The sequence below is a fragment of the Castanea sativa genome, chromosome 2 (assembly GCF_040712315.1).
Source record: "Castanea sativa cultivar Marrone di Chiusa Pesio chromosome 2, ASM4071231v1".
Lineage (NCBI taxonomy): Eukaryota > Viridiplantae > Streptophyta > Magnoliopsida > Fagales > Fagaceae > Castanea > Castanea sativa.
The window spans coordinates 793,395-937,573 of record NC_134014.1 but is presented as its reverse complement, the minus strand read 5'-3'; the positions used below and the strand labels follow the sequence as shown (position 1 = coordinate 937,573).

Sequence of the window (144,179 nt, the reverse complement as noted above, 5' to 3'; positions counted from 1 at the left end):
AGCTCAAAAGCCTCCAGAAACCTCAACAAACTATAAATCAACAAAGCTCTACGGAATCAAGCCTCTAAAGCACCGAAGAACTTCCACCACAAACCCTCAAACACGAAGAACACGAAGAACACGAAGAACACACGAAGAATACGAAGAACACGAAGAACAAAGAATTTCTAACAAGCTCATAGCCAGAGATTCATTGTAATTCCGTTTCAAAGATCTTCGATCCATTCCTCAGCCAAATTGAAGAATATCTTATGTTCAAATCAAAATCACATTACCACAATTCCAATCAATAAATCTTTCAAGGAGATCGAATCAGAGGATCACTCTTTTGTAATTACAGAGAATTGTACCACACATTTATCAATACAAATTCATATTTGTGAAACTATTTTACTTGTTTGATTTATTTCGAACTAAGAAATTTAGTCGTCTACAAATTCTGGCACGCCCAGTGGGACCTCTCTGCCTCTCATCTCATTCTCCTTCAAAAAAAAAAAAAAAAAAAAAAATCTTCATCATCTTGCTACCAACTTCAATGGCCTCTAGCAAGAACATTCAAGCTTCAACAATAGCTACTCCAATTAAACTTGGTACGGCTACCACCAACAGTCACATTGGAGCAATCAATTGTAGCCAACCTAAAGCTCACAATAAGCTTCAATCTCAATCAACCAAGGAAGCCAAGGTCCAGACAATCATCTCCTTAGACCCTCTTAAAAGAAACAAGGTCATCAACAAGGACATCTCCATCTTGGAACACCTCAAGTATGGGGGCAAATCCCCTTCTTCCTCCACGAAGGGGCGGGTCGCACGATTTCTCTCTCATCAAAGGGAACCCAAAAGATGAGATTTCACGTGCTCACTTCAATTCACTTCCTTCTCCATCATCTGTGGAAGTTGTGTCAGTCATGATGACTAACACCTCTACCATGGAAGAAAAGATGGCTGAAATGGAACAAAGGGTTGTCCTTCTCACAAAAGCACTTGAAGATAAGGACCTCCAAATTGCAACTTTAATGAACAAACTCGAAGTACAAGATCTTGGTGAATCAAGCCATGGTCATAAATTCGCATCTGCAAAGGATGATGAAGGGAAAGAAATTGAAAACACTCCCCGACAAGAACAATCCACCTCAATGGCCTCGATATCTGTCCAACAACTGCAGGACATGATAACAAATACCATACGAGCACAATATGGAGGTTCTTCCACACATTCTCTCATGTATTCAAAACCTTATACGAAGCACATTGACAATATGAGAATGCCAAATGGGTATCAACCCCCCAAGTTCTTGCAATTCGATGGCAAGGGAAACCCTAAGCAACACATTGCTCACTTTGTAGAAACTTGCGAGAACGCAGGGGCTCAAGGAGGCCTCTTTGTAAAGCAGTTCGTTCGTTCACTAAAAGGGAATGCCTTTGATTGGTATACAGACTTAGAACCCGAGTCAATCGATAGTTGGGAACAACTTGAAAGGGAGTTCCTCAACCGGTTCTATAGCACACGCCGCGCGGTAAGCATGATGGAGCTTACCAATACTAAGCAGTGGAAAGATGAACCCGTTGTTGACTACATCAGTCGATGGCGTTCTTTGAGTTTAGATTGTAAGGATAGACTATCCGAAATATCCGCTTTGTAGAAATGTGCATCCAAGGCATGCATTGGGGACTTCGTACATCCTACATGTGGGTAAAACCCGAACATTTGAAGAATTGGCAACTCGTGCGCACGACATGGAATTGAGTATTTCTTGCCATGAAAATATGAAACCTCCCATACCTCGAGGAAAGCGAAAAGGAAGTAAAGGTGAATGACAGGAATGCAAAAGGCAATCTCACAGCGCCAATAACTGATAACACTACCATAGTTAAAGTTCCAAGGAGAGGAGCAAAGACAAATGAAAAACAACTTGAAGGATGGCAAAAGAACGAAGTACGTCGTTCCGACCTTTAAGGAACGTGAGCAAAAATCATATCCGTTCCCCAATGAAGATGTGCCAAACATCTTAGAACAACTATTGCAATTACAGCTGGTTGAATTACCAGAATGCAAGCGACCAGAAGACATAGGGAAAGTTGATGACCCTAACTACTGCAAATATCATCGCATCATTGGCCACCCAATTCAAAAATGCTTCGTCTTCAAAGAACAAATTATGAAGCTTGCCAAAGAAAACAAGATTGATCTAGACCTTGATGAAGTTGTCGGGTCAAACCATGTGACCATTGCTTGTGATGTACTTCCAACTCTCTGGCAGGGGGAAAACACCAATAAGGCTTACAAATTGATTGATCAGGAGGGTGTAAGGATCGGCCCCATCAATGGGAAGTTCCTCAAACGCTTCTATGCTTGAAAATCAAGAATTGCTCCTCGGTAAGAGCTTAAACTACCCACTGCAGCACTACAAGGGTACATGATGTTTTCCCATTACCTTTGAAAGTGCACAAATAAGGAGAAATTAATCCCACTCTATGTCACCACTTGTGAGTGTGGCGTAGTGGTTGGATGCCTATGTCACCCTTGAGGCCAAGGTCTCGGGTTCGATTAGAGGTGATACCCACTATTGCACAATTGGTACCCATGAAATGCCGTGGGGTGTAGGGCGAGGATTACACACGTGAGCCCTCCCTTTTTGTAAAAAAAAAAAAAAAAGAAGAAACAAAAAAAAAGAAACCAAAGAAAAAAAAAATCATCAAAAACAAAACAAAAGAAAAAAAAATCATCAAAAACAAAACAAAAGAAAAAAAAAATCATCAAAAACAAAGCAAAAGAAAAATTAAAAAAAAAATTAAAAAAAAAATTTGGTTGAACTACGTAAATGACTTGATCCCTCTCCAGGGTACGTAGGCAGCTTAGTACTTTTCACTAAGTTCAGTCACATAAAAAGAAGAAGGATTGTCAGTCTAGCTTGAAGAGTTTGTCCAAAGGTCGTCAACATGCTTTCAAGAACCCTTTGATTGGCAAGGCGTCGCTTGAGATCAATCAATTGCTCACTATATGATGTTCAAAGATCATTGTGGTAGAAAGTGATAGCTGCAAAGAATTGGTGTTACGTAGCTTTCCTTGAAATAATGATAACTTGATTCTCGGTTGTGGAGTAAAATAAAATCTTCAACCTCTGTTGCAAGGAATGGAGTCTGCATGGCATTGCTCATCTTTTGTGGACATATTCTCACGTCTCTGAAGTATACTTTGCATCACTTATCTCCTGGGGGCATCTTTTTTGTACCTTTCAAGTCTAGGCTATATTGTCTCTCTTCTAGGATGTGCCACTTCACAACTCTGAAATTTGAACCACATCATCTCCCTTCTGAGTGGTGTTGTTTCACATCATGTCTCTAAAATCTGGACAATGTCACCTTCCTCCAACATCTGAAGTTGATGTTGCATCATCGCTCCTCTAAGGGCATGTTCGTGCAATGTCAAAATCATGGCGGCATTCTTCTCACATCTTCAAGGTTTTATTGGCATCTCTTTGCATCCTCAAAGTCTTGATGGGAGCTTCTTGAAACTTCAAACTTCATTATAAAGGCCAATATTAGTATAGCTTCTGTGCAAATGGAGTGTTGACACGATTTCATGGCAAAGATGAATGTTGGCATAGCTTCTGTGCAAATGAAGTGTTGACGTAGCTTCATGGCAAAGATGAATGTTAGTATAGCTTCTGTGCAAATGAAGTGTTGACGTAGCTTCATGGCAAAGATGAATGTTGGCATGGCTTTTATGCAAATGAAGTGTTGACGTAGCTTCATAGCAAAGATAAATGCTGGCATGGCTTCTGTGCAAATAAAGTGTTGACGTAGCTTCATGGGAAAGACGAATGTTGGCATAACTTTTGTGCAAATGAAGTGTTGACGTAGCTTTATGGGCGATAGCATTATTACCTAGCTGAATATCCTTATGGAAACGTCGTTGCAAAGACGAATATCACTAAAAGATTGTTGATGCAAGAAAAGAATGTAACAACATGAAGGCATACGTTCTTGCAACGTTGCTATCAATGAAATACAAAGTCACCAAATGAAGGCAAACACTTCTATGAGAACGTCAGCGTGAAGTTTGATGTCAAAACCCAAAGATCAAGGAAACTGAGCTGCAAAACAAAAACAAGCAACAACAAAAAAAAGTCAGAAGAAAATCTCATTGCATGGCTAAACAAAGGATAAAAGAAAAAAAAAAAAAAAAAAAAAAATCTTAAAAGCTGGAGAAGAAGACTGAAGGCTGGTTCTTGCATCCTTGAAATAAAGCATCATGATTCCCTAAAAAAAAAAAAAAAAAAAAATCAGTGAAAATTTTAATAATAATAAACAAATAAATAATGAATAAAAAAAAAAAAAAAAAAAAAAAAAAAAAAAAAAAGAAAAGATCTCTACACTTTTATTCAGAAGATTACACTTTGAATAAATGTATGTATGCCCGTATGGCTTTATATAGAAAAATTTCTGAAATGAGACAAAAAAAAAAAAGAGAGGAGAAGTCCAACAATGCTGCTTCTCTTCCAAATTTTCAAAGTTCTCTGACAAAGATGACCCAAAGAATCAACATTCGGCAGCCTCCATAATGTCTTCATCCTGTCAGGGCCGCCACCAGAATTTCTGCATCCTGTCAGGGCGGCCACCACAAAATTAGACCAGAGAAAAAGAAAGCTATAAGTCCAACAAAGACCCACGACTTTCTCGTCCAAATTTGTGAAAATTCAGACCTTATTTCACAAATCTGACACCACAGGAGTCTTCTACAATCTTCGATCCGCCAAACCTGAAAGTTTCAGGCCCAGATGCCAAGCCACGCGCATCCACGCGCCTCCACAAGCTACAAAGGGGTCGCAGCCTACACCTCCATATTTATACAAACCCAGACTTAATTTCAGGAAAGCAGCATTACCATTCGATCCAGCGGCCCCAGATCGACAAAACCCAAAAATCTCAAGTCCAAAAAATGACGCACGCGCCACCACGCGCCGCCACAAGCTCTCGATGACCACCGGTTTAGTCCATCAAAACTGTGCAAATCTGTGCACAATTTCACAAAACCGACCACATAGCAGTCTTCTACGGCCTAATAGCTACAATATGTGAAAATTTCAAGCCCAAAAGATGGGCCACGCGCCTCCACGCGCCGCCAGCATCGCCGACGATGCCACACGCGCTACCACGCGCCTCCAACAAGATCCACGCGCCGGATCTTAGTCACCACGCGCTACACGCGCCGGCACGTCTCACGCGCGTGCACGCGCCAAGCGCTGACGCGCAATCCAGCGCTATGACGTCATTGATGACGTCATCATCCACGACCCGGTTTGACCCGGACCGACCCGGACCGGACCGCCTGAAAAAAAAAAAAAAAAAAAAAAAAAAAAAAAAAAAAAAAAAAAAAAAAAGAGCATTGGCTAGTTGGAACTTTGACTTTGACAAAAAAAAAACAAAACAAGGCTATCCCACTCATTTTTTACGTCTTTTCAATTTGGAACTGTTTCTTCAATCGAAGCTCGAAATTGTGCAATAGGCCAATTTCTAAAAAAATTGATTTTTTTAGCATAAATTTTGATTAAAAGTCAAAATTTTTAAGATTGACCGCTTGGTTCAATTTTTCGTGTATTTTCCAAATTTTGGGTCTGTTTATTCATTTGAGCATCCAAAATTGCTCAAATAGTGTGAGTCTACAACTATTGGCTTTGGTGTAAACTTTGACTGAAGATCAAGATATTCAAGCAAAACTTGTCCTATCAGGTCTTCGCAAAGACTTTGATTTTGAAATCCAAGGTATTTGTTTTGACTTAAAAAAAACTACACCCGCTTCTCCAAAGTACTAGCAGTATCCAAGATTTAAGCCTTCAAGATCATAATTTGAGATCCATCCATTTGGTCGGTTCCCTCAAAATTATCCTCCAGACTTGATCAAGGCTCCCCTTTCAAAAATGTACGAACTCTCGCAAGTATGTCTCGGGAATTGAAATTACATTGGGTCACTTCGCAACTCTTATTATTTTCGCTTGCCTACTCTCCAACCTAACGTTCCCATTCGGCGCCCACCATTCCCATTCGGCGTCTACCATTCTCATCCACCGTTCCGACCGAGAAGTCTCATCCGCCATTCTTAACTACCCAACTACCATTCTTCATCTCTTCACTATAAATAGAGGGATCCGTTAAATCCATGAAGAAAAAAAAAAAAAACACGTACCGAAATTAAGTCATGAAATGAAGATTTCCTTCTTTCAAATTTTCAAATCCTCCTTCCCACAATGGCTTCTCACTATGGTCTCGTCATTCTCAATACCGAGCAACCAAGATCACTTCATGATCGGTTTGAAATCAACCCCTTCATGGTTCAAGCAACCCTTCTCACAACATCATCATTGTTTTAGGATTCAAACAAATTTTGTTTCCTCACATAATGGACCACGTTTGTTCATGGAGTTAGTCATAACAAGGTCGGCATCGTTGTTCCATGCTTTCTTGGATTTGGTTCACCAGAAATCCAAGTCCAAGCGAGACACCCGTTCCTAAGACCAGGGCTTCTGTTGTCTCTCTTCAACTGTTTGCTCTCCCATCAGGAGCAGTGGTTCGGAACAAACAGCAACTTGGTTGGTTTCTAAAACCAGGATCACAAGTAGCTCCATCTTTCATTTGTTGTGCTTTCCCAACAAAGTTGCATCAAGTGAAGGTGGTAAAAAGTGTTGGGTTATCCTACAAATTGTCTCCCATCCAACACTTGTGATGACCTCCAAGGTACCAGCTCATCGTAAATTAGCCTTTGGTGTCGGTGAAGGGTTACTAAAGCCTCATCCCATGTTTCCGCCATCATGGGGTCCAAAGGTCATTGTTCTTTGGTACCACAAAACACACTTTCTGGAATTACTCCAACTTAAGATCGGCTTGAAGAATTTAAAATATATCCGAAATTACTTCAACTTAATGTCCGTTAGTATGGTCCAAGTTACGTGCGCATTCAACGACTTGCGGACGGACATCATTCGGCATGCGGCCATCCCACATCCGAAGGTGTACTTCCTGCGAGGCATCTACGCCGAGTCCCTAACATGCGGGGTCGGGGCCATGGTGTCGTATGTCTCACCTATTCACTTTGCTTCATCACCATCTTCTTTCACCATCAACACAACAACAATCCAAAACTACTTTTCCGAAATTACCTCAACTTAACTCCGAGTGATGCAATAACGCAAGCACATTCAACCACACTCCCACATGTTCTCTCTATGACCCGAAGTATACCCTTCGCCTATAACTTCATCAAGTCCTTAAAAATAAGAGGCTAGCTCCGTAGCTGCATGCCGTACCCACCAACATCCTCACCTCTTCTCCATCTTCAACACCCCGTGATCGCCACCGACAATCCAAAATACTCTTCCGAAATTACCTCAACTTAACCGGAGTGATGTGATGACACAAGCACATTCAACCACACTCCCACATGTTCTTTCCGTAATCCGAAGTATACTTCGATATAACTTCACCGAAGTCCTTAAAAATAAGAGGCTAGCTCTAGAGCTTCGCATGCCGTATGCCAACATACTCACCTCTTCTCTATCTTCAACACCCCGTGATCGCCACCAACGATCCAAAATACTCTTCCGAAATTACCTCGACTTAACATCTACCGAAATGTTTCAATCTTGCAAGTACATCCAACTTCTTGCAAATAACTTTCAGCCCACCAACCCACTCCAAGTACCATTGAATACTCTTCGAAATTACTTTGACTTAACCTTTGCTCGAAAGCTCGGTCACACGAGTACATTCAAATACGGGCGGTCCCTTCTCCTCTCATCAAAACCTTTCATATGGGTGGGTCTACTCTTCTGCAAATACTTCATCCTGCTAAAAGCTCCACCACCTTCAGCTATTTCACTAGAAGAGTCAAGTATAAAAAGGAATCCACGTTCTTTCAAGACTCATTCATTCACCACACTCTAAAAAAAAAACTGTGTGCATGAACGAGTCTCGAGGGCATTTGTAGAGAGGAAAATTCCCGACCTATCACAAGCCGACACATCATACTACCAAAATCCACAAAATACTACCAATTACAAAGCGCCACGTACCGCGCTAGGTTTTGCCATCGCTATTCGAAACCAATAGAAATTTGCCAAGTGTCATTGAAATAAAGGCATGAAGCTGCATCGGCCAGTGTAAGCAATGACACGAGCACTCAAGACGTGCAAGCGATGACACAGCGGCCTCGCACGTGTAAGCGGTGACACAAGCACTCAAAGACGTGCAAGCGATGACACAGCGGCCTCGCACGTGTAAGCGAGTGACACAAGCACTCAGCACGTGTAAGCGATGACATAAGCGGACCAATCAAACTCCGCCACGTGTCGCTCACCTACCCCTAAACTCCTATAAATAGAAGCCTCCCCAAGACATTGAGCGGGGACAACAACAAAAGACAGAACAGAGGGATTAACGAACGGAGAGAAGGAAGAAGATATCTTGAGTTCGAAACCCGGAAGCTGCACAGATCAAACCTCAAAGCCTCCAAGCAATTCAAGAACTTCAACCTCGAATACAAACAATATTCGAAGCAAAATCATCCAAACTACTCGTCCAGATCTCAAAGTTCACTGGAATCAAGCTCAAAAGCCTCCAGAAACCTCAACAAACTATAAATCAACAAAGCTCTACGAATCAAGCCTCTAAAGCACCGAAGAACTTCCACCACAAACCCTCAAACACGAAGAACACGAAGAACACGAAGAACACACGAAGAATACGAAGAACACGAAGAACAAAGAATTTCTAACAAGCTCATAGCCAGAGATTCATTGTAATTCCGTTTCAAAGATCTTCGATCCATTCCTCAGCCAAATTGAAGAATATCTTATGTTCAAATCAAAATCACATTACCACAATTCCAATCAATAAATCTTTCAAGGAGATCGAATCAGAGGATCACTCTTTTGTAATTACAGAGAATTGTACCACACATTTATCAATACAAATTCATATTTGTGAAACTATTTTACTTGTTTGATTTATTTCGAACTAAGAAATTTAGTCGTCTACACTTTGAATTTGTATGTTGATTTAGATTACAAAGGTGTTGTGTGAGTGTATACTTGGTCCCATGATAAACCTATATTAGGACAATGCGAGTCACATAAATAATTACAAAGATTTTAATTACTTGTAATTTTTTTTAATTGGTTAGAAATATTTATAAATAAATACATCACCCTTCCTCCCCGGGCTCAAAACCGAGCCTCCCATTCCCCTATGCACTAAGGTACCATCCAACTAGTTTCACCCGATTGTTACATTTTACTATATAAAAAAATAAGGAGGAAGGAAAAAATGTTAGCCTAAGTGATAAATTTTTCATCAAATTTAGCTCTCTATTTTTTTTTTTTTTTCATACTATCAAAACAACATAAATAACTTAATTTATCTTCCTTTTCCTCCTCTTCCTCTCAAACCAAACATAGTGATCTCTTTTGGAGTATTTCAGTATTGGGCATTTTACTCATGCTGACAAACATTCTTTTTCTTTATTAAAGGAAAGGGTGACAAACAAACTATACAATACTGTAGTATTTTTTGGATTAATTTTTAAGGGAGTTGGATGTATTAAATTGGAAGAGTCATTTCACAAGTCCAATATTCCACTACCAATACCTCTTTAGGTCAACCAGTACATCCATCCATGATGACATTGATAGGATACGTCCGTCGTCGAATCCCTTCAAAACCAGCCTTAAAATAAAGTTCAATAAAATTACCTCCCCCACTCACTCGAAACTCTAAAGCCTTATTACAAAGGACAAAGAAGGGAAGAGACAAGGAGATAGGAATTTTCATGATTCCCATCCAAAAAGAATCTTAAAGAACGAAAAATAAAGCCCTTATTATTATTATTATTATAATAATAATAATAATAATAATAATAATAATAATATAATTACAAGTTATTTTACAATATTTTTATAAATTGTTATTGTAACCAACTTTCTTACTGATTCTCATTTAGATTCACTAATAATATAATTTTATTTATTTATTAATAATCACTCATTATATCAGCAGTTTGTAAAAAAGTTTGTATTTTTAGCATTATATAAAAATTCAAAATTCAAAAATAAATGCGAAAAAAGTATAAACAAGTGAAATAATTAAAGAAAAAAAAAAAGAAACAATGAATGAAAATTGAAACAGGAAAGCTGGCATTTGGACCCTACAAGGGTCCAGAGCAAAGTGGATTTATTTGGAAAATTAAATGAAATGGGCCATCTATAAGGGTATGGTCAGGAAGAACCTGCGAATGAGGTTAACCAATAGCTAGCCATGAATTAATTGCGAATATAAATTATTGGGAGACAATTTACACAATGCCGTGGACGTCGGCTAATGTGATGTCTCTACATCTAACAAAAGCTTGGTTTTTAGTTTAAAATTGCATGCATTACCAAATGAATAATAATGGATAATTAAGAATTGGGTACATTTATCACTCTCACTCGGTCAAATATAGTCATTGGGATTTGTAAAATACAAACGAACAAACAAAAAAGTTTCTAAGACTTGAGTACTGTACTAACATTCCTCGACTGATCGTTTTGTTTTGATTGGAGGATCTTTTTTTCCCCTATAATAATATGAGTGGTTGGTCCTATTGTTCGAACCTTCGCAATAGTCTAAAGAAAGATTTCGTTGCACAATTTGGGTGGGAGATAATTACTTTGCATAATTTTATGTTGGTATAAATTAACAATTCTTCTTTATAAAAACCAATTTTATTTGGGGTTATAGTCAAAAGAAAGATTTCAGTGGTTATTGCCTAGTAATCATAAACATTTTTTTTTTTTTTTTGGGAGAAGAAAGACTAAGTCATATTATTAAACTAAAACCGGAAAATCAGACTAAACAAAAGAAAAAACATCTAGTAGAACAGACTTCATCCAGGCCTTTAAAAAAAAAAAGATAATCTAGCTCTTTGGACTAAGGCGTGTGGAACTGCATTGTCTTGCCTAACAACATGAGAGAAATAATAATTCTAAAACGAGTCAGTATAAGACCCAATGTCTTTTATAATATGACCTCCCTAAGAATTTACATATTCCTATTCTGTAAAGTCTTAATAATAGATGCAAAGCTATCCTCAAAAACTGAGTTTCAGAAACCAACTTCAAGGGAGAAAGCCACTGCACAACAAGCTGTCAACAACTCTACAGCCTCCATAGCTGGTGGTTTCATGATTTTTTCGGAGAGAGCAGCCATAACCTCCCCCTTTGAGTTACGAATCACCACACCAAGCCCCACTTCATCAGACTCTCCCAACAACACAAATTAATTATCTTATTTAGATTCCAACATTTTAATTAGCAAATTAATTATGACTTACGCCCAAAGTAACAATATAGGTATAAGACATTCAATTAATATACCATAGATAAATCGCCACAATCCACAAATAGTAATATTGCAATAAAAAGCAAATTAGATTTCATGACAAAGTAATAAACTTTTCAAAAACCTTAAAAAATAAAATAAAATTTTAAATTTAGAATTTTGGCAAGGATATGTCACATCGTCACTTGATAACTTTTTATTAGGCATATATTTTGACAAATTTTTTTGTTGAATTACATTTTCTCCTATTCTTAATATACAATAAAGATAAACTACTTCAATATTTTTAGGGCTTAAAAACAATACACAAAATATAAGTTTATGAATCATGTAGTAAATTATATTTGATTATAAAATTTAGTGTATACGTCAAGAAGAACAATAACGTGCAAGCTATCAGCGAAATTTTAAAATATTAATAAAATAAATAGTTTTTGAGTTATGTAATATTAATAAATTTCTCTCTCTCTCTCTCTCTCTCTCTCTCTCTCTCTCTCTCTCTCTCTCTCTCTCTCTCTCTCTCTCTCTCTCTCTCTCTCTCTCTCTCTGTGATATAGATGTGTATCTATATATATAAGAAACAGATGTGTATATAATTGTTATATAGATATAGATTCGTTGAATAGATGTGTATATAGATGGACCAACATGTAGCATTGGTATGCAAGATGAACAGCTCTCATACACGGTTTGCAAAAAGAGGTATTTGAACCAAACAAATCAGCCAGCCATGAGCAACATTATTGAATTTGAAACATTACTCTCAAAACTTGGTCCCCGCTAGCAATTACTTCTCAAAATCAATAGCACATATATTTATTTTTTTTCTTCTTTTTTTAATGCGAAAAATCAAGATATATAGCACTTGAAACATGGAAATGGCTGTATCTCTCATTATTAATGAGATATGAATTTCCAATCAGTAGCAACAACAACAGAAGTGGTCACAGTACTCGTATACTATCAACTTAATTAAACTAGACCTTATCTAATAGTTCAAAATTTGAACCTGGTCTAGATCCGTGAATGAGATTTATTGGAACACCAGCAATCCATTATGTCAATCACTGAGTCTGATTCGTGTGGTACAGAATACTTCTTGTCCTACCAAATAGTCGAGCTCAACATTTTCCATGTGAGAGCAATGAACTTGTAACTTATGAATACTTATCACTAACAATAACATGTGTTCGTGGCCCATTTATGGTGACGAAAGGGGCAGAGGATGACGAATTGCGTTACTTGTGGTTTAAATCCTTTCATTGACCTTTCTTTTTTCCTATTTTAAACAAATTTATTATTGAGTTAAAATTACCACTTTTTTCGTTAGACAAACGGCAGAAATTTATTCATAATAAAAAAATTATTACAAGTATAGGGAATAAAAGAGAAATACATTACAGAATAATATTGGGGGAGATATCTAGGGCCCGTTTGGTATGTGTGTTTAAACAACAATACAAATTGGTCACTATTTGTGGAAATGTGATTAAAAGTAAAAGATGCACTAATGCACTAAAAATGAATTGGTTTATTCTTCGATAATGGAAACGTGATTACAAGTAAGTATCTATAGAACCATAAAACTATTCTATTAGCCCATATGACCTTATCCTAATGGTCTTATTATTTCTCATGTGCATTAATAATTTCAACATATGTTAAATGTGATTAACATACTTAAAATTGTAACTAACTAAATGCAACATTACAACAATTATTATCTATATAGAGGGGTTCCTATCAGGAGCTTAGATCCAGACCAATTCATGCTAGATCTAGACCAACAACAAAACTACAGCCCAAATTTTGTTCAAAAATCTAAGGAGAGATACCAATACAATATTAGAAAACATAGAGCTCATGTTCTCCACAAATCCACCTCAAAGCCATCAGAACCACTCAGGGCAACAATAGATCTAGGAGAGAAAACCCACCCCCTGAGGACATTTGAGGTAGCTTGACCGCCAATTAAGAGCATCCACAGCAGTGGAGCTAAAATTTTAGCAATTTAGCTCTACAAAAAGTTACTTTATCTATTTTACCTATACACTTTACAAAACATGCTGCAGCAGTGCATCTATTTTAGCTTTCAACCCAATAAAATAATATAAACATTACAATAAAATAATATTTCTATTACAATAAAATAATACAAACACAAAACAAAAAAACTCCACAAACCGATCCACCACTACTGCCAACCAACCAAGATCACAGAAAAAAACCATCAACACAAATCACAAATCACACCAACAAACCCACACAAATCACAAATTCAGCCATAGCCACGCCACGAAATCCGCGGCGTTCTTGAATCCGATGAAGGCGGTGCCGATGGAGCTTGGATCGGCAATGGAGCTTGGATCGACGGTGAGATGGAGGACTGGGCGAGATGGGTCGGCGGCATGAGATAGTGACGTGGGCGATGAGAATGAGGATCGGCGGTGAAATGGAGGACTGGGCGAGATGGGTCGGCGGCATGAGACAGTGACGTGGGCGATGAGAATGAGGATCGGCGGTGAAATGGAGGACTGGGCGAGATGGGTCGGCGATGAAGATCGACGATCCAGAAGTTATCGGCGGCGAAACTCGACGATCCAGAAGTTATCGGCGGTGAGGCTCGACGATCCAGAAGTTATCGGCGGCGAAGCTCGACGATCCAGAAGTTATCGGCGGCGAGGCTCGACGATCCAGACCTTATCGGCGGCGAAGCTCGACGGTTCAGAACTTATCGGCGGCGAAGCAAAGAGTATACGAGGGAGAGAAAAAAAAAAAAAAAAAAAAAAAAGAAGGAAAAATTATGAAAGAAGAGAAGCCAGAGAGAACGAAAAAGAAAGGAAGAAAAAATATTTTTTAAATGATTGAAGAGAGAGAAATTTACTAAAATAATATATTTTTTTTTTACCTTTGAGCTACAGTACACATCTATCTTTAGATGTGTACTGTAGCTGGAAGCAAAAAATTTTTTGCTATAGCTCCACTGCTGGAGCACACTTTTTAATGGTTGAGAAGCTAAAATATAGCAATATAGCAATATACCACCACTGCTGTGAGTGCTCTAACCCACGAAGAAAGCGATAAAAACCACCACAAGAGACAGCTAAAAGGTTCACAAAAGGGGCAAATGTACCAAACCTAACTCCCTAAGAGGCATTTTAGGGCAGCCTAGCTATCATAACTAATGTGATGTTTGATGGCCACAATTTTTAGGATTGCATACTATTACATAGATTATCTTAAAAGTTAAAATCAATCAGTTTAATGATACAAAAAATTTCATAAATTTTTTCCACAACCACTGAATTGATATTTGTGTGATTGGTGTTAATAGTGAGTTCATATAAATATAATATTATTTCAATTACAATTCAATACGTTAAAGTTTGTATAAAAGTTTTAAATAAAATTTGGGATGATATATAATGGATTTAATTTACTTCTTCCCTTCTTCAAGATTACTTGGAAAAAAACAAAAACACAACATTACACATTCAATAGTATATGAATGTTAGTGATGGACTATAGCCGTAGAATCACGATTTCTAATCATAACAATATATAGAAGAAATCTTAATTCTTACATGTGATTAATTTAATGGAAACAGATTAGACACTAATTTAGAAAGTTTATCTCCCTAAGATAATCATTAGAAGAAAAAGAAGAAAGAATTGATACTTTGTTGAAAAATTGGTCACTGTTTCTGTTTGTGGAAAAACAGTACAAATTGTGAGTACCAGCTACTGCTCCTTTTCAGTGGAATATTTTGGACCCACAGTAGCCGAATCTCCAATTATTCCATGATCACATTCCTTTGTTTTTATTCCGTCAGAGTGCGCTTTGGTAAACCATGCAATTGACTAAATTTCGATACAGGTTGAATGAAAATAAAAATAATTTTTATATTCAATTTGTGTAAAACAAATGTGACATTGGTGGAAGTACGTAAAAATATCAAGTTTGGATTAAAAAGTTGTGGAAGTATGAATGTGAATCAACCAAAATTTAAAAACTCAGTTTTGAAGTAGATGCACATTTGAAATATTAGAATTTTCTATTTACTTCTGGTTCTTAAAGTTGGCATGAATTTCTTTTTTATTTTTGAACTTTAAAAATTTTTTTTTTTTTTGTCTCGAAATTATGTAAGGAACATTTTTTCAATAGTTTAGAGATGATAAAAGAGACAAAAAGAATTTTCCACTAGTTTATGGATAAAAAAAAATTTGTTTAACACCTTAAAGAATATAAAAATGAAACATTTTCAATAGTTTTTAGACAAAAATAAGCTTTTAAAATTTTAGGAATAAATAAAGTAACATTTATGCAAACTTAAGGGACCAAAACAAAATTTTAGATTTTTTTATGAAAATATATATAATCTAATTTTGAATTAATTTTCTAAACATATGGTTTAACAATATTAAAAATTAAAACTATTTTTGTCCGTAATTATTGTGTGGACAATTTTTTGTACTCCAGGGAAACTCATGTGTACTTCCTGGGAACTTATTTTTTTGTCCCATATCGCAAAGATCCCTCCCCACTTTCTCACTTATAAGCCTGAGCTGAAGTGAGAAGTGTACCATCAAACTTATGGTACACTCCTCACTTCAGCTCAGGCTTATAACTGGAGTACAGAAAATTGCTCACACAATTATAAGCTAGAATTCATTGTTATCCATAACTGACTTATATAGCAAGCAATGTTTAGGGCAGTCCTCCACCCCCACCCCCCAAACACAATTTGTTAAATAGTAAATTGTTTTAAAACAACCTTATTTTGACTATTAAGATTACTTTTAGGTTAGGTCAATCACCGTATTCAAACTAAAAAGTTATGAAAGAATTTTATCTCACAAACCTTATTATGGCATGCCAATATCGTCTTATTGTAGTACGAATTCCAAGAGAGTAACATTGATTAAGGATACAATATTTTTTAAAATTGTTAACATAAAAAGATTAATTTATCACTTTTAATTGGATCAATTATTAACATTATTTTTATTTTACTAATCACACCCAAATCATATTATGAATTGTGAAAATTTCAATGTTTTAAGCCTAATGGTATGAATGCTAATGTGACCATGTAGGTGTACACATGGCTGCCACATAATACAAAAAAGAAAAAAAAAATGCTGCAAAGGATGAAGCCAAAGCCAAGTAATTGTGGTTAAAGGTAATTATAAAAAGGTCATGCTAACGAGAGCTTTTAAGGCATTAGTTAACAATATATTTTCAGAAAATTTTGACACCAATTTTATAAAAAGTGAAAAAAATTATCAAAATATTAATTTTTTTTTCTGTTTTTATAAAAATTTTCTTTAAATAAATTATTAACCAATACCCTAAAAAAATTCATTAGTATTTTTTTTTATAAAATAGTTACAAAATATCATAAATATATATTCCCATTTCATGCACCAAAAAGAAGTACGCACAAGAAAGAAGTACGTATTTGTAATACTATCCAAGCATTCGAAAATTTTACTTGTGTTACACTGTTTCTCCCGCAACACAGCACAAAGGCTTGACCATGTTTCGTCCCGACAAATATATAGAGGTGCTGACAAACTCAGCAAGCCAGGTCCTTCCCTTTTGATCTCTCAGTGATACTGATTCTATTATACATATAAGATAAGTGTCGTTTCTGGCAGAGTGTCTCTGTGTTTTTGACATTTTGTTGCAGTGTTTAGTTTAGAACTCCTAGGCAGGCAAAGAGCTTCTGCTTCTATGTGCGCGTGGAGGCGTGCCTGGCTACGTCATCATCTCAGCCCTCTTTTTAGTTTCATCTTTCATGCATTATGCATATCATTTCTCTGTCTCTCACACCAAAAAGCTTCGAAACACTACAGCCTTTTTCACTTTTTTTTAGTTTTAATTGTTACATGAATAGCACCAATGTGTTAATCTTCCGTATTCCATTAAGCTTTCTTGTGACTTATTTCCTGTTATTGACTTGCTGTTGTGCCTATGACTTCAATGTGATCAAGAAACAGAGGCAATAAGGCATGTTACTACGGTCAAATATGTGGGGCTGTGTGGTAGTGGGACTTCTTTGAATCACTAGAGAATGTTTGTACTTGTGTTTATCAAAATGCCAACACTTTGTACCTTATGAACTATTTAAAACCTATAGATTCAAACAAGTTTATGGAGCTTTGTGTAAGCCAAATCATCATAAAATGTACAGGTCAGGGACTGGGAGATGAATGTTAAAATACTTTGTATAATTTGAATGTGAAGCCAAGGAGCTAGCACAACGATCCATATATTCTTGTCAATCAAAGAATTTGCACCGGTGGTTCAAAATTTTATGGAAAAAGTACTCCTAAAACGCAAATTCAAGGCGTGTCATGTCACAAGTGTCAACTTTCGTTTCACTTTTCCAAGGAAAATATTTCTTCTTTTCAAATTTCGGGTGAGTATATTATTTCAAATAAAATCCATTTCGCACTATTGATTAAACAAAGAAAGATTTTAGGAGTAAAGGTTTTGGATTGAATGATCTGCAATGAAGGTTTGGATATAACCTAAAAAGTTGAGTATATTTATACTAAAGTAGTTACCATTTCACTAGCTAGACCTAGATAAGAACATTACCGATCTATTTGATTAGAGATTTTTAATGTCATTGTTTTAATGTTATAACAATATATGTGAGTTAAAAAGTGTTGTAAAAAACTAAAAATACATGTTTTATTATTTAAATACTTCTACCAAACATCCCTTAAAGTACTATTACTAATGCAAATTGAACCCTCCCTTATGTGATTAAAGCTAGCTCAAGCAATAACACAAGAATAAAATTGGCTTATGGTTATTTTTTTCAAGATGATGTCAATGTGAAAAAAAAAAAGAGGATTTGTGTGCTAAAAGCCTCCATTGGAGGTTTTTTATTTTATTTTTGATAGGAACTCCATTGGAGGTCAGTGATTAGCATGAAGTTTATCCTAATTGCAAGTGGATTATGTTGACAGTGTTAGAGATTTATCTTGGGTAATAATTGTATATAACAATTCTCTCACATCCTGAGAATCAGAGAATGTATGATTATCCTTCCTTCTACAAAGTAACAAACATAACCAAATGAGGATGAGGACCAATGATCAATAGAATCATCATCCAGAGGAAATGTCCTAATGGCCATCTCAGATATAGGAGAAGGGACTGTTGTTACAGCATTTGCCTTTCCATGAATAAATATAAAATGGTCTTAGCGAGGATAGGTCTTGAATTTGAATCCTTATAATGTTGGTTCAATTTCAAGAATTATTGTTCCCTACTCTCTAATAGTCAAACTAATGGATCCCGGGTGAGGGTGAGGGTGAGGGTGAGGGTCAAGAACATTTGTATCAATGTTTGTATAATAAAAAAAGTATCACATTTTAGTCAACCAAGTATAGAATTCACCCACATGGGGCAATGCAAAATTTTGTTACAATACATTGATGCTACAGTAACTATATAAATTTATATTGACTCTATTCATTTTGCATTTTTTTTAATTCTTTTCTTTTTATGTATTATGAAGATAAAAAAAAAGAGTGAATGACAGTTATTAAGTGTAAAGAAAAAAAAAGTTTTTTTTGTAAAATAAATAATTTATTAATTTACCGTATTTTAAAAAGTGAGTATGTAAATTAGAAAAAACAAATTAAAAATTTTTGCTAAAAATAAGTTATTTACATAAATAAATAAGAATATTTGAAGGAGCCGATCCAGATATTTGAGGGTTAGGGTGAGGTCAAAATATGATTCAAATTTCAAACCAGGGGATATCTACAGATCTCCAAACTGATCTCATACGCAATGAATATTATTAGGTGGCAATAAATTATTATGGTCACTCTCACACGAATGCATTTGCTGACCTTTTACAGATAGAATGCGATTGACAAGCTCATAAAATGATAAAAATAACATTGTTTTTGTAATATTATTTATAATTTTTAAAATATATATAGGTGAAAAATTATGTAAAAATAAATATAATATTATTTAAAATTTAAAAATACGTATTTAAACTCTTTTTTTGGAGTGGGAAGTTTATTTTGGCAGACCATACGTAATACGTATACCTACAAAGTTTTTATATATTTATTTATTTTTAACTTTCTATCAATAGTGTCAACTAATAAAAGTATACGTAATATCATCATGTGTTTCTGGTGTGGTGGTTAGTCTATAAGAGTCCGTTTGGATAGAACTTATTTTGCTGAAATTGAAAACTGAAAACACTGTAGTAAAATAATTTTTAAATGTGTGAATAGTACTGTGGACTCATTTTTAATGAAAAAATTGCTGAAAAGTGAAATTTGTGGGACCCATGAACAGTGCATTTGTACACTGTTCATGGCGGAATAGTCAAACATTGCGGCTGGGTTTAAAAAAAAAAAAAAAAGGAAGCAAAACACGACGTGGAAACGCAGAAGTTGTATCCAAACTCCACCTAAGTATAAGTGTTTATAAGGCGTGAGAGTAAGAGTTTCAGTTTAAGTCTTCAGAATGAAACTTTCCACACATATTCACTTAGATTAAATTAGAATAAAAATTTATATTTTGTATATAAAAAAAAATACACTTAATTTACTACAATCAAAATTCAGGTTTTTACACATAAAAAAAAAAATCAATTTTTTTCTTTTTATTTTTTAAAAGAGTTGTTCTAAAATAAATAAAACTGGAAGGATTGAAGCACGTTAGACATCTGGATTAGGTGAGATGTAAATACATCGGTCCCATTTCCCATAGTTAATAATGAAGTCTCTCAGTTAAATCAATCAATCAAATTCTTTCTTCATTCACCTTGTCTGACAAAGTACTACAGCCTGCAGGTGTTGTAGCCATAGCTAGGTTTGCTTAGGTTAGCAATGGGATTAGATAGGCAGAGAATCCAAAGACCGGTACTTTGCTTATTCTTACTTGCTCAGAGACAGTGAGACTGTGTTGTAGTTACTTTCTAACCCCAAAGATTATTAAATATGATTTTTTCATGATTGGGATTTTTGGTGTTTTGTTATCATCTACCCTGTAAAATTAAGCCGCATGAATCTGAAATCACTAATTAAACAAATTTTTTTTATGGATTTTATTACCGAATGTCCTAATTCCTAAAAGACATATAATATTATATTATTTTTGAAAATAATTTATTAAAAACTATAATTATTTTAATTTATTATAAAATATTTTTAAAATTAAATAATTTAATATGCGTTCTTAAAGCACATAAACCCTACTTTTACGTATAAAAAATAACTGAGAAGGCATGGAAGACAAGAGTTAGAGGGTGATTAAAGCGGGTGGGGTGTGCGTTGGTAGGACAGGAGGATCTCATTTTCATCATTAAAACTCAGATACTACGTGTGCCCCTGGACTACCTATCAACCTATTTCCATTCAACACTGCAATTAACACACACATCTACTGCTGGTGACTACTCTCAGTGAGGTCTAATCTTGCCCTTACAACTTCAACTCTTCCCATCCATGATTTTCGGGAATGTTTGGATCTATACGAATACAATTACTATTCATGAAAAATGTAGATATTAACAAGATTTTTTGTGTTAGTGTGTTTTAATTTATTACGTTTGTGGTAATTCCTTATTATCTTATCGAAAGTTAAGACATTAATTAATTTTTAATATAAGTAAAAATTAAATTTTTTATTTTTTATTTAATAATAAAAAATTTTATTAATTAAATTAACTAAATATCATGTGTTAATAAAATTAATAAAAAAATATATAAAAGGTCAATTTTTAATTTTACCCGATAGCTTTTACATCTCTCATGAAGTGATCACATCATGAGTTTTGTCCATAAAATTAAAGTTAGTTCCGTATTTATTTTTTATGTTTGAAAATTTTATGTTAGAATTTCATAGCAATTCATATTTGACAGCAATTTGGTGAATGCTTAATATATAGGTGATATTAAGAATGTGATAAATTTTAAAGAGGTATTTCATTCACAATATTTTATAATATTTTTACAATAAATTATAGACCTTATAAATTGATGTATCACTAATTACTAAGAAATAAATTAAACATTTATTTATTAGATGGTTGAACTTCATCAATCATATATATTGCTATATCAGTTTGTTAGGATTATGAAGTAAATTTCTAATGCTTTTAGCATTTTCCTAATATTATATGGTGACATGGCTTAATACACCCCATTTAATTGATAATTAATGGCTACAAATTTAGATGTTAGAGCTAATATGAAAATGAAATTAAACATGAAGGTCCAAAGAAAATAATTATAAAAATGTAGGTCACAGCCTATTGATGCGCATATATTACAATTTATTTCATGCATATAGGTATAATATAAGATAAAGTGTGTAACAAAAAAATAAAATAAAATAAGCTAAAGAATCAAAATGGGACGCAACTATAGATATGTGAGCAAGCGTGCACGCAAGGAAGGAAAGAGAGGATTAAATAGAAAGATCAACCCCTCTACCAACTTCAAAAGTCTTGAGGTGACACAGGAGCCATTGAATTTGCTTCACAGAATTATAAATATTATGTTATTTTGGCATGGATTACATGATATATATCCTAACTATAAAAGATGTTGAAACCAACGGCCCCTTGATCCACTTTTTCATAACATTGGCATTCCTTAATTTCAACTTTCATTTCAATGGAATCTTTGATTGTCACCACCATCACCATGTAAATATATTATTTAGTCAAACAACCATTCCTTCATATATTCCTTATGAGAGACCATAAATGACCATGATATGACAATTCTATTGCCTACCTATTTCATGATTAATTCAGATATATAATCGAGCTTTTAGTCATGAGTATTTAATTATCCTTACGAAAACTTCGCCTTTTGGGGTTTGGTATTTCATTGGTTTCTTTGCATATTCTTCGGCAGATACAAACTACATAGTCAAGAAATTTAATGGTACACGTATCAGATATAGTGATGAATCAGAGTGAATTCGGGAAAAAGACAAGGAATAATCCATTAGTATATACTATGATTATCCTTATCTAAGTTATTAAATGAGATTCCTTATAGTTAGTGGCATTAGCGGCTCTACTTGTATGTGACCACCCTCACTTGTCAAAAAAAAAAAAAATTATATAAAAAATTATTTTAAATTAATACGTTGTGCTACCACCCTAACTAAAAAAATGTATATATATACTTTTAAAAAATATATTATACACTAAATTAACTTATTTTGACCACTTAATAAAAATATTGAACACCTTTACTTGAGAATCATAAGAATTTGAGTTCAATAAATATAAGAGTAATGCTACATCCACAACAGATTTACAATTATTTCTCAATAATTCTTATGTGGTAAGTTGTTACTAATCCTAATTGTGGTTCAATATTGACATGTTTTACCCACCAATAATAGGCTAATAACTTGTTGCATAAGATTTGTTATGAAATTGTTGTGGTCACTTTATTATTCTCATATCAGTATTTTCAATTTGCACTTTATCTTTTATTAGTTTATTTTTTTTTCTTATTCTCTTTGTTAGTATAAACAAATTGTAATATTTCATGTATTTGCATTTTTTTTGTGATATTGATATATTTAAATTGTCTATTTATTAAATTTTGTATAATTTATGTTTCTTAGTGACCATCTTAAAAAAAGTTCCTAGAGCCGCCACTAGTTAGTGGGTGATACAATAGGAGTTGAGCCAATATACAATCATGGTTGCCAATGATACTAACTGTTAAATAATACCCAAGCCAATCCATCAATCTTGTAATCATGGTATTGCTAACATAAATAAGATTTGAGTTTCTATGATAATCTAACACTAACACACGAGGTGCACCGTGGGCCTCACTCACCTAAACAAGGCAACATTTTAGAGCATCTACACCAGTTATTTTATTTTACACATCCATTTTTATACTAAAAACCTATTATTTTTATTTTACACATTCATTTTTACAAAACACCCACATCAGTTCATCTATTTTATCACATCTTTTAATTAAATAATCAAATTTTTTAAATTTTTTATTATTTCTCTCAACTACCCATTCATATACGCGAGCTCCCTCTCTCTCTCTCTCTACCCATTTATAATTTGGCTCTCTCTCTATACCCATCTCTCTACCCATTTTTCAGATCAACTCTCCCTCTCGGTCTAATCCACATTGTCTCGATCACAAATATCGATCCACAGCTCCGATCAAGCAAGATCCGACAAGCACTGATCAGGCAAGACCCATCTCGGTCACAGCTCCGATCAGGAAAGACCCAACAGCACCGATCAAATCCACAAGCATCGATCCACAGCTTCGATCAGGTAAAACCCGATAGCTCCGATCAGATCCACAAGCACCAATCCACACGTATTTCAGGCAAGACCCGACAAGCACCCATCAAATCCGAGATCTCCCTAACTCTGATTTGGCTCTGATTAGGCAAGACCCATCTCGGTCAAATCTCCCTAGTTCCGATCAGGCAAGACCCACAAGCTCCGATCCAGTCAAGCACCGATCATTCCTCAAACACCAATCATTCTAATCAAGCACTGATTTGTGTTTGTGTATCTTTGTGTTTTTTTTTTTGAGTAAGTGTATCTCTGTATTGATCCTGTTGATTTGTTTATGTGGATGTGTTTGTGTGTGGGTGTGTTTGTGTGCATTTGAGGAAAAAGAAAAAGATGAGAAGAGAAGTTACTAAGTTTGTTAAGCACGGAGAAGAGAGAAAAAAAGAAGCGAATGTGAAATCAATAAAATAATAAATGGACGAGTTATAGTAGTCGTGTATATTTACACAGTTATTCTAGCTCGTAGATGAATTTGTACAATTTTACACAGTTTTACACCTATTGATGTGGTTGTTATTTTTACTAAAATGTGTAAAATAAAAAAATTTTTATATTATAAAAGACTTTAAAAGAATCGGTGTAAATGCTCTAATTAGCCGATACTTCATGAGCAAAATATACTCTAGAACCCAAAAAAAAAAAAAAAAAAATATATATATATATATATATATATATATATATAGTCTAGAATGGCACCCCATGATTTCGTATTAGGTGAGAGACACCATCAATAGCGTTAGACCTCTCACTCTTTATAATAAAAAAAGGGGCAGAAAGACAGACCTCTAGCTCCAATTTCCAAAGACCATGGATGCTGGATCTGTGTTCCATTATCTAATTCGACATAAATAGACTCTAATTGTACTTCATGCTCTACACATAGAGAAACGGATAAAAAAAACTATTTTCAATCACCTAAAGTTTATAAATTGAAGTGATGTATGTGATGGTTGGATATGCTTGATTTTTTTTTTAAATTATTGGTGACTTTATAAATTTCATATATTCAATTTCTAGTATCTTATAAATTATAAATTAAAAGAAAGAAAACGTTGGGAAGTCAATTTATACTTTTTAAAATGAAAAATTTAGGTTTAATTTATTAAGTCATTGCCAACATTTTTGTACCATAACTAATTAATATTTTTTTTTGCTATTTTAAATTTAAACATTTGAAGTTAAATTTCTCACCAAATTATTAAATTATTCAAAAAAATTAAGTTCTTAAATTATAGAGTTAAAAGCATTATTCAAAAAAAAAAACATACAAGTTTGTGAAAAGAAAAAGAAAAAGAAAGGTGGTAGCCAGTGCTTAACCATGGGGGTCCTCCTATTGCAAAAAAGAAGCATGTGACAAAGTTTCTAGGGGACGTAACTTGGTCCATTGTGGAAATATGAAACAAGAAAGGAAAGCTTTTGAGGAGGAGAAACGAAATTCGAGAAATGCAAAAGCAAATAGGCAAATATGAGATAAAGCTAGCAATAATTCACACACAATTCAAAGAAAATGGGAGTGCAGTACTTCTAATAGTGTCCTAATATTAGTGGACCATGACATAATAAGAGGGTAGGGTTTTTAAAATTAAAAAAAAAAAAAATTATCAATCAAGTGTTATCTATCTATTAAGGGTCTATGACTGTTGGCCACAACAATACAACATAATGGTCTTTTCTCTTTAGGCCCTATTATAATGTGCCGTACGCCGCCGATTGTGAAAGAGTAAGGGTAGAGATTTTATATTAATTAGATGGGCCAGCATAGGTTTAGCAATGTGAGTGTGAATATAGACTTAGAACTTTGCAGCTTGGGCACTAAACTTTTTAAGAGGTTTTGATGAGGGACTGATTGGAGTACTTTTTGAGTGATTGACAGACTGCATGGGGTAAAGGGCAAGTATTGATATTTGATAATTGAAAGACATTTGATTTCATTTCACAACAGATCGAGGGCACTATAAGTCCTATAGTTCATAGGGGCTGAGAAATATCAAATAAGCAAAAATTCATCAATTGGGTTGGTTGTCCGTCGATTCTAAGAATTAAATTTGGGTTAGTTTTGTGTTTTTTGATCATTTGTTGGTGGAGGCCACGAGTCACGAGTTGCACAAGAAGAATTATTGCAGTCATTAATTGCTCGTCCTTTAAGCTGGTACCTTCAATCGGATTGAGCAGGTAAATAATGATTAAGTCTAGTGTCATTCCATGCTCTTGGTTCGATAGTCATTTCATAAATATAATGCTTATAAGGTATGAGGAACAAGAGCCGGAGTTCAAGTTTCTAAAAAGGAGCTTCACATATATATATACTTAGATTAAGTTAAAGTAGAATTCTACCTTATATCCAAAAAATAAAAAAAAAGTCTAGTGCCATCCTAACTTTTACGATATTGGTTTATGAGCGGTGATATGGTAAATCTATATGTATTTATTATTTTATTTTGGTTATTTGTAACTCATCTTGTGGTAAAGTTATGATAAAATTGTAAAAATCAGTTTGGTACTACACTTAATTGGTGTATAATATCTACATTATGATAACATAATAATAATAATAATAGATATTCTAAAAAAAAGAAATAATAGATTAAAATGCGGAAAAAGTTTACTGATGATTTTAGAGCAGCGGTTTAAGATATAGGTGGCGTTTGGATAGCGTCTAAAGAGAGCGTTTTGAGTCTCGCGTTTGTATATCCGTGGGACCCACTGCTACAGTAGCTTCCAATTAAACGCCAAACTGAGCTGAAAACGCATAGTATTTTTTTTCCTTCAACACACCGTTCTTCGTGTTCTTCAACGATCAAACCCAAAACTTCATCGAAACCCAACAAACCCATTCTCAAACCCAGAACATGATGAACCCAGCAAACCCGTTCTTAGTGTTCTTCACCGATCAAACCCAGAACTTCATCGAACCCAGCAAACCCATTCTCAAACCCAGAACATGATCAACCCAGCAAACCCATTCTTCGTGTTCTTCACCGATCAAACCCAGCAAATCCATTCTCAAACCCAGAACATGATGAACCTAGCAAACCCATTTTTCGTGTTCATCACCGATCAAACCCAGAATTTCATCGAACCCAGCAAATCCATCAAAACAGAAGATCAAATTAAATTTTTTGATGACTTTAAATATTTTCTATAAAAACAGTATTAAAATTTTTAAAAATAAATTGTTAACAATTTTTAAGACACTCATTAACATAAGCGTTAAAAGTAGTTTTTTTTTTTTTTTTCAATTCAATATAAAAAAACTAAATTGAAAAGGTAATTTTTATTTTTGTGCGTAAAAGTACTAGTTTCCATTTCACTAGATCTTGATCTCTTTCAATCCTCATATTTGAGGAAAGACAAAGAATTTTTTTCAGACATCGGAGAAAGACAAGATTGATCGTAAAATATTAGTACCAGTTAATTTTAATTTTATTATGGTCTCAAAAAAATTAACTTTATCATGATTTAAAAAAAAAAATTAAGAGTGTGTTAAGATATATTTATTTTTATCGATTTATCATATTGAAAAAAATATATAAGTGAGAATTTAAAATTTATAACTGATGTAATAAACAAAATAACCAAGAAACAAATTCCAATCAATCACACCCTTTAGTCTTTAAAATGATAGGGCTTGAACATATGAAAGATACATCTGTACCTGGTTTTGTGTATTCTGTTTGCAAATTATTAGAACTATTTGTTTCTTTTATTTTTATTTTTATATGTTGGTAGAAAAGGAGTTCATTTATGGGAAATGTTAACGAGCATTATCAGGTGCTCATTCAAAGATGATTTATCGTGGGGTTTATTTAATAAAAAATTGATATAAATTGATGAGGGAACCGAAAATATTATTGAAGTGACAAGTGAAACTCAAAAGGTTAGCTTTATTAGCTCAAGATCATATAAAATTAGTCAAAAATATTACATAAAGCAAAATTATTTAACATAAAGTTATTCCTTAACGGACATTTTACCGTGTTCGTTAACACAGTAACAGAGCAATATTACAAACATTGTAGCTTTATTGGCTTAACATCATATAAAATTAGTCAAAAATATTACATAAAGCAAAATTATTTAACATAAAGTTATTCCTTAACGGACATTTTACCGTGCTCGTTAAGACAGTAACAGAGCAATATTACAAACATTGTCCATAGGGCCCTCGCGAGGAGTGCTTAGTTGCAAAATATTAAAATTTCGCTAATTTCCCATCCCTTTTTGCTAATTCATCTTTCACGCCATTAGCTTTATAAAAAATGTGATGTAGAATCACGATTCATTCTTGGTTAGTAACATCCTACGATCAAAAATCAAAATAAATATTTCTGCTGCCAGTATACTGTATAAGTTGTTAGCTAGTTATTAGTTAATAACAATCAGAGAATCTATCTCTAAGTTTATATGTTTAATTGTCTATAGCCCAAATCCCAAGCCATTTTTAATTAATGTCTAACTGCCCATATTTCAGCCATATTATTCGTAGCAGTGCTTATATAAATTGAAAAATCTCTTATCCATCTTCCCTTGTTATCCTTGAATACATTGCCCTCACCTGCTTTGCCAAGATTAAGCTATTTGTGTCTCTGTCATTGCGTGATTCCATCTAGTTGAAACTCACAAACATCCTTTGAAAAAATTAAATGAGAAATTTTTTTTTTGTAAGAACATGATTTTATTCACCATTACACTTCCACAATATGCACCTCTATGATGACAAAGTGTGCATATTAAAAGTGGTTTGATTAATGGGTACCCTTAAGCATTTGTTAATAAATTATTTAAAAAAAAATTTTGATACCACTTTTATAGAAAATAAAAAAAAAATTTAACAAAGTAAGTTGCTATTTTGAATTCCTATAAAAAAAAATTTAAAAGTATTTCCTAAATGAATACCTATCCATTAAAAAATTCTATTAACAAAAAGAAAACAAAACAAAAATGGTGTCTAAAAGAAAAACATAATAGCCCAGTTACCACTGAAGCAACTAGAGAACACCAATAGCTGGTTTTTTTTTTTTTTTTTTGGGGTGGGGGGGGTCTATTCTATTTACACATTTTTCTCTGGAATCCATATCTGAGTAATTTAAATGTATTTTTAACGTAAATGTATTATAATCACATCAGTCATCTCTATACGGGATTAACAAAATAAATAAGCCTACTCTGTTCAGCCCTTTTGTTTTTGGGCCAGTTCCATCAAACCTTCTTGTCTTGTGAAAAACTGTGCCAAAAATGGCCCAGAAATCTAGACATGATGACATACTTGGGCCTGCATTTCCTGGGGATTGGCTCTAATACTAAAATGTTCAGCCAAAATTCAACCCCAAAAATATTTTGGGAAAATTAAAATTTTAAGCTCTCTCGTTTAGGAGTGTAACTAATTAGACCTATAATTTTACAATGTAACACATCAAATTTATTTTTAATAGTTGTTACAATAAGTGGAGGAAGGAGGATTCAAATATTAATTTTTCTCATAAAGGATTTCAAGTAATGTCATTGAGATACAATTTCTCGGGAAACCAATTGAATCATAATATTTTAGAAAGTACTAACGGATTAAAACTCAGCCCATCTAAATGAAAGTGTATTGTATTTGATAATATGAATCATTTTTTTAATAGCTTTAATTTACTACCATTTCAAATATCAAGGTTTAATTTATTACACCCATAAACTACATAACTTTTTTTTTTTAGAAGAATTAAAATACATGGACTAAAATGTAATTTTTCCCAATATTTTTGATTGAGCACTGCAGGCAAGGCAAGGAACGAGCTTTGGGCCCATGCTATTTTGGATTGCCCAATAAATATCACTTACAGCCTCTCCTAGGTGCTCAAAATTTATGACCAAGCGATTGAAGCCCCTAAAAAAGTTTGGTTGTTTGCCTTGGAAGCTTGATTCTGGAAGCTGACCATTTGCTTGTCACATAAGCAGTCCAAACGTGAAACCATTAACAAAAGAAAATGAACAGAAAATATGCACTACACAAATTATGTCAATTCAAATGTGGCCGGCACCTTGGAAATATTTTCAGAGTAAAACTAGCTTTCAGCTTCGCAGTGAGATGTTTCTCAAAAAAAAAAAAAAAAAAAAAAAACACTTAGCGGTGAGATTGTTCAATTAAGTTTTGAATTGCACAATATATATTCAAGCACTAAAGATATTTGAATCCAACAATGAGCCAATAACTCAGTGAACATAGTTCAAAGATCAGCCATTTTGAAAGTTAATGAATTCCATTTCTTATTCCAGTATTTGTAAGGTCAGTCAGAAACAAGTTAACATATCAAATCAACACCAGTCTCAGTTTCTCAGAATAGGTAATAGAACTCAATATCATCAAATCATGTTCAACAAAAGCATATATGCCCTATACTTAAAATGTTCTACTCTAATTCCTATGCTAAGTTATATCTATTCAACTCTAATTTATTATAGGACCTGATTATTTATGCATAGAATTGAGTCCTTCTATTCCACAGAACCATAGCCACGCCCATGAATGTCATCAGCCTACAATCATCTAAAATAAGAGAAACTACATTATTTACATAGTCTGATTTGCATAAAACATCTACAATAGCTTGGACAAAAAATTATAGAACAGAGAAACACTACTCATATATCCTTTTACTATGCGTGAATTTCGAATATTTAACCTACTCCTTACGTCATGTTAATTTTTTTTTTTTTTCAAGTCAAATGTTATTTACTATTCAATCAATAACCTTATGTTTCATGTATAATTTTAAATCACAAAAACTTGAAATTTAAACATTTAATTGATGATATAGCAATTGATATTTGATTTTCTTGAAATTTTGCAAGTATTAAGGATATAATAAGAACAAGCAATCCAACGGTTAGATTTTTAAAATTCACACTGAATAAAAGAGATATACGAATAGTTTGAAAGGTTTCTCTTCAAATTATTTTGGAGAGAAACCTTTTCCAAAATGATATGCGTAGTGGTGTTGATGCCCACTTTTTGACAAAAGGGCCTAATGGCAGAAAAAACCTAACAATATGAAAAAGATGGAGAAGGAAAGTAGTAAAATAAAGACCATTGGACCAGAATGGCAGGTTAATGGTCAACAAGCCCACATAAATAATAAATGGCCAGGGAAAAAGCAAATGGGTCAAGGAAGCCTAAAGAATGAAGTAATAAGCCCATGAGAATTATAAGAGATGGAGAGAAAGTAAAAATGGGCCGGGGAAGCCCAAAGAAAGGAATTAGTAAATTCATGGGGTTGGCTCAAAGGCCAATAAGCCCAAAAGGAAAGGATGCGGTAATTGGGTTGGGGAAGCCTATAGGATTTAGCAAAAACCCATGAGAGTGAAAGAAGTAGGGAAGAATGAAATGGGTCGAGGAAGCCCAAGGTACGAAATGGACTGGCCCAGCAAGAATGCTAGGTAGTAAAGACCAAAAGAAGGAATAATATAAGAAATTGACATGGCAAGTGCTTCAGCCCATAAAGCCCAGAGGTAACAACAAGACAAAACTAGAAGTGATATCATAGCAGGAGCAGTGCAGTGGCATGGCAAGAGCACCAGCCAACCCACAGACTCGGGATAAAAGGGGACACAGGCCAAGTAAAAAGGGGAAAGCCCATACCTAAGTGATGCCCAGTTCGAAGGAGAGATGGGATGTAGAGAACGAAAACCCAAAGACTCATGTATCATTCACACCACAAGAGTTAAGCAAACAATAGAGCGTGCAGCAAAATCAAACAAACCTAGAGGCAATGGAAAACGCGTGAGAGCCAGAAAAGCAATGGACTTAGACAGAAGTGGAGCATGCATACAAAGCTCAGACACTACTTACATGTATCCAGCCAATACAGGGGAGGTAGGTCATGAGTCAGAGGTATGAGAGGGAGTGGTATGACAGTAGGGAGAAAGGGGGAGCCTATTTTGGGGTTCTTGCTCAAGCTTTTTTGGGAGAAATGTCTTGCTGGGATGACATCTCACCCAAAAGAGGTAAATATGAGCTAAAATCACTAGATGTATAATATAGAAGTTGGTAAGGGAGAGGTTTAACCTTTATTTATCTGGATAGGATTGTCAAGGGAGGTAAGAGACAAAACAAAAAACACTTTTGTCTGGTAATGAGGCATGGTGTAGCCAATATAGTGTAGTGGTGGTGGTGGCTGGGCAACCGGTAGACCAATGGGTAGTCCTAGAAGGATACCCACAACAAGCCAAAAGCGGTTAAGGTTAGGCCGTATAAAAGGCCATAAACTTGCACAATGAAAAGTAGAGAGACCACGACAAACCAAAAAATATAGAAAGACAAAGAGAAAGAAAAGAAAATAGAGCAAACAAAGAAGGAATGAAAGAAAGAATACAGAAAACCAAAAGTAATAGAAAAATATGAGTGATAGGAGCAAAAACATGCATCAATAGGCGGCCCACTTCCCTTCCTCTCAATAGCCCACTCTCTAATGAATCAAGAATCCAAGATTAACCCATCTAGGTTCTTTTTCCAAAGTGTGTAACTTCTATAGCAGTAGCCCCCTCTGAGGTTACCCACATTGGAGATTGGTTCCCTTTTGGACTTGAATTTGCTAAAGAGTTGAGCCCATTCCTTTAGCAGACAAATCTTCTTTTCTCTTGTTTTGATTGATCAATGACTAACGTGGCACCTTACTGTTAGTTTCTCTTTGTCGTGACCTTGTCACTCATAATCATATTGTGCTATCTTCCTTTGCAGAGTTATTCATGAATTATTGTTATTAGTAGAAGGTGTTCTAGTTAAAATATTTTAGTTATCCTGCTGCATCTTGTTTCCTCCTATAACATTTGCAACAATCTTTCTTGCTGTGAGCACGTGATACGTTCAAGGTTCCTGTCAGGATGCGTTAACACAGAACGAACCCAACTTGCACACAAGCTGGCTTAAGGTGAGTTTCTATTAAGCCAGTCCCGACTCTTCTACCCCGGAATCACGGGCCATGGTACAGCAAGAGTAATCCAGCCCAGAACGCAGAAAAGGCTCACCACAAGTGGTAAACTAATCATGTAAATTTAATTGCAAAAAAGAAAAGAAAAATAAAAATTAGGATAAATTATTATTTTCATTTCCAAATTTTAATAAAAATTTTTTTTTCGTCCATAAACATTTCAACTCCATTTGTTTCGAAGTAAAATATTTACACATTTTAACATGTTTGTTTAGGTGTAAAATTTGGTTAACTCTAAAATATTTTATAGTTAAACTATAAAATTAAGTCTCCCATGCGTAAAATATTTTATGCCTGAATTAAGTTTAAAATATTTTACATTTCTCTCTCATGACAACTCTCCCTCTCTCTCCCACAACAACTCTTCCCTTTCACTCTCAGGTTCTCTCTGCCTTTCTCTCCCATTTTGCACAAGCCACCCATCTTGCACAGCGAACCACCCATCACTAGTCATCATTGTCTCTTCCTCATTGTTGTGACTGACAAAAAGGCATTGTCGTTGGTGCTTGATGACTGGTGGTGCAAAATCGGAGTGGCGATTGGGTTAAATGGGTTTTGATTTTGAATTTTTTTAGTTAGTGGATTCTGTGGTGGTTGGTGGTGCAAAATCAGAGTCTTGATTGGGAGCTTTTTTGGTTGATGGGATTTGATTTTTATTTTGAGATGAATGGGTTTTGATTTTGAGGTTAAGGGGTTTTGTTTTGATTTTTTTTTTTCTTCTAGTTAATGGTTTTTGTAGTGGCTAGGTTTATGGTGGTGGATTGTGGCTTGTGGTGGATAGGTGGTTTATGGGGGCTGGGTTTGTAGTGGTGGATCATGGCTGGTGGAGGATTGGTGGTTGATGTAGCTGGGATTATGGTGGTGTTGTGGTGGATCGGTGGTTAATGGTGGCTGGGTTTGTGGTGGTGGATCAATTTATAATGGTTAATTGTGGTTGGGTTTTTGATTGTTGATGGTGGTTGGGTTTGTGGTGGTTGGTGGTAGTAGATTTGTGCTTGCATTTTCAAGTGTTTAGACACACCAAATTCTTGAAAATGTTTTATATGTAAAAATATTTTACTTCTGTTGATACCCATTTTCGCAACACATTTTCTGCAAGCCCGACTTCTTTATGGGCTCAATTTATGTATTATATTTTATTTTATTCTTTTAAGCATGACTCAAGCCTATGCGACATACTGGGGAAATTGATGGAGTGTGATTTGGAGGGTATGAGTCAGTTTCCTTTTGGACCTTTTGCATGAGCCTAACCCAAGCGTGCTACCAAGTGGGCAAGGAAGTTGGTAGCACCTCAAGCTCATAGGAGAGACTTATATCTAAAATTTCCACTCCAAAATAGTTTTTATACTTTGGCTAACTGTAGCCCAATGTTTCTACGCTAACCTATTTTTGTCTTTAAACATAGTTGGCTCTTATTGGCCAACTTCAACTGCTAGCCCTCACATAGGTGGGCCTCCCAATGGTCTAAAACAACTGAAAAGGGGGAGCCAACGGGGGTTTAGTCAAGCCTTTCCCTTAATGATGATAAAAGCAAGCATTTCTTTTATCTAAACAAAAGCAAACCTGAAAATTACTACTTGCTTAACACCTTGGGGTCCAAGGCATTTTCTATTAACCAAAAACCAATTAACAAGAGCACCCAAAACCCAATATAAAAACCCACAATCAGATTCAAAAAAGGGGATCCATGTTTTACTCTTAGAATAGAAACTTTAGAGCAAAATCTCACTCTCTCAACTAAGATTCTCACAATTGTGAAGCCATGGGTGAAAATATGGGTACAGGAGAATCTTCCCTTTCTTCCTCACTACCTCTCTCAACTTCCTCTTCTCACTGACTGTAGGTCGAAATTTCGGACCTGTATTGTTTTTATGCATTTTTAGCATTTTTGTTAATGACATTTTTAATTTCTCCCTTATTAAAACACTATTAGCCTTTTTTTTCTAATACATTGTAAATTTTGGGCTTGACTCTCCCCCAATAATCACTTCTAAAGAACCTCAAAAGAGATTTGGGTTGTTCTTGCATTTTTGGCCCTTGTCGCAAAACGTCCCCTACAACTTCTAGACAAACGGAGCGTTTAAAACGTTCTATTTTATATCCTTTCGCCTATGTCCTTTAGTTTATTTGATAGGTGACCTAATGAAACGCTGATGTGCTATCTAATATGAACCTAGCCATTTTCTTTTTTGTCCCCAAAGTTGTACTCTCTCGTGAAATAGGTTTAGCCTCTATAACTACCAGCTTTCCTGTTCACCTATGAAGGCAAAACCCAAACTCTGTGTAAGCCATCAGGCTTCTTTTGTACTAATCTTTTGAATCAATGCATGTTTTTATCTAGTATCCAAAAAAAAAAAAAAAAAAATGCTGAAAATGCACAACTATGGTCACTCTATCCTTCTTTGTCCCCAAAATTGTACTCTCTTGTGTAATAGATTTAGCCTCTATAACTACCTGCCTTCCCGTTCACCTATGTAGGCTAAACCCAAACTCTGTGTAAGCCATCTGGTTTCTTTTGTACTAATCTTTTGAATCAATGCATGTTTTTATCGGCCAAAATGGCCCAATACCACAATTTTCAGAAATTTTTAGCAAAAAAACACTGTTTCGGAACTAAATAGGGAAATACCACTTTTATGGTACTCGAGTTTGCCAAACTCGAGTACCATTTGGAACTCGAGTTTAAGACACTCGAGTTCCTAAAAGTTTTGCCACCGTGGCACTGCTAAGGTGGAAATTTGGCGAATAAAAAAATTATGTGGTACTCGAGCCTGGTCTACTCGAGTACCATGCAACACAATACTCGAGTATAACATGCTCGAGTACCTTTTATAAATAAAATGTTGTGTATTTTATTTCTACAGTACTCGAACTCACCAAGCTCGAGTACCTTGTAACTTTTTTTTTTTTTTTTGGATTATCGACAAATAAACATAAACATAAAATGTTGTTTATTTTATTTCTATAGTACTCGAGCTTACCAAGCTCGAGTACCTTGTAACTTTATTTTATTTTTTTTTTGGATTATCGACAAATAAACATAAACATAAAATGTTGTTTATTTTATTTCTACAGTACTCGAGCTCACCAAGCTCGAGTACCTTGTAACTTTATTTTATTTTGTTTTGGGATTATCGACAAATAAACATAAACATAAAAATAAGTAGCTTTTTTATATATTTATTTATTTAAATAGAAGTATTGTAAAATGCAGAGATTTTAATTTCAAAATATGAATTTAATTTCTACATTAAGTAAAACTATTCACTGTTTTCTCATAAAAATTGTTCACTCTCTTTTTTGCGTAAATCATTTTCTGTTCACTATTTAAAAAATTGTTCGTTGTTTTCTCATAAAACACCTAGTAAAATCGTGTTTTCTAAATTTAAACGTCAAATCTGAATGCTTTTTCATGTTTGAATTTCATAATAATTGAATCTATTTTTCTGCATTGATAAAATCTACTTCTACACTAATAAAATTTTCTCTTTGCACATCATGTTTACTGTATATTCGAATCTGCTTACTGCATTCATAAAATTTGTTTTTTGCATTAAGTAAAACTGTTCACTGTTTTCTTATAAAAATTGTTCACTGTTTTCTGCATAAATTATTTCTAGCATTCTGCATAAAATTATTTTCTGTTCAGCATTATTTAAAAAATTGTTCACTCACTTTTTTGTGTATATTATTTTTTGTTCACTATTTAAAAAATTGTTCGCTGTTTTCTCATAAAACATCTAGTGAAATCGTGTTTTCTAAATTTAAACGCCAAATCTGAATGCTTTTTCATGTTTGAATTTCACAATAATCGAATCTATTTTTCTGCATTGATAAAATCTACTTCTACACTAATAAAATTTTCTCTTTGCACATCATGTTTACTGTATATTCGAATCTGCTTACTGCATTCATAAAATTTGTTTTTTGCATTAAGTAAAACTGTTCACTGTTTTCTGCATAAACTATTTGTAGCATTCTACATAAAATTATTTTCTGTTTAGCATTATTTAAAAAGTTGTTCACTCACTTTTCTGTGTAAATTATTTTTTGTTCACTATTTAAAAAATTGTTCGTTGTTTTCTCATAAAACACTTAGTGAAATCGTGTTTTCTAAATTTAAACGCCAAATCTGAATGCTTTTTCATGTTTGGATTTCACAATAATCGAATCTAATTTTCTGCATTGATAAAATCGTTTCTACATTAATAAAATTTGCACTCGTACATCATGTTTACCGTATATTCGAATCGCTTTACCGCCAGGAGATACTTATTTAGCACTTGATGATCCGGATGCCTCGGCTCAAGATGGTCTAATTTCATGATTAATAAGATTTATGAGATATAGAAAGAATTAGACAAAGGCTTCTACTTATATAGTTACACAAATAGGATAACCGTATATGGTCCAATACCTTCAAGGAGGCTATTTGGGAAAAGAAAGATTGTTAAGGATCCTAGAATGATACAAACATTGAAAGATGCACGTACGTATAGATCACTATTCACTGGCGATTGATAACTATTCACTGGTGACAAATCACTATTCACTAGGGACAAATCACTATTTCACTGGAGACAAATCACTATTCACCAGCACGCGTGAATAGCTTTTAGAGAAATCAAGATAGTCCAAACAGATACAGACAGATGTTCAAAAGTTACTACTGTTTACTAGCATGGGTAAAAATAGATCTGATAGATTCCCGAGATCTGAAAGATTCCCAAACAGACGCAAACAGACTATTACTCATTAGTCTTGTAATCTTGTAACCTTTCTCCCCATCTTGTAATCTTGTAACCTCTCTCCCCATCTTGTAATCTTGTAACCTTTCTCTTCGACATGCTTTTATTTTCAAGCTTGTATCAAAGACAGTAGTTTGTTTTCAAGTTTATCAAAGACTGAAGTTTTTATTCAAGTAAGATTTTACTAGTTTTTGTTTTCATATTCCATACTTCATTTTAACCTTATTTTGAATATATCTATTTTGCTATTTACTTGTTTATTATCTATTTTATTATTGTTTCTGCTTCTGTATTACTGCTGTGCTCTCTCCTGGGTAGTCATTGGTATTAGAGCATGTGGATCATAAAACACCTAATGAACAGTGAATAGTTTATGCAGAAAACATGATGTAGCACCAACTATGGCATGAGTAGCTTTTTGAAAACACGTCACTAGCCAGTTGCTGTAGCAATAACTGTAGTCATACGAACCACATGTGCCAACAGGCGCCACTATTTCACACATGCTGCTCAATAGCTCGGCACGATTTCACACACTGTTCAACCATATCATCCACATTCATGAGAATACTTAAATATATGAATAATCGTACCCTGGTGCCAAGGACATAGCACTGTGTCAATTAAATAAGATTCTCTATTCAAGAACACTGCAACTATCGCCCACATTTTCAAATCTCATTGTGACATTGGGAACATTTAAAATCCTGTTCATGTACTGTTTTTCTAGCCTGTATTGACATGACGAGCCCTAATAACTGAAATTATAATGCTTGGAACATGAAATGAGGTTATAAATGCACCACAATAATGATCTTATTTCTACCCCCAATAATTTTGTAGATTGACTAAGCTATGAGTCGTAACACCTCAACATCAAATTGTACAATGCGAAACAAGTTTAGATCTACTTCAACAAATGGATTATCACAAGTTCTAGCAGATCAACAACTACAAACATACACAAACCACTATGGAGGGAAATGGGTTGGAAAGAAGAGAGATTTCCTTAATATGCCAATATATACGTACGAGAGTCTTGGAAGTGTCGGGCACATCATGGTCGGCAAACCTACAAAACTAAGTACAGATACCACCGCAATAGAGTTCACCGTAGCAGAACCACCATGGTCAATCCTATACGAGAAAAGGTGTGAGTTGGAGGTGTATTGTCGATGGCATGGGTTACGAGTTCCTAAGGCACGCTCAGCTGAGTTACCTAGAGATGAACCTGCCAACATACTTGCTCCTCTTGAACAAGAGAACAATCAAATGCAAAGCTGATTAGACCGTTTTCATGCAATCCAAAAAGCTAGGAAGCATCTAAAGGGGAAGGCGCAAGAGCGAGCCATCAAGTCTATTAATGAAGTTACTGCGTTAGATGATGAAAGAGATATTTCAGACTTCTCAGATTCAAGTAATGATGATTTCCAAAAATTTCTACCTACGAACATTAAACGTTGTTGTTAATGTCTACACGTTATGTGCAATACAAAATGTTGTTGTTAATGTCTGATAATACAAACGTTATGTGCAATACGTTCTTTGATTTTCCATTGAGTTTACACGATTTTGTTTATTCAACAATTTTGAAATTTTCATCAAATCAAGATGATCAGTACATTAGTAAACAGTTTTAAATTGAATTTTCACAATTGTGTACATTTGACAACTTCAAATTTGGAAACAAATTTGGATGATCTATACATCTAATGTAATTAATTTTCCATTGAGTTTACTCAATTTGGTACGTTCTTCAATTTTCATTTGAATTTTCACGATTTTACACACTCAACGAATTCGAATTTTTCAACAAATTCGTATTATCTGTACATCTAATGTACACTATTTTTCCATGAGCTTTCACGGTTTTGTACATTCAACGAATTCAAATTTTTTAAATAAATTCATACGATCTGTACATCTAACGTACATACTTTTCCATTGAATTTTCATTATTTTGTACTTTCAATGAAGTCAAATTTCTCAACAAGTCTAGACTATCTGTACATTTTTCAACAAGTCTACACATTCACGATTTGGTACGTTCATTGATTTTCCATTTATTTTTCCCGAATTTCTACATTTAACTAATTCGAACTTTTTCACAAATTTGAATTATTTGAGGCACTTACCATTAGGTGATTTATACGAATCACTCATTTTTCTTTCATGGAGTTTGTCCAATATTCATATGGTTACATATTTTAAAAAAAACACAAAAACCATTTAAGTGCAATAACCGCGCCAATGCTAAAACGGTTTATGCAGAAAACAATGAACAATATTTATGAGAAAATAGTGAACAGTTTTACTTAATGCAAAAAAAAGATTTTATGAATGCAGTAAGCAGATTTGAATATACAGTAAACATGATGTGCAAAGTGCAAATTTTATTAATGTAGAAACAGATTTTATCAATGCAGAAAAATAGATTCGATTATTGTGAAATTCAAACATGAAAAGGCATTCAGATTTGACGTTTAAATTTAGAAAACACGATTTCACTAGGTGTTTTATGAGAAAAAAGCAAACAATTTTTTACATAGTGAACAGAAAATAATTTACGCAGAAAAGTGAGTGAACAATTTTTTAAATAATGCTGAACATAAAATAATTTTATGCAGAATGCTAGAAATAGTTTATGCAGAAAACAATGAACAATTTTTATGAGAAAATAGTGAACAGTTTTACTTAATGCAAAAAAAAAAAATTATGAATGCAGTAAGCAGATTCGAATATACAGTAAACATGATGTGCAAAGTGCAAATTTTATTAATGTAGAAACAGATTTTATCAATGTAGAAAAATAGATTCGATTATTGTGAAATTCAAACATGAAAAGGTATTCAGATTTGACGTTTAAATTTAGAAAACACGATTTCACTAGGTGTTTTATGAGAAAAAAGCAAACAATTTTTTACATAGTGAACAGAAAATAATTTACGCAGAAAAGTGAGTGAACAATTTTTTAAATAATGCTGAACATAAAATAATTTTATGCAGAATGCTAGAAATAGTTTATGCAGAAAACAGTGAACAATTTTTATGAGAAAATAGTGAACAGTTTTACTTAATGCAAAAAACAAATTTTATAAATGCAGTAAGCAGATTCGAATATACAGTAAACATGATGTGTAGAGAGAAAATTTTATTAATGTAGAAGTAGATTTTATCAATGCAGAAAAATAAATTCGATTATTGTGAAATTCAAACATGAAAAAGTATTCAGATTTGGCGTTTAAATTTAGAAAACACGATTTCACTAGGTGTTTTATGAGAAAACAGTGAACAATTTTTTAAATAGTGAACAAAAAATAATTTACGTAGAAAAGTGAGTGAACAATTTTTTAAATAATGCTAAACAGAAAATAATTTTATGCTGAATGCTAGAAATAATTTATGCAGAAAACAGTGAACAATTTTTATGAGAAAACAAAGAATGCTTTTACTTAATGCAAAAAACAAATTTTATGAACGTAGCAGTATTCGAATATACAAGAACATGATGTGCAGAGAGAAAATTTTATTAGTGTAGAAGTAGATTTTATCAATGCAGAAAAATAGATTTAATTATTGTGAAATTTAAACATGAAAAAGCATTCAGATTTGGCATTTAAATTTAGAAAACACAATTTTACTAGGTGTTTTATGAGAAAACAGCGAACAATTTTTTAAATAGTGAACAAAAAATAATTTATGCTAAAAAGAGAGTGAAAATTTTTTATAAGAAAACAGTGAATAGTTTTACTTAATGTAGAAATTAAATTCATATTTTGAAATTAAAATCTCTTTATTTTACAATGCTTCTATTTAAATAAATAAATACATAAAAAAGCTACTTATGTTTATGTTTATGTTTATTTGTCGATAATCCCAAAAAAAAAAAAAAAAAAAAAAGATACAAGGTACTCGAGCTTGGTGAGCTCGAGTACTATAGAAATAAAATAAACAACATTTTATGTTTATGTTTATTTGTCGATAATCCCAAAACAAAATAAAATAAAGTTACAAGGTACTCGAGCTTGGTGAGCTCGAGTACTGTAGAAATAAAATAAACAACATTTTATATTTATGTTTATTTGTCGATAATCCCAAAAAAAAAAAAAAAAAGGTTACAAGGTACTCGAGCTTGGTGAGCTCGAGTACTGTAGAAATAAAATAAACAAAATTTTATTTATAAAAGGTACTCGAGCATGTTATACTCGAGTATTGTGTTGCATGGTAGTCGAGTGTACCAAGCTCGAGTACCACATTATTTTTTTTATTCGTCAAATTTCCACCTCAGCAGTGCCACGGTGGCAAAACTTCTAGGAACTCGAGTGTCTTAAACTCGAGTTCCAAATGGTACTCGAGTTTGGCAAACTCGAGTACCATAAAAGTGGTATTTCCTTATTTAGTTCCGGAACAGTGTTTTTTTGCTAAAAATTTCTGATAATTGTGGTATTGGGCCATTTTGGCCTGTTTTTATCTGGTAAAAAAAACCATTTTATTTTAAAAAAAGCTGAACACTTGGCATGAAATTATTGGTACACATGGGAATAACGTTACCCGGAAAAAAAAAAAAAAAATTAACCCCTCCTTGGACTTCAGCAAAAATCCCCTAATTGCTTTTGGGGCATACATGTTACAGCCCCAAAACTAAACAGCAATTTGTGTAAACCCCATCCGTGAAACCCAACATACTCACTGAAAACCCCAAATAAGAGAGTGAGATCTGATAATGATGTTTGATAGGAGGAATTTAAGGAAATGAGAATCCTAGTGCATTCCTTTATACTTAAAAAGAAAAATACCAACTTAATTATGGCCCACTTTCTTATCTTCAACGCCCCAGCATCATATAAATGTTTTACGATTTTCACCGCCAGATATCCTGAGATTTCAGGCTTTCAGTGCACCTCCTTGAAATCCATGTCGTCAAGCTTCAGCTCCTCACAGAGTCCAGGCAGCACGAGCTTCAGCTCTTGAATTTATACACTGCGAATAATGACTGAAGGTTGACACTTCCGTATGTTTTGCTTGATTTATGTATTGCAGAAAGGATAGTGTACTTTCAATTGTAATAATTTGTTTTTACGAGAGCTTTAAATCATGTATGTCAATCACACCTTAATCATCCAACATGTAAAATTAAAATTAAAAAATTAATCTTCAGCTAAAGTACAATATCAACATTACATCTTTACAAATGTTTAATGCTTATTTATGATTAGGCTGTGATTGACATACATCACCAACTTTAATTTAGTATGTGTAATCTTGATATTGTAGATTATGCACTGTTGTTATTCGATCTTGTTCTCTTTGCAATAAATCTAGTCCACTACCAAGTACAATCCACTACTAAGTACTAACTACACAATTTTATCTAACTTTTGGGACCGCTAACTTTCCCAAAAAACACATATTGAACTACAAAAATACTCTTTTTATGAATAACTAAAAAAGTATTCTGATGCCATCAACAAACACCACAAAAACTAATAAAAAGTTACCATGTTGGGACCACACAAGGGAGAAACTTGAAGTTTTCGGCAAGGCCAAAGCTAGCCTGCTTCCACCCAGGATCGCATTCACATTCAAACAAGACATTGCTTTTATTTGATAGCTTGCAAAATTCCTTTTCCACATACCACTTCTTTACACGCTTCATCTGTGGTAACAAAAAAAAAAATGATCATCAGTGTGACAAAAGTCATTTCAATTCAGGAAAGATCCCAGATTTTAAGCTAGGGAGGTCGGAAATAAGTGGAAAAAAATAAAAACTTTAAACAATAAAAAAAAAAACTACTTCCTGTTACTAAGTATCAGTTTGGATACAAAGGTTACGTTTTGCCTTTTGAGTTTTTTGCATTTTTTACTTTTTTTTTTCTTCATTTCTATTGCGGGAGACAAGCAGCGCAGTGCGCGTACTGTTCACGCACTTTTTCAAAATTTTTTATTAAAAATAAGTCCCGCAGTACTATTTACACATCTAAAAATTATTTTGCTATAGTGTTTTCAGTTTTTAGTTTTCAACAATAAGTTCTATCCAAACGGACCTTAAATAAAGATCAACACTAAAAACTGAGTAATATGCATGACACATTAAATATAAATTTAATATTTTTTAATATATAAATTTACTAGTTTTCAATATTTATTAGTTATACCATTACTCTCTCTAATAATATTTTTCTGTTTCTTGGGTCCCTAGGTTGTGTAATCAGGCAGCACACTCTTTAGCTTAGTGGTACTTATCTTGTAATTTTTTTGGATCTTTTAGCTGTGGTTTTTGGCTTGACTGTTTCTCTTCCGTTATTTTGAAAGAGTCCAAAAGGGTGTTGTAATTTTGTCCACCTTTTTAATAAAAATTTTCTGTTCATAAAAAAAAAAAAAAGTTATACCATAATGAGTTAGGGGCAAGACCCAATTTTATTTTGTTAAATTTAAATAACATTTTTATATTATATTATGTATTTGTCTTTTGTCTCTTTCTCTCTATTACTCACCCACTCCCCCAAATACAATATTACATTATTACCCCCACTACTATGAATTTATAATAAACTACTTTTCGGACAGACTTATCCTCTGTATTATAATTTTATTCACAAATCACAACTCTTTTCTCACTGTCTCACTGTCTAGATACTCAGCAGCTGCAAAAACAAATAACACAGAGACTCCCAAACACAATCACAGGTTCACAAATTCAAATTTAATTCACAATCACCCTCGGGAAAAAAAAAAAAAAAAACTACAACCACAGATTATAGATTCACAAATCACAAACAATATAAACGTACGGAGTGGAGATAGAAAACTCATATCAAAATAAGTGTTAGGTTTTGAAGTTAAATGAGTGAAGAAAACTTGGAGCAAATAGGAGTCAGGATTGAGCCAACGTCGGAGGCGTGCGTGAACTCTGATCAGTCACTGGGTAGATCGGTTGGTCTGGTTAGTCATGGACAGGGTTGTCGACAGCTGTGGCGGCGGCGGCGAGAGCGACATGGCTCCAAGGTCGGCCCAAGATAATTTGAGGCCTAAGGCGAAAATTATAAAGGGGCCTTTTACATTTAAATATCACTTAAATAATACAATTTTTTAGTTTATTTTTTATTATATTTTTTTATTTCAAATTTATTACTAATTCATACTTATTAATATAGATAATTCACCCAAAGTGAGCTATTGATACTTACTATATAAGTTTTACAAACTAGCATATCACCAATTTTAAAAAATAAAAATATTTATTCAAACATTCATTTATTATACTATCTAAGTGACACCAATCATATTAGTGTCAAATCAATTTGTAAGATTTTTGTCGTAAAATTTGTATTATTTTTAGCATTTTTCATTCACTTAATGGAGATTAGGTTGCATTTCTATTAATTCTTTTTTTTTTTGTGTGGAGAAAATGCTAAACTTACTATAAATTTTATTGCAAAAAGCTTACAAACTAATGTGGTAATGAGTATTGAATTATTTCATGTGATTGGTGAATGTCAATTTATAGGACTTTATAATAAAACTTGTAACATACTAGCATTACTCTAATATCTTAGGCATTTGAAAAAAAAAATGTACACTTAACTCATATTTTTTTAATTGAAAAAAAAAAAAAACACTTACTGCCCCCATATTTGGGGCCTTTCCATGTTAGGGGGCCTTAGGCCATGGCCTAGGCCTAGGGCCGGCCTGCATGGCTCACTCTCTTCTTCTCTAGTTTCTCCGGTCTATTTTTTTTCCCTGAATTTGGTTTAGGTTTGTGGGGTGGGTTAATTGGGTTTTTTATTTTTTTGGGTTGGACTGGCCTTCTGGGCTGTGAGGGGGCTAAAATTTTGGAAGAAGAGGGGCCCAATCCTAAAAAAGTTAAAATATATCTTTTATATATATATATATATATATAAATATATTTTTTTTTTTGTTGAGAAACAAACATATTCTCATATTTTGATTATTAATAAAAGATTTATTTAACTTAGGGTTTTTTTTTCATTTAAAACTTATTTTTTTGGTGCGAAATTACAAATTAAAACTAATTCATCGTATTACTTAATGACTATACAACTAAAATAAATATTATATATTAAGTGAAGCAATCAAATACTAAAAAATTATGATTGAAAGGGGGTGGAGTGGTCTCCTTAATTAATTAATTTATTATTATTTTTTTATAAAAGGGTTCTCTTTAATTCTATTTACACATTTTTCGCTGGAAAGGTTTATCTGAGTAATTTAAGTGTTTTTTTTTTTTTTTGAGGTGTGATAACGTAAATGAATTATAATCACATCATTCATCTATGTGTGGGATTAACAAAATAAATAAGCCTACTATGTTCAACCCTTTTGTCTTTGGGCCAGTGCAATGCATCAAACCTTCTTGTCTTATGTAAAATCTTTGGCAAAAATGGCCCAGAAATCTAGACATGATAACATACTTGGGCCTACATTCTTTATTTCCTGGGATCGGCTCTAACAGTAACTTTTTTTTTTTTTGGGCTGAAGGCTCTAACATTATCATGTTCAGCCTGAATTCAACCCCAAAAATGTTTTGGGAAAATTAAAATTTTAAGCTCTATGGTTTAGGGATGTAACAAATTAAACCTATAATTTCACAATGTAACAAACCAAATCTTTTTTTTTTTCAATAGTTGTTACAATAAGTGGAGGAATGGGGAGTTGATTCTTAATTTTTATCATAAAAGAAATCAAGTAATGTTATTGAGTTACAGCCTCTTGGAAACCAATCAAATCCTAATATTTGAAAAGGTACTAACAAATTAAAACTCAGCCCATCTAAATGGAACTGTATTGTATTTGATGTTTAATATGGGCCATTTGTTTAATAACTTTAATGTGCTACCATTTCAAATATCAAGGTTTAATTTATTACGCCTTAAACTACATAAATTAAGGGCACATTTGGTATACTGAATGAGAATTATGATAAAATTATAATATTTATTAGTAGGAATAAAATGTGTTGTAATGTAATAACTAAACATATTCATTAGTTTGATTGTGAGTTATAACATTAGAATGAAACTTAAAATTTATTTTAGGAAATATCTTACTCATATAATTATATCTCCTTAATTTTTTTTTTTAAATTTAAGAGAGATATGTGTTATTTTTTTTATGATTTTTTATTTTTATAATTGTTAGATGTATATGGAAAGTTTGTTAATTTGGAAATATATTAAGTTTTGAAATTAATGTACTTACTAAAAAATAGCTAACACAACCTTTTAAAAAGGAATAATAATTCATTATTTTGAAAAATAGCTATTCATAAGGAACGATTATTTCTTATAATAAAAATATGGAACTGTATGGAACTGTATTGTATTTGATGTTTAATATGGGCCATTTGTTTAATAACTTTAATGTGCTACCATTTCAAATATCAAGGTTTAATTTATTACACCTTAAACTACATAAATTAAGGGCACATTTGGTATACTGAATGAGAATTATGATAAAATTATAATATTTATTAGTAGGAATAAAATGTGTTGTAATGTAATAACTAAACATATTCATTAGTTTGATTGTGAGTTATAACATTAGAATGAAACTTAAAATTTATTTTAGGAAATATGTTACTCATATAATTATATCTCCTTAATTTTTTTTTTTTAAATTTAAGAGAGATATGTGTTATTTTTTATGATTTTTTATTTTTATAATTGTTAGATGTATATGGAAAGTTTGTTAATTTGGAAATATATTAAGTTTTGAAATTAATGTACTTACTAAAAAATAGCTAACACAACCTTTTAAAAAGGAATAATAATTCATTATTTTGAAAAATAGCTATTCATAAGGAACGATTATTTCTTATAATAAAAATATAACCAAACTAAAGAATAACTAAATCGTAGGAATAACTATTTCATTACAACACTTATTACAGTTTACCCAACATGCCCTAAAATGTAATTTTTCCCAATATTTTTGGTTGAGCATTGCAGGCAAGTTAAGGAACGTGCTTTGGGCCCATGCTATTTTGGATTGCCCGATAAATATCACTCACAGCCTCTCCTAGGTGCTCAAAATTAATGACCAAGCGATTGAAGCCTGTAAAAAATTTGGTTGGTTGCCTTGGACGCTTGATTCTGGAAGTTGACCATTTGCTTGTCACATAAGCAGTTCAAACATGAAACCATTAACAAAAGAAAAAGAACAGAAAATATGCACTACACCAATTATGTCAATTCAAATGTAGCTGGCACCTTGGAAACATTTTCAGAGTAATACTAGTTTGCAGCTTAGCAATGAGATTGTTGAATTAAGTTTTGAATTGCACAAAGTAAATTCAAGCACTAAAGCATATATGAATCCAACAATGACCCAACAACTCAGTGAACAAAGTTCAAAGATCAGCCATTTTGAAGGTTAATGAATTCCATTTCTTATTTTAATATTCATATGGTTAGTAAAGAAACAAGTTAAAATAACAAACCAACACCGGTCTTAGTTTCTCAAAATAGGTAATAAAACTCAACATCATCAAACCATGTTCAACAAAAGCATATATGCCCTATACTTAAAATGTTTTACTCTAAGTCCTGTGCTGAGTTATATTTATTCAACATACTCCTCCTTGTTTATGTCGTAATTTATTTACAGGACTTGATCATATATACATAGAAATGCCGGTCCAGTGGAACTATGGAAAACCAAAAGCAATGGAGTGACAATGAAATCTAACTGGAATGCAGGGTCGTAAGCCTTGTGTATATAATTAAGTCCTTCTATTTCCAGTGAACCACAGCCATGAATGTCATCAGGGTTATCAACCAAAGATAATTTGAAGTAGCTGTTAAAAAAAAAAAAGAAAACAAGTCAATCAAATGAATCAAGCCAAGAAGATCAACCTTAAGAACTCAGACAACTCAATTTGTATACCAAGTTTTAAATTGTGAAATCATGAAAAGATGTTGGAGTTCTATAACCGGAAAAACAGACTCAAATCAGTAAAAGTTGTTAAGGGATTGAGGGGCTTATTTAGTCATATAAGAGAACAGTCCTTCTGGTTGTTTTTATGATAAGTAATCATTAATTTTAGATGAAATATTTCTTCTAGAGTATTTTTTTTCCTTTGATTGCACTCGCCTTTGCATTCAAAAGAAGAGGAAAACTACTCTTGTAGTCAAGATAACAATAGAATTAAGAGGAATTGTTATTTTTGTTTAGCTCCAAGAAAAAGGAAAAAAAGAAATTGCTCAGTTCATAGATTGAATAATAAAATAAAATAAAACGAGTTAAATCAAGACATTACCATATTAATTTCCTTCTATTTATCTTGGCAAAGAAATAAAGCAAGAAGATGATTTATGTTCTGTTTGTTTTGCTGGAAAACTTTCTGTAAAGATAGTTTTCCACATTTTTCACTGTTTGGTAGCACAAAAAAAAACTGGTTAACGGAAAACTATCTTTAGTCAATGAAAAATCCTAATAAAAATAAGGCTTGTTTTTTATAGGTTGTTTTCCAAAAATTTTTTTGGAAAACAATCTCTCTCTCATAGTACACTCTCTCACTCTTTCTCTCTTCCCTTTTCTTTTTCTTTCCTCACACCCTTACTGTCACTAACTCTGGTCTCTCCTCTTCCATAGATCTCTCTCCCTCACTCTCTTTCCATATTTCTCTTCCCCTTTATAACACAGTTCTCTGAGTAGATTTTTTTCCTCATTGCTCAATAATTATTTCATTCATTTCTACCAACATGCAAAAGAGAACATATTTGCAGTAGCAATTATTTCATTCCTCTCTACCAAAATCCCAATTCTTTACTTTGAATTTCAAACTTGATTTTATTTTTTCTCTAAGAAAATTTTGATTTGATATATATATATATATATATATATATATATGTATGTATGTATGTATATATATGTATATGTATATATATGTATGTATGAATGTGTGTGTGTGTGTGTGGACGTTTCTGTCCATATATATGAGCAAGATGAGTGGTAAAGATAATGAAAATTTGACAACTAATTTTGATTGTATCTATTGTCAAAATTATAGTATGAAGACCAAATTTATTCTTAGTTTTTTATTATTATTTATATTGATTACATTAGTTGGTTTACATAATACACATGTTTTAAATTACACAAGAAATATAAAAAATAAAAATAAAAATTTGCATACCAAACACCAGAAAACATTCTCAAGCTCATTTTCAAGGTCGTTACTAAACACTGAAAAATGATATAGTTTTCTAGAAAATGTTCTTTAAAAAATGAACAATTTTTCAAAAAACGTTGATGCTGAAACAAATAGAGCGTTACCATCATTAGACAATGCTTGTGTTGCAGAAGTAGATTTGTTTGAAGATGATATTCCCTGGCTTGAACAATCCACTCCAATTGCACCTAAAACACAAATATTAAAACTTAAGTAAAACACAAATATTAAAACTTAAATTGGGGATTCTCTTCTGGCATACTTTTATATAATACATTAGAAGAAGACATACTACTTGTATACATTAGATATATCATATGTTAATATTAAGTTTTAACTGTCCACGCCTAAATGTATCATTTTGCCCTCAACAATTTTCTTTAGCAACTTGTAGGCTTGTGCACTTACAATCTTGGAAACATGGCAAGGAAGTATCATTAAGAATATTATAATAATCCTTGGCACATTCACAGCCATATGTGAAATTTGATGTTTTGTTGCAAAAGCCACCTCCACAATAGGCCCAATGGCACACTGTAAGACCAAAATAACAAAATTAATATATTAATTTAAAAAAAAAACTGCAACTATGAGTCCATGTCATATAAGGTAAAGAAAATAAAAGTTATTACGATCGAAGATTGATTCATTAGCTGTGCTCCCTTTGTCTTGGATGGGTGAGGAGGCATTCATGCAGGAGTAATTGACGGCACCTAAAAAAATCATCCAAAAACTATCAGCATCATCAAATCATGGAATTCTTTAATTGTTGTTAAACTACATCAAATGTTTAAGGGGTAATTACACTAAACCCACCTATGGTTTGGCTTGAAATCACATTGCCTATCTGTCGTTTGAAAAATGTCACTTTACCCATTAGCGATTCATTCCGTTTAACTTACGTAACTCACCTCTATTAAAAACAAGAGTAAATTTGTATTTTTCTTCCATTTTATGTCTCTCTCCTCCCCAAACCAGAAAAAAAGAAGAAGTGAAAATAAGATCAAAAAGTGAGGGATTTGTAAGATTAGCATTAGGAACTCATGTTCAAAACTCCTAGCAACAATTGCAAGAATGCAACAAAATCAAACAATTTTTGCTCCCATTCTGGGAAAGTTGTTTGATAAGATGATTTTTGTTAACTGATAAATATTTGAACCAAAAATTTCAAAATAGCCGAAGAAAACTTAGAAGGGGAAGATGAGTTAGACATAAAGGCAGAGGCATAGCTATAACTAGATCCACGAACAGTAGGAAGCCAAAAAAAAAAAAAATTTATGTAGACCATAAAGGACCAAACAATAATAATCCTAATCCGCGCTTTAGGAAAACTTTTTGCAAAGATTTTTATTTTTATTTTTATTTTTTGGAATTGCTTGAAGCTTTTGGTCTGCCTCTTGATTTTGTGAAAAGAGCAAGGAAGTATATTTAAAGGACTATGATGATATGGATTTGGCCAGTAGCTGAAAGAGTAGTATAGCTGAAAATTACCTAGAGAGAGAGAAAAAAAAAACAGATGGGTATATCCATCACTTTTCATGCTTGGCTGATCTTCAATTCTCCAAAAGCACTCTCTCGTTCTCTTTCGTTTTCAAATCAAGCATGCAACTTCTCCTTCAGGTTGTATTTCCACATTGGTTGGGTTTTTTTGTTTTTTTTTTTTGGTGCTGGTGGTGGCGGCCAGTTTGGAGATGGGTGTGAAACATTGGTGAGGACTAAGGATGGACGAGGAGAGGAGGTGGCTGTGAAAGCCATTTTTGAGAGATCGTATAGATAATTGGAAATTTCATGCGTATTGCATTGTTCATTCATTTTTGCAAAAAATTTCAAACCTAACCTTTTGATTCATTTTATGTTTTAATTTCATATAAAAAGGTGTTTTTCTAGCGGAAGTATTATAGGTGGGTTACGGTAGTTTAACGGAGCTAATTTCAGGTGGGCAAAGTGACAATTTTTAAATCACAGGTAGACAATCTGTAATTGACCCAATGTTTAATATACAATCTTAAGGCTTATCATCCAACATGTAAAATAAAAAATTACTCTTCAGGTCAGGTACAAGAACATCATCACATCTTTACAAGTGTTTAATGTTTATCCCTTCCATGTAAGTTGGACAAATATAAGCCTAACACAACTCTATGAGATAATTAGAGTGTGATTGACATACATCACCTACTTTAATTAGTATGATATTGTAGATTATGCACTGTTATTGATCTTGACATCTTGTTCTCTCTGAAAGAAATTTAGTCTACTGTACTTGACTACTGACTACACAATTTTATCCAACTTTTAGTTTAGGATCCTACTTGACTACTGACCACAAAATTTTATCTAACTTTTAGTTTAGGACCCCTTCAACTTTCCCAAATAAATTATATTGAACTACAAAGTATTCTGATGCCATCAACAAACACCACAAAAAGAAACTAATAAAAATTTATTGCTACTCATCCAGTAATACAAATACAAAGCAATTCATCAACAAATTCTTTTGCAGTGTGAGGGATTGTAGTCATATATTCACACACACATAATCCACTAGGATTTGAGAGAGAAAGAAAGAGCTCTTACAATTGGGAACCACACAAGGTAGAAACTTGAAGTTTTCGGCAGGGCCATAGTTAGCCTGCCTCCACCCAGGATTGCATTCACATTCAAACAAGAAAGCGCTTTGATTTGATGGCTTGCAAGTTCCTTTTCCGCACGCCACTTCTTTACAAACATCATCTGTGGTAACAAAAAGAAAAGAAAAGAAAAAGATAATCAGTGTGACAAAAGTCATTTCAATCCCAACTTATAGTCAATACAGATATGAAAATCAAGAAAGAGTGGGAGACCCAATTGTAAGAAACTGCCATGATGGGAATTAATAAGAGTATAATACAGAAATCCAATAAAGAATGAACTTAATTATGACTCAGAAGGTTAAAAGAAATTTAAAGATATTAGGAGAGAGAATATGTAAAAGGTTTAACAACAAACCAAAGACTGGAGAGAAAACAGGGGGCAAAAGGTCGCTTAAAGCAATCCAAGGTTGCAGAACAAACAAAACTGCAAGAAAACCAGTGACACAAGTGGAAGCCATGTCTCACACAAACAAAGGCAGAGTGAGAGAGAGAAGCTGTGCTTCGTATATAATGGGTTAATCGAAACAGTTTGGAAAAACAGGAAGCTTTTGTTGATTGACGAGGGAAAGCTAACGTGGCTGAGCAATAAATGCTTACAAGTCCAGGTGGGGCGAGTCGTTGGACTTTGACCTGTTTGGGAGTTTAGAGAAGGAGGAGAGTAGAGGGGAGTAGAGGGGATGAGAGTAGTGGGGAGGAGAGTAGAGGAGAATGATTACCCTCCACCTTGTTTGGATGTTTTTATGATTAGTAAAGGGGAAGAGAGTAATTAGCCATTCCCCTTGTTTTTAACATTGTAATTTTATAAATATAATAAGGGTAAATTAGGTAATTTACTTTATCAATAATTTTATGGGCTCTACTCTCCCTCCAAATCTCTCCAATTTGGGGGAATTAAAAATGAGGGGATTGGAAGTAGTTGAAACCCCTTCAAACCCCTCCAAACCCCTCCCCCTCCTTCCTTAAAAAACTCTCAAACAAGGTAATTGAATTACTCCCCTTCCCTCTACTCTACTCCCCCTCCTTTTTTAAACATCCAAACAGGCCATGAGGTATGGTCTTTTTAAAGTTACATTGGAGTACAACTTATGTACTTGAAATTTAAATTTTTATTACCAAAGTACTTTTAACTGTTAAAAGTTAATTGAAAGAGTATAGAGTTATAAATAATATTAAAAAATATAATAGAATTTATAAATAGTAATAAAAATAAACTAAATAGTTAAAAAAATTAGTTTTTTTAAAGCCAATGTCAAAATAAGCTGAAAAGATTTGGGTGATTACATTCCTTTCCAAATTTTAATGTAAATGAGTGTGCATGCATCTCGTTAAAAACAATTCGATCCAACCAAATTCGTCGGGTTAGGTCGGTTTTTAAGGGTTGATTGGTTAGGTTGAGTTGTGAATTATTATTATTGTTATTACTATTATTTATTTATTTATTTTACAATGGGTCAGGTTGGGTTTAGGTCATAAAATTCACAAATCTACCTAACTTGACCCAACCCACATATAATGAATATATATTTAAAAAAAAACATATTCAATATATAGTTGAAAATATGTTATACAATTTTTTTATTTACTTTTTTCTCCCTTTTCCTAAATAAAATCCAAACTCTAAGTTTTCCACATATAGTTTGTGTTAGTTTGGTGTTATGCTTATAATTATGTAGTTATTAATTTGCTCTTATTTGTGGTAGTGTTTTTCTAATACTCAATTCGATGATAATAATAATAATAATAATAATAATAATAATAGTAATTAAAAAAAAAAATACTATCCAACCTATGGGTCTAACTCAATCTATGTGGGTTAGGTTGGACCCTTGTGATGGATTAGACTGGGTTGAATTTTTTTTAATCCACTACAGTAGGTTGGGTTGAAAAAACTCCTCAACCCAACCCAACTTGACCCATGCACACCTTTAGAAATGACATTTCCCTCCATTCAGATTTTAGGAAATCAGTACATTAGTCCTTCCATTATAAGCTATAATAGTAACAAAATATTCTAAATTTTAAAACAATTCTCTTGACCAAACCTTTACCACGGTTAATGAAAGTTTTTGTTGGTTAAATATTGCTTCCTTGCCACCAAATCATAGTTAGTGTTGCATCACGAGGGATCTTTTCAAAATTTAAAAGATTTTATTATTTTTATAATTTTATTAAGGGAAAAGTTAACAAGTGCCCTAAAGGTATTAGCTTAGGAAATATTTTTAGAAACTTTTTATGGAAAAAGACTTTCTTATAAAAATGGTATTAAAATTTTCCTAAAATTGTCCATTAACAAGTGCCCTAAAGGACTCCCATTAATTGGACCCTGTTATTATTAAATGACTTATATGTTGATTTTCTCAAATCTTAAGGGAGGGGAAGTTATTTCCCATAAGATTTAGGGTGAAGTGCTAATGTCCCAAAATTCAAGAGAAGTTTGTGTAATTTTTCTTTTATATTACTTTTTAAAAAAATAATTCATAGTAAGAGTATGAATTTTTTATTTTTTGAAAAGGAATACTTTGAATTTCATTCAAGAAAAATCAGTGGTGATTGGCTAAGAGAACAAAAACCAAGTTTAGAGAAATATCCTCTATCCACATAGACAAACCTCTAACATGTCTAGCATGTTTAGGTAAGTTGTGAGCTACAATATTAGCAATTTTGCATACATGAGAAAAAGAAATACAATTGTTGGCAATAAAGGAAGATTTGGCTGAAGTAAGAATATGGCCATATGGAGATAGAGAACCTTGATGTTTATGTTGAAATACCAGAAAGTGTCAATTAAGTTACAAGACTCTTGATATATTATGGTAGGATTTGGCTTATATCCAATACTTTTTTAATTAGATATGTTTTTTTGTTTTAAATATACAATGATAAGTGGTAATGAGTTTAATTTGTAGATGATATGACAGTTTCTCATTAAAACAAAATGAGATTCCAGTTAAAAAAGTACTGGAGGTAAGTCAAATCCGTTGTAGTATATATCTTATGAGATTGGCACATTGTAATTGTGTTGTTAATGGTGATATCAATGAAATTGATGTTATGCTAATTACAATGTCACATTGTTATTACCAAATAGACTGCTCTTTACCGTATCACTATTTACTATATACTAGCTCGTTTTTTCATCAATAAGTATAAACTTACATAAAAAAATTATTAAAATCATCTAAAGAATCTACTAAAATTAAAAAAAAAAAAAAAAAATCGTCTAAAGAATCTGAACCCGTGTTCTGATCATTTAGCCTAATCTTCATGCCACCTGTTTAAAGGAAACCATTTCCCAGTGCCAATTGCTGATTTTGCTGCCTTCTGTCAAATATAGAAGAAACCAAACTTTTGTAAATTCCAAAGCCGAGAGGTGCTTTAATTTGATGGTGGCTGCTTTGTTAGGTACTAGCCCACCAACGTTTGTGGTTCTTTCAAATTATAATGTGGTTCAGTTGGATCACACGGGCTACTTAATAAAAGGAAAAAGAAAAACGACCTAGGCTTCGATTATCATGAATTGAGAAGTATATATTAAAGTTTGAATGGAAATATGAGCTGTAGATTCGGAACTTTTATCCAATTGGGAATAAAGTCATTTGGATATGTGAATTCTTTTTGCACATGCATTACTGAGTAATACTAGCTTTCAGCTTAGCAAGGAGATATTCAATAAAGTTTTGAATTGGACAATGTAAATTCAAGCACTAAAGCATATCTGAATCCAACAATGAGCCCACAACTCAGTGAACAAAGTTCGCAGATCAACCATTTTGAAGGTTAATGAATTACATCTCTTATTCCAATATTTATATGATTAGTAAAGAAACAAGTTAACATAACAAATCAATACCAATCTTAGTTTCTCAAAGTAGGTAATAGAACTTAATATCTTCAAATCATGTTCAACAAAAGCGTATATGCCCTATACTTAAAATGTTCTGCTCTAAGTCTTGTGCTGAGTTATATCTATTCAACAAATTCCTCCTTATTCATGTCATTATTTTTTTATAGGACCTGATCATATATACATAGAAATGTTGGTCAAGTGGAACTATGGAAAACCAAAAGCAACGGGGTAGCAATGAAATCTAACTGGAATCTAGAATGCAGGGCCGTAAGCCTTGTGTATATAATTAAGTCCTTCTATTTCCACTGAACCATAGTCATGAATGTCATCAGGGTTATTAACCAAAAATAATGTCCTTGTAGAATTGAAATAGCTGTAAAAAAAATAAAACAAGTCAAACAAATGAATCAAGCCAAGGAAGTTTAACCCAAGAACTCAAACAACTCAATTTGTATACCAAGTTTTAAATTGTGAGTTCTTGAAAAGATATTGGACTTCGATAACCGGAAAAAGAGACTCAGATCAGCAAAAGTTGTTAAGCAATTGAGGGGCTTATTTAGTCAAATAAGAGAACAACCCTATTGGTTGCTTTTATGACAAGTAATTATTATTTTTAGATGACATATTTCTTCTGGAGTATTTTTTTTTTTCCTTTGATTGCACTCGCCTTTGAATTCTAAAGAAGAGGAAAACTACTCTAGTAGTCAAGATAACAATTGAATTCAGAGGAGTTGCAGTTTGTTTAGCTCCGAGGAAAAAAAGAAATTTGCTCTAATCATGGATTGAATTATAAAATAAAATAAAACGAGTTAAATCAAGACATTACCATATCAATTTCCTTCTATTTATATGCAAGTCTAAATTGCGAGACTCACCATGGTTCATACCATCATCAGACAATGCTTGTGTTGCAGAAGTAGATTTGTTTGAAGATGATATTCCCAGGATTGAACAATCCATTCCAATTGCACCTAAAACACAAATATTAAAACGTTGGGATTCTCTTCTGACATACAACTTATACATAATACATTAGAAGAAGACATACTACTGGTATACATTAGATATGTCATCCATTAATATTAAGCTGTAACTGTCCACAACTAAACGTATCATTTTACCCATAACAATTTTCTTCAGCAACTTGTAGGCATGTGCACTTACAATCTCGGAAACATGGCAAGGAAGTATCATTGAGAATATTATAATATTCCTTTGCACATTCACAGCTACATGTGAAATTTGATGTTTTGTTGCAAAAGCCAGCTCCACAATCGGTCAGTGGCAAACTGTAAGACCAAAATAACAAAATTAATAAATTAATTTTATAAAAAACTGCAACTATGAGTCTATGTCATATAAGGTTAAAAAATGGTATTACGATCGAAGATTGATTCATTAGCTATGCTCCGTTTGTCTTGGACGGGTGAGGAGGCATTCATGCAGGAGTAACACAAGTGGAAGCCATGTCTCGTACAAACAAAGGCAGAGTGAGAGAGAGCGAAGCTGTGCTTTGTATTTAATGGGCTAATCGAGACAGTTTGAAAAAATAGGAAGTGGGAAAGCTAACGTGGCTGAGCAATAGATGCTTACATGGCCAGGTGGGGTGGGTCGTTGGACTTTGGGGTATGGGTTTTTCTTTTCTAGTAAATTACATAATTGAGATTTCAGATTTGGGTGATTACATTCCTTCCCAAGAAATGAGCGTGCAGCAGCCAACCAGTTAAAGTCCCGCGTATGCGCCTTTATTTAGATTCTTTCTATTTTCTTATTTTTTAGCCAATGGAGAGTCTTTCTAAAAAAAAATATCTCTAGCAAGATGCAATTTGTCGAAGGGATAAAAAAGAAAGAAGAGATAGAAAGGGAAGTTTTGTTTTTTTGTTTTTGTCTTTCTTTCAATCCAAATAAGAGAGCATGGAAACCACTGATTCGATCCAACTAAATTTGTTAGGTGGAGTTGATTTTTAGGGGTTGATTGGTTGAATTGAGTTGTGAATTATTTTGTATTTTACTGTGGATTAGATTGGGTTCGGATCATAAAATTCACAAATTTACCTAACTCTACCTGACCCACATATATTGAATGTATATTTAAAATTATACAAAAAAATATATTTAATATATATTTAAAAATATATTATACAATTTTGTTATTTACTTTTTTTCTCCTTTTCTTAAATAAAATCCAAACTCTAAGTTTTCCTCGTATTGTTTGTGTTGGTTTGGTGTTATGATTATAATTATTTAGTTATAAATTCGGTCTTATTTGTGGTGGTGTTGTTCTAATGCTCAATTTAATAATAATAATAATAGTAATTAAAAAAAAAAAACTGTCCAACCCATGGGTCTAACCTGATCTACTTGAGGTAGGTTGGATTTTTAACCCACTATGGTGGAATGGGTTGAAAAAACCCCTCAGCCCAACCCTTTGAAATGACACTCCCCTCCATTCAAATTTAAGGAAATCAATACATTAGTCATTCCATTATATGCTATAATAGTAAAAAAATATTCTAAATTTTAAAAAAAAAATTCTCTTAACCAAACCTTAACCATAGTTAGTGAAAGTTTTTGTTGGTTAAATATTGCTTCCTTGCCACCACATTGTAGTTAGTGTTATGTCAAGAAGGATCTTCTCAAAATTTAAAAGATTTTATTATTTATATAATTTTATTGAGGGAAAAGTTAACAAATGACTTAAAGGTATTAGTTTAGGAAATATTTTTAGAAACTTTTTATGGGAAAATATTTTCTTATAAAAATGGTACTAAAATTTTTCTAAAATTTTCCATTAACAAGTGCCCTAAAGGACTCCGGTTAATTAGACCATTATATTAATAAAATGACTAATATGTTGATTTAATTAAGAGTTTAAAGTTTACCGTCTAGAGTGTTTATTTTTCGAATTTAAACCCACATCCTTGAAAGCATAATATATTCTTTCTCACTCCCACTTCTTTTTACACACTCTTCCAGGCAAGTTCAACAACCCGTTTAAACATATGACTCTTTGCATATTCACTTTTTAATTAAGATTGTAAAGTCTAGAGTCTACTCTAGAGTTTAAAGTCTTTGTTTTCCAAATTTATATCCACATTAGTGAAAGCGTAATAAATTCTCTCACTCTCACTTCTTTTTACATTCTTTCAGGCAAGTTTACAACTTATTCAACCACCACCGCATATTCTTGGTGCGATGGTCACTCTAATAAGTGCTTGTGGGGTGTGGGGGGCAAGAGCCGGGGTTTAAGTCTCTAGGAGGGAGCTTCACACACATACACACTTAGATTAGGCTAGAATAGAAATTCTATCTTATATAAAAATAAAAAACACAATTTATTCAACCGCACACCCTTGGTGCAGTGGTTACTCCACAAGTATAAGTGCTTGTGAGGTGTGGGAGGTATGGGCCGAGGTTCAAGTCTCCAGAAGGGAACTTCACACATATATACAATTAGATTATGCTAAAGTTGAAATTTTATCTTGCATAAAAAAAATTATTCAGACAGATGACTTTGTGCATATACACTTTTTAATTAAGAGTGTAAAGTCTAGTCTACTCTAGAGTCGAAAGTCTTTCTTTTCCAAATTAAAACTACATTCGTGAAGGTGTAATACATTTTCTTTCACTTCCACTTCTTTTTACACATTTTTTTAGGCAAGTTCAACAACCAATTCAAACAGATGACTCTCAGCAATGGACGGTGCTAGGCAATGTCCCGAAATCTAAGCTGCCCCAAAATAAAAATTATATTTAATATTTATTTATTATTTAACTCTTCTAAAATAAAAATTGAATAACCTAAAACACGCCAGCAGTGAAAAAAAAAGAAAAAAAGAAAAAGGAAAATCACAGATTTTGACGGATGGACTTACCAATACCGTTGATTTCATGATATACCCTAAAACAAAAGTCTAAGAAGTGAGAACTCATTAGCCCGAAACCCACATTTCAACTCTCAAGCTCTCACTTCTTCTCCCTCTGACCTCTGACCTCTGCCCGCTGCCCTCTGTCCCTCACCGGAGCTAGATCGGCGAGCTCCATAGACAACTCAGGTCTGATCGTCCCTGTCCCTTCCTATCTCTCTCTCTTGACGTGGACAACTCAGGTTCGACCTCTTTAAGGCTTAAGCTTCTCTCTGTTTTTTTTTCCAGATATTTGTTTGGGTGAATGGGACGAGTTGCTTATAACGCTTATAACTTATAACGCTTTTTTTTTTAATCCCACTCCCACGGTCACACAGTGACCGTTGGGATATAAATTATATAATGTTGTTACATTATGTGCCCTATAATATAATGTTGTCAGTTGTTACTGCTATAATTTTATTTTTTTATTAAAGTTAAATTACTTAAATATTGTAGGTGATTTACTAAAATGAATACTGAGAGTGAAAAATCAACTGAGTCTATTTAAACTTTTGGTTTGTACTCTAAACATTTTATGTATATTATTGTATTACTTTGGGTGTTAATTTGCTTATTTGTAGTTCTTACATAATTTAAATTTTAGACATAAAATTTTTTATGTCTAAAAATATTTAAAAATATGCTTAAATATAAAATTTAATTAATTATTTAATTGTCGTGTCCATGCCGTGTCGTGTTCTTGTTTTTCAAAAATTACCGTATTGATGTGTCCGTGTCCGTGTCGTGCCCGTGTCCGTGCATTGTTTGTGTCCGTGTCCGTGCATCATAGTTATTTAATGGCCTCCTCTTCCTCCTCTACTACCTTTGCCTTGTCATCTTCTTCACCTTCACCCCTTCACAATCTTGTCCTGAACATTAAAAATAACAATATAAAGCCCAAACTTCCACACTTCAAACCCTCTCTCTTATTGTGGCTGTGAATTCATTCTTGTTTCATAAAAAAGCCCAGTCTTTGAATGGGCTTTACTAGTTTTTGTTCACATTCGCGAGCACCTTGGAAACATCTTCAGTGTAATACTAGCTTTCAGGTTAGCAAAGAGATTGTTCAATTAAGTTTTGAATTGCACAATGTAAATTCAAGCACTAAAGCATTTCTGAATCTAACAATGAGCCAACAACTCAGTGAACAAAGTTCAAAGATCAGCCATTTTGAAGGTTATTGAATTCCATTTCTTATTCTAATAATTATATGGTTAGTAAAGAAACAAGTTAAGATAACAAATCAACCCCAGTCTTATATTCTCAAAATAGGTAATAGAACTCAATATCATCAAATCATGTTCAACAAAAGCATATATGCCCTATACTTAAAATGTTCTACTCTAAGTCCTGTGTTGAGTTATATCTATTCAACATGCTCCTCTCTGTTCATGTCATAATTTATTTATAAGACCTGATTATATATACATAGAAACGCTGGTCAAGTGGAACAGGCAGCAAACCTTAAATGGAAAACCAAAAGCAATGGAGTAGCTATGAAATCTATGGAATCTAATTAGAATGCAGGGTCGTAAGCCATAAGTATATAATTAAGTCCTTCTATTCCCACTGAACCATAGCCATCAATATCATCAGGGTTATCAGCCAAAGAGAATGTCCTTGTAGAATTGAAGTAGCTGTAAAAAAAGAAAACAAGTCAAACAAATGAATCAAGCCAAGGAAGATTAACCCAAGAACTCAGACAACTCAATTTGTATATCAAGTTTTAAACTATGAATTCTTGAAAAGATATTGGAGTTCTATAACCGGAAAAAAAGACTAAGATCAGTAAAAGTTGTTAAGGGATTGAGGGACTTATTTAGTCAAATAGGAGAATAGCCCTATTGGTTGCTTTTATGACAAGTAATCATTATTTTTAGATGACAGATATCTTCTAGAGTTTTTTTTTTTTCCTTTGATTGCACTCGCCTTTGCATTCTAAAGAAGAGGCAAACTGCTCTAGTAGTCAAGATAACAATAGAATTTAGAGGAATTGCTGTTTGTTTAGCTCCAAGAAAAAAAATAAACTGCTCTGATCATGGATTGTATAATAAAATAAAATAAAACGAGTTAAATCAAGACATTACCATTTCAATTTCCTTCTATTTATCTTGGCAAAGAAATAAAGCAAGAAGATGATTTATATGCAAGTCTAAATTGCGACTCACCATGGTTCATACCATCATCATACAACACTAGTGTTGCAGAAGTAGATTTGTTTGAAGATGATATTTCCAGGGTTGAACAATCTATTCCAATAGCACCTAAAACACAAATATTAAAACTTAACTTGGGGATTCTCTTCTGACAAACTACTTGTATGTAATACATTAGAAGAAGACATACTACTTGTATACATTAGATATGACATATGTTAATATTAAGTTTTATCTGTCCACACCTAAATGTAATTTTACCCATAACAATTTTCTTTAGCAACTTGTAGGCATGTGCACTTACAATCTTGGAAGCATGGCAAGGAAGTATCATTGAGAATATTATAATAATCCTTTGTGCATTCACAGCTATATGTAAAATTTGATGTTTTGTTGCAAAAGCCACCTCCACAATCGGTCCAGTGGCAAGCTGTAAGACCAAAATAACAAAATTATTAAATTAATTTAAAAAAAAAAACTGCAACTATGAGTCTATGTCATATAAGGTTAAAAAAAATGTTATTACGATCGAAGATTGATTCATTAGCTCTGCTCCCTTTGTCTTGGACGGGAAAGGAGGCATTCATGCAGGAGTAATTAATGGTACCTAGAAAATCATCCAAAGACTATCAGCATCATCAGATCATGGAATTCTTTAATTGTTGCTAAACTAGATCAAATGTTTAATATACAATCATAAGGCTTACATCCAACATGTAAAATAAAAAATTACTCTTCAGGTCAGGTACAAGATCATCATCACATCTTTACAAGTGTATAATGTTTATCCCCTTCCAAGTAAGTTGGACAGATCTCAGCGCCAAACAACTCTGAGATAATTAGAGTGTCATTGACATACATCACCAATTTTAATTAGTATGTCTAATCTTGATATTCTAGATAATGCACTGTTGTTATATTCGATCTTGACATGTTGTTCTCTTTGCAAGAAATCTAGTCCACTACAAAGTACAATTACTAGTGACCAGACAATGTATCTAATTTTTAGGACTCCTTCAACTTTCCCAAATAAACCATATTGAACTACAAAAGTATTCTGGTGCCATCAAAAAACACCACAAAAACTAATAAAAAGTTACCAAGCTATTGCTACTCATTCACTAATACAAATACAAAGCAATTCATCAACAAATTCTTTTGCAGTGTGAGGGATTGTAGTCACATATTCAAACACACATAATCAATTTGGAGTTGAGAGAAAGAGAGAGCTCTTACAATCGGGAACCACACAAGGTAAAAACTTAAAGTTTTCGGCAAGGCCAAAGCTAGCCTGCTTCCACCCAGGATAGCATTCACATTCAAACATGAAGAAAGCACTTTGATTTAATGGCTTGCAAGTTCCTTTTCCACATACCACATCTTTGCACAATTCATCTATGGTAACGAAAAGAAAAGGTAACGAAAAGAAACAGAAAAGATAATCAGTGTGACAAAAGTCATTTCAATCCCAACTTAGAGTCATATAGATATGAAAATCTAGAAAGAGTGGAAAACCCAGTTGTAAGAAACTGCCTTGATGGTAATTAATAACAGTATAATACAGAAAACCAATAAAGAATGAGCTTAATTATAACCCAGGAAGGTTTAAAGAAATGTAAAGATATTAGGAGAGAGAATAAGTAAAAGGTTCAACAACAAACCAAAGACAGGAGAGAAAAGAAGGGGCAAAAGGTAGCTTAAAGCAATCCAAGGTTGCAGAACAAACAAAACTACAAGAAAACCACTAAACCAGTGACACAAGTGGAAGCCATGTCTCACACAAACAAAGGCAGAGTGAGAGAGAGAGAAGCTTGGAAAACAGGGAAGTTTTTGTTGACGGAAGTTGGAAAGCTTACGTGGCTAAGCAATAAATGCTTACATGGCCGGTGGGTCGTTGGACTTCGGGGTATGGTTTTTTTTTTCTTTTCTTTTTTTAATAGTAAATTACATAATCCAGATTTGGGTGATTAATAACATTCCTTTGATCCTTTCCAAACTTCCATGGAAATGCTTATAAAAATAAAAAAAATTCCATGAAAATGATTGTGCAGTCAACCCGTTAAAATCGATTTGGTCTAATCAAATCTATCAGGTTAGATAGTTTTTAAGGATTGATGCATTTGGTTGAATTGAGTTGTAAATTATTATTATTATTATTATTTTCAGTGAGTTGGGTTGGGTTTGGGTTGTAAGATTCATGAATCTACCTAACTCAACCTGACCCATGTATATTTAATATATATTTAAAATTTAAAAAACATATGTAATATATATTTAGAAATATATTATATAATTTTGTTATTTACTTTTTTTTTTTCATTTTCTTAAATTAAATCGAAACTCTAAGTTTTGCTTATATAGTTTGTGTTGGTTTGATGTTATTCTTATGATTATTTGGTTATAAATTTGTTATTATTTGTGGTTGTATTGTTCTAACTTCTAATGCTCAGTTTAATAATAATAATAATAATTGTAATTAAAAAAAAAAACTATCTACGTGGCTTTATGATGGATTTGGTTGGGTTGGATTTTTCTTTTTTTAACCATAGTGGGTTAGGTGGAAAAAACCCTTAACCTGACTCAACCTAACTCATGCACACCCTTATGGCCTGTTTGGGAGTTTAGAGAGGGAGGAGAGTAGAGGAGAGTAGAGGGGAGGGGAGGGGAGTAGTGGGGAGGAGAGTAGAGGAGAATGATTACCCCCCACCTTGTTTGGATGTTTTTATAATTAGTAATGGGGAATGGAGTAATTAAGTCTTCCCCTTGTTTTTAACATTGTAATTTTATAAATATAATAAGGGTAAATTAGGTAATTTACTTTATCAATAATTTTATGTGCCCCACTTTCCCTCCAAATCTCTCCAATTTGGGGGAATTAAAAATGAGGGGGTTGGAGGTAGTTGAAACCCCTTCAAACCCCTCCCCCTCCTTCCTTAAAAAACTCACAAATAAGGTAATTGAATTACTCTCCTTCCCTCTACTCTACTCCCCCTCCTTTTTTAGACATCCAAACAGGCCATTAGAAATGACACTCCCCTCCATACAGATTTAAGGAGATCAGTACATTAGTCCTTCTATTATAAGTTATAACAGTAACATAATATTCTAATTTAAAAAAAATTCTCTTGACCAAACCTTAACCATGGTTAGTGAATGTTTTTGTTGGTTAAATATTGCTCCTTGCCACCAAATCGTAGTTAGTGTTGGGTCAAGAAGGATCTTCTCAAATTTTAAAATATTCTATTATTTTTATAATTTCATTAAGGGAAAAGTTAACAAATGCCCTAAAGATTAGTTTAGAAAATATCTTTAAAAATTTATTTATGGGAAAGATTTTCCTATAAAAATGGTATTAAAACTTTCCTAAGATTGTCTATTAACCAATGTCGTAAAAGGCCCCGTTAATCGGACAATTTCATTAATAAAATGATTGATATATTGATTTTCTCAAATCTTAAGAGAGAGGAAAGTTATTTCCTATACGATTTAGGGTTGAATGTCACTATCCCAAACTTCAAGAGAGGTTTGTTTGATTTTCCTTTTCCTTTTCTTTTTTTTTTTTAAATAATTCTTAGTAAGAGTTTAAACTTTGAACCTTGATGTTTATGTTGGAATACCATAAAGTGTCAATTAAGTAAGTTTCAAGACTCTTGGCATGTTGTAATATGTATCTTACATTCTTACCAGATTGGCACATTATAATTGATATACAATAAAAGTGTTGTTAATGTTGATATCAACATTAACAACACTTTTATTGTAATTAGCATAATTTCATTGATATCAACATTATGCTAATTACAACACTTCCTTTAAAAAAAGAAGAAGATATTATGCTAATTACAATATGTGACCTTGCTTTATTAGTTTTTATCTAATAGACTGCTCTTTACTATATTACTTTATATTATAGCTCATTTTTTTAATCAATAAGCATAAACTTATGGATAAAATTATTAAAATCATCTAAAGAATCTACCAAAAAAATTTGTAAAAAAAAAAGACTCATCTAAAGAATCCGAACCCTAACCCGTGTTCTGATTATTAGGCCTGATCTTTATGCCACCTGTTTAAAGGAAACCATTTCCCAGTGCCAGTGGCTGATTTTGCTGCGTTTTGTCAAATATGGAAGAAACCAAACTTTTGTAAATTCCAAAGCCTAGAGGTGCTTTGATGGTGGCTCTTTCACATAATAATGCGGTTCGGTTGGGTCTCATGGGTTACTTAATAAAAGGAAAAAAAAAGAAAAAAGGACTTAGGTCTTTCGATTATCATGAATTGAGAAGTATATATTAAAGTTGTTAAGAAATTGTGGGGCTCATTTAGTCAAATAAGAGAACAACCTGTTGGTTGCTTTTATGACAAATAATCATTATTTTTAGATGATATATTTCTTCTAGAGTATTTTTTTTTTCCTTTGATTGCACTCGCCTTTGCATTCTAAAGAAGAGGAAAACTACTCTAGTAGTCAAGAGAACAATAGAATTCAGAGAAATTGCAATGTTTGTTTAGCTCCAAGAAAAAAAGGGAAAAAAAGAAACTGCTCTGTTCATCATTTGAATAATAAAACAAAATAAATCATGTTAAATCAAGACATTACCATATTAATTTTCTTTTATTTATCTTGGTAAAGAAATAAAGCAAGAAGATGATTTATATACAAGTCTAAATTGCGAGCCTCACCATGGTTCTTACCATCATTAGAGAATGTTGGGGTTGCTGACGTAGATTTGTTTGAAGATGATATCCCCAGGGTTGAACAATCCGTTCCAATTGCACCTAAAACACAAATATTAAAACTTAAGTTGGGGATTCTTTTCTGACATACTACTTGTACATAATATATTAGATATATATTATGTACGAGTAGTATTAAGTTTTAACTATTCACACCTACATGTATCATTTTACCCATAAGAGCATTAACATTTGTGATGCCAAATTGTTAAATTTAACAATAATATAACAAAAATAGGGCTGCATTAGTGGCCTCTTGAGCTAAAATAATGTTTCTTTCCTTTTATTTTTTTTTTCCTATTCCACACTTCCAGTCACTCTCTCTTGGATACATAGTCTCACCCCCTTCCCTTTAATTTTTTTTTTCTTTTCCTCCACTCAGGAATGGAGCCAGAACTTCGAGTCAGGGGGGCAAAATTCTTCTAAGGTTGAATCTCACAAAAGGACTCATTTTTGTTTTTGTTTTTTTTTATATATAAGAACAAAAAGACTAATTATTATTACTAAATAAAGACAAATATAAGAATGTGGACAGTATGCATAAGAAATTAATTATAAATTTTTTACTTATCAATTCATAATTTAGTTTTCAATTTATAAATTTATTAGTTTGTTATAGCTAATGTATTTCCCTCAACAACCCATTAGCCAACCAAATGTTTTTATTAACTATACAATTATTTTTTTCTTTAACTTTACTTCTTTTTGTAATAAGTTTCTTTAACTTTACTAAGTAACTTTTTAGTAATTACTCACTCAATTTATTCTCTTTATAAGTTACAATAGGTCACGCTCACACACACTCAACACTTCACAGTTTTGCAACATATTTTACAAAGAAAAAGAAAAAAACAACAATGCAATCACAAACGGAGACACAAATAACATAAATGGGTATGGAGGGAGATTCCAAGAGATAAACAAAATACATAAATGGGCCTGGAAGAAGAAAGAAATGCTTCATATTCACGTATACTTAATTGTCTTCCCTGATCTGTCTTATTATTTGGGTTGGTTTGTTGTGTTATTTAGACTTTTTTTTTTTTGAAAGGGGCCAAGAGTTTGGAGATGGGGGGCAGGTTTAATTTTTCTTGGGCCTAAATTGTAACACAAGCCTGTTGCATATATATAGCTATTGGTTTTTCAAAATCTCAGGGGGGCAATGGCCCCCCAATGCCAAACTGTAGCTCCGTCCCTGCCTCCACTCTCACCGACCCATCTTGCCCTAAAAGAATCTCCTTCAATGGCGTCCTCAAAATCCGTAGACGATAAGTTTCGGGCCTGAGCCAAAACGGTGTTCGAAATCCTCGAAATCATTGCCATGGGGTCCCTCACCAACGAGAATGGAAGTGAGATAAAGTTTGATCAAATTTGTGCAGTCTAATCAAATTGACAACACTGATGAATAATCCAATTTGTGGTTTTTTTTTTTTTTTTTTTTTGAGAATCAATCCGATTTGTGGTTTGGTTTGTGTGGTGTTTTATGTTTTGTGCGGTAGTTTTGGTTGTGGCTATGCGATGGTTTCCATGGCTATGGTGGTGGTTGTGCTTGTTGTTTATTGTAGTGAAAATAATATTTTATTATATTGTTTATATTATTTTAATGCGTTGAATGCTAAAATAAAATCATTAATATTGGGTATTTTGTAAAGTAAAGTGGTAAAATAGTTAAAGTAAGTTTTTGAAGAGTTAAGAACTAAAATTTTTAGCTCTACCCATGCTAATGCTCTAACAATTTTCTTTAGCAACTTGTAGGCATGTGCACTTACAATCTTGTAAACACGGCAAGGAAGTATCATTGAGAATATTATAATAATCCTTTGCACATTCACAGCTATATGTGAAATTTGATGATTTGTTGCAAAAGCCACCTCCACAATTGGTCCGGTGGCACGCTGTCAGACCAAAATAACAAAATTAATAAATTAATTTCTAAAAAAGAAAATGCAACTATGAGTTTATATGTTATTTAAGGTTAAAAAAATGTTATTACGATCGAAGATTGATTCATTAGCACTGCTCCCTTTGTCTTGGACGGGTGATGAGGAGGCATTCATGCAGGAGTAATTGATGGTACCTAAGAAAACATCCAAAAACTATCAGCCTCATCAAATCATGGACTTCTTTAATGGTTGCTAAACTAGATCAAAGGTTTAATATTATCATCCAACGCGTAAAGTAAAAAATAGAAAATTATTCTTCAGGTCAGGTACAAGATCATCATCACATCTTTACAAGTGTTTAATGTTTATCCCTTCCAAGTAAGTTGGACAGATATCAACGCAACACAACTCTATGAGATAATTAGAGTGTGATTGACATACATCACCAACTTTAATTAGTATGTCTAATCTTGATCTGGTAGATTATGCACTGTTGTTATTCGATCTTGACATCTTGTTCTCTTTGCAAGAAATTTAGTCCACTGACTACTGAACACAAAATTTTATCTAACTTTTACGACCCCTTCAACTTTCCCAAATAAACTATATTGAACTAAACAAGTATTCTGACCTCAAAAAACACCACAAAAACTAATAAAAAGTTACCAAGCTATAGCTACTCATTCACTAATACAAATACAAAGCAATTCATCAACAAATTGTTTTGCATTGTGAGGGATTGTAGTCATATATTCACACACACATAAGCCATTTGGATTTGAGAGAAAGAGAGAGCTCTTACAATCGGGAACCAGACAAGGTAGAAACTTGAAGTTTTCGGCAAGGCCAAAGTTATCTTGCTTCCACCCAGGATCGCATTCACATTCAAACAAGAAGAAAGCGCTTTGATTTGATGGCTTGCAAGTTCCTTTTCCACATACCACTTCTTTGCACACATCATCTGTGGTAACAAAAAGAAAACAAAAAAAAGATAATCAGTGTGACGAATTTCAATCCCAACTTATAGTCATACAGATACGAAAATCAAGAAAGAGTGGGAGACCCAGTTGTAAGAAACTGCCATGATGGGAATTAATAACAGTACAATACAGAAAACCAATAAAGAGTGAGCTTCATTATGACTCAGGAAGGTCAAAAGAAATGTAAAGATATTAGGAGGGAGAATAAGTAATAGGTTTAAAAACAAACCAGAGACAGGAGAGAAAAGAGGGGGCAAAAGGTAGCTTAAAGCAATCCAAGGTTGCAGAACAAGCAAAACTACAAGAAAACCAGTAACACAAGTGGAAGCCATGGGACCATGTCTCATACAAAGAAAGGCAGAGTGAGAGAGAGAGCGAAGCTATGCTTTGTATTTAATGGGCTAATCGAGACAGTTTGAAAAAACAGGAAGCTAATTAATTTGATTATGGAAGTGGGAAAGCTAACGTTCCTTTCCAAGAAATGCGTGCATGGCCAGGTGGGGTGACCCGTTGGACTTTGGGGTATGGTTTTTTCTTTTCTAGTAAATTACATAATTAAGATTTCAGATTTGGGTGATTACATTCCTTTCCAGGAAATGAGCGTGCAGCCGCCCACTCGTTAAAATCGATTGGATCTAAATTTGTTAGGTGCAGTTGATTTTTAAGGTTGATTGGTTGGGTTAAGTTGTGAATTTTTTTTTTTTTTAATAGTGGGTCAAATTAGATTCGGATTATAAAATTTACGAGTCCACCTTACTCTACCCAACTTACATATATTGAATATATATTTAAAATTATAAAAAATTATATTTAATATATATATTTAAAAATATATTATACAATTTTGTTATTTACTTTTTTTTTTCTCATTTTTTTAAATAAAATCCAAATTCTAAGTTTTCCTTGTATTGTTTGTGTTGGTTTGGTGTTATGATTATAATCATTTAGTTATAAATTTGCTCTTATGTGTGGTGGTGTTGTTCAAATGCTCAATTTAATAATAATAATAATAATAATAATAATAATAATAATTAAAAAAAAAAACTGTCCAACCCATGGGTCTAAGCCGATCTACATGAGTTAGGTGGGATTTTTAACCCACTATGGTGAAATGAGTGGAAAAAACCCCTCAGCCCGACCCTTAGGAATGACACTCCCCTCCATTCAGATTTAAGGAAATCAGTACATTAGTCATTCCATTATATGCTATAACAGTAACAAAATATTCTAAATTTTTTTAAAAAATTCTCTTGGCCAAACCTTAACCATAGTTAGTGAAAGTTTTTGTTGGTTAAATATTGTTTCCTTACCACCAAATTGTAGTCAGTGTTATGTCAAGAAGGATCTTCTCGAAATTTAAAAGATTTTATTATTTTTATAATTTTATTAAGGGAAAAGTTGACAAATGACCTAAAGGTATTAGTTTATGAAATATTTTTAGAAACTTTTTATGGGAAAACATTTTCTTATAAAAATGGCACTAATTTTTTCTAAAATTTTCCATTAACAAGTGCCCTAAAAGACCCCCGTTAATCAGACCATTTTATTAATAAAATGACTAATATGTTGATTTCATTAAGAGTTTAAAGTTTACCGTCTAAAGTCTTTATTTTTCGAATTTAAACCCACATCCTTAAAAGCATAATATATTCTTTCTCACTCCCACTTCTTTTTACACACTTTTTCAGGCCAGTTCAACAACCCTTTCAAACGTATGACTCTTTGCATATTCATTTTTTAATTAAGATTTTAAAGTCTAGAGTCTACTCTAGAGTCTAAAGTCTTTATTTTAAAAATTTATATCCACATTAGTGAAAGCGTAATAAATTCTCTCTCACTCTCACTTCTTTTTACACTCTTTCTAGGCAAGTTTAAAAACTTATTCAACCGCATACTCTTGGTGCAGTGGTCACCCCACAAGTATAAGTGTTTGTGGAGTGTGAGGGACAAGGGCCGGGGTAAGTCTCTAAGAAAGAGTTTCAAAAACATATACACATAAATTATGCTAAAGTAGAAATTCTATCTTGTATTAAAAAAATAAAAAAAAAACTTATTCAAATTACTTCGTGCATATACACTTTTTTAATTAAGAGTGTAAAGTCTAGAGTCTACTCTAGAGTCGAAAGTCTTTCTTTTCTAAATTAAAACTACATTTGTGAATGCGTAATAAATTCTCTTTCACTTGCACTTCTTTTTACACATTTTTTCAGGCAACTTCAACAACCCATTCAAACAGATGACTCTCAGTAATGGATGGTGCTAGGCAATGTCCAGAAATCTGAATTGCCCCAAAATAAAAATTATATTTAATATTTAAATTTTTTTTCTTATTTAACTCTTCTAAAATAAAAATTTGAATAACCTAAATTTTTTTAAAACATAGTTAAAATAAGCTTGAATATAATAAATTAAGCGAGCAAGTCGGTGCAACAGTGTTTGAATTTTGAAGTCTAACGTCTCTTTAATGGCCTCCTCCTCTACTACCTTGCCTTGTCATCTTCTTCACCTTCACCCCTTACTATCTTGTCCTGAACATTAAAAAATATTTTTTTTATAAAAGCCCAAACTTCCACACTTCAAACCCTCTCTCTGATTGTGGCTGTGAATTTTTCTTGCTTCATAAAAAAGCCCAGTTTTTGCTGTGGGCTTTACTAGTTTTTGTTCACATTCGTGAGCACCTTGGAAACATTTTCAAAGTAATACTGGCTTTCAGCTTAGCAAAGAGATTGTTCAATTAAGTTTTGAATTGAACAATGTAAATTCAAGCACTAAAGCATTTGTGAAACCAACAATGAGCCAACAACTCAGTGAACAAAGTTCAAAGATCAGCCATTTTGAAGGTTAACGAATTCCATTTCTTATTCCAATAATTATATGGTTAGTAAAGAAACAAGTTAACATAACAAATCAACACCAGTCTTATTTTCTCAAAATAGGTAATAGAACTCAATATCATCAAATCATGTTCAACAAAAGCATATATGCCCTATACTTAAAATGTTCTACTCTAAGTCCTGTGCTGAGTTATATCTATTCAACATACTCCTCCCTGTTCATGTCATAATTAATTTATAGGACCTGATTATACATACATAGAAACGCTGGTCAAGTAGAACAGGCAGCAAACCTTAGATGGAAAACCAAAAGCAATGGAGTAGCTATGAAATCTATGGAATCTAACTGGAATGCAGGGTCGTAAGCCTTAAGTATATAATTAAGTCCTTTTATTTCCACTGAACCATAGCCATGAATGTCATCAGGGTTATCAGCCAAAGAGAATGTCCTTGTAGAATTGAAGTAGCTGTAAAAAAAGAAAACAAGTCAAACAAATGAATCAAGCCAATGAAGATTAACCCAAGAACTCAGACAACTCAATTCGTATATGAAGTTGTAAACTGTGAATTCTTGAAAAGATACTGGAGTTCTATAACCGGAAAAAGAGACTCAGATTAGTAAAAGTTGTTAAGGGATTGAGGGACTTATTTAGTCAAATAAGAGAACAGCCTTATTGGTTGCTTATATGACAAGTAATCATTATTATTAGATGACAGATATCTTCTAGTGTATTTTTTTCTTCCTTTGATTGCACTCGCCTTTGCATTCTAAAGAAGAGGCAAACTGCTCTAGTAGTCAAGACAACAATAGAATTCAGAGGAATTGCTGTTTGTTTAGCTCCAAGGAAAAAAAAAAAACTGCTCTGATCATGGATTGAATAATAAAATAAAATAAAATGAGTTAAATCAAGACATTACCATTTCAATTTCCTTCTATTTATCTTGGCAAAGAAAAAAAGCAAGAAGATGATTTATATGCAAGTCTAAATTGCGACTCACCATGGTTCATACCATCATCATACAACACTTGTGTTGCAGAAATAGATCTGTTTGAAGATGATATTCCCAGGTTTGAACAATCCATTCCAATAGCACCTAAAACACAAATATTAAAACTTAAGTTGGGGATTCTCTTCTGACATACTACTTGTATATAATACATTAGAAGAAGACATACTACTTGTATACATTAGATATGTCATATGTTAATATTAAGTTTTATCTTTCCACACCTAAATGTATCATTTTACCCATAACAATTTTCTTTGGCAACTTGTAGGCATGTGCACTTACAGTCTTGGACGCATGGCAAGGAAGTATCATTGAGAATATTATAATAATCCTTCGAACATTCACAGCTATATGTGAAATTTGATGCTTTGTTGCAAAAGCCACCTCCACAATTGGTCCAGTAGCAAGCTGTAAGACCAAAATAACAAAATAAATATATTAATTTTTTGTAAAAAAACTGCAACTATGAGTCTATGTCATATAAGGTTAAAAAAATGTTATTACGATCGAAGATTGATTCATTAGCTCTGCTCCCTTTGTCTTGGACGGGTGAGAAGGCATTCATGCAGGAGTAATTGACGGTACCTAAAAAAATCATCCAAAAACTATCAGCATCATCAAATCATGGAATTCTTTAATTGTTGCTAAACTAGATCAAATGTTTAATATACAATCATAAGGCTTATCATCCAACATGTAAAATAAAAAATTACACTTCAGGTCAGGTACAGGATCATCGTCACATCTTTACAAGTGTTTAATGTTTATCCCTTCCAAGTAAGTTGGACAGATTAGATATCAACGCAACACAACTCTATGAGATAATTAGACTGTGATTGACATACATCACCAACTTTAATTAATATGTCTAATCTTGATATTGTAGATTTTCCACGGTTGTTATTTGATCTTGACATCTTGTAATTAACTACAGAAGTGTTCTGATGCCATCAACAAACACCACAAAAACTAATAAAAATTTACCAAGCTATTGCTACTCATTCAGTAATACAAATACAAAGCAATTCATCAACAAATTCTTTTGCAGTGTGAGGGATTGTAGTCATATATTCACACACGCAAAGCCATTTGGATTTGAGAGAAAGAGAGAGCTCTTACAATCGGGAACCACACAAGGTAGAAACTTGTTGTCTGCAAGGCCAAAGTTAGCCTGCTTCCACCCAGGATAGCATTCACATTCAAACAAGGAGAAAGCGGTTTGATTTGATGGCTTGCAAGTTCCTTTTCCACATACCACTTCTTTGCACACATCATCTGTGGTAACAAAAAGAAAAGAAAAAGATAATCAGTGTGACAAAAGTCATTTCAATCCCAACTTATAGTCATACAGATATGAAAATCAAGAAAGAGTGGGAGGCCCAGTTGTAAGAAACTGCCATGATGGGAATTAATAACAGTATATTACAGAAAGCCAATAAAGAATGAACTTAATTATGACTCAGAAGGTTAAAAGAAATTTAAAGATATTAGGAGAGAGAATAAGTAAAAGGTTAAACAACAAACCAAAGACAGGAGAGAAAACAGGGGGGAAAAGGTTGCTTAAAGCAATCCAAGGTTGCAGAACAAGCAAAGCTACAAGAAAACCAGTGACACAAGTGGAAGCCATGTCTCACACAAACAAATGCAGAGTGAGAGAGAGAGAGAAGCTGTGCTTTGTATTTAACGGGCTAATCAAAACAGTTTGAAAAAACAGGAAGCTTTTGTTGATGGAACTAAAATGGCAGAGCAATAAATGCTTACATGGGCAGGTGGGTGTGTCGTTGGACTTTTGGGGTTTTTTTTGTTTTTGTTTTTTTGTGTAAATTACATAACCGAGATTTGGGTGATTACATTCCTTTCCAAACATCCATGGAAATGATTGTGGAGTTAACCCGTCAAAATCAATTGGATCTAATCAAATATGTCGAGTTGGGTAAGTTATAAAAGGTTAGTTGGTTGTGTTGAGTTATGAATTTTTTTTTTTTTTTAAGTGGGCTAGGTTGGGTTCAGGTTATAAGATTCAAAAATCTACTTAATTTGACCATATTCATATATATTGAATATATATTTAAAATAAAAAAACATATTTAATATATATTTAAAAATAAATTATACAATATTGTTATTTCTTTTTCCCCTTTTCCTAAATAAAATTCAAACTCTAAGTTTTCCTCATATAGTTTGTGTTGATTTGGTATTATGCTTATGATTATTTAGTTATAAATTTGTTCATATATATTTGTGATGATAATAATAATAATAATAATAATAATAATAATAATCATAATAAATTGTCCAACCTATGGGTCTAACTCGATCTACGTGGGTTGGGTTGGACCCTTGTGATAGATTGAGTTGGGTTGGATTTTTTTTTTTAACTCACTATGGTGGGTTGGGTTGAAAAAACCTTCAACCTGACCCAACCTAACACATGCACACCTTTAGAAATGACACTCCCCCCGTTTAGATTTAAGGAAATCAATATATCAGTCCTTCCATTATAAGCTATAACAGTAAGAAAATATTCTAAAATTTAAAAAAATTTACTTGACCAAACCTTAGCCATGGTTAGTGAAAGTTTTTGTCGGTTAAATATTGCTTCCTTGCCACCAAATCATAGTTAGTGTTGCGTCAAGAGGGATCTTCTCAAAATTTAAAAGATTTATTATTTTTATAATTTTATTAAGTGAAAAGTTAACAAATGCCTTAAAGGCATTAGTTTAATAAATATTTTTAGAAACTTTTTATAGGAAAAGACTTTCTTATAAATATGGTACTAAAACTTTCCTAAAGTTTTCCATTAACTAGTGACCGAATGGGTCCTCGTTAATCAAACCATTTTACTAATATGTTGATTTTCTCAAATTGTAAGAGAGGGGAGAGTTATTTCCCATAAGATTTACGGTGAAGTGTTAATGTCCCAAAATTCAAGAGAGGTTTGTGTAATTTTCCTTTTACTTTTATTTATTTTTTTTAATAATTCATATTAAGGGTTTGAACTTTTTTTTTTTTTAAGAAGGAATACTCTGAATTTCATTCAAGAAAAAATAGTCGTGATCGGCGAAGACTGAAGAGAACAAAAACCAAGTTTGGAGGAACATCCCCCATCCATACCAACAAACCTCTAACATGTTTAGCATGTTTAGTTAGGTTGTGAGATATAATGTTACCAAGTTTGCGTACATGAGAAAAAGAAATACAATAGTTGGCAACAAAGGAAGATTTGGCCGAAGTAAGAATATGGCCATATGGAAATAGAGAACCTTGACGTTTATGTTGGAATACCATAAAGTGTCAATTAAGTTACAAGATTCTTAGCATGTTGTAATATATATCTTATGAGACTGGCACATTGTAATTAATGTACAATAAAAGTGTTGTTAATGGTGATATCAAATTGATGTTATACTAATTACAAAATGTCACCTTGATTTATTTCCAAATAGATAGCTCTTTAGTATATCACTATTTACTATATTTTAGCTCTTTTTTTTTTCATCAATAAGCATAAACTTACGTATAAAATTATTATAATCATCTAAAGAATTGATGATGCTCGAAAATCGTCAGTGAGTTGATGACTCCTAATCGCACTAATGGGTACCTGAAGTATGCAAAAACAAGAACCAAATAGAAGGCATCGGTGTGGTACCGGCCAAAGACCCTCCGAAAGTTAAGTTAGTGAATGAGAAATCTCTAAAAACTCTATAGTGAGAGAGCTGGGAATTTTTTGCGTACCTGTGAAAGAAGGAGAACTGTCACTTATATAGTGGTGGGGGAGAGCCTTAGATCCTGAGAATAGGGGGTTTTTCCTTGTGGGGAGAATGTGGAGTTAATGCTTCCCAAGATACTCTCCCTTTTGGGAAAGGAAAATCGTGTTGTAGGGTCTCTGTGCGTGATACGCAAGATGTTTCTATATTTGAGTATGTGTGTGGATCAAGTAAAGTCATGCAAGACCCATCGGCTTTCTTCTCCATCAGTTTAGGACTATTCATCGCTCAGGGACCCTCCTTCGGTTCGTGGGGTAGACGCACCCATTAGCTTTATGGATGCACCATACGCATTACCGTCGTTTGAGGACTCTGTTGGTTTCTATGAGGCTGACGGTTTCGTGGGTACCGTCAGCCTTCATAGGCTTTATTTGTTCATGGGCCTCAGCTACTTTGCCAAAATTACCCTTATCAAGAATCAACCAAATTTTTTTATTAAAAAATCATCTAAAGAATCTAAACCTGTGTTCTGATCATTTAGCCTGACCTTTATGCTACCACTGGTTGCTCTACATGCAAGCCAAGGTGGTCACTGGACCACCTAGCTTGCAAAAGATTGCATATATACACTTACCAAAAAAATTTATGTTAAATTAACCTATTGTGACCATCCTAATAAAAATGTTGAACACCTTGACTTAAGAATTACAAAATATTGGGTTCAACACAAATAAAAATAATGCTACATTCACAACATTTTCACAATAATTTTACAATAAATCCAATGCGGTAAGATGTTACTTATTTAACTTGGGCTCAATACTAATATTATTTTTTCACCCACCATTAACAGCTTTTTGCATAAGATTTATTGTAAAAATATTGTAGACGTAACATTACTTCCAAATTAATGCTAGCCCCTAAACATAATCCTTAATCCCTCTTACAAAAAAAATAAAATAAGAACAATAAATATTTTCCCAAATAACAACAAATATAAACCAAACAAAAACAAGATAAGACTAAGCAACAATAAGTGATCTAATTATTCAACAAAAAGCCTACTATAAAACAAAAAGATAAAAATCACTAAATATTCAAATTTGAAGCTCATTCAACCAATTCAATAACAATAATCTTTAATTTCATTTTTCCCTATAAAATGGTACCAAGAAAAATAGTGGTTCAGTTTTTCTTGATGGTGACGATAGTTATATTCTTTTTGGTTTTGCAGTCACAACAATTTTAGCCTCCTTAGTGACTTGACTCACAATTATGACAAATATTTAAGTTATTGTTTTATTAGATTTTGTATAATTTAAATTTTTTAACGATTACTCTAAAAAAATTTCATAGAAAATTTCATAGAAGCGCTGCTGTATGCCAACTGTTTAAAGGAAACCATTTTTTCCGGTGCTAGTTGCTGATTTTGCTGCGTTTTGTCAACTATAGAAGAAACCAAACTTTTGTAAATTCCCAAGCCCAGAGGTGCTTTGATGGTGGCTGCTTTGTTAGGTACTAGCCCATCAACGTTTGAGGCTATTTCACGTAATAATGTGGTTCGGTTGGATCTCACGGGTTACTCCTCAAGTGGGGATACATCTTGAATTTGAACCATTAGGACGACGATATAACGTTGGTTTCGTTAAGAACAATTGTTGTCCACCATATGAAATTATTATATCTTAAATAGATCGATATAAGATTAACTATGACTCAACTCATTTGAAGGAATTTATGTGCATTTACTATTTGAATGCTAGAACTTGCTGTGTCCACGAGTGGCTTACCATGTCACTTTAGTCAAAAAGAAAAAGGACAGCTTCCAAGTTAGCTAGCAAAAACCACCCCGTTTGGACTTACTTTATTTATGTCTTTGCATTCATACTTAGCTCTAGCTACCAGCTACCTACACCTATTGTGCCTTTTGCGCCTTAAATACCGTAATCTTAGTTCCCGTTTTACTCATTAACAAAAAAGAGAAAATAAAAAAGATTTTGGTAAACATCTGTTGATGCATCCAGGGGCAAACGCGAAAATTTTAAAAAAACTTTTTACATTTAAATACCACTTAAATAATATTTAATTTATTTTGAGCTAATGATATTTACTATATAGATTTTACAAACTAACATATTATCAATAAAAAAAAATTATTCAAATATTAATTTATTATATTGTTTATGTGACACCGATCGTATTACTATCACGTCAGTTTATAAGATTTTTGTCGTAAAATTTGTATTAATTTTAGCATTTTTTATTCACTTAATGAAGATTAGGTTGCATTTCTACATATATGTATATATGTAAGAATTGGATTTAGCAGCCGAAATCCACTTAGAATAGTGGCGTTTTGTACTTCAACCCAAGTCCAAACAATAGAGTTGTTATGTGTAGAGGTGGGAAGACAATTACAGTTTAGTCGCAAGCTAAGCCTAAGGAAGTAGTTTTCAAATAAAAAGGGACAAATCAAGTAGTTGATGGTAAGAAAAGTTCTCCTCGGTCACTTTCGAGAAAGAATTCTTATATAGATCTTGCTTAGGATTTGATCAAGTTATACACTGTTCATCTTTCTATTTCTTGCTCTCTTTCTCTCAGCTTTCCTCATGGCTTCTTTTCTCTTATATTTCATCCTTCTTAGCATTTGGGCCCTCCACTTGTACGCCCCAAAACTCTTCCCTGAATACTTGTCCCATCAAAATTCTGCTGAAGGTGGTAAAAGGGGGTTGCTAAAGTTGTTAATGCATTCATTGCGGGGGTGGAAGGTACACCCTCTCAAGAAGCTTCGTCTCACCGTACTGGTCCTCTCCTACAACTCCATTCCTCCCAGTTGGATGCTTATAAAATGCTAAGTCTCTTCCCCATCATCTTCTCGGGTATAAATGATTTGGTGCATAACTCCCTGCCTCTTATTCTCCTCGGTCCTCGGACACCCCACAATATATATATTGTTGGAGAAAATGTTAAACTTACTATAAATTTTATTATAAAAAGCTTACAAACTGATGATAATGAGATGACACTTCAAAAAAAAAAAAGTACTGAATTAATTCATGCGATTAGTAACATGTCAATTTATAGGACTTATATAATAAAACTTGTAATATACTAGTATAACTCTAATATTTTAGTCTTTGGAAAAAAAATATACCTGTAACTCACATTTTTTTTTAATTAAAAATAAAAATAAAAATAAAAACCTTACTTCCCCATATATGGGGCCTTTTCATGTTAGGGACCTTTGGCCATGGCCTATGCATAGGGCAGGTCTAACCAAAATTTTAACATGTGGTTCTCATCTCTTTTGGCTACTCTTCCATCAATGAATGGTGCACATAGTTTACAAAAGTCAAAAGTTCAAATAAGTCAATGAACTTGCTAAACAGTATCAATCATAACTACCAAATAGGGTTGAAAATCGGAACCACGTTCACTTTATTTCACATGCCACCGTTTAAAGAAATATGGATTTGGACAAGGACAACCGTAATAGGTGCACCTAAATTGATAGTTTTAAAAAACTTCGAAAATATAGTACTAAATTGATGCATTGCAAATTATAAAGGTAAAAATGAATTGATGAATTGGTATTTCTTGGTGTGTTCTTTAATGTTTATTGATCAAGAATTGGGAATCTTGAAAACGACAAGTCGAACTCTACAATGAAAAGACTGCACCTGTCATACACTTCGGCTAGAACTACAAACCAAACGACATCTCATTTATTTCTGGGAGGAAATTGGTTGGGTTGCGTATTTCATTAGTTTCAGGTTGAATCATCTAACTTCAAGCTTCCAGTTTGTCCCTCATCTCAATGATCTCATGTATAGGATATTATGTTTTCTTTTGGTAATTTACTTGTGCCAAATTAACATTTGAAGACTTAATGCTTTACTACTATATCTATATGGTTGTCTCACTTGTTTGGGATAAAATTGATGGACGAATGAATGAGCTTACTTGCTTAGGCCCAGCATGTTAGTAAAATTGGATCACAAATTGGGCTTGGCAGACTGAGTGAGCCCAGTTGATTGACATCCCTTTTATTTTGTTTTTTTTTTTTGTTTTACTAATAAGATTATTTAAACATCTTTGATTATCTGACTATTTACTCGAGTATATACCGTCCCTCCATTCCACACATATTAGGGACTGACATCCATCTTAAAATGTCTAAAGAATGCAATATTTTAATTCAATCATTGAGAGTGAAGTACTCAATCATGCCATATTTTTTAGTTTTATAGGAAAACATTGAAATTGATGAATAAAAATTAGTTTTAAAAATAGTGATTGAAACATATTTTCAATAATAATCTTTATTTTTTGTTCTTTTAGTAATAAAACTCTTCAAACTCATCCTATATCATTTTATTAGATGTAAATTATGAAAATTTAACCACAAGATTGCATGTTCATTTTTTTTTGAGATAATTACAACATGCTGTTAACCCCGCAGTTCGAACACTTTCCCCCTAGACCCCCAAGCACTTTGTATATGGAGAAGTGTCAATTCAGCTATAAGGCCTTTGGCCAAGATTGCATGTTCTTATTATATCCTCCAAGCTTACAAAATTTAAAGAAAATAAAAGATCAATAGCTATATCATCAATCAAATGTTTTAATTTCAAGTTTTTGTGACCTAAAATTATGAATAAAAAATGAGTTTATTTATTGGATAGTAAATAACATCCAATTTAAATGAAATTTTACATCTGTGTTAAAAGTATAAATAACATACAATCTAAAGATTCAATTTTCAAAATTCACATCCAATACAAAGATATAGGAGGAGTTTTGAAAGGTTTTTTTACAAACTAGTTTGGAGAGAAACTTTATTCCTTTGTGATTCTCTAATTCCATATTGATTTTTTTTTAGAGATAATTCCAATATGCTGATAACCCCGTAACTCGAACCATTTCCCCCCCTAGACCCCCAAACACTTTGTACATGGAGATGTGCTAATTCAGCTACAAGACATTTGGCTTCTTTGGCAAAAATTAAATGAGTTCAAATAAAAAATTCTTTCAATAACATGATTTAACCATTATACTCCTAGAACACGCATCTCTATCATGACAAAATATGCATATATATTAATAAAACCAAAAAAAAAAAAAGAAGAATAAATTGGTACCTGAAAAGAAGTACTAAAACTAAAACAATAGTTAAATTTCAAGGTCATTAACTTTTAAACTAGTTTTTTGCTTTTTAGCTTTTATAAATAGTTTTTTAAAATCTTTTTTTTTTTTAGGTACAAGTATACTTTTGTTAACTTTCAACAAAAATCTAAATAAATTGTTTCCAAACAAATACTAAATATAGACATGATAAAATGTGCAATCTATCAAACCTTCTTGTCTTGTGCAAAAACTATGCCAAAAATAGCCCAGAAATCTAGCATCATAAAATACTTGGACCTACCTATTTTCTAGGATTGTCTCTAATGGTAACATCTTTTTTTTTTTTTTTTTTAAATATATATATATATATATATATATATATATATATATATATATATATATATATATATATAGAAACAAACACAAACGCACGGGAGAGGAAACGTCATTCTAACCCAAAAAATATTTTGGTAAATTTTTTTTTGAGTAAAATATTTTGGTAAAATTAAAGTTTAAGCTCCATAGTTTAGGGATTGTAACAAATTAAACCTATAGGTTCAAAAAGTAACAATCAAATCCTTTTTCTTTTTGGCAAAAATACCATTTTAAGCGTTATAGTCAATTTTGTCTTTATGTTTTAGTAACAATCAATTTGATCTATGTTATTTTCAATTTATAGTCAATTTAGTCTTTACCGTTAACTAACTAATTGAAAATGTGTACATGGCTAAAGGATTGCGTAATTGGCACATTAAAAGCTTACATAACTACTAAAATAATAGTGTTTATTTCTAAAAAAAAAACTATAAAATAATAACAATAAAATTATTTGGTATTTAAAAATAACACATTAGCATTTATTATTATTTTCTAATTAAGCTTCCATGTTAGCATTTTAATTGAAGAAAAAAAATCACAAAAAATATTACGAAAAAATACAAAAATTAAAACAACAAGATTTTCTTTTATTTTCTTAGTAACCAAACATGTAAAAACAAAAACACCTACAAAATCCCATATCAAACCTAGACTAAAATCTAGGAAATTCTAGCATTTTGCCCCTATTTGTAAAAAATTTGACAATATGCTCCTGTTTTGAAACTCGATTTACTCAAAATCAAGTTCAGCGTCGTTATAAGTCTTTAAAACGTCGCTATAAGGAAAAAAAAACTTGCATAGAACTCGATTTAGAAAAAATCAAGTTTCAAAACGTCGCTATAAGTCCTTAAAACGTCGTTATAGGGCTCCTTAAAACGTCACTATAGGGCTGAACTCGATTTATAAAAAATCGAGTTTCAAAACAGAAGTATGGACTTAAATAATTTGAAAATAGAAAAATATTACCAAATTTTTTACAAAAAAGGGACAAAAGGCTAGAATCCCCCTAAAACCTACTTTCAATTGTCTTCTGCCTTCTATATTCCCAATAAAGGTAAACATTTTTTATTGCGCCGCGGGGGGGGGGGGGTGGGGTCCATCATGAGTCTTTGCCGATTAAAAATAATATACTTAAAAGGGGAGTTATCGAAGGTGGTAGCTGTGATGGTTGTAAGTTTGATCTGATGTGGAGGATGGAATTCATGCCTTTGAGTTACAGCTAGGGAATGTTATATGATGTGTCCAGTTTGGGAAGAGGTGAGGATTAAGCGTCGAGCAATTTGTGGATTTTGTAGATCTGGGTAATTTAATTTACCTCATTGGTAATTTGCAATGCCACTGTCACTGTGTGGAGCAATAAGTCTTATTGCTGGCCCAAGGCCTAGGCAACTTAGTAAGGCGTTAAACAAAATATAAAATTCCCTATTAAAAAAAGTTCTTCCTTTGTAAAAGGCCCAAAATTTTATAAAAATATAACATTTTTTTAATAATTGATACTTTTTTTTTAAGAGTGACGTTAAGATATTACAAATTTTACTGTAGGTTTAATTGAAATATTACTAATCGTATAAAAAAGTAATTCAAATACAAATAAATTAAGTTGTTGAAATTCATCAATTACAGTCATTATTGTATTATATTGTGAACATTTTGTAATATCTTTAATTTTTTTTTTTTCATTTCTAACAAGGCTTCTAAAATAGGAGATCAATAGAAATTTAAACCAACTAAAACCCTAAAATGTTTCAAAAAAGATGCTACAAATGTGATAGATCATTAATAATGACTAATCTCCTCTAATAGTATGAGACCTTAATTTTTGTAAACTAATCTCCTACAAAACCACACCCCAAATAATATCTATCTCTTTCTCTTAAAAAGAATATATAAAATTAAAATTTAGATTACAACTATGCTTAACTATGCATAGTCATATATCCAAGTTAAAGTATTTTTTTAAATAATTTTTTTTTGTTCTTTTTGTTTAAATTTATGGTTCAACTATGATATTCAATTCTCTATATGAAATTAACATTAGTTTAGTTAGTATTATTCATCAAATTCTGTATTTACATCAAATTAGTCTTAATTTAATTAGTATTATATAATTTTATTTAATTAATGTGTACATATAAAAAGGCCCCATATAAAATTTTCACTTTAAGCCCCAAATTTTCTTGGGCCGGCCTTGCAATAAGAGGAATGGAGATTGATTTGAGAGGGATGCCCTGCCTTTAAATCAAACCGTGCACAAAGCTAATGCGATGCTTTTGGAATTTCAACAACTGCAAAGCTAATGTAATGTTCTTAATATATATTTTGATTCTCCAAAACAAAAGTCCATGAAGCCTTGGGAAATTTTGACACCAATTAAATTAATTGATTACCTAAGTATATTATTTTTTTAATACAAAATGGTAGTGGACTTTATTTATTCAATCAATATCATGCTTTACAATGAAAAAAAGAAAAGATAAGCATTTTCCTAACTAAACAATAGCCTCCTCATTCTCTTTTGCCGCGCTAGTAAAAACTAGAGCAACACAGTTAACAGAAACAAAAGATATACTAATAAAATGTTCACATATAAGCTTAATATCCTCCAAAACCCAAGCCAATTCTAAGGAGCAGAGTTATTGAAGTCCACCAATTCAGCAAGTGTTTTGACAAAACAAAAGAGCCTTACGCATGACGTTAATTAGAAAGCCCCTTTTGAGTTCTGGATTAGAAAGCCCACACCAACAGAAGACTTGGACCAAGACTGTGAGAAAGCAAGGCTTAATTTACCCAATTACGTTAATTAAGCATAAATCCAATTAACATGTGATGGACACAACTGTACCGGAGATTTTAAGTGCAAAAAATATATAAATTTGACAAATTGTCTTCACACCTCCGTATCCTCTAGCATTAGGAGCAGCCAAATTGGTCCATATGCCTCCAAAATCCCTAGGCAAGAAGCAAATTGGGAAATCATTAAGATTCATTTTCATCACCAAAGTGTAAAACCATAAAGAAATAGACATGAGTCACAATTGTGTTTTTAATTTGTTGTACACAAAACACCAGCTATTAAAAAATAAAAAGCCTAGGAAATTATGTTTGGTTTAAATGGATTAGGTTTAATTTGGAGATATTTGTGAGTAAATCCTAGTTTTACTATGGTGTCTTTCAATATACATGTCTAGTGTAACATATTTGTTTTAATTTTTAAACTTACATATGACCCTCAGCTAACTCTTCCAAAGTCATATATATTGCTGCCTCTCCTTTCATGCGAATTATTTCATGGATTCTAAATAATCTGTTCCAAAGTTGTTTTCATTAGAATGAGAATAATAGAAACAACTAAATTTGTTCAAATTGGTTACAAATAAATACTATAGGATAATAGAAGAGAACCATTGGATCCAAGCAATAGCCCAAACACATAATGACAGTCAACAATCAGAGTCCAACTAGTTGGGCAAAGATAAGCTTACACTATGGCTCGAGCATAAGGGATAAGCTTTCAGAGCCCAGTTGATTGACATATATTTTAAAATGTGTTGTTTGTTGGCATTTTTGACAGTGTCCAGAGCAATCTAAGAATGCTCTTTAATTTGCCAAGAGCCCAAAAAACCAGAATGCTCTTTAACCGAGTTTGTTTCCCTTTGAATTCACTAAGCTGCTTTGCGAGGTAAGGTGTTCTTTTGAGTTTTACGGATGTCAATAAAAACAAGTGTAGAGTTTTATGGTCCAACGATATTATCTAGACTCGTTTATGTGGAGATTGTGGATTTGAATATTACCTCACTTATTTGTTTTATATAACAAAAAACTAATCTTCAAGATTTAGATATCGATGGCAGTAGATTTGAAGCAAGTATGTTTTATAAATTAAAAAAAAAAAATGATCATAATTTCTTTTTGAATTGTGAAAAAATGGTTAGTAAGAAATCAACAATCTACCAATTTGTTTATAGAATAATTGTACTTATTCTTTGTTGTTTTTACTACCACTACAAAACTATTTTTAGCGGTAAATTTTGTCAAATTTATTCTTCACAACAAAAAGAAAGATGATTTTCTAAACAACTATTTGATTTTGTATATTGAATTCAGCACAAAACTAATCATAGATTATTTTCAGAATTTAAAAGCACACCGTGTTCTATTTTTTATTATTGAGTGATTTAAAATCTAAATATTTATATTTTGCTAACAATGAATGAATAATAGTTTTATGAAACTTAGTATATTTTTCATTCTTGAATATTTATAAATTTGGCTTATTCTTTAGTCCCAAAAACTAAAATCCGAATTCCACCGCAATTGGGTTTGTGGCACTGGTTTTGAACACCAAGATATTGGTCCAACTACCTTAAGGCAACCTGTAAATGGCTTCAGTCACCAAGATCCTTAGACATCACCACTCTTGTCCTGCTTATACAAAAATACAATGCTGTCGCAAAACTGTTTGATTTTGATGGCTTTGGAGGAAAATTTTTGTTCCTTTAGGATCCTCATTACAATTTACAGGACCACAAGTCTTGTCCAGATACTTTGGTGTCACATAGATTGAGCTACGACTTATCAAACAGTGACCAATCACGACAACCGACCTGAACTATGGCACTGGTTTGTACACGATGATACTCAATATTATGTGAAAGCGATTTTTTTCAAAGGGTTCAGGTTCAGTCCTAGAATTCCTATGGGTAAATTGGCAAGCAATTTGTCCTAGATACAAATAGAATTTATTGCTTGTATATGGGCTTGATTGTGATGGCAATCAGCATGTGCTTTAGGTAAATTCATTAAGGAAAGTGAAAGTTTTGGACTTTCATCACAGGTGCAAATGAAAATGAGCCCAATATTGTGACTGAAAGGGGTCCTGTTATATAATATAAGATATCTTTTTGCTAAAACTGTTACACAATTGCACAAGTAATGTGCTCATATGAAAGAGTGCAATAAAAAGCAATTGCTAATTTAAGGGATTTGTTTGTTTAATCAATTGAAGTTCTATGAAAAATGTTTTAACTTCGGAGTAATATATGATAGTTGCTGCCCTGGGGATTTGTATGTACAAAAGATATATATATATAACATTAGAGAGCACATCCGACATGATCCAAGAGCATCGGCAATAAAAAGGTTGGAAGATGTTGACATAAGACATTGTCCCATTTTTTACCCTTCTCAAATTATTGGGACTATTGTTGCATTACCTGGTTATTCATACTAATCCATTATACCCTCCACGATAGCATCAGCAGCAACCTCCTTTGCAAGCCCACAAAACCATTTTGCAACTTGTTTTAAAAATTTCTGAACCATGCTTCTTTTCTTCTGTGGCGGATTTCCAGCATCCGACGCAGGTGGAGGAGCGGCAACACAAGAACACGGTGCCGACATCTTGAAGTAAGAAAAGATGACAAAGCTAGAGAGAAAAAGAGAGTAAGAAAAGATGACAAAGCTAGAGAGAGAAAGAGAGTCGAGAAGAAATAGAGTCTGATATCATACAAAGAGAGATCAGAGAAGTTTGGGACATTTATAGGGCCTCAATAGGCTCAGTCACAATACTCATCAATATGCAGATTTTGTCTTAGCAACAACAATTGCATTACGTTATACCATAACTAGCAGCAATATCATAATGAAATTTCCTACAGCAAATATGTTGATTTTGTCTTAGCAACAAAAGAGAAAATATATCATACTATAACTAGCAGAAATATCATAATGAACCTCAAATTCAAAACAGCAGCTTCCAACCCCATTTTTTTCGAGAATTTTGAGATACCTTAACAAAGAAGGCAAAACATGTGAATTATTGACCTTTCATTTGCCCTTGCCAAAATAATGAAAGCTTCATTTCACTAGTGAGACATGTTTTTTTTGGTAATAGTGAAAAGATAAATGCCAAAGAGGCTCAATTTTCTCAAGCGATATATTCTGGAGTGGTTCCAACGACAAAAAAAATTACACAGTTTTTTGTCACAACTCTGACTAGGCAGATTAGGAATGTTTTCTTGTCATTTACACATAAATCCACCACTTTTTCTTCACTAGTCACATTTTACAAAAAAGTTGCATAATTTTTTGTCACTAGGCTTTTCCTATATTCTAGCATCAATGTGCTGTTTTTGTTTCATTGTTTGAAAACCATGCGGTTGATATTTCTCCTTTCTTTAGATACTGGAGAGTACCCAGAAACGCTTGCCCTGACTCCTGAGCCACTTGGCCCAATTTTTCACATTCAAATGTCTATATATCACATGATACACACTTGTTTCGTTTCTCCCTCTTGCATTTTCTTCTTTTAAAAATTAAAAACCGAATTGGCAATATGTGCAAATGACTCCCTTCCGTTTTGATTCTTTACTTATTCAAATGAATCACAAACATCATCAACTTTTTCCGCTTTTTTGCACTTTGGTATCAGAGAGGGGTAGGGGAAGTAGGTCCAGACTCCAAAGCCAGTAGTCATTTATAATTTTGTTAAGCATTTTGTGATTTCCACAATAAAAAGAAAAGATTGAACAATGGTAGAACTCAATTTGGACATATGGTACACTTTGAAAACCAAGATATCTCTTAAATTTCAGGGGAACTTGCCTCCGTGCTATGGTTGGTTTTGGTTAGCTATGTATTAGTATGTACTATGATTTGTGATTTGTGCAGTTGAAACATCTTATTTTGCTCTGTCTATTATCATTTGAAAATGAGCTGATATGTTCCAATCCTATTACCAAACCCAAAGATTAAAAATAAATAAGCACAAAAATTAGTGAAAATTATTGGTATATGTTTGGCTAATAGCAGATTTCATCTTTGCAATCAACAGTTATACATCTTGGCCGGACCGGATACAACTGATGAGATTAAGTCCACGGCAGCAATAACAAATTGGCTATCCAAAGGACTCCATTACTTGCTTCCACCACATGTTCAGCCAAATATAAACAAGCTAGGACTTGCTGGCCATAGCCGCGGAGGAAAGGTTGCTTTTGCACTTGCTCTTGAAAAGGAAGCTACTTCTCTTAAGTTCTCTGCCTTAATAGGCCTTGACCCGGTTGATGGAATGGACAAAGGGAAACAAACCCCTCCACCAGTACTCACTTATGTCCCTCATTCATTTGACCTTGATATGGCTGTAATGGTTATTGGGACAGGTTTGGGTGAGGTGAAAAAGAATCCTCTATTTCCTCCTTGTGCTCTTAAGGGTGTGAACCATCAGGACTTCTTTAATGAATGTCAAGAACCAGCTTGTCATTTTGTTGCCAAGGACTATGGTCATCTTGATTTATTAGATGATGATACTGAAGGGCATAGAGGGAAAACTACATACTGTTTGTGTAAGAATGGCAAGTCTAGGGAACCCATGAGGAGGTTTGTTGGAGGCATTGTGGTTGCATTCATGAATGCTTACCTTCTAGGTGATAACAAAGACTTATTGGCTATAAAAGACGGGCAAAAGACTGTACCAGTGGAGCTCAAAACTAATGTATGTATAGGGTGAAGTTTAAATGTAGAGGCTGCTATATTTGTTAGCTTATAGGAGTCTTTATATTATTTACCTTGAATAAGATTGCAGTTGAAAGTAAACTACCTTAATTGAGCAAATTTTATTCTGAACTAAACTTAATTTTTGAAGTAGAATGCTTTGGAGATATAAAAAGTTTGTAGTAAGTGAAATATTTTTGGGACTTTTGCCCATAACAGGTGTGCCAATGATTGACTGATAATCATAGGAGGGACATTCTTACATAGCACGATTATTTGGCTTACCGGACTATTTAAGTTTTTTCATCATAAGAGTCCCTGATAAATGATAATCAGTTGACTACATTTTTTTCCCCTCTCGAGCATAATGTTGGTGTGATAACTTTTATCTACTGGCTACTTGGCCTTGCTTCCAAACTGTGAATTTTTGTTACATTATAACTTCTCTTCTCTTTTGAGGTTAAGGAAAAAATGAGTATCTTTTACAAAAATTGGATGATTTTGTTTTAGTTACAATTGACCATAGTGGGTAAAGATTAACATGTTAGGCATTGTTACAAAACTTAGGAGTGTCATTTCGTCTATAGTTTGGAGGTGAATGTTATTTTGTAGTATTTGAAATGAGGTTGGTGTGATTTAGCTATTTTTAGGTGAAATAAGCCAATAAAAAGTGAAAATTCCAACAACAAAAAAAAGCCCCAGAGTTTGTCCCATGAAATGAATTAAATCCCAAAATTTTTAATTTTACCATTTTAACTCAAGAATTTATAAGTCAAGACTCATGACAATCTTTCCATTCCTCTGATATATGATGGGAGGAAAATTTTCATTAGTACTCATTACATGTAAACAACACTATTTAGTCTAGTCAAGTATATTCTCTCTCTATTGTCCATTTTGTCTTCACTCTCTTTCGTGTCTCACCCTCTCTTTAAAAAGAAAGTTATTAAGTGCTCATTTTTCTTATATTGATGATGAATTTCACCATTAATTTAATTAGTAGTGATGAATGTGAAAGGAAGAAGCATCATCTCACCATGACCATACTTTTCTTTTCTAAACAAAAAAAAAAACTTTACTGTACTCCAGATTATCCAATAAATAATCTCTTTTTAGAGTTTTTATCTCTGAGGGAGCGATGGAGAGAGAAGCGAAAGTTGGTGGGTTTTTTTGTTTTGTGGGCTTCAATTCTAAAGTCCAATATGCAACCCAAAAAAAAGGGGGGGGGGGGGGGGTGGCTGTTGTGTTTTGTTAGCCCAAACTACCAAACCGAAAAAGTGAAAAGAAATGGATCCAATTTGTGTCAAATTCTACGCCCTAAAGCCCAAATCCGAGACACACACAGACATACAGAGACTGAAAGAGAAAGAGAAAGAGCGAAGAGGAAACCGAGAGCGAAAGAGAGAAGGAGATTGAGAGAGAGAGAGAAATATCTATTTTCCGAAACCCAAAAACAAATATACTTCGGCGGCTCCAGGGAGGCATTTTCGGCGTCTCCGGCCACCCTTCAGCATCTTCAGGGGATGAAGATGTATGTAGCTTAAGCTTAAGCTTAAGCTTTTATCCCTTTTTGTTTAGAAACTGACTGAAGGTGGGTCATCTTTGTTTTGCTTAAAACTGTTTTTGGTTTGGCAGATTAGAAGCGAATGCAGGTGCGCTTACGAATTACGAAGTAATAGACTTTTTACGCTCAAAAGGGGCTGCGATCGATTCTACTCGCGTTCTTGCTCAAGTTTCTCCTTCCGAATACAAGGTCTTATTATTCATTCTCTTCTCTTCTCTTCTCTTCTCTTTCTATGTGGACTGGACTCACCCCCACTACACTTTTTTCCACTAAAGGCTGCGACTTTAGTAGGCTTATTATTGACGCTTTTATGTGCAGGTGTATGATTATTTGGTCCAGACTGCTGCTTGCAATCAAACCAGAGAGCATATCAATGAGTTCGTCGACAAGTGTAAAATCTATGGCCTTGCAAAGGCTGAGGTCCTTAATATCATCAACATTAGGCCTACTTCTATCATTGATATTTATACGGTAAAATTACTTGGGAAACCGTCATTTTTTTTCCTTTTCTTTTGCTTCATATCTCTTTTGTTATGTGCCATTATGTTTGTACTTATGCCCATGTTGTATTTAGCTAGTTTGGAACCTTGTGTTCAAATATGTGTAGGGTGATTCAATAGGGATTCACACATTGTCTGTCTGTCTGTCTCTTTCAATTTTTGAGTAATGGATATATATTCATCAGTGTTGGGAAAAATCAATAAAATGTCATTATTTGTCTCGGAAGCTTGGTCTCGTGCTTCTTTAACTAGAGCTTTACATAGGTAGAATCACCTTCTAAAATGATGAAACATTGGCCATACACAAATAGGGTTCTTTTAGAGCCCCCCCGTGGAAGTGCTTGAAGGGTTGGTCATTGGTGAATCAGACTTCCTGTAACTTTCTTGCTTGCATGAAGAAACCATCAACTCTATCTCTGTGACATTCCATTTACCAAAATGACTTTGTTTTCAAGTGATAATTATTTGGGTTCAGTTTTCGCCTGTATAAATGTTGCATCGATGTAGTATTTAAGGCAATATATATTAATTAGAAATTTTTTTTTTCCTCGGATGTTATGAGGCGGAGCTGTATTGAGTATATTTTTTAAGCCAGAAACCAAAATAGAGTCATTGGCCTGAACTTAGTGAAAAATATTCTGTGCAGAGTGCTTTTCCTTGAAATTCTCTTGGTGGAAGCAGCTCTTCTTCTATACAATTTATTTGACTCCTTGTACTTTATTCTATTTATTTTTTAATGCTGAGCTCTTCTCTTGTATATTTATCATGTATTTTAGTTGCATGCTTTTGGTGTTCTTGATAAGCTTAACAAATGGTCTTAAACGATCTATCCCCTTTTTCTTGATTTATTCATATAATAGTGACATGGGGCTCTTTCTCCCTCATAAACTGCTAGCTGATTGCTGTCCTCTTTTTTTGGATAATTAGCTGATTGCCATCCCTTTTTTTAATTGGATAAGTAGCCAATTGCAGTGCTTGATAATGCAATTAGCTATGAAACTCTGAATACTCTAGTTCTACATGATAAATTCAACTTAGTAGCTGCTTTTGTTTAAGCCTCCGTTCTTATATTTTACATGTCATTTTCTGGGGGATTTTTGGAGGGGGTAGAGTGGGCTGTTGAGGTGTTGAGCAGTAAAGCATTTTATGTTGTAATTAAGGCTTTTAGAGGCATATAGTTGGAGTGAAGTGTGGGATTTCTTGGGGGCCAGTGGGCGACAGATATGATGAGCAGGCCTCATGGTTGTATTATTTGGAAAAGAACATCAAAGCAGGTTGGAAAGGGCATTTGCCCTTTTCTTTCGGTTTATGGTAGTGGACAATAGGAGTGATGGTTTTTTGTATAACAGGTAGTGTGGGAAGGTTCAGGTTTGTTTCTTGATTTATTCTTAATAGCAGTAATAACATTCTTATTTGGGATACTCAGAAGACAGAGGGAGTCATTCCTTGAATCCCAAGTTTGTTTGAGCTTTCCAGGGCTGGAAATTAAAGTCACATGTTTCTCTGATGGGCCTTCTATACTCTAATCTCACAGTGGGTGAAGGAGTTGATAAGACTTTTGGAAGCCTAACTGAAATAGTATATTTGATGTCAAGTCTTTTTTATGAGGAAATGAAAGGATATGATGACTTGCAATTTCTTTGGAGAAGTATTTAGTGTAACAACGTTCCTAAAATGATTGTAAATTCAGTGAGGAATCAGTTGAAACCCTACTGCTTCATTGCTCAAACTTGTAACAAGTTGTGGTCTTTCATCTTCTCTTTATTTGGAGTCCATTTGGTGATACCCAAGAAGGTAATTAATTTGTATTTTGGTTGGAAAGAACTATATGGGTGACATAAGAGTAGCTTGGTGGGATGCCTTTTGCCTCTTTTCGATTATGTGGAGAGAGAAAAATAATAACACTCTTAATGGTGTTGAGATTTATACTCTCGAGCTTAAAACTCTATTTTGAAATATTTATATGATTGGATATTGTCTTATGGTGGTGCAGCCCTTGTCTCTTCTTCTTCAGACTTTAGATCTCCTGAATATTCTTTTGTAATCGTTAATTTGACTTTCTGTATGCTTGCTGCATTTATAATCTTTGATATAAGCTTAGTGGAGTTTCCTTGGCATGTAAATAATTCTACAGTGATATCAGGCAACATGATGACCCAGCCAAAGTACAACTGTACAAGACTAGCTCTTGCAAAAGTAAAACAGTTGGACAACGGTTGGTATACTTTTAATTCATAGATCCATGAAATTGAACAATATGTGAAGCTAAAAGAAAATGGGTTGCTACATTTTTTCAGAATTAAACCTGATGACGATCAGATCTGAATACCCCACTTCTGATCTTACACTTTATGTCAATTGTTCTCCTCAGTTTAAGATTAGCCATACCTTTATATCCCAAGTTAAGATTGTTGGGTTTGGTATTGTCTAATGTTGTTAAGAAGTTGAATACACAAACTGTATTATTTATCTTGTTGGACAAGGAAGTTGATATTACTATCAACCTGTTACGGTAATAAGTTTCTCTGTCAAAATTGTTCCGTAAAAATATCTGCTTAGCATGCTCCAAATTGGTGTTTGTTAGACAGCTTCAAATTGTTCTGAAGGCATGTTTTTCGTTTTAACAGACGGTAGAATATTATTGCACAATAAGATCAATGGCTACATGAGTAATATTAATTTTTCTTGTTAATATAAATAGGCTTCTGTGCAATGGGTTGATTTTTTTTTTTTATTTATAAGAAACGTAAGAAATTTTATTAAAAAAACCAAATACACTGGAAGTGTACAACAATGGCACAAATCAAGAACTCAGATTACAACTATCAATCAGATCAGGGAGAGAAAAACAAGAATGGGATGTGCCTATTCTGTAATGGGTTGATTTTTCTGTCCTATTTTATTTTTTATTTTTTTGGTAACTCACCTTTGAAGGCTTCGTGCTTAATGCCCTTGCATACATCCATAGCTAGCCTCATTTCAGACTGACAGCAAGGATCAAGGAGCTCACTTCCATCACAAGGAGTGGCATAGTCGAGCATCTCCTATGACAAGAATTTAAAGCATGTGTATATATATGGTACTATAATAATCCACCTTCTCAGCTCAGGCTGTTGCTTCTATATGCCACAAGGATTTGTCTTTTTCGATAGTGTTAACTCAAGTATTGACCCTCTGACTGGTATCAGCTTTGGGCTGTTGGTCAGGCCTTAATGGACTTACATGTGATACTGTACTCTTTAAGACAGATGACCGCTCCTGCGAGATCTTATATCATATCCTAGTGGTTATGCTATCTGAGGCTTTGGGGAAGTATGAATACTGTATTTTGATTATAGGTTATCGTAGAATTGTTAGGCCAGATATCAATCATCTTATTTTTGCAAATGAATTGTGCTTTGATGCTTCTATGTATAACGACCAGAAATTGTTTTTTAGATAGATCATTTTTATCCGGAAGATAAATTAATCTGTATATCTAATCTCATGCTCTATTTTAACTGGTCAAAAAATTTGGGCTATTTGGGTGATGCATTAGTTATTTATTTCCCTTATGTTTGACAGATTATAGAGGAAGGTGAGACGCGTTTTGGAGATGAGACGCGTTTTGGAGAAGTAAGTAAAGAGCTAGCTGAGTTGGTGGAAAAAACGTTGCCACCACCTCCAACTGATCCAGAATCTGAAGCAGGGATCAACGAGCGTAAAGAAGAAACTGAAAATGAAGAACACAACGTAGAAACTAAGGGTGAGGAACAAACTAAAGAAGGGAATGATGATGGCAAAGAGGAAACTGTAGTTGGGGAATTAATGGATACAAGTTGAGGCCATATCTGCCCCGACTGTTGAATTAGAAACTAATAAAAATTCAACAGATATGAGTACATCTGCTCAATATTAATATGAGGATTTTGTAATTAGAAACTTCTCTAGTTCGGTTCGTTTATATATGAGTTTTGCATTGGCAATTATTCCCCTCTACTTTTACGTATTACCAGGAAAATGTTGTCTTCTTGTTCAATTAGCTTGTGTTTGTGTTAGCTCTCTCATGTGAAAGTGATTGGTAGCCGGTTACAGTCTGCTATTTCAGAATTGTAGCAAAAGTTGTGGTCTTAAAATTATTTGAAATTTTATTTTATGAAAGTTAACAAAAGTGTAGTTGTTCTTTCACGTTTTAAGAAAAAAGAAAAAAGAAAAAAGAAAAAGTGGGGCTGAACTAAGGGGTTTTTACCCTTTTTTTTTTTTTTTTTACATGTATTTTCACAGCACTTTTTCATTTATATATATTTTCACAACATTTAAACAATGTCACTAGAACAATATTACTAAACAACCCCTAAGTAATGGAAAAACGCTAATTCAAACTCACATTAAATGCTATTTAGTTACGGGATGAAGAGGAAATTTGATAGGTCTTCCTACCAAATTTTACTAGCATAACGATTGTAGTAGTTTAATTGGCACTTTCTAATAATTTTTATGGAGATATTCTAGTTTTTAATTCCTCTCTTTTATTTTAAGTTGTAAGATCAAAAAAATTATAAAATTTGTAGCAGCGGTGGTGATAGTAAAGAATGTGTTCTAACATTTTTTCTCATAGAAATTAGAAAGTTGTATATCTATTATAACAAGTTGTATCCCATAACCCTGTGGATTATGAGAAATGGGCTGGATTCAATTGTTAGGGTAGTGGCTTCCATGAATTGTTCTTGGTTATTGAACTACCCAATGGTTTATTTCGTTTTGGGCACCGAAAAAGGGACAGTATCTTTACTGTTTAATAATGCACTGCAAAAACATTGTTTTAGACTTTAATGAGCAGTTACAGTTGCCATTTACTACGCTGCAAAACAAGATCTTTAGTTGTCGTTTTCACTGCACTGCAAAATCAGCTGTTTTGCCATCCTATATACATAATGGAACCGTTTTTAATTACTCATGCATCATCAGGGATGACACATTGACACCTCCTTCCTTCTTTCTGTTGCTGTTTGCAGTGGCTCATTTCACTTTTTTAAGGCTTTTGGGTATCCTCGTGTGATCTCCTATGTCTTTTATTGGTGTTCTTTTGTCCTACAATCAGGTCATAATAGTATGTATATAACCCCTCCCAACTTTTATTGTACTGCTCACTTATTCTTCCTAAAAGTTGTTAATAATTTAATCCTCTGAATTTGTGCTCAGATCTTTTCTAAGCCCCAATTGTGGTTTGCCAGAATCTGAACTTGCATGATTGAGAAGGGACTCACTTGTGGCTCCAACTTTCAAATATTAGAACTTCCTCTAAATTTCTCAACACGTGGCATGATCATAGCGAGAAGCATCCAATTGTGACAAGGAGGTCCATGGATGTAGAATGTCTTTTTTTCTTTTTTTAATTTAAAGTTAAAATATTTCAGTTGAAAATGCATAATATTACCAATTGAGTTACAAGGCTCTTAGCATAGATGAAAAATGTTTGGGCTCATAATTTCATGTTGTGTGCGTGTAAACCAAACCCAAACTTAAAGGTTTAACATAAAGTCTATCATTTAGTCTTTATTTTGAGTATTTTTAATTCCAAATATGCTATGGCGAGCCAAAATCCAAAGCAATCTTAAAATTAAAAAGCCTGGTATGATTATGGTAATAAGTTTGTTCAACTGATTCCTAATTTAAGTTAATGAGTTATTATCTACAATATGCACCAGTTCGTTTGCACTAGATTAATTCTTATATTTTTTTTTTTACCTTATTGACTTAATATGTATAATAATTAATTAAAGACTTTCATTTTCTTTTTCTTTTTTCCTTTTAACTAAATCTAATTACTCGTGCGTGATTGGATGAGTGATAAGATAAAACTGAACTTTTTGTTTTAACTTTTATAGTGAATCTGTAAGGACCAAAGTTCGTAAACCAGCTTAGAGTATCACAGCTAGTTCCCTCACTAAAGATCCGAATACAATATATTTGGTAGAGAGGGTCCAACAACAAAAGTCCCCTCTCTGTATCTTCCGGTTCCTATGTATATCCTTGGCTCCTATCATCTCAGCCCTACAACTTGCAATCTATTCAGCTTCTTCCCCCGACACATGTCCGTCGGTAATGGAGCAAAGCCCTAACTTTGCGTTCCGTACTGTTCAGGTCACGTCTACATTAATGCAACGGACAAAGTCGGTACTTTCTAATTAATGCGGCCAGAAAGGTTGGTGCTGGACATTTAATGCAACCTTCTAAGTTATCCTGCCACATTCAACTATTCGCAATACATCCCCTATGTCATCAACGCCCATGCCACTTCATCTTCGGGTATCCTCGGGTATGTTTCCTTATTCCTTTATTCTCCCTTGCTTACTATGTCTTGAGCTTCCCTTCCTCGGGTCCTCAGGTTTTTGGGTCTTCGGCACCTCACAACAGCCCCTTTAATACTTGAGTTATTAACCATAAATTAATAACCAAGTTTTAACTTCACATCCACGCTTCTTACATGTTTCTTTGTTTTCACACGTACAGACGTCTTTTCACTGCCCATGACCCGCGTCTAGCGCCTCGTATCCCACGATTGAGCATTTATGGAGTCTGGCGTCTCTTTTCCCGCGCACGTTCTACAGCTGGATGAATATTGTACGGCTCAAATTTCGATCTTAATTATGAGCGGGAAAGTTACCGCCCTTACCTCATTATTTCTACTTTCCCACCCCTATAAAAGCAAACCTTCAGGCTGGATGAAGCTCATTTTGGCGTTTTGAAGGATTAAAAGAAGAGAGAGCTCCCGAGGACAAGTTTTAAGCATTCTTCAGAGGTGTGTTCATTTTCCTTTTGCTTATTTCTACTTGTTTGCTTTTCTCCTCTTGTCGTGGGGATTAATGGGTAGGTACGCTAAGCTAGTTAACACAGATGAGGCGAAGGCCGCCTTTAAAAACCGATATAGGATCCCCGATGATGTAGACATTCAGTATTTTGAGGAAGAAGAGATTCCACTCATATCACGGCCACCTGAGTCCGTTTTGATTCCAATGATTGCGTTTATCGAAGGGGGAATGGAAATTCCTATGGGTAGAGTGACTAGGGATTTTCTGATAAACTATAGGCTTACCCCATCACAATGTTCCCCAAATGTCCTTAGAATTTTAGGATGCGTAGACCCCCTTAACCGAAGGATGGGGACCAATTTGACCTAGCAAGATGTAAACTGGGTGTACAACTGCCAAAAAGGGGACAGGACTAAATATTATATGAAGTGTAGAATCCCCTCCGTTAGGCTGATCTCTTGCTTACCTGATTCAAGTAAAGGGATGGATGAAGATTACCTTGTCATTTCGGGAAATTGGCATGACGACTTACACTGCCCTACCCGAGAAGGGGTGCCAGGTAGGGTTCCCGAGGACTGACCTAGTATTTAGGACTAACCATCTTCCCTTTATGTGATTTGTATTGCTTAACTTATTCATTCTAACGATTTTATTACTTATTGCAGACGATTACCATACCGTTCCAAACTTGTCTGCTGTGAACCGTGAAGATCTAAACAGGATTCTTCGGTCAGAAATATTTTTACATAGAGACGGACAGCTCCGAGCAGCCCACATCATCCTCGGCTACACCCCATCCACCAAACATTTCCAAAGCCCGAAGAACGTAATCAGAGCAAGGGATCTTCGACTAGCTCTGATTGACGTTGCGGTTCCTGGATTCATACTACCTACACCTCCGCCCGCAGGAACTCAAGACGCACAACTTCCTGCCCCTCTTGTCGCCCGATTACTTTATCCCTCGGAACAGGCTGCCAATCCCGTAACCGAAGAAAGAGCTGCCACTCCCGAGCCAACTCAACCCGAGGTGACGGAGAAGGACTTTGAAGTGTTCTACCGCAAAGACGCTCCGTGCAGTTCCAATCCCTCAACCAGCACAATGGGTTTTCAAGAGAAAGAGTCCGACCTGTTGGCCTTGCTTCAAGCGCATGCAGGCGATTCTTCACCGGCAATGCCGGTCCCTCCTCGTCCAATTACCCCGGCTATGACACATGCACCTTCCTCGGAAGTTGTGGATAAAAAACGAAAAAGGGGCCAAAGTAGTAAAAATGTAATAGAAATCGAAGAAGGGGAGAGTCTTGACCCTACTTCTAAACATACCAGGGCTGGAAAAGCCCTTTCCAAAAAGACTGCTCCTACTGGTTCGTCCAAGGACCCTAGTAGTGAGCCTACAAGGAAGGCATCAGCCTGGCGACCCAACTTCACCCTCAGTTCGGGTAGTCCCGTTTTGGATGACGCCAATCTGAGGGACCCAAAGAAGGGAAGCTCAAGCCTGGTGGCCGAGTGTTTAGAGAAGGCTCTGTGCCTTCTCGAAGATATGGCTGAATTGCGGTCATTCCGCAAGAGGGAAGTCTTCTTGTCCTTGAAACAGGATTTAGCTAAGGTATTTCCCAAGTCTTTGCACATTCCATCTACGAGCCTAATTCTTTATTATTACTAACTTTGTTAATTCAAATGTATTATAGGCAATCCAGGCTTCCTTTATGGCTAAGGAATGGGTAGACCACTCACTGGACCTTGCCCGGAAAGCTGAGCACAATGTTGAGGTGGCTGTGAGGGCCCAAAAAGAAGCTGAGCTAAACTTAAAAGAGACCCTCACTCGCTTATCCGAAGTAGAAAAAGCTCACAAAAATGCTGAGGCTGCCCTGCAGAGTTACGAATTGCAGGCGAATCTTGCTCTTGAGGCCCAGAAGTAAGCTCAAAACAGGCTCGCCTTTACTGTTGTTGAGCTTAAACAAGTGCAAGGAGTGCTAGCCACCAAGGAGTAGGAGCAGGCTGCTGTTGAGCAAGCAGCGTATGACGCTGGGATGAAGAAGGCAGCTGATAGCTTGACCGCCCAACTCAAAGGGGTTGCGAGAGCATTTTGTTTGGAGGTGTGGGGTCGGGCTTTAGATGCTGCCGGGGTAGCCACCGACTCTGAACTCCGAGCACCGGACAGCGTTTACTATCCTCCGGCCTTACATTTAGCTCCTGCTCCCCCCAAGCCAACAAGTGAATCAGCTGCGCCCCTCCCTACTCCTGACTCATCTGATGCGCCAACAACGAAAAACCCTTCTCCTACAGCCCAGCCCGTGGAAGAAGTAATTGAAGGCGACTTGGCTGAAGGAGAGCCAGTAAAAAAGAAGAAAAAAGATAAAGAATCAGAAAAGAGAAAAGACAAGCAGCCTATTGCTTAGTCGTTTTATTGCTATTTTGCTTGTTTGTTTTGTTGCTTTTTTTTTTTTTATATGGACGGGTGTAAGGGGCGGCATGACTGCCACATTTTTGTAATGAATTTACAAGAAACTAATATCGGCCTTTCTGTTATGCATTTGTTACTATCATGTGTTGCCGTTCAACTATTACCTTTCACGCATCTATACAAAGGCTTATATCCACCAAAAATCATGACATAAGTTAAAGGTTGTTCATTGTTATACTTGTGATTTAAGAAACATAGAAGGATTAACTTGGGAACGATAACTTAACCACTTGATTTTTTACAACGTTTGAGAGACGAGGCATGAAGCAAAATTATCTTAGCGCATCTAAAGATTGCTTACACCAACACTTAATTGTTTGAGATCTGGATTATACCATGCTAGCACTTACCTTGTCTTTTGAAAGGTTACTACGATAGGCTTATGACTCTATGTTGTATCTGACTCGTTCTTTTAGTTGTTAGGTTTTCCTTGACTTATGATCCAAAGAACCGAATAAGAACTAAGATCAATTTAACACACAATTGGTTAATTTCTCTTAGACTTATGGCCCGAGGGGCCGAATAAACACTAAGGTCAGTTTAACAATTGTGTTTTACAAATGGTTAATTTCCCTTAGACTTGTGGCCCGAGGAGCCGAACAAGCACTAAGGTTAGTTTAACACTTGTGTTTTACAAGTGGTTAATTTCCCTTAGACTTGTGGCCCGAGGAGCCGAACAAGCACTAATGTCAGTTTAACACTTGTATTTTACAAGTGGTTAATTTCCCTTAGACTTGTGGCCCGAGGAGCCGAACAAGCACTAATGTCAGTTTAACACTTGTATTTTACAAGTGGTTAATTTCCCTTAGACTTGTGGCCCGAGGAGCCGAACAAGCACTAAGGTCAGTTTAACACTTGTGTTTTACAAGTGGTTAATTTCCCTTAGACTTGTGGCCCGAGGAGCTGAACAAGCACTAAGGTCAGTTTAACACTTGCCTTCTGATAACTGCGAGATTGATACAAATGAAAACAAAGCAAAAAAGACAAAACACTTTTAGTACGAAAGGAAACTCTTTTCTTAATAATAATAACGTCGTAAGTTATTTACATTCCAAGGGCGAGGAACCATCCTCCCATCCAGATCTTCCAAACGATAAGCCCCTAGACCGCTATAATGTGCTTCCGCCACCCCTGAGGTATGTCCCTTCCCTACTCCTTGCTGGAGACGTCCCTGTTTCATGAACTCACTGATTCCTCTCTTTCTGGATATGCCTCAGCCATATACTTCTAAACGGAATGTATCACGTTGTTGTTCCCACAGACGGCGCCAATTGTAAGGACCAAAGTTCGTAAACCAGCCTAGAGTATCACAACTAGTTCTCTCACTAAAGATCCGAATACAATATATTTGGTAGAGAGGGTCCAAAAACAAAAGTCCCCTCTCTGTATCTTCCGATTCCTATTTATATCCTTGGCTCCTATCATCTCAGCCCTACACCTTGCAATCTATTCAGCTTCTTCCCCCGACACCTGTCCGTCGGTAATGGAGCAAAGCCCTAACTTTGCGTTCCGTACTGTTCAGGTCACGTCTACATTAATGCAACGGACAAAGTCGGTACTTTCTAATTAATGCGGCCAGAAAGGTTGGTGCCGGACATTTAATGCAACCTTCTAAGTTATCCTGCCACATTTAGCTATTCACAATATGTCCCCTATGTCATCAACGCCCATGCCACTTCATCTTCGGGTATCCTCGGGTATGTTTCCTTATTCCTTTATTCTCCCTTGCTTACTATGTCTTGAGCTTCCCTTCCTCGGGTCCTCGGGTTTTTGGGTCTTCGGCACCGCACAGAATCCATTTGAAATGAACAAAATAAAGGGAAAAAAATACGTGTAATCTATTCTATTTAGAATATTGAAGATATATAATTTAATTAAGAGGAATCATGGAAAATATTAGGTTCAAAATTATGATTATTTTCCCTTCAAATCAATTCCAATAAAGAGGAATAATGGAAAAGAATAGGTTCAAAATTATGACTATTTCCTTTTCAAATCAACACCAATAATTTTTGAATGAAAGATTAAATGAGCGTTTGGATAACTGAAAAGTTTTTTTTTTTTTTTTCTAAATGGCATCTTTTGCACTATTCATGGTCCACGCACAGTGTATTTAGGTTTATGAATAGTAATTTTTTTTTCAACAAAATAAACGGTATCCAAACAAATCCTAAGTGTGAGTTTGAAAAGCGCATTTTGTGCGTTTTCCAGCTCACATTTTTTTGTGTGGATCCTATACACTGTTCACAGGATCCACAAGTACTTTTTTCAGCAAATTTTCTTTAAAACTAGGTCCTACAGAACTATTCACTCATTTAAAAATTATTTTACCATCATATTTTCAATTTTTAACTTTCAACAATAAACAGTATTCAAACATATCCTAATTGTCCTCGTCCTTCTTGTTGGGGTAGTATCTAGCTTATTTAAACTTCTTTTACTCGATTAAAAAAAATAATATATATATATATATATATATATTTGTTCAACTTTTTTAAACAAATGAAATTAAAAGCTAAAAAGCAAAATCTTAAGCCACTCATGAATTAAAATCCACAAAGACTGACAAGAGCACTCCCAAAAGTTTTGATAAGATGAGAGTTGAGACTTGAGAGGTCTTTATTAAAACCCTAATGTATGTACCACCTGGTTCACCGGCAGCACCAACAAGACTGTCAAGTCAAATATCACTTCACAATAATAATAATTAAAAAAATCATGCATCTTTCCCTTCTGAAAATCAAAGTGAAGGTGGTATGTCACGTGTGTGGGGGAATGGGCAAACTGACTAGACATTCAGGTTTTAATAAGATATATGTTTTTGGAGTTACAGCCCCACTTTTCTCATCTCTTTGTCAAGTTGCCTCACTTCATTCGGAATTTTAACACTTTTAAAAAAAAAAAAAAATTTAACACTTTTTCAATTATTTAATCATAAGTACTGAAATTATTATAAATAAAATGTCAGGCCTCGTGAATGGACAGCTGGGCAAGATACTACATTATCTATGTCTTTTTTCTTTTTCTTTTTTTGGGTAGGGGCTTGAGAGGAATTTGCATTTGGGAATTCTTTCTTTAATTTGTTTAAAGGAATTAAATTAGGGAGCCTTTAAAATTAAGAGTTTTATTAATATATGTCTTTAATTAGGACATATAAGAGTAAACTATTTTTTAAAAAAAATTATTAAAAAATAACAAAAGTTTTTTGATATTTTTTTTAATTTTTTATAAAAAATTTTAAAATAAAATTTTAATATATGTTATAAGGCTATATATTAACAAGACTTTTAAATTAATGGAGTTTGAGATGGCGAAATTTTCATTTTATAGTATTCTTTTGACCCCATTTAACATTTAAAAAAAAAAAAAAAAACACTGCCACGGACTAGTTAAAGTTCAGCTTCCAATTCAGGGAGTCACAGTAACTCATCTCCTTGTGAGTTGTGACTTGTGACACGAGCTCTAGTCTACCACACTGAATATTTCTTTATTAAAAAAAAATATTTTTCACGAAAATGGAGTGGAGGGCAACTATATGATCGTCAAAATAAACTGTAAGGGAGGAATAAGTGTATTTTCGAGTTACACAATTTATTGCAACAAACCACATCGTGAAAAAAAAAAGGTAGGAACTGTACATTCTCAAATTGGGAGGAAAATAGTGTTGGACGCGATAGATCAAATGAGGAGTTGGAATGAAGTAGCTGGCATGCACTGATTACAAGGCTCTTTTTTCTTTTTCTTTTTTCTTTTTTTATTCTTCCAAATTTTCCATGGAATCCTAGTCCAGTGATCTCTTTGTTTGAGCATGAAGGCGCTAGTTTCTGGAAAAATATGTGGTTTTGTAAGGTTCAGTAGGAATTCTCTTTCTGGCCAGGTATAAAAACATCGGAATGCCATTATTGCTAAGGTGACATAATTAAATGACTAGGTCACTAAAAACAGAAATTTATATTAAATGGCCTCAGTGTTTAGTACCTAGGAAGCACCGATGCAGCTGGGAGAGTGTCGCGTCAGAGCCCGACGCCGCTAACCGTGCGTCAGTGCCGCATCTGAGTTTTTATTTTATTTTATTTTTTCGGATTCATGTCGACTCGGCTCCGATTCGCGCCGAACCGGGCCAGTTCGGCCATAATTTGGTCGTATTGATTGAATTAGATCGTTTCGGCCGCCAGTAGAAACTAACCGAAATAGTCCAAAAATGCCGAAATTGGCCTTGAATCATGCCGTATTAGCCGAAATCGGCTTTTAATGAGGCCCAAACATCTAAATTTGTCGTTCCTCAATTTTATTCTGAATATTTGTTACTTCTTTTGTATTTTTTGTTTTTGTTTTGTGTTTCTTGCCTTCTTCTTTCTTTGTTTTGTGAACTAAGATCATAGTAATATGTTTTTTAAGAATATTTTAATAGTAAAAATATATAGAAAATATAAATAATAATTTTTTAATTGCCACACCATGCCACACCCACACCCTATTTTTTCAAAATTTGTCGAGTCCCACACCCACACTCGTACCCGAGTTCTGAAACGCACCCGTACTTCTTAGTTTAGTACTATATGATAATATGATACTTTTCTTTCTCTCAAATGAATATAGAGTGAATTTCACCATTGATCCATTATCATGTGAAAAAGAGATGGCACTACATTGTTACACTTTTTAGAAGTATTGAGAATAATTACTCACAATATAGCCTCATTGGTTTCCCGATTAAACTTTAGAATTATACTCTAACTTTTGCCCACTTTTTTTCCCGTTGTACTTTGCATTAAAAATATTGAAGAGAAAGACCATCTAGAAATCATTTAAGTGAAGAATGAAAATGATAAAAACAATGTGCTTTTTGGGAACGTGCATTGGTAATGTGGTATATATGATTATATTCACTAACCAACTATCAAGGACGGGGGAAAATGGAGGAGGTTATGGAGACCAAATTTATGCCGTCATTTACCCAATGAATTAGTACAACTTTGAGACAAATGGAAGATGTGAAAGTGAAGCAATGATATACTTGCTTGATCATTGTTGGTGCTCATCTTCTTCTTCCTACATTTTTTTTTTATATATATCAAAAAAAGAATATATACTTGCTTGATCACGGTGTGCAGTGATATTTTGAAACACCTAGGTACACTTAGTTTATTTAGGCTGATTCAAACATATGGTAGCATGTGGAAATTAAAGGTTTATGGATATAACTTTTGTTTCACAACCATAGAGTGACCTATTGTAAGTAATCAAGAAAAAATAATAAGTCTATGTGAAAGTAATCTACAACTACTGCTAGACCCAATAAATACAATTGTCCAAATGAGCCCATCAAGTACCGTCGTCCATCCCTCCTCAACATGGACGATGATAGAAGCACCATAAAGGGGAGCATTCAATGCCTTGGACGGTTACCAATCGGCCAAGATGACCGTTGGAGACCCATCAAAGCCTAGATTGAATGGGCCCAAAGGAGTTACAAAAGAAGAATTTATGCCACCATGAATAGGGTACAACGGCAAGAAAGAAAGAGGATGTATATAAGACACATCTCAGAGCTAAACAAGGTACATACAAACACACTCATTGAAATACTTTATTCACTCTAATTCTTATAAGCCCTCTCTGCCATTTCTAGTCGCTACTTTACTATCAGAGACTCCAAGGCCGGCACCGCACCGATGACCACTCAGAGAGGATTCCGTTCTTACTCTTGCAAGTATAGAAAAAAAGTCTGTGCTAACTTATCTGGACGAACCTATTTGAATGATGATCTTAGCATCATCAGTTTGGCGCAGTCTGTGGGGACGACAATTTCATACTTAGTTTCAAGAGCGTAGTTCCATTCAACTCTAGAGTCCACACGGAGTCCAGCACGCCACAAGATTCTGCAGCATTAGCTCTGCAAATCCAAACACTCACAGCCAGCATGGAGGAGCTTACGAGACAGAACTAGGAGATGAAGTTGTAGCTTCAACAAAGAGATGATTGTTCTGGGACCAACCGGAACAACGATGGAGACAACCAAAGAAGGAACGACCACCTACGACCAACTACTCCTGAGGGGATGAACTCAGACCTCCTTAAGGAAATGAGAAAGGAAATGGACAAGCTGAGAAGCGCGATAAGGGAAAAAACTAATCAGAGTTTAGACAGAAAGGTTAGGAGGACGGACTTGCCCTTTACAACAGCGGTCCTAGAATGCCCAATGCCCTCAAAGTTTTGTCTCCTACAGCTGGAGTTGTTTGATGGTCTAAAAGACCCTTTGGACCACCTCAACACCTTCAAGACAACTCTGGGTCTTCAATAGCCCCCAGACGAGATATTGTGTCATTCCTTCCCCACCATTCTGAAAGGAGCAACACGGGAGTGGTTCACTAAGCTGCCAACATCGTCCATTGACAACTTCGAGCAATTAGACAATTCCTTTTTACGCCATTTCGTTGGTGGACAGTGCTAGAAAAGGCCAGTAGACCACCTGCTCACCGTCAAGCAAGGGGAGAAGGAGACCATGAGGTCATATGTGAAGCGTTTCACCAGAAAAACCTTAAAAGGTTGATGAAGCAGATGACAAAGTGCAGCTAATGTCCTTCAAAGCTAGATTAAAATCCAGAGAGTTCGTGGTCGCACTCGCGAAGAGCCCTCCTCAAACGATGGCAGAAATGCTCTTGAAAGCACAAAAATATATGAATGCTGAAGATACCCTGGTAGCAATAAGGGATGAAGAGAAGCCCAGGGAAAGGGAAGGAAAGGGAGAAGACCGGAGGGGACAAAAAAGAGAAAGGCGAGATCATCAGGGCACTGACGGGAACAAGTGAAAGGACAATAAAACCTCTCGAACGGTAAAATTTACCCCTTTAATTATACTCATTGACAAAATTTTGATGCAAATTAAGGATGAACATTACCTCAAATGGCCAAAGCCGTTGCACTCATCATCTAATGTGCGTGACAAGAAGAAGTACTGTCGTTTCTATAAGGATCACGACCATTACACACAAGAATTGCAGAGACCTAAATGAGCAGATAAAAGAGCTCATTCAAAAAGGGAAGCTGCAAAAGTTTGTGAAGAAAGGGGACTTCAACATATCTAGGAGTGATAACAAGGATAAGCACAAAGCTGTCCCGAGAGATGAGGACAACACGTTCAACCATCCACAGAGTGCGATAAGAGAAATAAAGATGATCACAGGAGGACCATCCATAGGTGGGTCTTTCAAATCGCTCAAGAAGTCACAACAGAGACGGATAAATAGCATCCACAGGATACCACCCCTGAAGTAAAGAAAGACGAACAAGGACATCCTATTCTCAAAGGAAGATGCCAGAGGTGTAAAGCTGCCGCATGACGACCCCCTAGTCATAATGCTTATGATAAAGGGATTTAACACCATGTTGATCCTCATAAACAGCGGTAGCTCTACGGATATTATCTACCTCTCTGTCGAATACTACAACAAGAGGGTGAGCTCAGAAGACTCAACATAGGAGACCTTGTCCTCCGCAAAGTCACGCCAGCTACTAAGGATCCAACTCAAGAGAAACTTGGGCCAACTTAAGAGAAGCTTGGGCCAACTTGGAAAGGGACCTACAAGATCATCCATTACTCAAGACAAGACAGCTACGACCTGGAAATGATGGACGGGAAGAAACTGCCACGACCATGGAACATTGAGCATTTGAAGAAATATCTTCAATAAATGTAAAAGACAATTGTATCCACATTTGAAACAAAGCAATAAAAGCACTATTCAGCCAATATTCCAGTTTATTATACACAGGCCTAAAACACAAAAAAAAAAAAGAAAAAAAAGGCTAAGTGATAAGATTTCGTTAGACGGATGTAAATCATTGACGAAGCCAAAGTGACAAAATCCCTTAGTTGGATGTAAGTCACCTAAAAAAGGCTAAGTGATAAGATTCCGCTAGAAGGATGTAAATCACTGACGAAGCCACAGTGACAAATTCCTTTAGTTGGATGTAAGTCACCTAAAAAAGGCTAAGTGATACGATTCCGCTAGACGGATGTAAATCACTGACGAAGCCAAAGTGACAAAATCCCTTAGTTGGATGTAAGTCACCTAAAAAAGGCTAAGTGATAAGATTCCGCCAGATGGATGTAAATCACTGATGAAGCCTAAGTGAACTCCTCAGCAGGATGTAAGTCACCTAAAGACGACTAAGTACCCATAGATGGGGTTAAGCAAACAAAGATTCTGGCAAAAGTGCAAGTCACATGCATCAAACATAACAAGAAAGGAACCATTGAAGGTATGAAAATAAGTAATACTATAAGCATATCTTGCTTTGAATAGAAGTTAAAAGCCCAAAAAACATGGGGCAAAGAGCATTGTCTTGAAGTTAGAATAAAAAGCCCAAAAACACACTGAGCACCCAAAAAAAAAAAAAAAAGAAGGAAAAATATGCGTATATATGTATTGGATAGGTTCACGCAGCAGCCTCGTCACCACTAGCAAGAGTGGGCTCTGAAGCATTCCCCTCAGGAGTAGCAGCAGCGGACTAAGAAGCCTTGTCCGTCTCCATCTCCTTGTCCATCCTCCAAGTTTAGACTCCCTAGGTCCACACTAGTAGGGTGCTTGACGAGATACCGCCGAAGGAGCTCGAAGCCCTTGTAGTACCACTTGAAGAGCACAATGCTATACTCATCAGTTTGTTGAAAGGCTTCAACGACCTTGGTAGCAATGGTCTTGACCCTTTCTTTTGCAGCTTGGAGTTGTTCATCCTTCTCCAAAGTCAGCTGTCTCTCAACCCTTAGGTCGTCAACCAGAACCTTAGTCTTTTCCTTGGTGGTGTTAGCCTTGTCCATGACAGCAATGAGATCATTCCTCAATTTCGAATTCTCCGCCTCCAGAGCCTCCACCTTGGACCCTGACGTAGCCTTCGCCTCCTAGCTCAGGTACTCTGATGTGATGTGGATGGTTTTCCCCAGCACCTGAAAAGAAGATCACATAGAGTTTCCAACTTTAAGATCCATGCAAAAAAAAAAAAGAAAAAAAAAAGAAAGGAAAGGTAAGGTAAGTGATACAAGTACTTCACCTGGACGAGCTTGTGAATATGACGACTTACAATCTCGTTGGAAGGCATGTTAGAGAAGGCCTTAAGCTCCTTGGCAGTGAAGGCGTCCTACACCCACGTTAGTGCTAGGCTGGCGTCGTCCCAGACGCTTAACGAGCGTAAGTCGGCATTCTCTTTGCCCTTGTTTGCCACTCGCTGCTTCTTTAGGCTGCCACTCGCTGCTTCTTTAGGCGAGGAGTAATCTCTTCCACCGAGGTGGTAGCAGTCACAACCCTTATAGCTCCAAGGACGGAGGCGACAGGCGTGACGAGAGTCCCCTTCTCCACGACACGCACCACCCTTTTCCCGAGATTGAAGAGGGGCTCGTTCTTCCTGGCCCTCATCTTGGTGTACATCTCTTGATTGAACTTCATCATCATATCTAATAAAGAGAAACACTTGTTAAAAAAAAAAAAAAGGAAAGAAAAGTCCAAGTAAGTGAGGAACCAAATAAACACTTAATCTTCTCTTCGATTTCAATGGCGTGCACGACAAAGGAAGAAGGCTCTAGACTAAGGCAATGACGAGCTAAAGTTCTTAGGTCAACCAAGTCGTCGAAGTCATCAATAGTCTTGGCGTATTCAGTAGCTGCTTCAACACGCCTCTTATACCTGCTTCGACACGCCTCTTATACCTGCTCTTAAGCTTTGGAAGCTTCTTAACTACATAGACACAACAAACAGAAAGATTAGCTACAAACCATAAAAGAAAATAAGAAAGAAAAAGGACTTGCAGAAGGACGATGCACCTAGACTTGGGCCTCTCCAACAACGAAGCAACCTAGGAATGTCACCCTAGAACTCATTGGAAGGAGTCTCCCATCCATCCCCAGACACAAAAAAGAACCTTGATTTTCAATATCGAAAGGACAATGGCAGATCAGTAATGATCCTAGCCAACCTGACCCAAGGCACAAGTTCGTAGTACCCATACTCCTTTGACTCCTTTAGACGATACAAATATGTGAACTCATCCACCCTAATCATATCCCTTTCAGTGACGGCCATCCATATCTCCATACAACTGATCACAATCCTCCAAGAGTTTGGCATAAGTTACCCAGAAGTGATGTTGAAATGGTTCAGAGGCTCCATGACGAAGGGGTGGACAGGAAACCTAAGACCACACTGGAAAGCGGCCTCATAGAAACACACTTCCCCAGGCGAAAAATGGCAAGCCCGTTCCTCTTTGTGAGGAAAACGAATCCAAACCCTCTCAGGAAATTAGAACCTACCCCTAAACCTGGAAAGCGTTTCAGAGTCCAGACCACACACCTCCCCTAGGGCATGGAAAGCCCTAGCCTCTCTTAGGCTAGAAGCAGCGGTATCCTCCTCCACCTCAATGGGGTCATCACTAGACGACAACCCAGTCTCCAGTTTACTAGATCTCACCTCAGGCATGATCCCTTGACTACCCACTAACTCCTCAAACCAATCTATAGATTTACACAACAAAGGGAACAAATCAGTCAATGCTAAGCCTAAACCGTGACCCCCAATGGTAAACCCTTCGATTGAAGGACAATGGGTGCGGAAAGAACCTAAAGACACCCCTAATCGCACAAAAAGGAAAGAGATAGAAGGACAGAGTGGCCTTATTTTAGAATTTCCAAGCATGGAAACTAAGGAAAAAGAAGCACAAGTATCTAAACAAAACCAAAAAAAGGGAAAAAATGGTGCTTGAAGGAAAGAAAAAGAAAAGGTGAAGAGAACCGTACCTCTAAAACTCCAAGGCTCAAAAATTCAAGCTCAAAGCAAATGGGGGAGACACCCAAAAGTTGAGAAGCTTAGAAAAAGACGTGAGAATCGTAAGAAGTGAGAAAGTGGAGAAGAAAACAAAGAGTTTTTAAAAAACCACGCCTAGAAAACTAAAAACCAGCAGGAAAATCAAAAGCCCCTCGAACCAAACAAAGGCACCCACCAGTCAGAATGCACCACATGGCCACGACGCGTATGGTGCCACCACTATGCATTAAATGTGACTAAAATGGAATCCCAAAGGTCACATCTGAACAAAAAACCTTCCATCTTCCTATGATTGTCATTACACGCAAGGACGACCATAGGGCTGGGGGGGCAGTTGATAGGCCTAGTAAATACCATTATCCAAACGAGCTCATCAAGTACCATCATCCATCCCTCCTCAACATGGATGATGATAGAAGCACCATAAAAAGGAGTATTCAATACCTTGGACGGTTACCAATCGGCCAAGATGACCGTTGGAGACCCATCGAAGCCTACATTGAATGGGCCTAGAGGTGTTACAAAAGAAGAATTTATGCCACCATGAATAGGGTACAACGGCTAGAAAGAAAGAGGATACATATAAGACACATCTCAGAGCTAAATAAGGTACATACAGACACACTCGCTGAAATACTTTATTCACTCTAATTCTTATAAGCCTTCTCTGCCATTTCTAGTCGCTAACTTTACCATTGGAGACTCCGAGGCCAGTACCGCACCGGTGACCATTCAAAAAGGACTCCGTTCTTACTCTTGTAGATATAGAAGCAAAGTCCGTGCTGACCTATCTGGACTAACCTATTTGACTGACAATCATAGCATCATCAACTACTTTTGGTTTGCAAAATCAAAATTATGGTAAAAATTATGGCACAAAATTTATGGTCTTAAAAGAATTCATATGAAAATAGTCATGTATTAGAAGTTAGAAAACCAACAAGGTGGCTATTCCTTTTCACGTGAATTTAAATTATGCGTTCTCATTAAGGATAAAACATGATTTGACTTTGTTTCAACCATAATAAGAACGTTAAAATATTAACTCATGCCAAGAGAACCATTATAATTTGATTTCTTTTTCTTTCTTATTTTTTGGTGAATTTCTTTTATGCATGTCTTGCTTGTATTTAAATTTTTATCATAATTATAATCAATAAACTATTATCTCTTTTATATGTCAAAATTCACTCAAAGAAAGAAATTTTTTTCTATTTTATCAATATCTTATATGGTTCAAAATCTATAAAAGAAAACAAATGTAGGGGATACAGAGGGAAAATAACAAAGCTTGCTAGATCTTAAACAAAGGAAAAGAAAAGAGAAATATTGTTATAAGAAATTTTTGTAGATTTATTCTCCTTTATAAAAAATTTTGTAGTAAGAAATTTTTTCAGATAATACATAAATCTATGTATGTCTTGGTGTCTATCTAAAAACATAAAAAGAAAATCATCATTTATAAATGGAATTTGATTTTGAAAAACGAAATCGAGAAAAGTCTAATTCATGTAATATATAATCATTAACTGATAAACTAAATCTAACGAATATGGTATCATTTTATGAATTGAATTTGACTTTGAAAAAGTAATTTGAGAAAATACTTATTCATGTAAATTAATAAACTAAAAGAAAAGTTAATGGATGCCTATGAGTATTGGTTTAGGAAATATTTTTATATACTTTTTTATGGAAAAAGAAAAAAAAAATGATTTTTTTGACAAAAAATATAAGGTGTTTGTGGGTAGGGATGGCAAATATAACTTGACCCAACCCAACCCTAATGGATCGGTTTCTACCCAAACCGTGAAACATTAGGGTTGGGTTTGGGTTTTTATAATTCAACTTGTAGCGGGTTCGGATCAGGTGCGGGTATTATAAAAACCCGCTCGAACCTGACCTAAATATATTAAATTTATATAAATGCCCTTAGTCTCTGTGTGTGTGTGTGTGTCATATAAACCAAACCCTAAACCTAAAAACCTAATCTCAAGCTCTCAGCCGCCCCTCTCTCTTTCTCAAGTTCTTAATCTCAATCGTCTCTCTCTCTCTCTCTCTCTCTCTCTCTCTCTCTCTCTCTCTCTCTCTCTCTGCCGCCGGCCACCCTCTCTCAGCCTTACTCAGTCACCCCCCACACGGCCTTGCTCAGCTACCCTCTCACGGCCTCCCTCAACTTCACGGCCCCATGGCCTTGTTCAGCCTCACGACTGTGTTTTTTTTTTTGGTTCATTTCATCTCTTATTGTTTTTTCTTTGTTTGTGTTTGTGATTTCTATGTTTATATTTGTGTTTTTTATTTTGAAAAGGAAAATCATAAATCTAAAATTTTCGTGTTTGTGATTTCTGTGTTTGTATTTGTGTTAGGATTTATTTGTTTGTGTTTGTGATTTTGAAAAGGAAATCATAAATTTGAAATTTTTGTGTTTGTATTTGTGTTAGGATTTGTGTGTGTTTGTGTTTTGAAAGGGAAAATCTTAAATCTTAAATTTTTGTGTTTGTATTAGGATTTCTGTGTTTGTGTTTGTGTTAGGATTTGTGTTTGTATTAGGATTTTTGTGTTTGTGATTTTGAAAGGGAAAATCATAAATCTAAAATTTTTGTGTTTTTGATTTCTCTATTTATGTTTGTGATTTTGGGCTGGGCATGATGGGACAGGGCCCGACGGGGCGGGTTTGGGGGTTTAAAAAAATCATTTATTAAACAGGGCATGATCGAGTAATGGGGGCAGGCACGTGGGTTGAGATCGGGTCACCCCAAACCCAACTCGTTGTCATTCTTACTTGTAGGGTGGGAAGGGGGGAGGAGTTGAGGTTCAAGTTTTCAAAAGGAAACTGCACATATATACACTTAAATTAGGTTAGAATAAAATCCAAAAATGATCTATTAACAAATGTTTTAAGTGCATTTGTTAACATGATACATAAACTAAATATGATAAATATGGTATCATTTTATAAGTGCTCTTACATTAGAGTATCACTTAATATACAAATGAATATGTTAACATGAATATCACTTAATATACAAATGAATATATTAACATGAATGACTTTTTATATTTCATATCGATATTAGCTTTGTCACGATACACGATGCAAATTTTTTATGTTGTGTGTTTTGAGATAGATAAATAATGCAGAAAAAGAATGTGAGAATTTAAACTACAAACATAAGACACTACAAAAAAAAAAAATCATTATTATTTACTACTTGATTATTTCTTTTTTGGTAAAACCATTGGACTATTAGTTTTGAGAGAGTTTTAACCTGTAACATCTGCTTTTAATAATTGTTTTTTACTACTAGAGAAATGTTATGGTCACAACAGTTTTACAATAAATCTTAATTAAGTGGCATGTTGCTATTAGCTGTTATGTGTGGATAAGAAAATAATTTAAGTTGTGAATTCAAATTAGAACTAAAAACAACTTACCAGTTATAATTTGTTATGAAAATATTGTAACATTTCATTTATAGTTAACACCTAGACTATTAGCTCTTGAAACCCACACACAACACAACTTTGATGTGATATGATATGACTTAAATGACAAGGAATATGAAATGAAAGAAACAAGTGCATGTCTCATGAGGCATAACTTATGAGTTATGACTTTTTATGAAAATATTGTAACATTTTATTTATAGTTAACCAGTAGACTATTAGCTGTTGAAACCCACACACGACACAACTTTAATGTGATATGATATGACTTAAATGACAAGGAATATGAAATGAAAGAACCAAGTGCATTTTTCATGAGTCATATCTTATGAGTTATGATTTGTTGTGAAAATATTGTAACATTTCATTTATAGTTAACTAGTAGACTATTAGCTGTTGAAACCCACACACGACACAACTTTAATGTGATATGATATGACTTTTTTTTTTTTTGAGAAACAATATGATATGACTTAAATGACAAGAAATATGAAATAAAAGAAACAAGTGCATGTCTCATGAGTCATAAGTTATGAATTATGATTTAGTGTGAAAATATTGTAATATTTCATTTATAATTAATCAATAGACTATTAGCTGTTGAAATCTACACATAACACAACTTTAATGTGATATGATAGAACTTAAATGACAATGAATATGAAATGAAAGAAACAAGTACATGACTCATAACTCATAATATTGGCTCACGATTAGACCAAGAACTGCCAACAGACTGAAGAAGCAATTTGGCAATTTGGGAGGGTTAAATTTGGAAACAAGAGACAGTGAGACTTTTGAGGTACAATACGGAGAAAAAAAAAGGCGATCTCTAGTAGAAAAATGAATGCTTTCGTATCTCTCAACAGCGAAAGAGATTTTATAGAAAGAAAGAAAATTTCAGAAAGATAAAAAAAAGGTGTGGGGCATACACATAAGATAACCAGCAATCAGATTGCAGAAGAACAACGAAACAAACAAATGTCCTATCTTTGCTTTTTCTCCTTTGATGCTCTCTCTCAATCGTTGCCCATGATACTCATAATAGAATGGAAACCCATTTTTTTGATAGATTCACATGGATAGAGTACTGGTTGTTTTGTAATGAAAAAATATCATTTTCTCTGAATTCAATTCACTCCCTATTCAATTTCCCATCCCTGTAGTGTCACTGCTACCTTATTATTCATCGCTGTTTACTAGTTAGAATTCAGAGAATGGGTGCAATAATGGCTAGTACATCAACCAAACTAAGAAATACTAAGGATAAAACCTCAGGCACTTAAATAACATATTCAATAAGTTGTACGTGACATGGTCTTCATTAATTATTTAACATAAAATTTCCTTATTCTCCTTTCTTTCCTTTTCTTTTTTGGTAAGCAAAAACCCAGCTCTATTCAGATTCTTTCTTGTCTAAGGCTAACCTAGCCAGGTACATAAAGCTTGACATTTCTAAGAAGAAGAAGAAGAAGAAAGAGAAATTCAAAATGGAAAGCAACTTTAATTTATACTACCATTTTTGAGAAGTTCAATATGTTAATTACAGCTTTAACTTTCATTTCACATTAATGCAAGTCCAAAAAATAAATTAAGGACCAAAAATATCATCATCATAAGCTAACAGAGAGGGAGAAGGAGAGAGATCAATTCCTCTCGATAATATAACCTAAAATTAACTTCTTACATTCCCAACGATTACTCTTGTCCCTCAAAGTAAAGCAAAACCATCTCAGTAATAATAAACCTAAAAAGAACCACCAAAGCAGCAAGCAAGGCAGGTAGAAGTAGGTAGGTAACCCCCTAAAGAAGATAGCAAAAATTACGCAAAAATATCTACTTTGTTTTTGTTGTTTTCTTCAGTGTTTTGCTTGCTCTTGCTCATCATGGTGTGGGTTTTCTTTGTTGTGTTAAGGCATGTAGAGCTTATTCTTACACTGGCATCGCCAAGCTTCAGGGTAGTACTCTAGTGGAGTGGCCACACCAGGGTGAATCGCCACGTGCACTGGCTTACACGGTGAGCACCTTCCACACTTGGATCTACACGTGGGTGGTGATGAACCCAAGCCTAGTCTTCTTCTACTACTAATAATAACCCCAAAACCTTGTTCAAATACTTCTCCATTTGCTTCACTTTTGTCTCTCTCCGCTTCAGCTTCACTAGTAGCTGCACATAAACGAGGCAGTGATCAATTTAAAGAGTTTTAAGAAATGTTTCTTTTTGTTTTGTTTTGAAAAAGATTTATAATTAATGTGCTTACCTAGTACAGAGAGAGTGACGGCAGTGGCTGCTGAGGCAAATAAGAGAAATGTTGTTAAGGCTGTGAGAGTTTGATGGTGATGGTGGTGGTGGTGGTGGTGGTGGCCGCGGTGGTGCATTACGCCCATCGCCGAGGTGGTTAGCTAGCAACAATCTGATGAGGAAGGTTTTTAGTAATACATATGATGATGGCTCATCAGTACTTCAGGAGAGTGGTGAAACAAACACCATGGTATGAAAGAGAGTGTGATGGGAGCTAAGCTATTATTGGCTTGTTGCAGGCGTTTTTTTTTGCGTGTGAGCGTGTGACTTTATGTGTGTCTGTGTGAGTAAGTCTAAGTCAAAGAAAGACACATACCCAAAAGATGAGAGAGTGAGACTGTTTGTTTTATTGTTTGGCACAAGGGTGGGTGGGTCCAGCAGGTGGACCTACTATGCCCTGAAGGGCCTGAATGATTGTGATGGCCTTTGGGATCACATACAGACCAGACCATTTAATTTACTGTATATTCGAAATGCCATTTATGAGATGGGACTAGTTAGGAGAAAAGAGCAGTAATGGTGACTACACAAAAAAAAAAAAATTTGACAAATTTTTTCACGCATATTCAATGGCAAATTTTTACTAATTTTAATTTTAATTTGTTTCACTATTGCATTACTCTTTAACTTATGACAAATAATCTACTACATCAATGAATTTCGAATCTTTTTGTTTCTAAATTTTCTCATGAAGAAATTTATGCAGTTTGAATGGGAAAGAAGTGGGCTATAAAGTCCAAGTTGGGTATTCTTTTCCACCCCCGTACAAGAGGGTAAAATTTATACATTTCTTTTTCAAAGGTGTTGTGACATAAAGTTTCTTAGTTAAATTCTGTGACGTATAATAAACTATTAGTTATTTCAAAAAATTAAACTGCTAAAAAATAATAAATTTGGTTATTAACTAGTAATTATAACACTTCTTATGACCTATGGGCCTAACAAATGAGATTTTTAGCCTTTAAATAGAAGGTAAAGTGGAAACAAAGATTGAACTTAATATTTCTTACTTTAATATCATAAAAAATTACTGATTCTTTAAAAAACCTTAAGGTGTTAGACAATCATGAATTTAATCTTTTAACAATAATTCTAACATTTACTTTGATAAATAATATCACATGGTTGAATATATTTTAAGAAGATAAAACTTTTTATGGTTAACCATTGCACTAAGTACATAAGTCAATATGCATTCAATGTTTTGTCAATATGCAATATGCATTGAATGCATGTTGACATTCAAGGTATAATATTGACATGTTATACTTGGGAGCTAATATGCATTTAATGCATATTGACATAATTTTATTAGTTTATACATTTTTCATAAAAAAGATGCTATATTCATAATATTTTTACAACAAATCATAGGTGGTTCAAATGTACTATTCAAAGGAGAGAGAGCCTATTCATCCTCAGAAGAAGAACCAGATTCAAGAACCTAACACTAAAATTACTTTTTTGCTCCAACAATAACAATCAGTAACAACCTGCTATTTAGGATTTATTGTAAAAATGTTGTGAAAATATTATGGATATATCATTTCTCTTTTCATAAAACAAAATAAAATTATGCACACAAATAAAGAAAAACATAGACAACAACAATAATTTGTGTGTGCAAACCAATAAATTATCAACAAGTGTATTTTTCATTAAAAAAAATGTGTATTACAACTCATAATTGAATATATATTATTTCTTAAACATGATCCTTGAAGGTGCTCATTAATTAACATGCTAAGGTGAATATAACTTAGTACTTAAATTTAAAATTTAAGATTCAATAACTAAAAAATTGAACCTAAGTTCCAAAATACAATTTTTAATTTTTAATTATAGTCGAAGACAGGGGCGGTGGCACTTGAAGGCCAGGGTGGTCTATGACCACCCTGACATGATTATATAGATATATATATATATATATATATATATATATATATATATATAATTTAAAATTTTATATTTGTCTACCCTTCAAAAAAAATTTGGGAATACTCTCAGTTTTTTTTTATGCCAATAAAATTAAACCTTGATTCATAATTTTTTTTACTTAACAATATATTGTGACTTTCAAGCAAAAAGAAGCCCAAAAAAAATTTAAACTAAAATTTGAAAAAAAAAAATATATATATATATTTATATATATATAAAACATAGCAAGCCCAAATACCCAATAGACCCTAGGAAAAAAGCTTAAGATCAATCTCTTTCATTAGATTGCATAATTTATGTTTCTTAAGGAACACTTTGAGAAAAATTTATGGAGCCACCACTGATTGAAGACTACAATGAAAATCTAAAAATAACAGTTTTTATTGTTAAAATGTCAGTTTAGTTCATCTCAAAAGAGGTTTTTTTTTTTTTAACGATGAAATGCAAAATAAAGAGTGAACTGTTTAATGTTTTATATAAGTGACCAGTTGTGTAAAATAGATAAAGTGAAGATGCATTAAAGTTGTAATGGGATGAATGATAAAATGGGGAAATACATTCCCAAAAAGAAGGGCGGTGTTAAGGTAGATGGTAACAGCACACGTGCTGTTGCGTACGTGTGAGAGAAATGGAGGGTGCTGTCTTGTACGGGACGAACATCTGAGATGAAGCTAAACCCAACCCACCATTATAGCTCTTTCTATCTAACATGCCATGGTGTGTGTGTGTACGATATGGCCTCATTAAATTTAAAGGGCCCCTACAACACTCACGTTTGTTGTTGCTATTGTTTTTGTGTTATTGGCCTATTACTATTCTCTCTGTATTTCTGTGTTTTCTTTTTTATGGGAAGAAGGGGGAGACAACTAGAAACTGCGACTCGACATACATAGAAGGGGGCTAGCTAGGTGACATTGGCCTACATAAGACTTTTGACGTGTTTGTTGTGTTTGTATGTGTGATTTTATCTTGAGGGTATATTGTTAATGAGTGTGAATGTCAATTTTGTTATTGCTATCCTCTAGGTCTTTTTATTTTTATTTTTAAGAGACATATAACATTTAGTTAAAATGGTATTTATTGATTTGTTTTAGTTACTGTAGGAAAATCCACTTGATTATTCTTTATTAAGTATAATCGACAATCGAGCACCCGTTAACATATTCATTTATTATCTTAAGGTTTTGTATACAAATGGCTTTGTGCTAGAATCTTTTAATGCACTGTAGCTACTTTTTATAAAGTGTCACAACTTTAACTTTAAAATTCATACTTTTATTAGTTTTTGTTATTTTTCAATGCTCTACAGGAAAAAAAAAAAAAAAAAGTAGAAAATGTTATGCATATGTTTGGTATAGCTTTCTTGATAAATTACAAAAATAATAATAAGTATGCTGCAACCTTCCTCAATATTTTTTTATTGTAAGTGAATTTTGATAAATCTACTATTAGATTACATCTTTTTATTGCAAGTTTTTGTAATTTATAATTATGCATAAAATATAAGTTTATAAATCATATAGTAAATAAAATTCAATTAACACAAAATTTGATACATGTATTAAGAGTGTAAAAAATATATAATTCAATGGTTAAAATTTTAAAATATATAGTAATTTTTATTTTATTAAATTTGTAATCTTAAGTTACAATTAATTTTGTAGTTAAATTTTGTCCATCAATTAAATTAAGTTAACAGTGAACCAATGCCTAAAGTTTGTAGCTAGGTCCTACCAAAAACTAGCCAATTAAAATTATTTTTATTCTTTTTCTTTTCTCAATTAAAATATTTGTCATATTAATTTTGAAGTAAACACTGTTTCTGTTTTGTTTTTAATTCTCTATCTCATTATCATGGTCCTTTTTTTTGGAAGTACAGTACTTTATCACGATCTAATCACATCACACTTTCAAAATTATTTTGTAGTGATTATTATATAAATGTGGTAAAATCAAAGGCAAGGGTTTCATTAATGAACCCGCATGATCTTTCTGTAAGTGAGGGCCTAGATGGCTAGCCTGGCCTGGCACTGGCATTGGCACTGGCAGTGATGTTTGGTAAATCTGGCTCAGGGATTGATGGGTTTTGGTAATTTTGGGTTCGGTAGCATTTAAGGCATGCAATTGACTAGCCATATCTATATATTCAGTAGCGAGCTTGCTTCAGTGAGAGGATCTAGTGGTATAGTATTGGCCGGTGCAGCAGCTGCAGGGTCTTTGTTTTGTTTGGACAAAGGAAATCTAATTTACGATGTTGAGTATAATAGCACAGAGCTACACTGTGGATATAACGTGCATACCATAAGAATATAAGCGAGAAATCAGTGGGGTGGTTTCACATATGGTAAGTTTACTCCAATGCTCTTTAATGGAGTCAGGAAAAAAAAAAAGGTCGTAATTGAAGTATTATATATATATATGGAAGTTGCTCCTGACAAAAGGATTGGTAAAACAAAAAGGATAAGAGAATTGTAGAACAATCTTTTTATATACTATGCATGCATAGTATCTTCAAGTACTTTGCTTTAATTCAATAATGTCCCACAACTTATAAACCCCATGCACATGCATGAGTTTAACTATAAAAACCAACATTTTCTCATAATATAAGCTATTATGATTGTGATAATATCATGATTGATCATCGTTTTATTAAGAAAACAAAACGATACAAAATAAAACATGTAAAAAGACAACACTCATACCTGGATTTAATTTGGAAAAAGCCTAGAAAATAGGTTTCCGTGTGCAAAATAGCCCCTTGGATATTCAGATTCTAGTACGAAGAGGAGAGATCTGGACTGGTCTAAAATAGTAGGCTACTGTCGGAAAGCTATTGCAGCAAGAAACCACGACTTGTTTACCTTCAGATATCAGGTGTGAAATTATTGAAAAGGACGTTTCAAAAATTGTAACACCACATGAAAAAAAAAAAATCACAATTTTTACTAACATGGCAGATTGTAATTAGTGGGATCTATAAAAACAACTTATAATTAATAATATTATGTGAAATAATTGTAATAAAAGTTGTAATTTTTTTTTTTTTTAGATATTACTCAACTGTACACTTTAGTCTGGTCCTAGAGACTGACACATTAGAAATAAATTTTGCGAAACGTCCCCATTTGACTAATCGAATATCATTCTGTTCATTTAAAGAGTTTAGTTTATATTTTAATAATTCGGCATAAAAATATAAAAATGGATAAAGAACTATACGTGTATAGTACGAGTATCTTACATTTATTTAAAAAAAAAAATTGTAACAAAAATACGAAAACATTTACCATATATGTTAATAAGATTAATACTATAATCCTTATATCATGACCTTTAACTTTTTTCAAGTGTGATTTAATCCATAGAACATTCTAATTTTTTTTTTATAAAAATGTTAGAGTTATTACAAATTTTACTACATAGGTATTGATGCATCAATAATCATAATAAATAATAATTTAAACACTAATTTTGCACCGTGTTATAATCATACCAACCTCATTCATTGACACGTTTACTTGTAAATCTCATTCATTGACACGGTAACTTACAAATAATTTCTAGTAAAATTTGTACTCCATCTTTTTTAAAGCATACAACAACTTTAACACATTGGGATTTGTGTCTAGCTAGCAGCTTTACTTTTTAATTTTGGGTTTTGGATTTTAACAAAAAGATTAAATTTAATAATGATGCGGTGTAAAACTCAAATTCCACTCCTCTAATCCTAATAAACCACGTCATCATATTACATATTAAAGAATAGACACAACTACTTTCAATTAATTTTTATACTCATTTGAAACAAACACATATTATGGAGAGAGTCCACGTATTAAGACAAACACATAACACAACACAAGATCTCAAAGAGAAAGACACATATCACAACACAAAAAGTAAGTTCCACCATTGGTATAAGTTTGGTTTAGATCAGAAAGAGAGAGAAGAAAAGCTTAAGTAATGGGTTCAGTGGTCTCAATGAAGCTTCTGCCATGGAGATTGGTGGTGGATTGGTATGGTGGTTCTGGAGATCGATGGCAATGGAATTTGGTTGTGGTGCTCTCCTCTGCTTCATCTAGTGAAAGTTGTATGTCACTAAGTTCTTGAATAAAGCCTCCATCACAGTAAAGTCAAGATAATCTTCTTAGCAACAAGTTAAGCTGATTAGAACTCAACGCCAAATCAAATCCGCGAACAAAGAAACCAAAGCAGAAAGGGTGGTGATGTGAATTGATAATAGCTTAATTTTGCATATTTATATCATTGTTAGAAAATCATTATCATACTTATTTTGAGGTAATTCGTGCATTTTATATTTGGTTTTTGAATAATAGTGAATAATCAATTTTGTACTTAATTGAATCTTATTGCGTGAATTTATCTTTTGTAGGAGAATAGAATTAAATAAGTGGATTTGTGTAAAGAAAAAACCTAATGGACTTTACTTTTACAAGGGCCATGATGAAGTTAAAGAAGAACAACCCAATTAAATTTAAGTCCAATTGGAGCAAGGAATCAAAGGAAATTTGCATCAAATCCAAGTTCAATTCGGATTAGGATTCCAGCCTGCACATCAGTTAGTATTTTTGTCATAACTTTCGGCTCAGATGTCCAATCGAGATGATTCAAGTTGGACTAGAAAGTTAACTTAAAGGGCTACAACTTTGTAATTTATCAAAAGTCCGAATTTTGACGTTAAATGGGCCAAAATTGTCAGTTAAGTGAAGCCTAAAAATTTGGAATTTTTCCCAAACAGGAATTCAACTTGTAGTAGGATTCTTTGACCTATTTAAAGGCTCTTTAGGGCAAAATTCAAGGGGGATAATGCTAGGGCTGGGGCTGAACATAGAGAGTGTGGCTACTTCTTTGGTTTTCTTCCATAACAGTTAGTTTTCTTCCATGACAGTTAGTTTTATTTTATTCGTCTAGTTTAATGTTTAGTATTTTATTCTTGTGTTTTATTTTAATTACTATGAGTAGCTAAATTTATAACTAGGGTTGAGGATGAAACCTTGTTAAAGATTTTTAGTAATATTTATGTAATTTGATTTTTTTTCACAATAGTTTTTCTTTAATGATTTAAATTGTTCTTACTTCATATCAATTGACTAAGATGAGATTCTAGATATGAGTTCAATCATGTTTTTTTTCATGATTTAGGATTTGTTTTAATTAATTGAATGCTTGGTTTATTAATTATTGATTATAAAATTGGATATCGCTTGTGATTTATCTGTCAATGGATACAATTTATGATTTGATTTTTAGAATTAGATATATTTTGTGATTTGTTTGGCTATAGATACAATTGATGATTTGATTTTATACTTAAGAAGCGAAGAAGAACATGCTTTTGATTTTTAAAATAATGATTTTTATGAGAATATTTTCCATGATAGCAAGATTGATTTCTAGATTATTATGTAGTGAGTTGGAAAAAATTAATGATCATAAATATATGCTGATATGACTTACAAGGCGGATTCCAAAACCTTAATTCCTTTCCCTTGATTGTTTACATCTTTTTATTGCTTTATATCTTTTGCTTAGTTTAACTATTTGCTTAGTTTATTTAATTTCAAAACAACCAATTTTTATTAAACTAGATTAGGATTAATTTGGTTAAGATTTGATTAATTTTCTTACGTTCATTCAAGTCATTGTGGGTTCGACCTCGTTCTTGTCAAATTATACTTAGTACGGTTCGTATACTTGCGAGTATTTTAAAATTTCACAACAAGTTGTGATTCAATCTCAAAACAATTAATCCTTTCATCTGGGTTATGGGTTTTTTTTTTCCCCAAAAAAATCCCTTTTAACTTCAATATGGGTTCTTCAAATTTCCTTATATTCCTTCCCAAAAAAAAAAAAGAGAAAGAACGAAGCAAAATTAGATGGACCCACAACCAAAACCACACAAAAATGAAACCCACGAAGCAAGAACGAAGGCATCATAGACCGATCTTGTTTTTCTTTTGTTTTTTTTGTTTTCTTGTTTTGGGAGAAGAGTGACATAAAATAGGAGTAAAAAGACTTATATATCCTTATTTTTTAACAGAGGTAGGTAACAGAGATTAAAAGGAAGTAACCTCAAGTGGACAAAGTGTTAAGTTTTAACAGATAAGCAAAGTAAAAGTGGACCAAATTACAAGTAAGTTACTGTAATTTTTCCTTGTTGTTATCACTTATCATATATATATATATGAGATAATAGATATGTTCAATATGAGAGAGGGTCGTTATAAATTTTTAATTCCCTTAATCTCTTCTCTTTGTATAAGCAGGATCTAAACTCTATTTTTTTTTTTTATAAACTAAACTCTGATTCCTTATTCAATAATAAAAGACCTTAATGACTAATTTTATGATTAAAATCTAACATTAAAGGTGTGTTTGGTTGCGGTGAAAACAAAGAGGATGAAAAATAGGGAAAAGAAAATAAGGTGGAAAATATCATTTTCCACTCTTTGATTGAGGAAAGAAAATAGGAGAGGCAAAAAATAGAAGAGAAAGTTTTTCTTCTGGGTCCACTTTTTTTATCCTTCTAATTTGAGAAAAAAATGAAGCAGAAAAAGTGTTGAAAAATTCATTTAATACAGATATCCTCTCACCTAACCTTCACTTTGTTCATGGCCGGATGACTTTTGCCTCTTTTTAGTAACTTTGCTTTGGCTTATGTTTTTATTTTTTTGGCAACGTTGCCTCTTCTCTTTTTCTTTTGATTTTCTAGGCTGCCTTTTTTCTTTTTCTGGCAGAAGCGTTGCCTTGTTTCTTTCTTTCTTTATTTTTTATTTAAGGCCTGGGCGCGACTTTTTTTTTTTCTTCTTCTGACAGTAAAGTTGCATTTTCTTTTTTCTTTTGATTTTCTATGGGTTGGGCGTGAGTTTTTTTAATTTTTTTAATTTTTAACTATACATGATTTTTTTTTGGGACATGATTTTTATTTTTTTAATAAATTTGAGAGATTGTTTTTTTTTTTTGTGGTTATTTGTCACTTTTTTTTATTTTAATTGGGCATCATGTTTTAACAAGGGTATATGAGTAAATTTATCCTCCCACTTTTCCACTCTCAACCAAACAAATAGGAGAGAAAATAAAATCTTTTTTATCCTCCCACTTTTCTACTCTTCCAACCAAAAGGACCCTAAGGGTGTGTTTGTTTAAAGTTGAAATAGGGTGAATAGAAAACTTTGGAGAGAAAATAGAAAGAAAAACTTTTTTGAGTGTGTTTGGTTGGGTGGGAAGAAAGAAAAATAAATGATGGAATCCAAGTGTTTTCTCCCCGGGTCTACGAAAAAGTTCTCTTCAAAATACAGAGAAAACTGAAGGGAGAAAATAAAGCTAATTAATGGACAATAATACCCCTATCCAGTTCTTACTTCCTATCTTTTTTGTTGTGTGCTAGGCATGATGCTTTTTTGTTTTTTTGATTTCCTAGGCGGAGAGTAGCACGTTGCCTCTTTTTTTTTTTTTTTCCTTTCTTTTTTTAATTGGACATTATTTTTTAACAAGGGTGTATGAGTTAATTTATATAAACTCATTTTTTTCATCTCTCTACTTTTTCACTTCCAATGAAACAAAAATGAGAGAAATTAAAATTTTTTATATTCTACTCTTTTTTATCCTCCCATCATTTTTTACCCCTCCAACTAGGCGACCCTACGTCTCAAAGTCCTGCACAAAAAACTAGCGAGAGAACTTCATGTATTACGGTTCCTTAGAAAATGGCACGACCCACCTCACAGACTTAAACCTTGAGCACCAATTTCAGCCTTTCAGGTCACTTTCAAAATTTCAAATCCTGATAGTACGTATTGGGCTTAAAATTATTGGTGCAGAAAAAGAAATAAAACGTACGGAGAGAGAGGTAACAGATCAGGCCCCATAAGGCCAGGCCCGGAGTCAAAAAGTTATTCTTTTTAGGGCCTTGAAAGCTCTATAAAGAAAATTCAGAGGGGTTAAAAAAGTAGAAAGCAAGGGTAAGTCGTCTCAACTGGTTACTTACTTGAGAATATAATTTGTTCATAAAGGAGATACATAATTTCACATAAAAAAAAAACTAGCACGTATATATTTATATATATTTCAGTGCAAACAAAACTGAAAACAAAAACAAGATAAAAGACATAACATAATTTGATGATTAAAATCTCAATCAGTATTGCCGAGTAAAACAAGGAAAAAAAAAAAATCAGAGGTTTTAATTATTATTTTTTGATAGAATCAGAGGTTTTAATTTATTAGACGGCTTAGTTGCCAACTAAGAGGGTGGTCCAAGTGCGGCTGAGATTAGAAGAAGTGAGAGTGAGGGTGTGGTTTTCTTCTCCCATATGGAGAGAAGCTAATAAATTTGAATGCATTCATGGTTGAATTAATAAACAGAGGACAGAGGTGGCCAATCTGTGGGTCATATATATTGATTGATCAAGAGGTAGGAACCAATTCAGTTGGGTTCGTGTGTGTGTGTGTCTGTATATATATATATATATTGGTATTGTTGTGGTTTCTATGGGCTTATTAAACGACTCAATGTTACTAAGTGAGACTGACTGAGACTGAGAGAGAGAAGAGAGACCAAAAAGGATGGTCCTAGCGAGCCTAGCTGGGACTAGTAGATGTGGACATGAAAGTTGTGGTTGGAGGTGGTGTAACTTGTAAGTAAAGATATTAATGGGACTAAATTAGGTCTAGTGTCCAATAACACTGGACCGTTAGAATTGTGACACATTAGTTTTTGAATATGTGTCATCATTTGATCGGATCCAGTGCACTGGAAGCACTAGACCCAAACCTCCCGATATTAATTTCATTATATAAAACAACGGGGTTAAAAGATAGTAATAATAAATAATTAAGATGTTGAAAGCAATAATTAATTAAGTTCACACAGTTGATACTTTGATTGGAGTAAAAACTTACTAGAAAGATTTGGCACTAGAAATACACATAAACTTGAATTAATACTTTGAATATAGGAAACTTGATGATATAAATTGGGAATAACAAAATTGGTGGAAATATTGGGATTCAAGCATTGGGGAAAAAAGAAATGCTACGTTGACAATATTTTTACAACAAATCATAAATGGTTAGTTGTTATTGGTTTAAATTTGAACTTAACACTAAGATTATTTTTTTACCCCAATAATAACAACCAATAACAACCTGCTACTTAAGATTTGTTATAAAACTGTTGTAAATATATCAATTTTTCTTGGGAAAAATAAGTTTTAACTTTTATTGTCTTGTTTTTGTCTCACATTTTATCAAATAAACTTTTTTTTATAATAAGTTAAAACTAATTTTTATTTTATTGTTTCGTCACAAGACTCTAAAAAAAAAGTGCAAACTCAACCACCTAATATGGAATATATATATATATATATATATTAATAGGTAAGCTTAAGGCAGTTATTAAATCATATTTGAAAAGTTTTTACTATATTTTTATGAAAAATATAAAAAATTACTAATAAAATTAATTATTTTATTATTTTTTCATAAAATATTTCTCAAAACAGACTCTTAATAAATGCCGCATTTTTTAACATTAAAAAAAAAAAAACGGTTTGGTCCGAGACAGCTTATTCAGAGCGTACAGCACTTGCTGGTTCCACTTTATACAGACGATATTGTACAAAATATTCAATTCGACTCGCTTCCCAATAAGTTTACACGAGTGGTGATTATAATTCGTTACAGTATTTCATCTTTTTAATAAAGAGAAATAGGAATAATTTTGCAAAAGATCTATAATTTATGTGACTGACTATAATTTATGGAGGAAAAAGTAAATTGCAAACTGATTTGTAGTAATAAAATATGACAGGTATTCATCACACACATTAATTAATTGGATCGTTCTTTCTATTATTCAATATTCATGTAGTGTAGGCCACAAGATCAGATATTTACTTTGAAAAAAAAAAGACATTAAGAAATATGATTAAAATAATGTATGATGATTGATTAAAAAAAAAGAACAGTAAAGTGTAAAAAGAAAGAGAGAGAGAGAGAGTTTAATTAAGTTTAAGTTGATGATATAATAGAGAGGAGCAGCATACGTGGCAGTCTAGGGTGCATTCTAGCTTCTAAAGAGCCCCTAGCAAAGAGGAGACAGACAGACTCACACGCCGCGGCCTCTCTCTCTCTCTCTCTCTCTCTCACACACACTTTCACACTTCACTTCTTCACTTCTGTCTCACACACTCACATTTTATTTTTTTACACACACACACACACTCTCACTCACTCACTCACTCACTCGCTCACTCACTAAACAGAGTAACCATTATTATTATTATTTTTTTTTTTACATTTTATTAAAACCCTTTTTGTCAAAAAAAAAAAAAAAAATTAGGGAGCGAGTGAGTGGTCAGATCAGTTGGTACCGGCGGCGAATCAGAAGCGATGAACGCCGCTACGACGACGTATGGGTCAATACTGGAGAAACCCCTAAAGCAGCTGACTGAGGAAGACATTTCTCAGCTCACCCGCGAAGATTGCCGCAAATATCTCAAAGACAAAGGTTCCTTTTTTTTTGCTCTCTTTTCTTTCCCCTGTTATTTCCACTTTTGTCCTCCCTTTCTCTCCGTATTTTCCGCTACCTACCTTCCCTCAACTTCAACTTCTCTCTTTAAACTCTCTCTTCCAACTCTCTTTTAACTATAAACTAAACCGCCTACTACTACTACTTTCTATTTAATAATGTTTTATAATTAGTAGTGCGGATATGATTAAATTTAATAATTATTATTATTATAGTAGTAATATAAGGATTATTAATAATGAGACTCTCTCACACAAAAAAAAAGTGACACACGTGTCCGTACGTACAGGAATGCGAAGGCCATCGTGGAACAAATCGCAGGCGATTCAACAAGTGATTTCCCTTAAAGCTCTCCTTGAACCTTGCGACGACGACGACGTTTCCGCCACTCATAATCTTCGGAGGAGGGTTGTTCCTCCTCAATCGCAACCTGGCCACGTCAGCCTCTCTCTTATACTCTTTTTCTTATTTTAAGGATGTTTTTTTTTGTTTTTCTTTTTAAGATTTGACATCAGTTTACCGTTTAAAAAAAAAAAGTTAGTTGTTTTATTTATTTGTTTTTGACTCTAATAAATGTTGAAAATGCGCTGACTTTTTTTTTTTGGAGTGTTTGTAATTTTTTTTTTTTTTGGGGGGAATAATTGGGTTTATGTGTGTGTGTTCAGGGGACTTCGAATTCGGTTGATTCGGTTGAGGAACCGAGTCTGGATGTCCAGGTTTCGGTATCGGCGGAAGAGCCACATGGGAGAATGGATCCTCCGAAATTGGGTCCTTCAGGAGAGCCACCCTGTGTCGACACTGATAACAATGCCATTAGTCCCAGGTCTTATTTTTATTTTTATTTTAATTTCATTATTTTTATTATGTTTCACTTACTGCATAAATTATCTACTTGGATTTACTTGGAATTTGTTTGATTTGAGCTACGGGTTTACATTGTTGTGAAATTTGGTTATGTTTTTGGCCGCAATATGTATGTATGCTTAGTGACTTAGTGAACTGATGGTGCCATCAATCCAAGTTCATGAGAGACCATTCACTTTTACTAAATCTTATGACTAATTAAATCAATTAAACAAGTCACATTACTAGAATTATATATGTCATGTGACTAAAAGTACATGTGGATACTCATTTGGAGGAAAATTCTATCTTTGTTTAAAATTAACAAAAATGGTAGCTGAATGTGGGGAGTTAGAAGCAATAAGAGGGGTCTTGGTTTCCATTTATTAATTCGAAACACAGGTATGAGGGTTTTAACCTAACGCGATGAGCTTAATAAAGATTGAACCCCACCAACACAGATATGCTGATTCCGAATTCTATAAGCTTGTACCAGTTCATTCGGAAGTACAATATGGTTGGTGTTCAGTGTGGGGGGTATGATGAAGCCAAAGTTGCTGGAATAGGAGTTTCCTTACCATGTAGGGCGGGAACTTAGTTGGATATATATCAGATGTCTTGTTTTCGCCCTGTCAATGGACAAGATAGTGATGCATCTTAAGTTTTGGACCTAAACTGATAGAAAGTAGAATATTGATGAAATTCGAATAAAGTTGACTACCACATGTCGTCCGCCCAAAGGAGAGGTCTGTGTATTTGGCTGCACCAGTCATGACACTGGCATATTCTTGTGGTCATCTACTTCCCAAATAGGCCCTAGGATGCAGTTACTTGAGTTTTCATTCAAAAACTGGTTGCAGGGAAATATTACCTTAGGTGCTGATAGGTCATTGAATGGACGAACTTCCTAATAATAGCGCCAGTTTCATCGTCCCCCCCCCCCCCCCCTTTTTTTTAACATATCTGTATTAATTACTTACTATATACTCGATTATTTCCTGTGGCCTTATCAGCATGCATCCCCACTATGCAATGAAATGGCAATATGTACTGTTATAAAACTGTTATCTGTTGATTAGTATATGTACTATTTGATGCAAGGCTGCAAGCAATTGTATGAGGGGACTTAACCAAAAGTGAAACTGCGTGGCTTGTTGTCAGAACATTTTTCAGTTTGTTTACTAAAAACCTTTGTATCATGAAAGCTTGTATTATATTGAATGCACTGTTCTACTCTCAGTCTGAATTAATTTTAGTGAACCATTGTGAGTAGGGCAATATCTCACCCCATTTTCAATTCCTTATCTGAAAACCATATTTTGGCTTTACTTGTTAATATTTATTCTAGAAAATGGCTCATAATCAGCAAAAACAAGTTTTTGATTCCACATAATGATTAAATTTCTTTATTTCACATTTCCTTTTAAGGTCAAAGATGGGGTTGGGTTTCACAATATTTTCCACCCCCCAGAGCTTGTATGTCTAAGAACTTTATATTTCCTTCTCATCTTCTTTATTCTTCTGTATTCTGTTGTAAATTGCAACAGTGTCTGCTCATCAAATAGCCTGTCAGCAGGTGAACCTTTGAGAAAGAACTGATGCTTTTTTCTCTGTTGCTGAGTTTCAGGACAAGTGAAGGATATAGTTTTTTCCCCTCCTTTTTCGTTTTTTTTTTAAATTAAAAAAAAAACTATTTTATTTTAAACTAAATTTATGAAATTGATGGCAGTTTAAAGTCATATGTTGATGATCTGGCAGATGTGGAAACACCAGTCCTGAAATCAACTTGTTTTGTATTTGATGAACAGCATGTAATTGTGAGCATTGCTTTGCACTGTTGGAATGTATTGTTCTTGATCACTCAACTTTGATGATTTAACTGATTCTCAAAAAAAAAAAAAAAAACTTTGATTATTTAACTATATATTTATTTTCTCAAAAAAAAAAAAAAAAAAAAACTATATATTGAGTTTTATTTAACAAGTGCAGATTCTATGGCTAATTTTTGAGAAAAAAAATAACATGTAAATAGTATATATTAACCAGCACAATTCAGTCCACATTTCATTTTAATTAATTTCCTTTTGTTAATTTTTGTATAAGTTTTAAGAAAAAGGTATTTGGAAAATGTACCCACAGGAGTCCATGTGCAACAAATGGGTCAGCGGGTCAAATGACAATTTTCTACTGTGGCAAGGTGAACGTGTATGAGGGAGTGCCCCCTGATAAGGTAATTAACTCTCTCTTTGCTTGGATACACTCCAGTAGCATATTGGTGATCCAATACAGAAATATCTGGATTTGCAGGCACGGGCAATCATGAACCTAGCATCAAGTCCAGTTCATTTGCCTCAAGATGATACAATTGGTAGACCTGGAGGTCTTTGGTCCTTTCCATACCATTTACAGGCCCCAAATGATAAAGATCACCCTATTCCTCCTAGTACCACAATCTCGCAGATGACGCAAACGGGTAAACTTTTGGGCTAGCTTACTCTCTGGATGCTATAATTTTAGAATGCTATGGATTATCTTACGTCAGGGTTGCTTTCAGCTGTACTTGAAACTATGCTAAATAGAGAAGTAAATCCAGGGAATGGTAGTGGCATCTCCATCTTTCATATTTGGAAATGGATAGCATCACTATCGTAATTTCCCCTGCTTTTAAAATCAATCTTAATAGTTGAAAGTAAAAAGGACTTCATTGTCTGGAGGAAAGTTATTTTCCGTGATATAGGCATGCTATACTGGTCTTGTTCATTGCATTTTTTTATACTATGCATTACTCCGATGCCAATGGCACACAAAATGGGGCAACCTAGAGCTTTTTAAATGAATTTCCTGGATCTTCGTTTAATTGTTTTTCAAAATACTGCCTCAAAGTTCATTGAGTTTTGAGCGATTGATAATAAGTCAATTTGGCAATGCTGACAGAAGAGATGAATGTTTCTGGCTGTGAAAATTGTGATAGTTCAAACTCTTTCACAATTGATAATATTGAAATTACCAATGAAAAAAAACAGTAACTTTTGAGCAATTGATAGCTAGGTAACTGGTGATTTTGGTTGATTCCACAGAGAAAATGACAGAATATTCTCAGCAGTATAGGGAGAAAGGGAACATTACTCGTGACCCTGGTAAGAAACTTTGGTTTGCTTGCATTATTATAGCATGATATAGTTTGCATATAATTGTGATGGTTCTCATTTAGGGTGAAAAAATTATATATAGATGTTAATTGTTGTTACACGAAGAAATTATTATTGTATAAATATTAAGGCAGGCAAGGATATACATGTTTTTGGTGATATATAGCTAATTACTAAGCACTTGCATGCTCTAATGGAGTATATCGAAAAAAAAAACTTGGGACCATTTGCCAAGTCTAAGAAGGCCATTCTGTAAAGAATATTTTCTGAACTGTAATTCAATCTTTAAAAAATAAATAATTTAGTGGTTGTTGAAGATTTCATTGATTCTCTTTCTTTTTGTTTGTAGATCTCACTTTGTAATTTTTAAACCACTTCATCTATACTTGAGGTAGTTTCTCTTCTTCGATCAAATTTATTACTTATCTGAAAAATGAAACGTATTTTAGGGCTTTTCTCTAGAACTTGTTAAGACCCCTAGGCCAAGTTTTACTCTTTATTGCTGCCTGAGAGGGCTTTGGCACAAAATTGAGGAGGAGCCTTTCTCTTCCTGAAACCAATATCCTCCTATGATGGGCTTCATGAGTGCATCACGGGTTTATCGGACCACAAGGCCAATGGTGACTCTATTAAGTCCCTTCAAGAGGAGGCTGGTCCTGTTTTTTGTATTAAACTAAAACCATTTACAGAGTTTTTTACACTTTCGAAAACAATAAGCAAGATACAGCAATAAAATCATGTTTCCTTAGCCCAACTTAGCATCATAACTATTAAGTGACATGGAAAACGACACACATGCGTGTATATATATAATCAGTTAACCACTAATGCTTTAGTCCTCGGTCACCTCAGCATTGTAAGGCACCATCTCTAAAACTATCTTTGCAGCCACACAAACTGTTAGCCTCCACCTCCATTTCTTCCATGACTGAGTATACAATTTCCATTTCTTTGTTCATTCCACGCCCACACAATCTTCCCTGCTTTGTACTGTATGCCACAGTGCTGCAGTTTAAAGCATTCTACTTCATTCCACCTCTAATTCTTCAATAATCCAAGGACCTAGATATGATACTTTTACTATAAATTTGAAAGCAAATAGAAGCTGTGCCTATACGAGACATCTGTGCATGCTATGGGAGATCGATAATAATAATTCAGAGGCTTAATATTTTAAAGAAGCTCTCCTGCCTTACAATGTATGAGACTTATCAGTTATTTATTTGCCTTTAAACTTTTGGTGGTCTTTCTTAAGATGTAGAGGGTCAGGCAAACCGAAAAGTCTCGCTGCAGAGATATCTTGAAAAGCGGAAAGACAGGTAACTAATGTGAATAAATTGTCCATAATTGCATGACATTGATCACCTTGTGTCTTTCAATGCTGAGATTCTTTTCAAGCCTTCAATCCCATCACAAATCATTTTCCTTATTTTTCTGCTTGCATTCTTTAAGGGGAAGATTAAAGAGCAAGAAAAGTACGGGATTGCCTTCTTCAAGCTTGGAGATGTATTTGAACCATCAAGTGAGGACAAACACCCCAAATGGAAATTCAAGCCGGAGTAGCACTAGCTCTCCACCCCAGCACGGACTGCCACCAGCCTTGAGTAACTCTAGCAACAATCAGCCAAAGAGTGCTGGTCTTGCTGTTGATCTCAATGACAAAGGTAAGCTGCATAGATCTTCTCTGCTTGTTTCATGGCTTGTAATAGGCATAACTTCTTTATGCAACTTTTAGAGCTCATCAACCAAAAAATGCAAGCAGAACAGATAGATGCGATTTGTAGATGATCCACAGGCCACTCAGAAATAGTATCATTGTGACACAAGCCCTGTGATATATTTATGAGAGAGGATTTGCTGCAACCTTGTATGCAGCAATTGCTGCATATAGGGTAAGGTGGCAGCCTAAGAGAAGTGACAGCAAATCATGGGTAAGCTGGTCGTGTGCATTGCATATGCCCCTTGGACACTTGTCACTTCTCTTTAGCTGCCACCTTACCCTATATGCAGCAATTGCTGTAAACAAGGCTGCAGCAAATCCTCTCCCTTTATTGAAATTGCTCTTTTTATGTTGATCAACTATAAGACATAACGTTTTGGTAGATGATCAGCTGAAAGTTGTACATTTATGGATAATAAGTTGATTGCACTGCAGATGCTCAAGAATGCTGAATTTGAACAATCAGATGGTATTGGAAATTAAATAGAGAGCCCTACTTAGATGGTCACTTTGCCAAACATCAAAGAAGGGAAAGGGGGAACCAATTTGTCAGCCTCATACAGGCCTGCATTTTGCATGATTTGGGCTGGCTTTGTGGACAGTGAAGGTTTTTACTGTCTATTTCTGGAGATGCTGCTTGGAGAATCCACTTTTCTAAATGGTATGAGTTGACACTCACCTGATCAATTTTGTAATGTCAAGAATCATTTTACCGTCCTTAGGAATTTCTCTTTTTTCGAGGGTAGAGCCACAAGCAGCCGTTTTCCGTTCACTATGTAAATGTATGCTATCTTTTGTTATGGTAATAGCTTATTCTACAAGTCGAAGTAGTTGTATTCTTTATCCAATGATAATGGTTACAGATAGTAGTACTAGCCACGGTGGTTCCAGTAAGGGTCTTACTAAGAGGTGGTGATAATAGTGGTTGTCATAGGGTGGCAGCACTAGCATTGGAAGGATTCTGGGATGGTGTGGTGGTTGGGTATTTTTGAACCCTATCTTTGTTTTGTTTATGGGGGGAGTGACACATCTTCCTTGACCAACAGGCAACAACAACAATGAAGTCTTAGTCCTAAAATTTTGGTCAATTATGAATTCTTAACAAATTAGGTAGGATTGACCATATGTTTTCTTTTCTTCCATTGTATTCTATTTGAAGTCATCATTGACCGATATGTGTTATATCATATATCTAAAATTTAAGAGTAATATATATTCGTTTTTATTATTTTTCACTGAAAGAAAATTTCCACTCACTAAATGACAATATGACAATATAAATGCGACTTTTGAGTTGGATTTACCTGGTTTTCAATAGTGCAAGTTCAACCCACATAATACAATAGTACTTAATGTTGACATAACAGTTGCATACATGAAAATGTAAAAGGGAGGGGAAGAGTTTGAGAAAGTATAATAATAATAAGTTGGTAAATTAATAAGAAAAAAAAAGTTTAAATTAAGAGGGAATGTTGAAAATTGTTAAATGATGTAATTGTTGATGTGGTTCAATAAGAGCATAGTAGCAATAAATGTTAGCAACAATAATTGCGTATCAACAATGTATTGCTTGGTTGTACTTGGGTTGGGCTTATGGTTTAAGTTGATGCTGCTGGAGAATGAACACTCACCAATTCAAATTTGTCCCATTAAACTTGACACATGGTAGTTCTGTAAGAAGCAGTTGGGACTCTTTTCACAGCCCGTCAATTTCACACCATCTAATTGCTCGTGCTAAATAGAAATGAGTAATGAGTTAATTAGATCATCTACTGTTCCAGGCTTCTAGCCTCTTCCTAATATAAATACCCATCATTTCCCACTATTTATACAGTGAAACACACCCACCTGAGAGTTGAGAGAATGAGCCTACACTTGTGAGCGCCAAACACCATTAAAGTGGACACAATGAAATAAGTAGCCTCATCTCCATATATGACATGAAAACCAGGCCTTGTAAGTTGTAACCCAGTTACTAGTGTCTGATCATGACCCTGTATTATCATGTTCCGCATAATATAATGTATGAAGAGCATAGCTACAATCATTCCATGTGTGCCAACCCAAAGGTTTGAATTAGGCTATCCATAAAAGATTCCATATAAACAGTTGTAATACTCCTTCCATAGCCTCCGCAGATATGTTTTTCTTCCATTTAAATCCCTAGAGTCCTAGTATAAATTTTGATGTTTGTTTTGCCTTGTGCGGTGATAACATTAATGGTACTGCCATGCAATGGAAGGTGATTAGGTGAGGATAAAGGAAAATTATTGATACTCTGGGAGTACCATAAATGTGTACTATTCTTTTTCACATTAATTGTAGGTCCCATCATAAATTAATTAGTAGGATTCATAGTTCATGTGAGAGAAGGGAGTACACATTTATGGTACACCGAAAGTACGCATTTATAGTACTATGAGAGTACCCAATAATTACGGTAGGATAAATGTTGTAATCTTGGAACACAATAGTTGTGTTGCCAAATATGAAATCAATTTATTGTACCATGGTTATCACATTCTTTATAAAATTGCCTTTAAGAATAGGTATGTAATGTGTCTTGATGTTTACCAAAAGAAAAAAAAAATGTCTTGATAGCCTTCAAAATTACAGCTATAAAATGTGGATAGTTTAGCCCATTTCGAACAGACACAACTTGGCCCTTTCTTGGTCCGGTTGTGTTACAAAAGGTTACATCCATAGCAACAAATCCTTGCCCATCTACAGCCGCAATAGAAATTATAACGCATAAAATTATAGATCACCATAATTTGTGTTTTGGGTTAAAATGATCACTTAATTAATATTTTAAAATAAGTGTGATTCAATAAATCTGATTTTTAAATTTTTTTTTTAAATGGGAGGTAAAGTAGAGATATGATTTGAATTTATGATCATCTTAAATTTTGATACCATGATAAACTATCAATTGTCCTAAAAGTTTAATTTATTAGAAAATTATGAATTTAATCCAATAACTATATATATGAGATAGATTCAAGTTACACCTGATGTAACTCCATAAGAGTTACACATTTTTTAAACCATTGATTTCTGTAAAGTTATTTAGACCATTTAAAGCACAATTGGATTAACCTAGTTAACGAGCCAAGTTATTACTTAGTTCAAATTTCAGATCTAGGTTAACACAATCATATAATTATATCAATGTAAAGTGCGGAATATAAAAACACAAAGATATGATGACACAGGAAAACCAAACCGGTAAAAAATCTGGGGAGGATTTAACTTAGCTATCCTTAAGGTAAAACTGAATTCACTATGAAAGAATCGAAGTTTGTACAATAGCAACTTAGACTACTAACATCCTATTGCTACCCACTAGTAGAAAACTTACTGACACGACCACGTGCAAGCTTCGAGACCACAGACTCCTTCTTTCTTGGATTCTCCAGCAAGTACAAACACTCCTACTTGTGTATCTTTAAGCTCTTATGGTAGCAACTGAATGATCATCAAGCTCTTGAAGAAATCTCCTTCTTGATAATTCTAAGCTTGTGTGAAGGCAAGCACCTCTTAGATCTCACAAGAGATTCACACAAATAGCAATATGAGTAACCTCAAAAATGTGACTAGGATTTGCCTTTTATACTTAGGCAAAACATAAAACCCTACACGTCATATGGGCTTAAGGCTGAAATGGAAAATCTGTAGAAGAAACAATCTGCACGACTTTCGATCGGTCGAGTCTACTTCTCGATTGATCGAGTCAGGCAGATTTACATAGTAACTTTTGTAGTTAACTCGATTCCAACTTTACATAAATAACATACTTTGAGCAAGTCTAAAACATGACTAAACACCTGTTTTGATCATGGTTTGCCAACAATACACATTAAAGTTCTAATACATAAGTTTCTAAGTACTTAGAACCTAACAATCTCACCATTTGGCAATCTATGACAAAACACGACTAATAGCTCAAAGTTTACAAAGAAAAGCCCTTTACAAAAAAAAAAAAAAAATGCCCATTGTATCAAATTCAATCCTAACTACTATCCATCAGTTGCAAGTGTAGACAGCAGCTCAATCGAATCAACCTGTATATTTCTTGAAACACTAAACAAAACGCATAAACGTATGTGTGGAAAATACAAGTAATTAAAAATAAAAATCTTGATTTCACAAAACACAAAATATAGACATATATCAATGAATAACTCATAAACATAAGTCAATAAGAAGTGAACCAAGAAACATGTATAAAAAAATAAAAGTATCTCCCCCTATCATGAATTCATCAAGAGCCAAAAAGGCAAATACAAAGTGAAGCACCTAGATACAATCTAATCTCCACATGCTCACAAAGACAAACTCACAAACTCATCAAATCTCCCCCTAACTACAAAAAAACTCAAAAACTCTACTCCCCCTTTTTGTGATGGAATGCCAAAGGGCAATCGGAATCCATCATCAAAAGGAGGTGGCGAAGACGAACATCTAAGAAACGCCAAATCTGCCCGCAAAGCATAGATCTCATCAAGCATGTCCACCAAAATCTGACCATGAGTCGCTTGAATGGTCACGATAGTCTCCAAGGTGACAAATGTCAAAGTCATTCGAAGTAGATGGTGGAGGAACAGCAGCAGCACCACCACCTACAGGATCAGCAAACTCCTCACCAGAAGGAAAACCTGTAGAAGAAGAAGGGGGTGCGATACTAGAAGGCTCAACTCTAGGACGTTTAAAGCGCTCTCTCATTTGAGCAACCCTCTGTCTAAGAAAAGTGGCACCTATGGGAGCAATAATGTGTACGGGCTCAGAAGCGGGAAAGTCATCTAAACCCAAAAACAACAAAATCCTATGAATGAACACAAGATGGAAAAGAGCATGAGCAGTAGAGGAACTCCTATAAACTTCGTTCAAAGAACGAAGAAACAGATGAGGAAAACTAATAAGAGCATCTGTAACTAAAGCATACAAAAAAGTACATCGCTCCAAAGGAATAGTGTGTAGATGAGAAATAGGCCACAAGGACTGACACGCTATCCGAAAGATAAGATAGGTAGACTTAGTAAGCTCAGCAGAAGTGATTCGAGGATCAGAACCCCACCGGATAGAAGTACCAGTGATGTATGACATGATGTCGTCTAGGAGAGGAGACACATCATAGGGGTAAACAGGATGCTGAACAAGAGGCACCCTAAGAGCAACAGCCACTACCAAAGGGGTAATGGTGTACTCATCACCACGAATCCAACTCCTAAGGATAGTGTTGGAATCATAGACATGAATAGAAATGTTAGAATAGAACTCTTTAATTAAGATGGCTAGAGGGGGGGAATCAAAATCCAAAAGTGGCAACCAGCCCCGACGCTCAAAGTTAGCCCTAATGGTAGGATCTAGCTCATCTAACAAAACCCTACGCTTAGCCCAAATTTTTCTGTTAAGGTTAAGTTTCTCAAATGTCTCTTGGTGCTTAGCACTCAAGAATTTGTCACTCTCAAAGGAAGGGGCAGAAGTAGAGGAGGATGACCTATTGACTCTAGTCTTTCTAGGCATGATGCTAGAATAAGAACAGAGACACATGAGAAAGAACAAAACAAAACACAAGGGTAGATTGCAAGTTAGCACAACAAAAATAAAAAAATATCTATATGGTGCATGTACAGATAAATATCATGATGTATGCTCTAATGTAGTGATAACAAGTTCAATTTTTAAGTTTAGAATCACAAAATTGGCTTGAGCAAAGAGTTTATAACAAAAACTCCAAAACTTTGAAAAACCACTTGTAGAATTTTTACTAAATTGACCAATTGATCATCACACAAGTTAGTTAACAATTTATAATGATCAAATGCATCAAACCAACAAGCCAATTTCATCAATCAAACTCAATTTGAACAAAATCCCCAATTTAGTTAAATACAAGCCCTGGAATTTTTAATTCCTCACAAAACACCAAATTGATCAAATTAAACACCATAGACCATGATTATAACATAGTATGACAAAAACCCATTGATCAATTTCAGAAAAGATGGCTTGAATCATCAAAAACCCCAAAATATGCATAAGTCTGTAAATCACCCTTAAATGCATGAAAATATGCATGAATTATGAAATAAAATGCAAAAGAAAGGGTAAAAAGGTCTTACTGGCCTTGGGAGAGAAAAACCTTGCAAAAAGATCGGAGGAAAATGACAAAAATGGTGATTGGAGCCTTGACCGAGTCATATAGAGAGAGAGAAAAAGTTGAAAAACTTTTGAAAAGCGAGTTTAACACGTGAAAAACAATCCTTTTAAAAAATTCTCTACACAATTTTCGATTGATTGAAAAAAACATTCGATTGGTTGAAAATGCTTTGATTGATCCAATACCAATTGAGCACCGATTGAAACAAACAGAGGCTGACCAAAATTTTAATCATAATTTCGATCGATCGAAAAACAGGTTCGACTAGTCGAAATTTTAGAAAAATCAGTTTTTGAAAAAATAGAGCAATTTGATGCAGAAACTTCTCAAAGCATTGAATAGTATGAGTAAAATGCATGAGTATAAGATGAAAAGCTTTCCAAAAACAGATGTTTTCAACCCAGTTTTCCCAAAATTAAGATTTTCAAGCATTTTCCGTGAATTCTCAAGCATCAAATCTATTTTGCATAAAACTCAAGGCATTTTCAACTTTGGTTGGTCAGACCAAAAACACACACAATAATATGTACAAAGTTTAGCAAAGAGTAATTTGTGTAGTGTGTGCAACTAGCAAAAAGCTTGAGATACATGTGAGGTGATATGTAAGTAGAAATCAACCACAAAGTCTACAAAATTCATCACAAAGAATTTGAAAGAGACTATCACCTAAAGAGTTACATCATATAACTCTCACATCTTCTAAATCATAAGATTGCAATCATGTAAGTTTCTTGATTTTGCCTCATATTGTATACACAAATTTTAATTGTTCAGAAACTTATTAAAAATAGCTGGGATAATGTATACACCAATTTTATTTATATGATTTAGCATTAAGTCTAATAATGTACACACCAAATTTTAAGCATATAAACAGAGGCTACACCTTATATTCTTTTTGTTCATGTGCTACACTTTCTCGAGCAAAAAATCTTACGATATGCACTAAGGTGTTCTTGATTGGCTAGTGAATAGTGGTGAGATGGTTATTTATACCTTTCTCAAAAGGTTTAAGTCCGACAGTTAAAGACATGTGACTTCAAGATCAAGACAAAGTAATCAAAAACTACAAAATCTTCTCACACAACATGCACTTCAAAGCTTTAACTAAAAAGGTGCAGGAAATAAGCTCATCCAAGCTAAAAAGGTACATAGACATGTTGTGTGAAAATAAATTAACCAACCTTGTTTTCAAAACCAAGAAGATAAATGCAAAACACAATTTTCTTCCCTTTTTTTTTATTATAAAAAAAAAAACTAGAATGAAATGCATGAATGTAATTCAATGCAAATCCTAGAAACAAAAGAAAAACAAAGGTCACAAAAAGTAAAGCAACGAAGCACAAGGACCATGTCAAAAAGACTCAATTTGATTGAGCCTTTTGCATCCAAAACTTTTTAGATGCATGTCGAGCATTGGAGTTCTTATTCACATGAGAATGATTTCCAACTCCAGGATTTGAATAAAGGTTTAGAGCCTTTACCAATTCACCAATGAGTACCATAGGATCTTGTGCTTGAGACACATGTACTTTTGGTTTGTTTGCTCTCTTAGTAGCTTGAAACTTGTAACAGTTTGGATGAATGTGCCTAGACTT

The 144,179-nt window shown here is 33.9% G+C and overlaps 6 protein-coding genes across 10 annotated transcripts; 3 read left to right on the top strand and 3 right to left on the bottom strand.

Moving 5' to 3' along the window:
- Window positions 1–47,891: 47,891 nt before the first annotated feature.
- LOC142625847 (uncharacterized) lies at window positions 47,892–52,882 on the bottom strand. The gene is made up of 6 exons (XM_075799584.1): window positions 52,628–52,882; window positions 52,217–52,372; window positions 50,272–50,352; window positions 50,048–50,173; window positions 49,744–49,827; window positions 47,892–48,262 (listed from the first exon to the last, which is right to left on the bottom strand). Exons 1-6 carry the CDS (start codon window positions 52,728–52,730, stop codon window positions 48,198–48,200), a joined length of 615 nt encoding a protein of 204 aa, XP_075655699.1. The 5' UTR covers window positions 52,731–52,882; the 3' UTR covers window positions 47,892–48,197.
- An 8,378-nt stretch (window positions 52,883–61,260) lies between these two features.
- On the bottom strand, window positions 61,261–75,349 carry LOC142625891 (uncharacterized). Of its 4 annotated transcripts, none has more exons than XM_075799639.1 (10): window positions 75,153–75,349; window positions 74,748–74,903; window positions 68,914–68,997; window positions 68,690–68,815; window positions 66,867–66,962; window positions 63,420–63,578; window positions 62,710–62,790; window positions 62,488–62,613; window positions 62,196–62,291; window positions 61,261–61,664 (listed from the first exon to the last, which is right to left on the bottom strand). In XM_075799639.1, exons 1-10 carry the CDS (start codon window positions 75,253–75,255, stop codon window positions 61,588–61,590), a joined length of 1,104 nt encoding a protein of 367 aa, XP_075655754.1. In that variant the 5' UTR covers window positions 75,256–75,349; the 3' UTR covers window positions 61,261–61,587. The 4 variants fall into 4 exon arrangements, with proteins under 4 accessions (XP_075655754.1, XP_075655751.1, XP_075655753.1 ...); XM_075799636.1 differs by lacking the exons at window positions 74,748–74,903; window positions 75,153–75,349 and adding exons at window positions 69,606–69,764; window positions 70,013–70,160; XM_075799638.1 differs by lacking the exons at window positions 74,748–74,903; window positions 75,153–75,349 and adding exons at window positions 69,606–69,764; window positions 70,013–70,160 and having other exon boundaries at window positions 66,879–66,962.
- A 14,024-nt stretch (window positions 75,350–89,373) lies between these two features.
- LOC142624258 (chlorophyllase-2-like) lies at window positions 89,374–90,498 on the top strand. Its single transcript, XM_075797786.1, has 2 exons — window positions 89,374–89,458; window positions 89,620–90,498. Exons 1-2 carry the CDS (start codon window positions 89,374–89,376, stop codon window positions 90,348–90,350), a joined length of 816 nt encoding a protein of 271 aa, XP_075653901.1. The 3' UTR covers window positions 90,351–90,498.
- Window positions 90,499–91,674: 1,176 nt separating this feature from the next.
- LOC142625890 (uncharacterized) lies at window positions 91,675–96,371 on the top strand. The gene is made up of 4 exons (XM_075799635.1): window positions 91,675–91,865; window positions 91,970–92,087; window positions 92,217–92,369; window positions 95,963–96,371. Exons 1-4 carry the CDS (start codon window positions 91,858–91,860, stop codon window positions 96,218–96,220), a joined length of 537 nt encoding a protein of 178 aa, XP_075655750.1. The 5' UTR covers window positions 91,675–91,857; the 3' UTR covers window positions 96,221–96,371.
- Window positions 96,372–117,395: 21,024 nt separating this feature from the next.
- Window positions 117,396–118,426, bottom strand: LOC142626089 (polygalacturonase-like). Its single transcript, XM_075799866.1, has 2 exons — window positions 118,173–118,426; window positions 117,396–118,078 (listed from the first exon to the last, which is right to left on the bottom strand). The coding sequence occupies exons 1-2, from the start codon at window positions 118,297–118,299 to the stop codon at window positions 117,822–117,824; spliced, it is 384 nt and encodes a 127-aa protein (XP_075655981.1). The 5' UTR covers window positions 118,300–118,426; the 3' UTR covers window positions 117,396–117,821.
- An 11,858-nt stretch (window positions 118,427–130,284) lies between these two features.
- LOC142623139 (protein TIFY 4B-like) lies at window positions 130,285–137,259 on the top strand. Of its 2 annotated transcripts, none has more exons than XM_075796536.1 (9): window positions 130,285–130,685; window positions 130,996–131,144; window positions 131,372–131,529; window positions 133,689–133,779; window positions 133,857–134,022; window positions 134,627–134,686; window positions 135,960–136,017; window positions 136,151–136,362; window positions 136,854–137,259. In XM_075796536.1, exons 1-9 carry the CDS (start codon window positions 130,568–130,570, stop codon window positions 136,868–136,870), a joined length of 1,029 nt encoding a protein of 342 aa, XP_075652651.1. In that variant the 5' UTR covers window positions 130,285–130,567; the 3' UTR covers window positions 136,871–137,259. The 2 variants fall into 2 exon arrangements, with proteins under 2 accessions (XP_075652651.1, XP_075652650.1); XM_075796535.1 differs by having other exon boundaries at window positions 135,954–136,017.
- The last annotated feature ends 6,920 nt before the right edge of the window (window positions 137,260–144,179 follow it).

What these genes read in the sequence shown, in the direction of transcription:
- LOC142625847 (XM_075799584.1), bottom strand. Translation starts at nt 52,730, where the DNA reads ATGGCTTCCACTTGTGTCACTGGTTTTCTTGCAGTTTTGTTTGTTCTG. An exon ending in TGTTTTCTCTCCAGTCTTTG is followed by an intron (nt 52,373 to 52,627) that starts GTTTGTTGTTAA and finishes TTGTTACCACAG; the next exon opens with ATGATGTTTGTAAAGAAGTG. An exon ending in TAATGAATCAATCTTCGATC is followed by an intron (nt 50,174 to 50,271) that starts GTAATAACTTTT and finishes TTGGTCTTACAG; the next exon opens with TGTGCCATTGGGCCTATTGT.
- LOC142625891 (XM_075799636.1), bottom strand. Translation starts at nt 70,130, where the DNA reads ATGAGACATGGTCCCATGGCTTCCACTTGTGTTACTGGTTTTCTTGTA. An exon ending in TAATGATGGTAAGAACCATG is followed by an intron (nt 63,579 to 66,866) that starts GTGAGGCTCGCA and finishes TCGTTACCATAG; the next exon opens with ATGAATTGTGCAAAGATGTG. An exon ending in TGATGATGGTATGAACCATG is followed by an intron (nt 61,665 to 62,195) that starts GTGAGTCGCAAT and finishes CTTTTTTTACAG; the next exon opens with CTACTTCAATTCTACAAGGA.
- LOC142624258 (XM_075797786.1), top strand. Translation starts at nt 89,374, where the DNA reads ATGGTAGAACTCAATTTGGACATATGGTACACTTTGAAAACCAAGATA. An exon ending in GAACTTGCCTCCGTGCTATG is followed by an intron (nt 89,459 to 89,619) that starts GTTGGTTTTGGT and finishes CACAAAAATTAG; the next exon opens with TGAAAATTATTGGTATATGT.
- LOC142625890 (XM_075799635.1), top strand. An exon ending in TTTCTCCTTCCGAATACAAG is followed by an intron (nt 92,088 to 92,216) that starts GTCTTATTATTC and finishes TTTTATGTGCAG; the next exon opens with GTGTATGATTATTTGGTCCA. An exon ending in CTATCATTGATATTTATACG is followed by an intron (nt 92,370 to 95,962) that starts GTAAAATTACTT and finishes TATGTTTGACAG; the next exon opens with ATTATAGAGGAAGGTGAGAC.
- LOC142626089 (XM_075799866.1), bottom strand. Translation starts at nt 118,299, where the DNA reads ATGGGCGTAATGCACCACCGCGGCCACCACCACCACCACCACCACCAT. An exon ending in CGTCACTCTCTCTGTACTAG is followed by an intron (nt 118,079 to 118,172) that starts GTAAGCACATTA and finishes GTTTATGTGCAG; the next exon opens with CTACTAGTGAAGCTGAAGCG.
- LOC142623139 (XM_075796535.1), top strand. Translation starts at nt 130,568, where the DNA reads ATGAACGCCGCTACGACGACGTATGGGTCAATACTGGAGAAACCCCTA. An exon ending in AGGGAGTGCCCCCTGATAAG is followed by an intron (nt 133,780 to 133,856) that starts GTAATTAACTCT and finishes CTGGATTTGCAG; the next exon opens with GCACGGGCAATCATGAACCT. An exon ending in GAACATTACTCGTGACCCTG is followed by an intron (nt 134,687 to 135,953) that starts GTAAGAAACTTT and finishes GTCTTTCTTAAG; the next exon opens with ATGTAGAGGGTCAGGCAAAC.